Below are 144,179 nucleotides of genomic sequence, written 5' to 3'. Positions count from 1 at the left end.
AACTTTGTAAGCACTTCATTGAATTAACTTTGAATGAAACTTTGTTGATGACAAATAGATTTATCTTCATTCTAGATGTCTAGTTTTAAAGTGTCTTGTAAAAGGCGATGGCCAATATTTTGAAACCACTTAGGGTGAAACCACTAAGGATGTGTTTCCTTGCTAGTGTGGGTGGTGGAGATTTGTCATAGGAATAAAAGACTGGTCATTTTCTAGCTGCTTGTATTCTTAATTAGTATTCTCCTCAATATTCATTTTCTTTGTAGAAATGTTGTTAAGTCACTTGCCCATTTTGAGAGTGATAATTTAGCTAGAACCAAATTTAAAAACCCATAAATCCATCAAATGGAGCATATCTGTATTGCAAAAAGGTGCAATTCAATTAAAACAAAAGAATATGTGTCACAGCCAAGTGTATCCAGGCATCCTGTTTAGGTGGTTGGGAAAGATGCTCCAGAGAAGATAATACCACCTGAAGGTCATTCTCCAGAAGGTTATGCCTGGCTTATCTTCAAAGTTAAGTAAGAGATAGTGTTTAGGTTATAGAGGGAAGAAAAAATTAAATTATAATACTTGAAAAGAGGCCCTTGTCAGGCAAGAAATTTATGCAAAGACTTGGAAGAGGAGAAAAGTATTTTTTTAAATAGCCACCCACTGGAAACTTTCTACCAGTGATTTATTGTCTTGCTTCCCCACTGCATCCTCTAGTGCATTTAGTAGCAAAATGTCTGAGGGAAACAACAACTTTCTGTCCAGAGGACCAGGAAAAGGGGTCCTTGTGTGCAAATCCCAGAGAGGAAAGAACTGGAGAAAGGGATACTCTAATTCTGTGTGTTAACAGGCACGAAGCCCAGAATCACCCCTGACCTGTGTGAGATAGCCAAAGCAGTGTGGCAATGGCTTTGAGAAATGAACAGGCATCACAGCAATCACCCACAGCAGAGAGAGAACTTTCAGTCTAAACCTAGCTACGCGGATTGTCTGTGAAAACAAATAATTAACATTCTCTAGAGAATATTAACTTGACCCAGAGTCTAAACAACATAATATTGAAAATGTTTAGGATATAATCTAGTATTACTTAACCAGAAAAAAGATAGAAATTATGGAAAGCAACAAAGTAAAAATTTTAGAACTGAAAAATATAGTATCTGAAATAAAAAACAAATTGAATGGACTCACTTATTAGGAGAATGGAATTAAAATAGGAAAAATAATCAGTGAACTTGAAGTTAGAACAATAGAAATTAGCCAATCTGAAGAACACAGAGAGAAAAGATTTTTAAAAAATGAAATGAGCTCCAGGAACCTATGGTATAATACTGAAAGAGCTAATATTTACATCACTGCAGTCTTAAATGAATGGAGAAAAAGATTTGTACAAGAAAATATTTAAAGAAATATGGTTGTAAATTTCTAAAATTTAGGGAAATATATAAATTTACAGACAAGAAGCTCAGCATACTCCAAGCAGAATAAACTTAAAGAAAACCAAGCCCAGACATGAAGTAGATTGTGAAATGTCAGGCGTATATATTGTAATCCCCAGAGTAACAACTAAAATAAAAAGACATATAGCCAAAAATTCAATATATAAATTAAAATGAAATACTAAAAAATGTTCAAATAGTGAAAAAAAAATCAGAAAAGGACTGACAGAGAAGCAAAACCAGAAAACAAATAATAAATAGTACACTTAAATCCAAACATATCAAAAATTACTTTAAATATAAATGGTCTAAACATATCAAAGTTAGGTTGTCAAATCTGATTTAAAAAGTGAGACCCAACTGTATGCTGTACACAAGAAAGCCACTTTAAATGGAAACATAAAGTTAGGATAATATTAAAAGGATAGAAAAGATATTCTAGACAAATAATAATGAAAAGAAGTTGGAGTGGCTATATAATATCAGACAAAGCAGATTTCAGAGCAAGGACTGTTACCAGTAATAAAGGGGGATATTGTGTAATGATAAAAGGGTTAACTCACCAAGAAGATATAACAATCTTAAATATGTATGCTTCTAACAATCTTCCAAATATATGAAAAAAACCCAGATATAACTGAAAGGAAAATAACAAAACCCATAATTATATGTGCAGATTCCCCTTTCAGTAATTACTGCATCAAGCAGACAGAAAATGAATGAGAGTAGAGAAGACCTGAATAGTACCATCAACCAATTTGACCTATCTGATATAAACAGAGCATTCTTCTCAACAACAGTCAAATATACATTCTTGTTAAGTCCGCATGAAACATTTACCAAGGTAGATGATATACTGAGCCATTTAAAATACTTTAACAAACATAAAAGAAATAAAATAATAGAAAATATGTACTCAGACCATAATGTAATTAAGCCAGCATTCAATAACAGAAAGATAGCTGAATATTGTCCACATATTTGAAAGTTAAAAAACACACCTTTAAATGTCCTTTTGGTCAAAGAAGAAGTCACAGGGAAATTACGAAGTACTTTGAACTGAATGAAAACATAAAAAATTTTGGGGTGCTATTAAAGCAGTACTTAGGGGAAATGTATAGCACTAAATGTTTGTGTTAGAAAAGAACAAAGGTCTTAAACTAATGACCTCAGCTTTCACCTTAAGAAGTTCTAAGACAAATTAAATCCAAAGTAAATATAAGAAAAGAATTAATAAAGATAAGAGTAGAAATCAATGACATTTAAATAGAAAAAAAGACTATCAGGTAAACTCAATGAAGCTAAAAGCTGGTTCTTTGAAATGATTAATACAATCTGTTAATGTATAGTCATCACTACAGACCATACAGAATTTAAAAGAATTGTAAGGGAAAATGACAAACAACATGATGATTATAAATTCAACAACTTAGATGAAATGGACAAATTCTTTTTAAGACACAATCTTTCAAAACTCCCTTAAAAAGAAACAGATAATCTAAATAGTGTATATCAATGAAAGAAATTGAATTACTAGTTAAAAACTTTCCAACAAAGAGAACTCTAGCCTCAGTGGCTTCACTGGTAAATTCTACCAAACATTTAAGGAATAATAACAATTTAAAGTAATCTCTTTCAGAAAATAAAAGGGGAGGGGACACTTCCCTTATTATATGAGGAAAGTATTATCCTAAAACCAAAATCTGACAAAAATATTACTAGAAAGGAATACGAGGATTCCAGTATTCCTCATTAACATAAGTGCAAAATTCCTAGGAATAACATTAACAAATCAACTTTAGCAATATATAAAAAGGATAATACATCTTGAACAAGTGAAGTTTATCCCAGGAATACGAGGCTGGTTTAACATTAAAAAATCAACTAATGCAATGTATCATATCATCAGACTAAGAAAGAAAAAAATATGATTATTTCACAGATGCAGAAAAAATTATCTGACAAAATTCAACATTCATCCATGATAAAAGTCAGATAACTAGGATTAAAAGGGAATCTGATAAAGGGCATGGACAAATACTGAATGTTTCTCCCTAAGATTGAGAACAAGGTAGAGTTGTCCACTTTCAACACTCTAACTCAACATTGTACTGGGGATTCTAGTCAAGGCGATAAGGCAAGAAAAAGAAATAGAAGGCATATTGGCAACTGGAAAAAAGAATCAAAACTGTCTCTATTCATAGATGGCATAATTGTCTATGAAGAAAGTCTCAAGAAATCTACAAAAAAACCCTCCTACAACTAATTAGTGAGTTTAGCAAAGTTGTAGGATCAATATTCAAAAATCAGTTGCATTTCTATATATTTATGTATTAGTTATCTACTGTTGGATAACAAATTATCCAAAGCGTAGTGGCTTAAAATAACAAAATTTTATTAACTTACACTTCTATAGGTTAGGAAGGTACATAGTTTATTGGGTCTGGCTCAGAGTCTCTGTGTGGTTGCAGTCAAGATGTTGGCCAGAGCTTCAGTTATCTGAAGGCTTGATGGGGACTTGAAGATCCACTTCTAAGCTCATTTATGTAGCTTTTGGCAGGAGGCCTCAGTTCCTCCTTGGCTATTGGCCACTAGCTCCAATTCCTCATTCTCTGTTCCTGTCATGTGCATTTATTCATAAGGTAACTTGAGTGTCCTCATGACATAGCAGCTCAGTTATCCTACAATGAGCAACATGAGAGAGACAGAATGAGAGAGCACCATATTACCTTGTATGATCTGGTCTCTGAAGTCACATACTATCACTTCCACTTTATTCTATTCATTAGAAATGAATCATTAAGTCCAGTTCATATTCAATGGGAGGAAAATTAAGCTTCACCTCTTGAAGTGATGAGTATCAGATAATTTGTGGGACTATTTTAAAGCCACCACAACTAACAAGGAACAATTAAAAATTGAAATTTTAGAAGGTGCTATTTAAAATAGTAGCAGAAATGTTGAAATACTTAGTTGTAAATACAACAAAACATGTGCAGGATGTGTATGATAAATACTATAAAACACTGATGAAAGAAATAAAAAAAATCTAAAGAAATGGAGAGACATACCATGGTTATGGTGTGGAAGAATCAATATTGTTATGATGACCATTGTCCTCAAAATGATCTATAGATTCAACTCAATCTCAATCAAAATCATTGCAGGAACATTTTTTTAGCTATTGACAAGCTGATTGTGAACTTTATTTGCCAAGGCAAAGGAACCAGAATAACCAAAATAACATTGAAAAATAAAAACAAAGTTTGAGGACTCACTGTATCTGATTTCAGGGATTACTACAAACCCACAATAATCAAGATAATGTGATGTCGACAGAGGATAGACAGATGGAACAATGGGACAGAATCAATTGACTGTTGACAAAGATACAAAGAGAACTCAATGGAAAAATCATGTTCTTTTAACAAATTATGTTGGAACAATCCACATGTTAAAAAAAATGACTTCACTCATTTAAAAATGAACTTAAAATAGATCATAGAATTAAACTAAAACAGTTGACTCGATAAATAAACTGTTGTAGGCTTAGAATAGAATACTGTTCAGCAAAAAAACAAAAGACAGAAAGGAACGAATCACTGCTACACACAACAATATGGATGAGTGTCAAATGATTTATGCAAAGTGAAAGAAGCCAGACTTAAAAGGCCACCGAGTAGGACTCCATTCATATGACATTTTGGAAAAAGCAAAATATAGGAACAACAAGCAGTTTGGTGGGTTGCTAGGAGTTGGCTGGAGGGAGGGGTCATTTACAAAGAGGCAGTTTGAAGGAAGTTTTTGGGATAATGGAACTATTTCTGTATCTTGATTTTGATGGCGATCACATGACTATGTATTTACATAAACTCATGGAACTGTATACCAAGAAGAGTGATTTTTAGTGCACGTAAATTTTGAAAAGTGAATAATAAATAAAAGAAGCATAATCTTAAAAATACAAGGAAGAAATCCCCTCTTCTTCTCTGGGTATAGTCATGTCTGGATAAGATGCCTTCAGCTGCCATAGTTGGCTTGTAACCATGAGGGAATATAGGGTCAAAACAGAGGGGGGAGAAGATGGAAAGTACTTGGGTCCATCATCACTGATTAGCTGCCCCAAACCATGCACTGGCCTATAACTAATCTTTTGTTTTGGGAGATAATAAATAAATTTACTAAAGTCATGAAAAGATAAATCTGTTTGTTGTAAAGGAATCACTTTTGGAGAATGTGTTATGGGAGCGGTGTCACCTCATCAAGCCACGTTTGGTGTGGGGAGAGGAAGATAAAACAAAAGGCAGAGGAGTTGCCATGAAAGAAGGCAGGAGACAAACCTTTTAGAGCATGTGGAAGTCTCTGAGCAGTGTAATGTTTGTTGGAGGATAATTTTGAGACATTATCTATCGTTATATTGGCTAGTTAGAGAGGGATAGAATTTCTGTTAGGAAGGATGGGAGCCTGAGGTATAAAAATTCTGACTTGATATTACAAATGAAATTTCTAGGCCCAAGATGGAGCCACTCCTGTCCTGGGGGTGCCACGGCAGCAAACTGAAACTTAGATCTAACTTTTGTGTCCCTGTAAATGCTCCATTTGACCAGAAACACAGTAGTATATCCAGTCAGGCAATCCCAAAATGCCAGGCCAGCTCTGGGCTCTATACTTATTTCCTTGTTCCTTAGTCTTTTCCTATTTTTCTCTTCCTTGTTCCTTATTCTTTATCTTATAAAAGCTTCCTGGCTTTCACTCCATTTTGCAGTTCTCTGAACACATGGGAATGGAGGCTGCCCACTTCACCAAGTGTTAAATAAAATTTATTTAATCACCCAGATCATCTTCCTTAGTCATTTTTAACAATATCAGACATACTTTTCCTAGCTCTGGCCCTCCTCCAACAGCATTTTCCACATTGGGATAAGAGGTCTGCAGGACTAACGGGACATGCCCACCTTCGAGATTATTCTTGAGAATCTAGGGCCCTGAGTACCAGGATACCAATTCCAAGGTCTGAATAGTCTATCACAGGCCCTTCCCCCAACAGTATGTGCAAGCTTAGGACCAGGGATTGCCGGCCGGAGTGGCCAAATATGGGGCAGGCACAGAGTTTGGAACTGCAGGTTCGTCATCCCCTAGGCGCATGAAGGCCTGCTTACGAGAGTCTGGGCTGGGGGCTGGAGGAAGGGGGCAGGCCACGGACCAGGGTCTGCTTTTCCCTGTGCTGCCAATTCCCATGCAGTCTCAAAATCCTGAGAAATTCTCAAATTCCAAATTTTATCCTGGCTTTCAGACAATTATGGAGGTATACTCATCAAGAAAGGAGAATACGACATATTCTATTTAATAGTTAGCTTGATTTATCACTTTAAAACATGTAGATATATGCCCTAGTCTAGGGGTCATTATTTGTACTCTTGCCCTGGGTCTGCTTATATGTGATCCCACAATCCTGTAGGACTGAGTAACTAGGTACATGAAATGGTATTCTGTTAGTTTGTCTGTACTCATTGCACTGAGTAGCAGCCAGGTTCAACGGGACTTGCCTCTACTGTGGGGCTCTCCACTGAAGTGGATTCTACTTAATACAGAAACCAGTTCACTGGATCTTACTTTCCTTATTCACCTTCAGCAGCAAAGTATGGAAAAAGACATTTCTTAAATATCTTTTTTTTCCTGGTTATAAAAGTAATTCATACCAATTGGAGTCAACCTTGAATTTCAGAAATATACAGAGAGAAACAAGTTAAAAATAGCCCATAAATTCACAATCCAAATGATGTGAAAATTCATATATTTTCTTCTGGGGATTATTTTTATGTACTTATACACACATACACACAAAACATAAACACATTGGCCACCTCTTCCTCAATAAAAATTTGTTAGATATTGAATCTGTTATGGAAGTTGAATAATTTTTTAGATGGAGTTTTGCATTCAAATGTCTTTATTCAACATAAATATTTCCTTATGTCCTTACCTGTATTTAAAAGCAACCTTTTATGCAGCTGCTTAAAATATATTGTCAATGAAAATAATCCATTATGATTTTATAAATCAAAATTGGGATGAGTTTATTATGAGCCAGATTTGAGGACTATAGCCTGGGGTCTTCTTTCTCCAAAGAAGGAAGGACATCAAAGAAATGGGGTGTAGAGAGGGTTATACTGCCTTGGAACAAAGAGCATACATCAACTATGACTGGAATATCTCTTTTACTACTGTCATGAAATGCTTAGCTGACACAGCAGTCAGTGGTCAGCACATCAGTGGTCACAAGGTGAGCAGAGCAGGTCAGTAATTAATCCTTACTTTTCAGGAAGAGATGCTTATTCTTAAAGAAATGCCAAAATGGGGGGAAGCTACGTCTCTTTATGTCTTTAAGGGCATCATTCTCGTCTTTGGACATAGTTAAATGTTTAAAGCAGATGTACAATGCATGCTCAACAGGCAATGTCAGGCCCTGTCTGAAAAACAAGGTCAGGCTGAATTAGTTTTAAACCAAATGGCTTCCTCATATACTCCAATATATCTTATTGCTTTTCATTTATTTATCAATGTTAATGAACAATATGTTCTGTACGGCTGGATATTTAAGTTGTTTCCATTATTCATTGTTGTAAATAATGCTGTAATGAAGATCTTGGTACATAGATTTTCCCACATCCTTAATACCAGGATTTAAATTTGAAGACTTTTCTCATCTAACAGCTTTAGACTGGGGAAGAAGCATCAACCTGCTATCTATGGGACCACAATACATACTACCTTACAAAGTAGCTTTTCTGCTAGCTTCACTTCACCTGAACAAAGAAAGTGAAATGCACTGATTTCATGCTGGCTTTGAAAGCTGTCTGCCTAAGAGGGAAGGTTGTCCAAGAATGAGACTTCTTTATCCAGGCCAAAGTCAGCTCTGCAGTCCAGGCTGTGGTACTGATCAGTTGTAATACAGGTGCAAAAGAATTATCTCACCAAACTGCAAGTAACATTCAAACACAAAAACAATTCTAAGATTAAATCATATAGCAATGTATTTACTAACAATATTATTTGATACTGTGTAAAATAAGTATTCCTATAAATAAGGAAAAACTGAAAAATACAAATGGCTGTTTTCTTAGGTGGAGGAATCATAGACATTAGAAATAGTATAATAACATTACTTACAATAAATACAATATACATTACCCTATGTGCTGTTATTTCTTGGTAAATTAATTTTCTTTATTAATAGAAAGCAATATCATAATCTCTTTTGTCTGTCGCAACTACCAGTTGTTGAATATCTCTGTCACCCAAGAGTAGACTCTTAGTTTAAAGGAAACCACATATTAACTTTTAATGATACATGGTTTATATTAACAATACAGGCAACCCTCCTCTCCATGCTTTGGTTCCAGCAGCTGTGTGTACAGAATCAATTAGTCATTTGTCAATGCAGGGTAATTAGGTCACTGCAGCTTCCAATTCAGTCCCTTTCCTCCTGTCAGAGCTTTGCTGTCCTCAAAATATTTGCAGTAGACCTTGAAATATAACTTATTTTACTAAAATACTGAAACCGTAGATGCCTGAGGTTGTCAGTAAACAAGAAATTCCAGCTTGTGACTGGAAGTAAGGTCCTGATTCATGTTTGATGACTCACTTGTAGAACGTGTTGCATTCCCATTCATCCACCAGATGTATATAAAATGCATAGCACAGTTATTTTTGAATCTCTCTCACAATTTACCACTTTGAGTCTCTATCTTCTCTGTTCACTGAAAGAAGCCATGTGGTGTAGTGAATGATTGAAGCAATAAACTAAGAATCAAGGAGAAGATCTGATTCTTGGTCTGTGAAGAGAAAGCTGCGAGAGCTTGGTGAATAACCTCATTTCGTTGCCCCTCAGGACTTTCACCTAGGAAACAAGCTAGTTAACCTAATGTCTTCTAAGAGTAGTCTCTTACGGCTGGCTAGCTTTTTGCAAAGAATGATGCCAACGAGTCTAAGATGTGGTCCCCAACAGAAGATCCCTCTTCATACCATCAGTCAGCTCAGTCAGATCTGTCAAAAGCATATACCCCCAGCTATGAGGTGAGCCAGAGGAGAGGAAGTGACAGGCTTATAATGGAACTGCTGCAACAACAGCTCAGAATAAAGGTTCTAACAACACTGGATTAATAGCTATGTCCTTACATACAAAGAAAAGGGTTTGTCTGAAGCACCGCCTTAATGGAATCTCTGTGTTCCTCTTGAATTTAAGATGGAAAAACAAGGTACAAAGACAAACCCAGAAGAAATTTACTTCAAGAGTACATTTTTTTTTAAGATTTTATTTTTTCCTTTTTCTCCCCAAAGCCCCCCAGTACATAGTTGTATATTTCTCGTTGTGGGTTCTTCTAGTTGTGGTATGTGGGACGCTGCCTCAGCGTGGTCTGACGAGCAGTGCCATGTCCACGCCCAGGATTCGAACCAACGAAACACTGGGACGCCTGCAGTGGAGCGCGCGAACTTAACCACTCGGCCACGGGGCCAGCCCCCTTGAAGAGTACATTTTTGAACAACACATTTAACTTAAAAAAAAGAAAGAAGGGGAATTTGTCCTACCAGATATTGGCATAGTATTAAAACACTGCAGTATTGGCACAAGAATAGATGAGCAGACCAATGAAATTGAATAGAGACCTAGAAGGAAAGAGGCTGTATAAATAGGAACTTAATATACCATAAATCAAATGGAAAAGAATGGATTGTTTCATAGATTCCACTGGGAAAACTGGATGATTATATGGATAAAAACAAAACTGAATCACTCCTTAACACAATAGGAAAAGGTGGAATTAGATTAATTAAAGACCTAAGTATTAAAGATACAATTACAAAGTCAATAGAAAAAATAAAGAAGAAGATCTTTTCAACTAGGAATGGGAAAAGTCTTGTTGAAGAAAATTTTAAAAGGACAAACCCAAATGAAAAAATAGTGGTGATGTTCTGACAGATAAATTAAGGATTTCTGTTCAGTGCAAGGTAACTATTGGTAATTAAAACATGACGGAATGAGAAAAGATATTTATGATATGTAAAAGTGACATGCAACTTCTGATTTCTGGTCCAACAAATAAGGATGTTGGAAGTCATAACTCCTATCTTCAGAACAAGAAAAAGAGCTGAACAAACTAAAAATCAACAACTTTTCTTAGCCCTATCAGAGAATTAAGGTCACAGGACAAACTAGCATCCCCCAAATTGGAGAGACAGCTAGGTAGATACAGAGAATCACAGGTTACTCTGAGCAGAAGCTGCTGCTGGAAAGAGCAACTGATGGACAGGATCTGAAGCATGGCCAGCTAGAGTGATAAGAATTCCTGGAGATCTACCCTTAATTTTACATACAGAAGCCCAACCAGGTTCTTACAGCAAAGAGAGGAGAAAAGTTCTCCTTATGCTTCTGACAGGGGAGAGGAAAAGTTAAGATTTTGAAACACACCAAGAATATTCTGTCCTGCTTAACAAAGACCTGCCCTCAAGGAAAATTCTTTGACACAGCTTAAACAACTTGGGTTTTACCACAGCCTAACCAATATGAGGGGGAGGAAATAACCAACTCCAGCTCTCTCTAACCTTCAACATAGGGGAAGGAAAACACACAATTCTATAACCTTCTAGCCTTCCTGCTTACTTAAGGGCTTAAAGGTGGGGCAGGAGAGGGAAATTGAGAAGTACATTAAGGTCATAGCCCAGAAGCACAGGTTCACTAAAGACTGAGATGTAAGAACAGAATTACAGAATGCCCTCCTCCCTCCACACCTTGCTACTACACAAGTAGGGTTTCTTTCTAATAACAGGGGATTATAACAGAAACAACAGAAAAGGCTCAGACTCTATTTAAGAATGAGTCTCTAGGGAAACCCAAAGGCAACAGGAAAGACAAAAGCAAAAACTCTAGAGGAAATTGTAGCCTCTGATCTCTGTAGTTACAGCAAACATTAAACATAGTCTACCTCCTAGCCAGATAAATATAAAACCTCAGACCAAGGGCCTATTTACCTCAGTTCCTTTTACCCATATTTTTTCATGTCCAGTTTTTAACAAAAAATTACACAGCATAGAAACAATCAACAGCTGCAGCAAAGTTGCAGGGTATAAAATCAACATACATAAATCAGTAGCATTTCTATACGTTAACAATGAACTAACAGAAAAAGATCTCAAGGACTCAATCCCATTCACAATCACAACAAAAAGAATAAAATACCTTGGGATAAATTTAACCAAGGAAGTGAAAGATCTATACAACGAAAACTACAAGACTTTCTTGAAAGAAATCGATGATGACATAAAGAGATGGAAAGACATTCCATGAACATGGATTGGAAGAATAAACATAGTTAAAATGTCCATACTACCTAAAGCAATCTGCAGATTCAACACTATCCCAATCAGAATCCCAATGACATTCTTTACAGAAATTGAACAAAGAATCCTAAAATTCATATGGGGTAACAAAAGACCCCAAATTGCTAAAGCAATCCTGAGAAAGAAGAACAAAGCTGGAGGCATCACAATCCCTGACTTCAAAACATACTACAAAGCTACAGTAATCAAAACAGCATGGTACTGATACAAAAACAGATGCACAGATCAATGGAACAGAACTGAAAGCCCAGTAATGAAAACACACATCTATGGACAGCTAATCTTCGACAAAGGAGCTGAGGGCCTACGATGGAGAAAAGAAAGTCTCTTCAACAAATGGTGCTGGGAAAACTGGACAGCCACATGTAAAAGAATGAAAATCAACCATTCTTTTTCACCATTCACTAAAATAAACTCAAAATGGATCAAAGACCTAAAGATTAGGCCTAAAACAATGTCTTCTAGGAGAGAATATAGGCAGTACACTCTTTGACATCAGCTTCAAAAGAATCTTTTCGGACACCATAACCCCTCACATGAGGGAAACAATAGAAAGAATAAGCAAATGGGACTTCATCAGACTAAAGAGCTTCTTCAAGGCAAGGGAAAACAGGATTGAACCAAAAATCATCCCACTAATTGGGAAAAAATATTTACAAGTTATTTATCCGACAAAGGGTTAATCTCCATACGATATAAAGAACTCACACAGCTCAATAACAAAAAATCAAACAACCCAATCACAAAATGGGCAGGGGACATGAACAGACATTTCTCCAGAGAAGATATACAGATGGCCACCAGACACATGAAAAGATGTTCATCATCACTAATCATCAGGGAAATGCAAATCAAAACTACACTAAGATATCACCTTACACCTGTTAGAATGGCAAAAATATCCAAAACCAAGAGTGACAAATGTTGGAGAGGCTGTGGAGAAAAAGGAACCCTCATACACTGTTGGTGGGAATGCAAACTGGTGCAGCCACTATGGAAAACAGTATGGAGATTTCTCAAAAAGTTAAGAATAGAAATACCTTATGACCCAGCCATCCCACTACTGGGTATCTATCCTAAGAACCTGAAATCAGCAATTCCAAAAGTCCCATGCACCCCTATCTTCATCACAGCGTTATTCACAATAGTCAATCATGGAACCAACCTAAGTGCCCAGCAACTGATGATTGGATAAAGAAGATATGGTATATATATACACAATGGAATACTACTCAGCCATAAAAAAGGACAAAGTCGTCCCATTCACAACAACATGGATAGGCCTTGAGGGTATTATGTCGAGTGAAATAAGCCAGACAGAGAAAGACGAACTCTGTATGACTCCACTCATAGGTGGTAATTAACATATAGACAAAGAGAACTGATCACTGGTTACCAGGGGAAAGGGGGGGTGGGGGGAGGGCACTAGGGGTGAAGTGGTGTACCTACAACATGACTAATAATGATGTACAACTGTAATTTCACAAGGTTGTTAACTATCATAATCTTAATTTAAAAAATGACAAAAAAATGTTCCCATTAATAAAAATGTCTATGCTGTGAAAAAAAAAACTACACAGCATGCTAAAAGGCAGAAAACACAGTCCAAAGAGAGAAAGGAAGCATCATAACCAGATTCAGATACAGCAGGCATTACAGAATTATCAGATGGAGAATTTAGAGTAATTATGGGTAACATGCTAAGAGCTCTAATGGAAAAATGGTTTACATACAAGAACAGATGAGTAATGTAAACAGAGAGATGTGAACTTTTAGAAAAAATCAAAAGGAAATATTAGAATCAAAAACACTGTAGCAGAAATGAAGAATGTCTTTGATGGGCTCATCCATAGACTGGACATACCTGAGCAAAGAATCTCTGCCATAGTAACTTCCCAAACTGAAAACAAAGAAAAAAAAAAAGAACAGAATATCCAAGGACTGTGGCACAACTACAAAATGTGTAGAAGTGATACACAATTGCTATCTAGAATACAAGAGAAAATCCTGCCAAACAGTAAAAACCACAACAATAATAAAACATTAATCTATATTTTCAAGAAATCAGTAAATTCTAGGAACTAGAAATGGAGGAAGAGGAAAACAAAGCCAACCAAGAATATGAAGAGGTGCTCAAACTAATTAGTAATCATTAAAATAGAAATTTTAAAGATGAGATAGCACTTAGTACTTCTAGATTGGCAAAAATTAGAAAGCTGCATAATGCCAAGTGTTGGCAGGAATGTGGGGACTTAGGAACATTCACACATGACTGAATGGAGGGCAGACTGGGGCAGCCATTTGGGGGCCATCTGTTAAGTCAGATGAAGAATATGTATACTACGTATAACGTGCTTTTACTTTTACATTCCAAAGAAACTACTGTAAAAGGGTGTAAGGTAAATGTGTGCAGATGTTCACTGCAGCATCACCATGATGGTAACAAGTAGGAGTCAACCTGGGTGAAGTCAGTGAAAAGTAGATGGGAAAAGTGTTGTCTACATGCCAAGGAGAGTTGAACTGAAACACGATGAAATATGACATGGTACACAAGCTTCCTCAAAACACACATTTTGTAAGAACACATAAATAAAAATGTACACATTAAATAAATTAGAATGGTTGATCATGGGGAAGTGAGAGCTGGCAGTGAAGAATGGAGATAAAAGAAAATTTTAAAATACACAACAGAAGAAGACTTTCAAGGATCATGATAATAATGTGGACTGAGGTTAACTCTCATCCCTTTGCATCTGTGTTAAAGGGGGAAAAAAGCTAACAAAAAGTTCATAATCAAGGCCAATGAGTGTAGGAAAGCCTGTGCAAATTACTAGGCCTTACAGTCTGGAAGGGAGCTGGGGCCCAACCACGTGTGTATCAATTCATTCCCTTCCTCATTTTTTTTTTTAATGAGCCAAACTTACTCACACTGGCCATATTGGGAATAGGAAAAGATTAAAAGTTTCTAAAATTCAGCTGTTAAATTGATTCAATTCAGTGCTACCTGAACTCCAAACATATATTTCCAAGAACCTACTGGATGTTGTCACACAGATGTTCTGAGGGAACTTCAGATTCAACATTCCAAAACTCAAACCTGTCATCAGCTCTTCTGAAAGCTGCTCTTCCTCGTGTGTGTTGGTATGCTGCTCTCTTTCATTTGCAACTCTTCCTTTCCCACATGCAATCTCATCTATCTGCTGGAGGTCACTGAGATCCAGCCCCTCCCTCTCTGCTCACTGCCCTCACTGAATTAGCCCTCAGAGACTCTTCTCCGGATAATTACAAGACCAGCCATACAGACTTCCTAACCATACTTTACAAACTAGATTTGCTCATGTCTCTTCCCTAGTTAAAAACCCTCAATGGGACTCCATTGCCTGTGATTATTCACCATACCTTTAACATGTCAAAAAAGACTCTATTACATGATTCTATCCCATCGTATAGCTTACACTCCAGCCACAGGGGTAGGGGTGGAGGAATTCCCTGCAAACATGATACTCTTTCAGTCTCTGTGCCTTCTGTCTGCATGGTGTATCAGTCAGAGCAGGCAGGGGTGCTGGTTCTGCTGTGGTCACAAATCTTAATGGGTTATAAAAAAAGATGTTTATTTCTCACTCATGCTATGTGTCCCTCATGGGACAGCTGCTACTCTGATTCACGTCATCTTCACTCTGGGATGCAAGCTGATGAGGGCACTTCTCTGGACCTTATCTGGTCAGGGAAAATAGAGAGCATGCAAACAACAGGATGGCTACTAAAGCTTTCCCCAGAAGTACTGCTTTGTCATTTCTGTTCACATTCCATGTGGTCACGTATAACATTAATCAATAGGGAATTATGCCCATCCCCCAGGGAGGGGCAGCAAATATTTGAGATAAACGATAACAGCCTAGATCTACACATAGATGATTTCCTTTGGATTGGAATCTCTGCCTGGTGAATAACTAGGCATTCTTTTCTTTTTAATTGAGGTCACATTGGTTTATAACATTATGTAAATTTTAGGTGTACATCATTATATTTGATTTCTGTATAGACTGCATTGTGTTCACGACCAAAAGTCTAGTTTCCATCCATTACCATACACATGTGCCCCTTTATCCCTTTCACCCTCTCTCCACCTGCTTCCCCTTTGGTAACTACCAATCTATTTTCCATATCTATGTGTTTGTTCATCTTCCACATATGAGTGAATTCATATGGTAATTGTCTTTCTCCATCTGACTTATTTTGCTTAGCATAATACCCTCAAGGTCCATCCATGTTGTTGCAAATGGCACAATTTCATCTATTTTATGGCTGAGTAGTATTCCTAGGCATTCTTTAAGGCACACGCTAACCTTACTTCCTCTGTGGTTATGTCTCTGACTCTGCAGGTAGAGCTCACTGTTTTACTCCTCCCTGTTCCCGTAGCATTTGGGATATGTTTTTACACTAACACTTGCATGTTGTGTGGTAATTGCATATTTCCATGTTAGTCTTCCCCATTAGATTTTGAACTCTGCAAATGTAGTCTTTAGCATTTTTGTGTTTGAAGCAAGTGTACTTTTTTGTGTGTTGAGCATGGAACTTGATAGGGGCTCAATAATTGATTGTTGAATTGATATTTATTGAACACTGTGGTGGCTATAAGAATGTATCTAGCAGACCAACTCCAGAGCATGCAATTGACCCAGGGGCTTTAGCTGCCTGCTCTAAAATTCATTGTTGAGTTTACTTGGAGGCATACCCCCATGTGCTGCTCCCAGCCAATGACTTAGTGCAGCAAGAGTTCTAAGGCAGGCTGGTTCCTGGGAGATGCTGGACTCCTCTACTGGCCAGCGCTGGCTCTAGGAGTCCCCAACAGCTTTACAACAACTTGCAAGTACTGCACACATTCTAGGATGCTTCCAACCCCTCCTTCCCTCCCTCCTTCACCTGGAGTAAGACTTATATCATGGTCTACTCATACTCCCAGCCTCCCTGGCTCCCTCCACAATTTCTCGCACAGGTGTTTCCCCATAATAAAATTCTCGCACATTTAGTCCCTTTTTGGCATCTGCTACTTAGAGGACACAGATTAACATAAGGAGCCTTCATTATTATAATCAATACTGGCAGAATATGGTAAAATTTCTTTGTGAGTTTAAAAAAGAGAGAGGTAACAAGGAAATCAGGAAGTTGCTTCGGCAGAGGTTGATGTGAATTAGGCTTTGTAACATGAGAGGCTTGTCAGTGGTGTTGGTGGGAAGTATGTTGAAAGGAGGAAGAGGGGGGGTAGGGGAATCTTCTAGATTGATGTCTTCTTTCATCTACGCATACGTGTAATTTCACTTTCTAAACCTCCAGACTCAGATTTGTTTTTAGTATTGGGGAAAGATTCTTCTTGTACACACTAGCTTTTTTTTCTTTTCTTTCTTTTCCCTTGAATTATTTATTCTGTTCCGTTTGCTCAGCTTTTTCCTTTGGGAAAACTGATTGCTCACGATTTGGGTTTCTACGAACTTTACTCCCTCTCTAATATCTTTGTCATCATTTTCTTTTGTTCACTCCATAGTCTGCGATTACTTCTCAGGTTTCTTCCCTATATCAACAACACGACAACTTGCAGTATCAAATTTTCTCATTCTCTCTCTCCACCAGACATTTCAACTTGGCTCTTGTGATTTTGGTTTCCACTTAGTCTCTTCTTGCATCACCTCAAATTGGTCTTTTTTAAGAGTATGGAACAAATATATTTTAAAATTTTCTTCTGTTTCCTGCAGCAAATCTATTTAAGGCTAAGTTTTCCCTTAAAGTCCTTAAGCATTGTCCGCCTTCCCCTGTGTTCCAGATCTTTCTTTATTGGCCTGCTCTGCATTATCCTACCTTTGCCTTCCCAGTAATTGGGGTCTGGATCTCTGGACCTGGGCTGAATGCAGACGGGAGTCTGTGAGAATCCTTAGGATGAAGCCCCTTTTGTTCACAGACTGTAGTGCATGAAGCCAAAGGAAGCCATCAGGGAAGAAACGTGAGAAATCAAACGATGAAATGGGTCTCTCATACCACGCGTTAGGAAGGAGGAGTATCTGATTATGAGCCTATGGGACAGAAACCAGAGAAACCAGATGAAAGAGCAACAAAAAGTGGGAGGCAAAGCCTGGAGAGTTCTCCTGAACCAAAGAGTTTGTCAACAGTGAATTTTCATAGAGTGCTGGCAGACTTGGAATGGGCAGGAAGGAAGCTATCAGGAATACCAGTTTGGTCTAGTCATGCATGTTGATTTTTTTAGGTTTATTTATTCTAGAATGAAGAGAAACTCTTCTAGACTTTTTTTTTTTAAACAATCATCATACACTGTTTCCTTAGCTCCCTCACAGACCACTTGTGTGTGGCTGAGCCCCTAGCAAGTATTAACCAAATGTCAGAGAATTCTTTAAGGCATGCAGACAGGTCCACTCAGATCTAAGCAGAGAAGGGAGGGAGCTCACCACAGTTGGGCTATAGTTCAGAGGGAGAGAAGGCAGGGGACATGTTATCTAGGCTGTATCCAGGTTAGATAACAAGAAGCAAACCTCAGCTACTCCCACCCCCCACCCCCAGATGCACTAAGGCAAAGGTGAGCTCTATAGGATTTCCCTGGGTCATCTCCCCACTGACCTCCCACCCCGAGCTGCCACCACTAGTTTTAGTTCAGCTCCAATAATCTAAACTTGGGTTTTTTTTTAGAACCACTGCCTAGTTCTCAGATTGCTTTAGCTCTTTCTGTTTTAAGGGAGCTCCAACAATTTTGCTTTCTAAAAAATTTGCTACTTCTATATTGAGGGCTGGGTTGTTATGACACTAGTTTGCAGAGACGAAAAGAAGCCCAAGGGCTGTGGAATAGGCCTTTTGCAGGCCCATTGTTCTGCTCCCCAGGCAGGGGCTGAGGCCAGGAGCCTTGGGCTTAGTCAGGGCTCCTCTTACTTCCGATTGCACTGCTTTGGCTCAGGAAGCAAAGCACGTGTTGTCCATTAATTATGTTTTTAAATCTGGTCCAACTGGTGATTTATTTAGTAAAACAGCCTCCAATTTTTGGTTTTATATTGACTATTATCCTTAATTTCCAATGCTGATGCAGATCTTTTCTATTTGTTTTCATGGGCATTTTAATGGAAATAGAGTGATGCCTTTTACTTTTGTTTCTTAGAATTTTTCTTAATGACAACTAAGAAAAAAATCTACTGCTTTGATTTTTTTTTCCAAATGTTTTCCAAAGAACTTTCAGTGCTTTGTACAATCATATTACAAACTGTTTGAAAGCAAGGGTCGAATCTTGGACAGCTGATGTCTGTTGAACAGACTTCTGCTCATTATGTTAGGAGACTGAATTTTATCCCTTGTTGTAAAACTTCAGTTTCCTCAAGTGAAGAGTAAAAGAAATGCCATGAAGCGCCTAAATTCCATCTTTTAAGCCTTTCTGTAAGACTGTCTGTCCAACGAAAAGTTAGAAGAGATACTTGAATGAAGCTTATGTAATGTTCTATTTTTATTAACCTTCAAGAAGAAAAAGAACATAATCCAGTCTAGTGGTTCTCAAAGAGTGTTCCAGAAAAAGTAGTGTGGGGCGGGGTGTCCTCTGAAACCTCTTTAGAGAGTCCACAAGGTGAAAATAATTTTCATAGTAACACTAAACGTTGTTTGTCTTTTTTACTCTCATTTTATGATGAGTGTATAATGGAGTTTTTCAGTCTGTGTGATGTGTGATATCACAAAAGATGAATGCAAAAGCAGACAAAGTCCAACTGTCTTCTGTTAAGGAAGACATTAAAGAGACTTGCAAAATTGTGAAACAATACTACTCTTCTTACTAATTTCCTTTGTTAAAAATATAGTTTTTAAATAAAAATGTTTTTATTTTAACTTGTAATAGATTTGTTATTGATATTTTTAATGGATTAATTTTATAAAGTTCTGTTTTTACTTTGAATACAGAAAATACCGATAGATATAACTCACATAAATATAGGCTCTGTGAGGTCCTTAATAATTTTTAAGAGTGTAAAGGAGTCCTGAGACCAAAAGGTGTGAGGACCACTCACCAAGGCTATTAGGCTTTTATTGTTGTTAGTGCTGTGGAATCCATTATGACTCTTAGCGCCTCTGTGTAGAGCAGAGTGGAGTCCTGTCCAGTTTTTATGCGCCATCCTCTCACCTTCTGGCACAGTATCAGACAATGCTCTGCTGCTAGTCACATGACTTTCACAGCCAATTTTTTCAGAAGTGGGTGGCCAGGTCCTCTTCCTAATCTGTCTTAGTCTGGAAGCTCTGCTGAAACCTGTCCACCATGGGTGACCCTGCTGGCATTTGAAATACCAGTGGCATAACTTTCAGCATCACAGCAACATACAGCTGCCACAGTGTGACAACTGACAGACAGGTGGTGTGGTTCACAGATGGGAACAAATCTGAGCTGCATTGATGAGAGCACGAATCTTAACCACTAGACCACTGTATCTGGCTTAGTATTAACTAAATAACAAACACTTAGGCAACTACCATCCCTGAGATTCTAAAAGACCAAAGGCCATTTCTTGTCCGTGTTTTTAAAATCAATATTTATCAGGTATCACTCATTCAAAACTAATTCTTGTTCACTGCTGGTGGAAGTGCAAACTGGTGCAGCCACTATGGAAAGCAGTTTGGAATATCCTCAGAAAGTTAAGGATAGATCTACCATATGATCCAGCTATTCCACTGCTGGGTATTTATCCAAAGAACTTGAAAACACAAAGGCATAAAGATACTTGCACCCCTATGTTCATCGAAGTGTTATTCACAGTAACGAAGACTTGGAAGCAACCTAGGTGCCCATCAAGGGATGAATGGATAAAGAAGATGTGGTATTTATACACGATGGACTACTACTCAGCCATAAGAAATGACGAAATCCAGCCATTTGTGACAACATGGATGGACATTGAGGGTATTATGCTGAGTGAAATAAGTCAGAGGGAGAAAGTCAAATACCATATGATCTCACTCATAAGTAGAAGATAAAAACGACAAAAAAAACCGGCATAGCATTGGAGATTGGACTGGTGGTTACCATTGGGGGAGGGGGGAGGGCAAAAGGGGTAATTAGGGTCACATGTGAGGGGATGCACTATAATTAGTGTTCAGGTGGTGAACATGATGTAATGTATCCAGAATTTGAAATATGATGTACCTCCGAAAAAAATAAAAATTGAGAAAATAAAAAATAAAAAAAAAATAAGTAAGAGGGGGATGTTTTCTCTCAGATAGCTCTGAGGCATTTTATACATTTTTAAAAAATATTATGTTTATTATTACTGCCACTAATAGTTATTATTTATTGAGCAACTACTTTATACTAAGCATTTTACTGGTATGGACTCATTTAATCTTCACGAAAACTGTGTGAAGCAGGCACCACAGCATTCACTACTTTACACGTGAGAGAACTGAGGGTCAGAATGCTAAACTGACTTTACCAAGGCCACCTGGTAAGTGGAACAGGATTCTAGCTAAGGTTTAGTCAACTTCACAACCAGGGCCCATTTCTACCATTGTGTCTTACCTTCTTTAAAGCCAAAAATGCTGATTCTTTTTTTTTTGCTGGGAAAGATTTGCTCTGAGCTAACATTTGTTGCCAATCATCCTCTCTTTTTTTTCTTCCCAAAGCCCTAGTACATAGTTGCCTATTCTAGTTGTAAGTCCTTCTAGTTCTTCTGTGTGAGCCACTGCCACAGCATGGCTACTGACAGATGAGTGGTGTGGCTCTGCACCCAGGAATCGAACCCAGGCTGCCAAAGTAGAGTGTTCTGAACTTTAACTGCTAGGTCATCAGGGTTGGCTCCAAAAATGCTGATTCTTAATGCTAGTTCATTATATAGGGTCATCATTTGCCTTTCGGCCAATGCCTTGCACAAATACTGATTAAACTGAATGTTCATGTTCAACCACAGAAGCACAGTCCAGGTACTTATTCATCCATTTGTTCATTCAATAAACATTTATTTTTTATTTATTTATTTATTTATTTATTTATTAATGTTATGATAGATTACAACCTTGTGAGATTTCAGTTGTACATTATTGTTAGTCATGTTGTGGGTACACCACTTCCCCCTCTGTACCCTCCCCCCACCCCCCCTTTTCCCTGGTAACCACCGATCAGATCTCCTTCTCAATATACTAATTTCCACCTATGAGTGGAGTCATATAGAGTTCGTCTTTCTCTGACTGACTTATTTCGCTTAACATAATGCCCTCGAGGTCCATCCACGTTGTTGTGAATGGGCCAATTTCGTCTTTTTTTATGGCTGAGTAGTATTCCATTGTGTATATATACCACATCTTCTTTATCCAATCATCAGTTTCTGGGCATGTAGGCTGGTTCCACGTCTTGGCTATTGTAAATAATGCTGTGATGAACATAGGGGTGCAACAGACTCTTGAGATATCTGATATCAGGTTCTTAGGATAGATACCCAGTAATGGGATCCCAGCCCCTTCCTTTTGCAGATGAAGAAATAGACATATAGGGAAGTACCTTTTTTAAAAAAAAAAAAAAAAAAGGCTTAAAAATATATTTTCCACATTGTCAGACCAATTGCAAGGTGGAAAATTTGAGTGAAAAACTCTTTGAGAAGAGCATTGTAGGAGTTGAACACCATAGCCCTACGAATGTCAGGTTGCAATTCTCTTTTTCTCAGTCTTTGCACGCTTCTCTGACAAGTATATACTCCCATTCCTACTCAAGGGGCCCTGAGTGGTTGTTCAGCTATTATTGGTCAGACGTGACAAGCAGATACTAGTGGACAGGCAACGTCTGTCTTCTCGGCTTCCCCTCCTGCCAGAGGCAGGTGCTGCCTGGGACCTATTAGATTATATCTGGGGTAGTGGCAGTGCCAACCGAACATCCTGTCCTGGTGCTCTTAGACTCCTGGGTCATCGGTGCAGCACATCCAGAGAGTGCTGAGTGCTCGAAACCTTATGTATTATTCACTTCATCTTTAAAGAGCTACCTCGCTTTATCATACGACTCACATAACTACTCAGTAACAGAATTATAATCCTCTCTGCCACCCGTGACTTTTTTTTTTTAATAAAAGGGGACGTGGAGGCTCAGAGAAGTTAACTTGCCCAAGGTCACACCTTCAAAAATGACATTGTCAGGTTCCAACTCTGAGCTGCCTGGCTCCAAAGTATGTACTGTTTTCACTATAAGCTGCTGACTGTGAGCTCGGTTATCTTTGTCGTTCTAACTATTTAATCCCCTGTCATGAAATAGGAATTTATTTATTTATGATGTTAGTACTTCACTGGAAATAAGGTTGACAGATTAAACACTGTGCAATATTTGGGACGTGTTTATACTAAAAAATTATTTTGTTGTTTGTCTGAAATTCACATTTAAATGGGCATCCTCTATTTTTAATTTGCTAAATCTGGCAACCCTAACCAAAAACCTTGGAGAAAATACTGGGGACAATTTTGCCCCCTACCCCCGACATTTGGCAATATGTGTAGACATTTTTGGTTGTCCTTCTGGGGGAGGGCTTGCTATTGGCATCGAGCGGATAGAGTCCAGGGATGCTGTTAAGCATCCTACAATGCACAGGACAAAGGATTATCTGGTCCAAAATGCCAATAGTACCAAGGTTGAGAAACCTTGTCTTAAAGAATCACTCCTCTAAGATAGTATAAATCCAGGGAAATTATATATTTTTAATCCCTTTAAGTCTACTGATATATTTCCAAATAGGGCTTGGCCTTCTTCTATTTCTCAGAAAAATAATGCCAAGGCAGTTTATTTATCTGGACTAGTTAACTCAGAATTGTGGATGCTGGTGGCAGCCACAGTAGACTCAATTTTTTACATGCTTTAGCATGTATTATAATAGACTTTTCATATCAGATTTGCACTTTTAATTATGTTTATTGAATAATGTTCTTGATTTGTACTAGGGGCAGGGTTCGAAATGAGGTGGCCTTGGGAAGCAGTCTTGATATTAGGTTGAAATATATGATGGCCAAAACTGGTTGAATATTGTCAATTTCACGTGGTTTGACCTGACGTATACTGCATGGTAAGACTACACAAAATGAAAATGCACTCTCATCCAATCCATGCTTCGAATCAGTTAGAGCTTTCGGTGGTCCCCAGAGTTGCTGTGGTTACTGGCCGTGGGCTAGAACTTTCAGGAGCCGTTGTGGGGGTTGTTTTAATTCCTGATGGAACTTGGGAAACTTCTCTTTCAGCTATTCGTTGTCGCAGTCTTTTTCTCTTTTATCTACTTCCTTGCATTTCACTGAAGTTGGCCACATAGACCTTGGAGCCCCAGGTGCACAAAATGTGCCCAAGCCTTGAACAGCAAGTAAATCCACCAGTAAAAAGAATTCTCATTTCAATTTGTAGCCTTTAAAATTTGTATTCAGATTTATCTCAGGGTCCGTTCTGGAGGCTAGAAAGTCCAAGATCAAGGTGCTGGCTGATTTGGATCCTGGTGAGCGCTGTCTTCCTGGCTTGCAGATGGTAGCCCTTGCTGTGTCCTCACAGAGCAGAAAGAGAGAGAGAGAGTCAATAAACATTTATTGAGTGCCTACAATTTGCCAGGTATTGTTTTGATTTGTCCAAAAAAAGGAGACAATAATTTCTGCTTGCTTAGAGCTGGCATTCTAATCAGGTGAAATAGATAATAAACAACAAACAAGAAATAATAAAATAGGTAAATTATATAGGATGTTGGAGGTTATAAATTCTAAGGAAATAACATAGCAGGCCAGCCCTGGTGGTCTAGTGATTAAGATTCAGCACTCTCACCAACACGGCCTGGGCTTGTTTCCTGATCAGCGAACCACACCACCCATCTGTCGGTTGTCATACTGTGGCAGTTGCATGTTGCTTTGATGCTGAAAGCTATGCCACTGGTATTTCAAATACCAGCAGGGTCACCTATGGTGGACAGATTTCAATGGAGCTTCTAGACTAAGAAAGACTAGGAAGAAGGACCGGGCCACCCAATTCCAAAAAAATTGGCTATGGAAACCCTATGAATAGCAGTGGAACATTGTCTTATACAGCATTAGAAGATGAGAGAACGGTGCAAAAAAGTTTGGGCAGGACTCTGCTCTGTTGTACACAGGGTCACTAGGAGTCATAGTCTACTCGATGGCACTAATTATAAACATAGCAGGCAAAAAGGTTCTTTCATGTGTGGGAGCAGGGGGTGGTAAGGTAGCCCTGGCATGTTTAGCAACAAGAAGCCTGTGGGGTTGGAGTGGAGTGAGCAAGAAGGAGCATGGAGGAGATAAAGTCAGCGATGTCACAGTGAAACAAATAACCTACTTCCCTACAGCCCATAATAAGTCCTTTGACTGAGGTAAGAATAAGTTTTTGACAAAAGGAATGATACGAATTACATTTTCCAAAGAGAATGAATTACATTTTCTAAGGATGACTCTGGCTGCCATGTTGAGAATAACATGGACGGGAGTAGCAACCTAGGAGACAGTTTGGGAGGTTTTTGCCAAAATCCAGGTGAGGCATGATGGTGGCTTGGACCAGGATTCTATTTCAGAGCCAGGGGTTTGATTCCAGAAGTGCTGAGAAGTGGTTGAATACTGGATATGTATTAAAAGTAGAAGCCATGGCACCAAGTTTCATCAAGGGACAATCCAGGTATCCTAGAGTAATTATGATTAAAGTTATTATTGCATTATGTCACCTACCCTAAAGTAGAAGTGAAATGTCTCCTTTTTATTTGCATTGTTTTGCTTTCAGAAGAGCTCTACTTAGAATCACCTAAAAGTAGCAGGTCTGAAAATAATGGGAACTGGTAAATAGCTGTCAATGAGTAATCACTATATTATTCATAGATTAAAATGAATATGTGGTTTAAGGCAACAGAGTTAGATGGCAAATGACTAAATGACTATATGCATGTGATTACCAACTGATTTAGGAAACACTTCAATCTGATAAAGCAACTTTCCTAGAACTTTATATTGGAGCTGTCAGCAATTTTTACATCTACTCAATTCAAAATACAATTATTAGCCCTGTCTAGAGAAAGGTCGATCGATTGCTCAATGTCAAAGGCAAGTAAATACATAATTTAATTGCTCATCTTTGCTCTGAATGTTTTTAAAGGAGAGCCTCATATACATTTGGATTAATTTAATGAGCATTTTCACTTGGAGAGAGGACCTATAGGGTTAAAGGTGGTGTTTAGAGTTCCAGGAGTTAAACCATCAGAGTTTGAATCATTACACCATTCTCACTGGTTGTGACCTCCAGCAAATTACTTGATTTCCTCTCCTTAGAAAGGGAGATGCTACTAATAAAAATAACTGTAATTCATTGAGGTTGAGTGAGCTTATCCTTGTACCATGTTTGGTATAGAGTAGGGTGCATAGTAAATGCACAATAAGTGCTATTGTTATTATAAGGCCACACTGAAAATTTCAAGGAAAGTAACCTCATTAATGCACGACAAAACATTAATGTAGTAATGGGTTCGATTGCTTCTTCTTTCAATTACTATTAGTGCCATGAGCCAAAAGACTTATGGCTAAGTGATCCAGCAGTATTTTGTCTAAGGCAAAGAACAGAACATTTTGGTACTTAAAATTCATTTATTGATATATGAAAAATTTCCCTATCACTGAGACTATTTATACACATATTGGAGAAAAAGCACTATTCCAGTCATAACTATAGTGAATGTCACAGAAAGTATTTCTTCCATAGGGAAAAAAACAAAACTTTTTATGGACCCTAGTTAATAGGAAAAAAATACAGGAAAACTTTTAGATGCCACATAATTTCCTAAGTCATTCTTTTCTACCTAGTTCTACATTTGTCTTTTCTTTTAAAATATTCTTCCCTCAAACCTTGTCATCTCAGAGTAATATTTCTAGAAAAAATATATCTTTACAAAGCAAAAACAGATTTTTCTTCATATTAGCATTAGTTGTTATTTTCTAAAAGTTTTTTTTATGGTTGCATAAATATTGTTCACCCAAAACAACAGAGAAAACTCTTAATGAGAACCATGTATTTACATATGTTTGAAAATTTTTAATTTCCTGGAACTTCCAATGTATATATTTATGACTGTGTGTATGTTTCTGCTATAAATACCTAGATATAACATAACATATACATTATGTTGACATGTTTATATATAATATGTCATTATATGTAGCCATATTATTGAAATTATTCTTGAAAAATAAAAAAGTGAAATAGCTAAACAAAACCAAAAATGACGATTATGAATGACTAGCACACTCATATGGGGCCAAAGAAAATTGCAGCATAGTAAAATTGTGAACAAAAACACATCCATCTTGAGGAGACCCGCTAATGCAGAACATCACGGGTGGATATCTTCTTTCAATTACCATTGGTGCCTTGAGCCAAAAGATTCCAAGTTTGTTTGAACAAAGCCACAGCGGAACTGCTGCTGGGAATCAATTTCAGGCTCTGGAGAAAGCCCTTCAAAAGCCAAAAAATTTGGTCTCATGCAGGGTGTGGGATTTTGAAGGCATATTTTGTAGTGTGGGAATGATTTTATACTGACATGAAGGAAATGGGGAGTAAAGGGAAAGTATTTTTCCTATGCACCAGCTAAAACTTCAGTAATCTGATGCTTTTATAAATCAATCATATACAGCATCCTGTTTCTTCACATAACTGTTTCTCTAAGATAATTAGGCCCCCCCTACTAAATGGATTTGAGTTTTAAAATGTAGTAAAATCTAAGTCAACTCGGTTGCAACAACCAGACTTTTGTGTCTGTCTGAGCCTTGCAGTCAGCCTTGGTCCCTTGTTCATTTGTTGCAGCCAAGCTCTTCTGATTGTGAAAGGCTAGCTATCTAATACAGGCAAGTGCAAACAGTATTTTCTTCTGCTGAGGTAGTTATCCTTTGAAAAAGAAAGTCGTACTTCCAAGCTTAACCATTTCCTCCACCTGGGTGCAGGGAAACCTGTAGTTTCTGAGACCCCGCTGCCTTTCTTTAAATTTTGGCAAACATCCTGGTTTTCCTCAAGTTCCCAGAATATCTACGAAATGGAGAAAAGAGAGACTAAAGTGTTTCTGCTAAGGCCATGGCAAACCAAGGCCAAGGACTCATTAGACTTGGTCCTGCAGCCCTCCAGTGGGTGTGAAGTACAAATTTCAGTATTAATGACTGATTTACAATGGATATAATTTAAAATCCTCAAAATACATAGCATGCATGTGACAGATATAAAAAAAAAATCTTTAAATGGAGTGAAAACTAATTCAGATATTCAAAATGATCATAAATTATTATACTGATGACTCTAACTACTTTTCCTCTGTAGAAGTTCTTAGATATTGCAAATATCCAGAGAAGACGTAGTATTTCTCCAAAACCAGAGAGTCCTTTCGTGGAACATCGTGAAGGACTAACGTCCAAGGGATATTCCTTGGGAGACACTGTTATCAGAGCACATAACCTTAAACATAAATGAATACCAATGCAAAAATGTTTTTCTAACTTAATCTTTTAAGAAATTAGAGAAAATCTCCAAGTGTGAGAGTCAAAGCAAGACGTTTAACAAAGCATTGGGGAAACTGTAAAAAACTCACTTAAAATCTCTCTTTCCTGGGGCTGGCCCTGTGGCCGAGTGGTTGGGTTCGCGCGCTCCGCTGCAGGCGGCCCAGTGTTTCGTTGGTTCGGGTCCTGGGCGCGGACATGGCACTGCTCATCAAACCACGGTGAGGCGGCGTCCCACATGCCACAACTAGAAGAACCCACAACGAAGAATACACAATTATGTACCGGGGGGCTTTGGGGAGAAAAAGGAAAAAATAAAATCTTTAAAAAAAAAAAAAATCTCTCTTTCCCTTGTGATCCTCCAGAGAACAATCCACATGTCAAACAATTTTATGTTAAATCCCTCCTCTCATATCACAAACTTTTGGTATCTTTTTGTCCTGAGTTAAGATGAAAACTGGAATATTATTGGCTGATGAAAGATGGAGCAGCTTTTCAAGGTGTCTCCGCCACACTAAATCCATTAAAGTACTTAGTAAAATATCTGAAGGCACATCTTCAATGATGACGTGAAAGCACAAAATGAAAATGTCGACGTGGAGAAGCAGATCAAGAAAGCAGAGAATGTCAGTGTGGAGACATGTTCCTCTCCCCTTATCTTGTGTCTATTCAAATGTTCATAAATTTAATTCTCATAATCTCTTGGAGTATGAGTTCATAATCTAGAAGTACTGAAGGATTTTTATTTTCTTCTTATTTTTCTTTATTTCAATTTTTTTCAATGAACATGAATTTGTATAATCATAGGTGGATTGTATTTCTAGGCATAATTATATAAAACGTGCATTATAACATTTTATATATATCAATTAGGTTCCGTATAATATACCAAGAGGTAAATAGTAACTCTCTGTGTGGTGGGGATATGGCTGAATTTAAAAAATATATTTTTGTCATTCTTTTTTTTCACATTTTATACATTTGTTTATATTAACTTTTTAACAGGAAAACATATTTTGGTTTTTGAGTATGTCACAATTATTGTGTGGATGGGCTGTGAAGACCAGATTTCAAGGGTTTGAACCCTGGTTTCTCTATGTCCTTTGTCTGTGACCTTGGGCAAGTCACGTCCCTTTGTATCTCAGTTTTAACATCTGTAAAATGGGGTAACATAAAGGAATCTACTGCTATAGGCTGGTGTGCAGGATAAATGAATCAATATGTTGAAACCACCTGGCACATGGTCAGTAGTCCAAAAATGTTCACTATGACAAGGATTATAATCTTTAAATTGCCGAAGTGTTTTTGTGGTGGAATTGGAAGCATACTACTGCTGGGAAGGCTTCTCCAAAGTAAGCACAATTTAATCCTGGAGGGGCCTAACCCCTCAGGAATCCTGCACTGGGGCTTGGAGTTCTAATTCTGCTTAAATTTAGCTATTTTGTCTTTTTTTGTAAAACAAATACTTCCTTTAAAAGTGTTTTTATAAGACAAAATTCTTTCTTTACTCATCTACTCTATATGTATTAACTTGCATACTGTCTGAAAAAATATATATATTAATAACAACTATCAAAACTTCTAGTTACCACAATCCCAACCTCATGACAGCATTTGGAAAATTCCTTGCTTCAGATCTTCACTTAGAAATTACTTCCTGCAGAAAACCATCCCTGACTCCCCAGGTTCAGATGAGGCAGGTCCTATTCTCTGTGGCCCCATAGTTTTGCTGATAGGAGGACAATCCAGCTGATTGTAATTGCCTACTTAGTGACCTGGACTGCTCTCTGACTGTAAGGTCCTAAAGAGCTAGTAATGATTCTTGTTCCCCACTGGGCTGCACCTAGCATTGTGTATACAATATATATTTGTTAAATAAATGAATGCCTCTAGCTTTATCTTTAGAGAACCCTAGGCTTCTTAATCAATTTTTCAGGGAGCAGAGGGTTTTGTCTCTGCCCTAGTAGTTATTAAATATTCACATGCCGCAGCCCCTTTCTGTTAACTAGTGGGTCTAGAGCAATGGTTTTCACATTGCCATCCCCACCCAGCAGCATCGGCATCACCTGAGAACTTGTTAGAAATGCAGATTTTCAGACTGCACCCCAGCTTGACTAAATCAAAAACTCTAGGGGAGGGGCCCGGCAGTCTGCATTTGTTTAAGGCATGTTTTTTTGGGGGTGAGGAAGATTGTTCCTGAACTAATATCTATTGACAATCTTCCTCCTTTTTTTTTCTTCCTCCCCAAAGCCCCAGTTAATAGTTGCATATCCTAGTTGTAAGTCCTCCTAGTTCTTCTATTTGGGATGCTGCCACAGTGTGGCTTGATGAGCGTTATGTAGGTCTGTGCCCAGGATCCTAACCAGTGAACCCTGGGCTGCCAGAGTGGAGCACGTGAACTTACCCACTATGCCACTGGGCTGGCACCATGGCAGTCTGAATTTTAACAAACGCCGCTGGTGATTCTGATCCACCGTAGGCTTTAAAGAATCTGATTCAGCAGGTCTTCCTGGGGCCCTAACTGAGCCCAGCTGCCAGGGATGGACCACTGTGCCCACCAGAGGGAAGCAAAGGGCAGCAGAGCAGAGGCAGGTGGAGCGGGAAAGGGGAATGCCCAGCAGGCTCTGGCCAAGATGTCCCAGGCCAAGTGCAGATGCAGCTTATGGAGGAGAGGTGATCCCCAGGGTGGAGTTATTCACGGGTGCTGGGTCAAGCTGGGGACGCAGGCTGAGGGTGGATCAGTGGAAGGAGAGCTCTGAAGAAAGGATGAAGAGGTGAAGAGGAGACCAAATTTGATAGAGACGTCAGTGAATCAATCAAAGTACGGGAATGAGTGAAGGATACCCTTGGGACCCAGGTCAGATCTGCCAGAGTTTTCTCCTCAGGGATCCCCTGAGGAGGCTCATCAGCCTAGCTGTAGGACTTGTATTTCTAATTCTTAAATTTATAGTTAATATTGGAGCAGGGTTTTGCAGTAATGTTCTGTCTCCTGTTCTCTGTCACTGAGTCCTTTACTTGTCACTTAGTTCTTTAGCACTAAGAACTGTGAAGATTGAAGAATAAAGAGTACTGGTAATACGAAATTCTGCCTTCTACACCTTAACAAGCCACTTGTCTAAGTCAAGACCCTACTGCTTTTGTTACTGTCGTGCTTATCAAATGATGTAATGGATGTGAATGTCCTTTGTAAACTGTGTGCACTGTACAAATGTAATCTACTATTTTTACTAAGGCTTTCAGTGACTAGATTTTGTGTACCTGTGTCCCCAAGATTGGACTATCGGTTCTTCTGAAAGATTCATTTATTTTGGGAAAAGTAGTTTGGTTATTAGAGTGGACCTGGCCTTTGGAATATAATAGGTGGGTTCAATCCTAGGCCAGTTAATTACTACCAGCTACATGACTCTGGGCTCATTATTTATCCCTGTTAGCCTCTAGAATAAAATTGAGATCATAAAATCCATCACCAAGATTAAGTAGCATGATGTTCATAACAGGTCAGGCACATGACAGGCACACAACCACATCAGCCTATACTCTCTCTTAAAGACAAGACAGCTGAGGTCAGGAAAGGGCTCAGAGAAGCAGACAAAGTGATGGAGTTAAAATCTGTCCTATTCCTCTGTTCAGAATACTCCAGTGACTTCCCATCTCAGTCAGAGTAAAAGCTGAAGTCCTTAAAATATCCTCTAAAGCCACATCCTTATATAATTTGGCCTCTGTTAGCCCTGTCTGCAGCTACATTGGCCCCTCGACTTCACTCAAGTGTCACCCTCTCTGGAAGGCCTTCTTGCCACTTTGTCTAAAATTTCACTCCCCCCCATGTCTACCCCTCTTTCTTGCTGTATCTTTCTCCGTGAACTTATTATCTAATGTGCAGTTTATCTTTCTTATTCTTCTTGCTTATTTTCCTGCTCCCCTCATTAGTTCTGTAAGGTTAGTAACTTTGTCTCTTCTGCTCACTGTTCTATCCCCAGGCCCAATGCTGCTTGGCACGTGGTAGGCACTTACTTTGTTGAATGAAAGAATGAAATGCAGTTCTTATGACTCAAGACTAGAGCTCTCCTGAGTGTAATAATAACTAAGATGTATATAGTTCTTTGCATTGACAAGTGTTTTACATGCATTATCTTGTTTTATCTAGGGCAGAAGTGCAATGATTTTTGTATAATTGTGGGCTAATTTAGCTTACATTTTTTTCCCAAAAAACTTTCTAGTGATGCATGGCATTATAGTGGTTATTTTGACGGGAAGAACATGTTTGAATGTTCAGGGATATTTTGCACTGGCTCTTGATGTCTTAGCTTATACTGCAGAATAGGTCAGTGGCCCACTGGGATGTCAGTGTTGATTTACGATGGATTTGGGAACCTGAATTCACTTGAGGGTGGGTTTAGTTAGCCTTATTCCAAATCCCTAGCTCTGTAGCAACATCAGTGCAACATCAGGAACACAATGAAGACTGAGGAAGTTCAGGAGAATCCTCACTATGATCCTTCTTATAACTCATGACGCTTTACTCGACACCCACCATTTAATTTGTTGTTAAAAACTTCAGCTTCGACTTGGCCTGGATGCCTGTTCTACTCCCTCAGGATCTAAAACACCTACTACACCAAGGGGAGGGTAGTGTGGGTCTGCTCTGCTAAGAAGCACAGACTTCAGGCAACAAGGATGGATAAGTTCACCTTCTACTAGTACAAAATAAGTGTATTTTGCTTTTGCTTTGAAATGTAGAGATTTGTTTAATTGAAATATCCCAAAATATATGGCTGGCTGTAATCTTTAGCATTATAAAAAGGCAAAGAAAACAACTAAAGCAAGACAGGCCTCATCATTCTGAACCTGCTGGCACACATGACATCAGAAACTCAAAATCCATCATGTGCTGAGAAAAGTTGTGCAAGATTCCTAAATTAGGTTTCCCTTGCCAGGGGCTGTTTCTTGAGAAATACGTTCAAAATTTCCATTGCTCATTACTACGGTAAAGTCCCTTATTGAGATGTTCCTCGGATGGATTGCCGTAAAGGCATTCTGGGTTTTCTCTAATACAGTTTCCTATGCCAAAGCACCATTCCCAGGCAGTTTTAGGAAGTCAGCTACTCCCAATTAAAAAGCATGTGCCTGGGCACATCAACTTTGTGTGAGCTACTGACACAGGCACTTGGGTTTCATCAGTGAACAAAAGGGTGAAAATCCTCACCCTCACAGAGGTTGGGTTCTAGTGGACTAGAAACTCTGACTTTTTAAAAAAAAATACTTTTAGGCAAGGAGTCTGGCTTAGTGCTTTGTGAAAGTTTCACTCAACACCTTTTTCAGGGCCCGCTTTGTGCCAGACAAGGTGTTAGATATTGGGAATAAGAGGCAAGCAAGGAGACACAGTCCTGGGCCCTTGGAGCTTATAGTCTAGTATAGACGGAAACCAAAGAAATCTAACAAATACAATGGAAACTTCCATAGTTTCCATCTGTGATAAACATTATGCATAATTGCTGCATGGTATTATGAGACTTTATAATGGAGAGATCTGTCTTAGAGAGGTCAGGAGGACCTTTCTCCGGGAAGTGAGAAACGAAACGGGATGTGAACCGGGAGGAGGTGATAACTCGGAGCAGACATGAGAGGAGATGCAGAGAGGTGGATGCAAAGCCTTATTGGCTGAAGGTAGCACAGTGAGCATGAGGACTGAAAGAAAGGCCCCTGTGCCGTGCACACAGGTGAGCCAGGGAGCACAGGAGCAGAGAGCACAGTGGAAGTTTTGCATTTAATCCAAACTTTGGAGGTGGGTGAAGTTCATAAGGGACAAATTGGCGAGGCTGAAGGGCACAAGCCAAACCAAGGTTCTCAGCTTTGGTTGCACGTTAGAATCCTGGGAGCCTGACATACCAGTGCCCTGAAGTCCCACAGCCCAGAACTAGATGGTCGGAGGCGGGACATCTCCAAGTTCCGCAGCCCCCGGTGTTCTGTGTGCAGCCCAGGTTGAGAACCACCGGTGGACAGGATCCGGGACAGCCCTCTGCTTGAGCCACAACAAATGGCGCTATTGGGAGGGTTTTCCTGGACGTATTTTGAACCGATTGCTTAGAAGCATCTGCCCAATTCTCCCTCGTTTAGGCCTGAGTGTCCAGAAATGTACGCGAGCTCGAACCCTGCGTGGGAGAAATCAAGAGCCCTCCCACCCAGCAAAAGAGGTTTTGAGGGTCAGCAAACATCGCTGCGCCAGGCGCTTCCTGAAACAACCATTACCGATGATGCTGTCAGTGGCTGACAAAGCGCCCCTCGCTCATCTGCTCATCCGAGTTGAGAAAGCAAAGAAGAGCAGCCCCCCGCAGTCACCGCGCCCGCCCTGGCTGCGCGCGGGTTCCCCGCTGGAAACACCCAGGCCCCGCCGCGCGCTCCGCGGGCCGCGCACACTCCCCCGCGCACGGGGTCCCTTCCCGGCCGCGGCCCAGCTCTACCCCGCCCCCGCCCGCAGTCGCGCAGTACCAACGCTGTCCTCCCTCCTCCCGCCAGCTGTCTGGGTCAGGGACACTGCCTGGCTTGAGCGCATCCTCACCCTGGTCGGCGGTTGACTCACTCCTCCACTGTGGCTGGTCAACGCGCCCCACTGTCCCTATTTGTGACCCGCGCCTAGACCTGGCTGTCCTCGCCAAGCGCAGCAGCAAAGGGACAGGAGGCTCCCTGGATGTTTCCAGGTGTTATCCTAATCTCCAAGTCCAGGGAGGGGGATCCTTACCCTTCCAAGGGGACAGGCGTAATGGTCATCTTCTTCCACAGCTTTCCTAGGAAAGACTGCGGTAGAAGTGGGGAGCTTTTTCTATTTCGTTTGAGATAGCATTAAAGCTTTTCCGATGATAAAAGTGACACATTATCATTGCTAAAAACTCAATACAAAGTGTATATAAAGAGGAAGATAATATATGTAAACTCAACTCCTTATTCTGATAATACTTTGTTGTATTTCCTTGCAGATATATAAATGTGTATATATATATTATATACACACTCGCAGATCTATTTTTAAAACAATAATGGTATAATCTTTTTTTCATGGCATTTAATTGCTATAAGTGATTACATTTGCTATAATCTTTTAAATACTGTTTTGTAAAAATACAATAACTCCTAACATCTTTTCTGCTTTATATCTTCTTTTCAGTCTTTGAAAGTTGTCTGATGTATTTCGATGGATGTAGAGAGGAATTTTTTTTTTCTTTAGGATATGTACTTAATCAAATAGCTCCTGCAAATAGTTTACTTCTTTTTCCTCTTGGACTGTTTCCTGGTCAAATGGTTTCCCTTTTTTCTTCTCTTTATCCATTCTGCCTTCTCCATGAATCAGTTGAGTTGAGGCCATTGAGACAATCTTTTCTCCAAATTAGTAATCTGGAGGCTATCCTTTTGTGTCTGCCCACTCCTCCTGCACTTCTTGAGAGCTCATTCTTCCCATGCTAGTTTTCTGAGTTACCTGTGACTTTTACTGCCGTCAATGGGAAGAGCAGAGAGAGTTACTAGGGCACCAGTCACTTCAGCCTTTTAAACAACACCTAGGTCCTCTCTTCCACAATTTTTTCTTTTTCTTTTTTTTTTATTGTGGTAAATATATGTAATATAAAATTTACCATCTTAGCCATTTTTAAGTGTACAGTTGAGTGGCATTAAGTACATTCACATTGCTGTGTAGCTATCACCATCATCCATCTCCAGAACTCTTTTCATCTTGCAAAACAAACTTTGCACCCATAAAAAAACAACTCCCCGTTTCTTCCCTCTCCTGTCTTCTGGCACCCACCATTCCACTTTCTGTCTCTATTTATATGACTACTCTAGATACCTCATATAAGTGGAATCATCCAGTATCTGTCCTTTTCTGACTGGTTTATTTCATTTAGCATAATGTCTTCAATGTTCATCTTTGTTGTAGCATGTGTCAGAATTTCCTTCCTTTTTAAGGCTGAACAGTATTCCATTGTTTGTATATACAACATTTCATTAATCCATTAATCCATCGATGGACACTTATGTTGCTTGCACCTTTTGGCTATTGTGAATAATGCTGTCATGAGCAACATGGGTTGTACAAATATCTGTTTGAGTACCTGCTTGCACTCCTTTTGGGTATATACCCAGAAGTGAAATTGCTGGGTCATATGATAATTCTGTTTAATTTTTTGAAGAACTGCCATACTGTTTTCTACAGCAGCTAATCCATTTTACATTCTCACCAACAGTGCACAAAGGTTCCAATTTCTCTATGTTCTTGCCAAATGTTGTTCTTTTCTTTTCTGTTTTTTTTTTATTTTAAATAATTGCCATCCTAACGGGTATGAGGTGGCTAGAGGAGGTTTTTGAGAAAGGCTAGCCTTATTTGTTGATGAAGTGAGCAGAATATAGATAGCTATCTAGAGGCTGATGTTAGTTTAAGTCCTAAAACCTGCTGTGTCTTCCTCCTGACACCTATAGGTATCAACTTGGCTCAACTGAAACTGACTTTGCAGCATCCCCTTCTCTGTTTTGTTCCAGGTTAGAATTGGTCAAAAGAGAAATCTGTGTAAGATCTGGAAAGCAGAAATGAACATGGTTAGCTTCCTGAAAGACACAGGCAGAGGGCAGTGGCTCCAGCTTGGCCACCCTCTCCCCAGCTCAGCTTGCACCCTCTCTTGTCCCCAGGTGGGCCCTGCTGAGCAGCAATGGCCAGACCCACCACCAGCTGCAGACTTCTCCAGTAGCTCTCCTTGGCAGCCCAACTCCACAGCGGGGAGGGCCCAGCTTCCCAGATTTCCCAGCAACTTCCAACTTGACCGCTCCCACCATGGCTTCAGGAGGGGTTTAGTTACTTTTTTCTGACCCAACAGCTTCCATTTCTGAACTTTGCTTCCCGGGCTTCTCCTACACTGTGTAAAGTCTAATAATCTATGACAAATCTCTTCTCCAAAATATTCATAGTGGCTCTACTTCCTTTAATAGAACTCTGACTGATATAATACCTCCTTCTTAGTTTTGCTAGAAATTAACTTGATAAGAGACAAAATTCTGTCTTTACAGGGTTAAAGATAAGGCTGTAGGTCAACGACTCTCTATCCTGTCCATAAAAATCACCTAGAATGTTTTAAAAAATACTGATGTTGGCCTCATCCCAGACAAAATAAATCAGAATATTTAGGGGTTAGAGGCTCAGATGTAGCTATACTTTAAATATGACCCTTATATGATTCCAATGAACAACCAGAGTTGAGACCTACTTTGAGTTAAACCTCGAACCTAGACACTACAGGTTTAAATTCACACAGAAGTAGAAATAAAAGTCAAAATCTTGCTTTGAATGTGGGCTGTGCTGAGTAAGTTGGAAGAGAAAACACAATTCCAGGGGTATGGGGGAATGCAGGTTGGGGACCAGGGAGTGGAAAGCAAAGGCTTGCCTCTCTTTAGGAGAGGTTGAATACAGCAAGCCTGGGAATGGGTGAAAAAGGAACTTTGATTATCTCGTTATTTGATAATTTCACCTTGGGCTAGTTCTATTCCATGCATGAGCGATTATGCGAGAGAAAACAGTAAGAAGACAAGAAATACATAATGTAAAATGAAAGGAGAGACAGAGATTCAGTGGATGCAATATTCAAAGTGTTTCAGATTGCTACTTAGCTGTTCCTCCAATGGCTAAATGTTGGCACTAGACACAACATCTAAGTTATTTCCAAAGTTGATTTCTTTCTTCTGACAAAATAAGAAAGACTTTTCTAAGAACTTCAAGGCATGCCATTTCATGAGCAATGGGACTTTCTCTCACAAAACTGTAATTTGGAAAGAAATTTGGCCTTTAAGGGAGAAAATTTACAACAAGAGATTATGAGTGTCTTTAGAAGCTGCCCTGAATATGTCCCACTGGATTTGTGTGCTCAAAGGGTCACTCTGCTCCTTCCCACAAGTTTAGCATCTAAAATAAATTCTGGTCTTTCCCATATTCAGTAGGTTTCAACTAGATTGGAAATGTTTTGCTCATAAATACAAGAAGTTCAAACATGTAGGGAATACAATATTCTCTAATATGACATACTGAAAGTTACTTTTCTACCTAACATACTACTTCCTAAAATTAATAACTTTCTGACTTACCAGAAGAATGTCATTTCTTTATTAATCTTTTTATTTTATATTTTCTCCTATTTTACCCAAATTTTTACTTTATTTTTGGTTTGCTTACTGGCTTTTATCTGTCAGCTTCATGTCTATAATGGCTAATACCTCCTGAACTTTCTTCTGATTATCCTCTTGGCTCTGTTATTTCTAGTTTTTGATCATTATTTAAGTCATTCATTCATTTCTTCAACTTTCACAATGGTTATTTGTTGAGTGTCTACTCTGTACCAAATCCTGTCTGGTACTGAGGACAGAGCAGAGAACAAGTCTTCAACCCCTTGGAGCGGGGAGACATCATGAAAAAGTAAACAAAGAAATGAACAAGATGATTTCAAACTTGGTGAGTATCAGGAGGTAAATGAACAAGAAGTGGGATGAAGAATAACTTAGCAAGGGATGGGAGAAGGTAATTTAAATAGGATGTTCCACAAAGATCTCTGCAGAGGTGGCATTTGTACTAAGAGCTGAATGATAAGAAAGACTCAGCCACAGAAGAGACTTGAAATGTTACAAGAACGGAAGGGAGGCCAGAGTGGGCTGGAGTGACTGGAGTGTGTGTGTGTGTGTGTGTGTCAGGGTGGGGGGGATGACTGTAGAAACAGATGGGGCTAGAGAGAGCCTATTATTCTAGGTAAAGTATCATGATTGAAGAGTTTTAAGCTAAAGAATGATACAACATGATTACTATATTTTAAAAGATGGTCCTGGCTGTTTTGTGGATTATCATTTGTGTAATGTTTCATGGTCTATGAAGTATCTTCATGTTCATTTTCTTAGTTGATCCTTACTCTTGACTGTGAAACAATGCAATCTCCTCATTCCCTCTTAGGCTTCAGGGAACTGAGAATAAATGTGGCTGACTGACTCAGCAAATGTCACAGTGGTGGAATCGAAACCAAGTCTTCCGATAAAAGTTCTAAGCTTCCAGAAACTCTTGGATTGGTCATTACTTTCTTACACACACACAATTTTTTTCTTTCTCTTAAAATTTTAGTTATTTAAGTGGCTGGACAGAAAATGTAAATCAAATGTCTGCTACCTTAACAGAACCATGTTATATACTAGATAGATACTTTGGTGTAAGATGTATTCCTCATTCTCAATCTACTTCTTGTCTAGCTGAGAGACCAGCTATATTTCCAAACATAATTAACAATGTGAGGCTAAAACAAAGAGCATTAGGGAGTTACTAAAGATTTTCAAGACTAATTTGTAAGGAGTTGGGACTTGAGATAGGCTTTGTACGATGAGTAGATATTAGACAGATAATGAGACAGAGTACATTTGGGGAGATAAAAATTCAGTAGCCACACCATGGGACAGTGTGTAAGGGAACTTAGCACCCCTACTCCATATTCCATAATCATCATATCTGTAAGTTACCCCCACACACACACCAGGCCCCGACAAATGAAGCAACAATCCAAATAAAACCAATGTGCTACTTTTGCAATTGTAGCTTCAAAAAGAGTCCCCTGATAGCAGCCCTAGGCCCTTCCAATCTGTCCCAGAGTCCCTCCTTTATAGAAATTTTGGGGCTATTATTGAACAAAAAGGAATACTTGAAAACAAAGGTATGGAGGTTCGAATTTGAATCGTGCATTTGGAAGATGGTGAGGCTGATGACATGGGTAAATTAGGTTGAGAGCATCAAACTTTGAAAGGGACGTGAGCAGAGCTGTGCTTTGGGAAGATTCTGTTTACAGTAGGGAAAGTTTGGGATGTAATACAGACTGAAATCACTTAAAGGTATAAGAAGGTTCCTGGAGCAATCCAGGTAGATAGATTATAAATAAGGGTGGGAAAAGAAAGAACAAATCAGAGAGGCCTTCTATGGTCATGTAGAAATGAATTGAGAAGCTCATTAACCATGCTACCTCTTGGCTCTCAGTTTTTCTTTAAGGAAAAGCTATGTTGACTCGTGCTTTATGGTGAGACTGGAACTTGTTCCTTCAAAACAGGCTCATTTTTATGAGGATTTTATCTTTTACTTTAAAGGAGCATTTTGTACCATAACAGAATGCTTTATAATATTTTTTAAGCAGGATGATGATAAAAAAGAAAAAATCATTTTGCTTCAGGAACACTGTGAATTCATTGTTTAGATTACAACTGTTACTAAGTTTTGAAATTCTTGCCAAAATTTAAGATTGAATTCTATCTTTGAATATAATGATAGACTGTTATTTGTTTTTCAAGGACCAAGACTGAAAGAACCCTTATCCAAACACTATGGATATCTTTTTCTAATAAACATACAATGTGGTTTTTCTTTTATTTTAAAACTGTGCCCCATCATGCTCATCCTGCCCTTCGTTTTGGACCTGCTGCAAAGTGTGTAGTATATGGTGGCAGGACGTGAGTGGGGGACACAGCAGGGAGACGGTTGGGAGAAAGAGACCCTAGGGAAGCAACTTGAAAATGCTGGCTTGTGGCGAACAGCCGTGTTAAATCACCTGGAGAGTTTTTTTTTTTAAAGATTGGCACCTGGGCTAACAACTGTTGTCAATCTTTTCTTTTTTTTTTCTGCTTTATCTCCCCAACCTCCCCCCGTACACAGTTGTATATCTTAGTTGCACGTCCTTCTAGTTGTGGGATGTGGGATGCCACCGCAACGCGGCCTGATCAGCGGTGCCATGTTCGCGCCCAGGATCCGAACCCTGGGCTGCTGCAGCAGAGGGCGCGGACCTAACCACTCGGCCATGGAGCCGGCCCCTACCTGGAGAGTTTATAAAACAGAAATTCACAGGGATCCTGTCTTGGTTGGATTCTGGGAATCTGTCATTATAAAAGCTTTCTAGGTGATTCTGGCGTGCTGATATTCTCCTAAAGGAGGGCTGCCAAGCTACCCAGAGTCTCATGTTAACAATACCCTGCTGGAAAAGGTGTCCTGAGAGCCTGTTCTTGAATTTAAGATCAAGAAAATCTCCTTTCATACTTTTCTTTAGCTTTGTTAAAACCATTTATTAGTCTAGAATCAAACCAGCTTTCTGCCTAGGCAAAATTTTGCTCTTTATTCAAGTATTTATTCATTCAACAAATATTTATTTAGCAAGGTAGTTTTTAAAGATACAATGGCAACTAAGACATACAGGTCACTTCTTTCATGAAGTTTACATTCTAGTGGGAGAAGATAATCAGACAGAAAAACAGAGAGAGAAAGAAAGACAGAGAGAGAGAGTGAAAGGGAAAACAGAAAGAAGAAATGACCCTAACAAAGATATATGACTCAAGGGAGATTTATTTCTAAGGAAATGTTTACAAAAGTGTGTGTGAGAGAGAACTCTAAGTGTTAGTGGAGAATCTCAGAGCTGGAGGTAGTCCAGCTCTTGGCACATGTAGGCCTGTAGAGATGAAGGGAGAGCATGGTTACTTGAATCCAGAAAGAAACAGGGTCCTTTACAGTTGGTCACTTTCAAACAGTTACTTTAGGTAGAGGGGCACAGCCAGATATGAACTGGGAAGAATATTCTCAGCACATATATCTGACAAGGATGTGAGTCTAGAATATACAAAGAACTCTTACAACTCAGTAATAAGAAAACAAGTAATCTAATAAAAATGGATAAAAGTTTAGTTAATAAGTATGTGAAAAGATGTTCAATATCAGTATTCATCAAACAAATGCAAATTAAAACACTATTTGCCCACTAGAATGGGAAAATTTAGAAAACATCTGACAATAACAACTGATAGTAAGGATGTGGGGCAAGTGGAAACTCACACTGGCTGGTGGAAGTGTAAAATGGCACAAGCGCTTTGGAAAGCAGTTTGTCAGTTTCTTATAAAGTTAAACTTACACTTGCCAAAAGGCCCAGCAATTTCTCTCCAAAGTGTTTGCTATCCATACCCCAAAATGAAAAGTGTTCACACAAAGACTTAACCTACATGTTCATAGTACTTTACTTATAATAGCGCCAGCTGAACACAACCCAAATGACCACCAACAGGGGAATAAATAAACAAATTGGGTACAGTCAGAGAATGTAATACTAACTAGCAATAAAAATGAAAAAAATATTAATACGTGCAACCCCATGGGTGAATTTCAAAAACATTTTGCTAAGTAAAAGAAGGAAGACATAAAAAAGCCTTTAGATGGAACTTTAATCCACAGGACAATATTAAATCCTGAAGGGAGATTACGTAGATAGAGAAGAATGAGCCCAATATTAAGTCGAGAGTCCTACAGTATTTTCAGGTCAAGGAGAAAAAGATCCAAAAAAGGAGTCTGAGGAGGAGCAGCAAGATGGGGAAGAGGAAAACTAGGAGAGAGGGGTATCACTGAAACCAAGAGAAGAGCATGTTTGGAGAAGGAAGCAGTGGTCACTTGTGTCTACTGCTGCTGAATGAGCAAGTGAACAAGAATACCAAAGTGACCACTGTACGTAACAAAATGGGGTGATTGGTGACCTCAACAAGAGCTGCTGCAGTGGGGAAATGGGGACAGAAGCTTGACTGGGGATACTTGCAGAGGATATACCAGAGGAAGAAGTGGAAATGTCAGTTCTCAATGACTCCAGCAAGGCATTTGCTTTGAAGGATGGCACAGAAATGGAGCAAAGCTGATGCAGAATCAATGGAGGTTAATTTCTTTTTTATTTGCTTGTGTTTTGTTTGTTTGTGCATTTTAGGATCAGAGATACCAGCCTGTAGACTTGGATGATCTAGTAGAGAGAGAATGAGAGAGAGAGAAAGAAAGAAGTAGATGACTCAGAAGAGAGAATGGAATGGTATTGCAACAATTTGAAGTTATTTAAAAACATATTTTTCCCTTTGATTTATTGATTGCCAACTATTTACTTTTTAACAAAAGTATTGCACCAAGAATCCCTTTATCACTCATCTACCAGGAAACTGAGATCTCAGGTACTCTTGGTGTATTTATTCCATAAACACCAATTTTATTTTACTTACTGGGACATTCATAGTTTATAGCCTGGCATACTTTTTCTGGTGTGTGTATATATATATATGAAAAAATATATATGAATATATATGAAAATACATATATGAATATATATGAATATTATATGAATATCCAACACCAGATAAGAGATCCACACAAAACTAAGATTAAAATGTCCTCAACTCTAAAGACCATGACATTCTAGGTAACTATAATATCTTATCTATAAGAGACTTTGAATATTATATTAAGAAATGTCAAACTGTTATCAAACTGTTTACTTGAGAACAAGTAAGAGAGCAAGAGAGTCAGAAAATGAATTAAATGTGAGAGCTTTTATGGAATTAACAAGAAATAGGGAAGAATATGACTAGTGAATGAAGCAGAGAATGCATTTCTCAAGGCAACTGATAGATAACCACAAAAAGATAAGATTAAAACAAGGAGGCAATCACACTCGTGTATAACAATTGTCACTTGTGTAATATTGTATGCCCAAAATGCAACAAAATTGGAAATTAATAATTAAACACTTAAAATAGAAAAAGCAAGCAAAAGCAAATTTAAAAGACAAAATGACAAACTAGAGAAAGCATATGGTCCACAAAGGGATCATAAAAGCCATAATAAATAAACAAGAAGAAATGGAACATACAATTTTTAATGCATAAAAATGTGAAGTTATTCATTAAAAAAAGAAATATGAGGGGCCAGCCCGGTGGTGTAGTGGTTAAATTGGTATACTCCGCTTTAGTGGCCTGGAGTTTGCCAGTTTGGATCCTGGGCGTGGACCTAGTATTGCTCATCAAGCCACACTGTGGCTTGGCACAGATGTTAGCTCAGCAACAATCATCCTCAAGCAAAAGGAGGAAGATTGACAACAGATGTTAGCTCAGGGCCAATCTTCCTCATACACACACAAAAAAGAAATATGAACAGGAATAAAAATACAAAAAATACTGGTAGTCAAAGAAATATGATAAAATGAAATATAGAATGGACAACTTTTTAATAATCTTCATTGTGGACAAGAGTAGGGGAAACAGGCATTCTCATCTACTGCTGATGAGAGCATAATTTTGTGTGACTTTACTGCAGGACTGATTGCTAACATGAATCAAAAGCGTTCAAATGCTATTAAAAACTGATCCAATAATTTGACTTCTAGAATTTTCCCTGGAGAAATAGAGATATCCATAATGATTTTATGGACACGGTATCTCCTACAGGAAAAACGGGAGTAAATACTCCAAACAGTCAATAAAATAGTATCAGTTATGTAAATTATCTTGTATTAATACAGTGTGATTCTACAAGGTCATTATAAAACTATATGGTGATAAAATATCATGCTATATTAGGAATTGGAAGAAGGCATTTCACAAAGCAATATATTCAATATTATCTTAATGTATTTTGCACATGCTTAGAATAAAAATCAAAAGGGTATACAACTAAATATTGATAATTGTTATCTTGGTATCATGGAATACAGCACATTTTTACTTTATTGTGCTTTTCAAATTTTCTCTAAAGTGTGGCAGTCATATACAATGCTGCTTTAAAAGTAAATCATTAACAAGACAGGAAGTAAAAAGTTTTGGAGAGGATGTGGAGAAAAAGGAACCCTCATACACTGCTGGTGGGAGTGCAAACTGGTGCAGCCACTACGGAAACCAGTACGGAGATTCCTCAGAAAATTCAGAATAGAATTACCATACCATCCAGCTTTTCTACTGTTGGGTATTTATGCAAAGAATGTGAAAATACAAATGCATGAAGATACATGCACCCCTATATTCATTGCAGCATTATCTACAACCACCAAGACTTGGAAGCAACCTAGGTGCCCATTAAGGGATAAATGGATAAAGAAGATGTGGTATATATATATATACAATAGAATACTACTCTGCCATAAAAAATGATGAAATCTGGCCATTTCTGACAACATGGATGGACCTTGAGGGTATTATGCTAAGTGAAATAAGTCAGAGGGAGAAAATCAAATACCGTACAATCTCACTCATAAATAGAAGGTAAAAACAACAGCAAACAATCACATAGAGACAGAGATTGGATTGGTGGTTACCAGAAGGGAAGCGGGGAGGAAGAAGGGCAAAAAGGGTGACTAGGCACATGTGTGTGGTGATGGATTGCAGTTAGTTTTTGGGTGGTGAATACAATATAATCTATACAGAAATCGAAATATAATCATGTACACCTGAAATTTAAAAACTAATGTTACCACAATAAAAAAATTTAAAAAATTAAAAAAAATAAATTTGTATATCTATTTTTTTTAAACCAATCCCTCAAATAACTATTAAGTTAAGGAGAAAAAATAAAGACACGAGAATACATATTTAGAAAATAGCAAGAAAAATCACTTACTTTTAGCCTCAACTTTGCCATAGCCATAGATGTTTTTATTATTCCAAATAAAGGGGAGATAATAAATAAAGTACCCAATCAAGAAAAGAATGACAACAAAAATTTCTTAAGGTAACAGGAATAATAAACAGGAGTAATAAACCTAAACTAGAAATAATTTAAAAATATATATATGTAACAATTAAGAAAAAGCTATTTTAGAAGATAACTGAAGTAGAAACATTTGAGGCAAATTTAATCAGGAAAAAATGAAAGTATATATATGAAGAGAACTTTTAAATTTATAAATTATAAAACAATATACTATATAATCAAAAGTGTGTGTGTGTGTGTGTGTACATACAAAGACTTGAAAGGAAAAAAACACCAAAATGTTAACAGTTTTCTGAGTGATGGTTTTTATAAGTGATTTTATCATATTATTTATATTTTTGCATATTTCCCAAACTTTTTACAAAGAGCAAGTGTTAAAATTATAAAAAGAATAATAACATTATAGAATACAAAATATAATACTGCACATAATTATAAAAGAGTGAATTTAAATATCTAAATGAAATGAAAAACATAGATCATCAAAATGTTAAGTATTATACATTAAGAATTATACATAAAAGATGCCAACTTCTTAATAATATTTTTTCTCTGAGTAGTGAAATTATGGATAATTTAACATGTCTCCCCTTTGCTTGACTTGAATTTTCTAAATTTTTTACAATGGATATATATCAGTTTTTAATAAAGGAAAATGGTCTTTTAAGGTACTGACTCAACAAGAGGAAAGGGTAAATAATTTTATTCCTTTTAAAAAAAAACTGTCAATATTGTCAAAATTTTGTCCATTTCCACAAAAGCTACATTTGTATGTATATACAGCTAGTATTGATGGTGGAGGCCCTCAAACTTTCAAGATTTAAATGAATCCAATTCCATATAAACAGTCGCACAGTACAAGTTACAATAGCATGCTATTCAGTTTTAACAAGTAGACGTGACAGATATAAATCTCAGTTCACAACCTCAACCATGCCAGAAATGTAAATTTTCTTTGTTGTTGTTTTTCAATTCAATATGGCAGAATTTTAATCCCAGTTTCACCAGAATTGTGACTAAATTCTAGGGAGTTTACTAAGTGCTACAGTGGCACGGTGACCATTTGATCCTCAGTGACATTCATTCATTCATTTGTGCATCCTCTGCTGCATCCCAGGCATCTGTTGGCATGCCCATCACTCCACCTGACTGGTGATTCAGGCAGTTAGGTTGCATGTGGGGCTGTCCATCTTCCTCATCTTCTTGGTCTCTTTGGGTTTGGTGGCTCTCTCTGCCACTCCATGTTGCTCCTATGTGCTTGGGAATCATTCTGTTCTTCTGGTGTCTCCCTGTCTCTCCAGGAAATCCTGAATGTCTCAGCTCCCCGAATCAGACTGGGTTTCTGTCTCCCCCAGGGCATGGTCTGGAGAACAGTGTGCTGGGTCACTCTTTCTGAGATCTATTGATATTTTCATTCTTACAGTTTCCCTTCTAACACTATACCTTTCCCCAACTCAGGGAGAATCATTTTTATAATCTTGGTAGAGAAGGCTTGCTGTTAATAATTTCCTTACCATCTCACAAGAACTCTAATTCTGAAATAATCCAATTTTTCTCTTTTTGGTGATCACATGCCTTTCCTTAGGCAAAGAGCACAGATAGCCTGGATGGCTGTATGTGGGAGGCAGCCAAGGAAAATACTGAGAGAATAAATCTTTCATATTTGAAAGATATTTCTGATACAAAAAATGTAACCAAGATAGCACACATAGAAAACTGGAGGAGACACCACTTAAGGTGGCTGCCCCACTCCAATTTTCCCTTCTCTGAAAACTGTCCCAGTACACAGTGGCTGCTGCCAACAGTCATGTCTGTGTTAAATGACCCTATTCCCATGCCATAGTCAGTAGATATTTGACTCAAACTAGGCCAGTCAGATTTTGTGTCAAGAATGTGTAAATTTGGGCAGAGAATCTAGAAACTTAATGAGCAAAGTGAACACTGTTGGCCACATGCCGCATCAATGGACACACTCTAGAGAGAAGGCCTTGAGTCCGTGCTGCTGAAGACCACAGAGCTTTCTTGGCTCCCTTCCCCAAGCCTTGGTTATTGACCTCCTCCCTGGGTTCTGTGAGACATTGTAATATTTTTCCAATAAATTCCCCTTTTGCTTAAGCTGGTATCAATTTCTATCACTTGACATTTAAATAGCATTAACAAAAAATCATATCATAACCTGACATCTGAAGGCAGAATAAAAAATTGTTAAATGAAATATTAGAGAAAGTAATTCAACCAGATATTAATTGAATTGAGAATTTGAGGTTAGCTTGGTGTCAATTTATTGGTGCCTGATTTATCCTCTACTGAAGTCCCATGAAAAGATGTATGGCCATGAACATATACAAGAGAAAAATCAGCAATATTACTAGACAAGGCAGACTATCATGGGCTAAAATCAGAAAAATCTTAATACCTGTATCATCAATGGTGATATATAGAAAAGATACATTTTTGGAATTACACACTGGACTCTCTGAACCAGTACAATGTGGAAGGTGGCAAAGGTGGTAGGAAAAAATGCTAGTATGTCCCTGCAGGCCAAAATATCCAGGATTTACTGAACAGAAGACTAGGCAGGCACCCCCTCCTGCTCAGAGCAGTCCTCGGAGTTGGTCATAGTTGTGACTTCCTCCACTCATGGCACCTCCATGGGCTTCGATCTGTCTGAGGCAGTGACTGCCAGTATTCAGGATGACAGGCTGGCAGAGAATGGGGTGGGGTGTATTCCTGCCCAAGAATGCACAGTCATGAGTGGCACTGGTGGATGGGGCAGGAAACTGCTGCTGGGCAGTGCAGGCTTTCACGTCCAACCCCTGACGAAGAATTGCAGGCTGCCCTTGAATCAGTAGCAGAGTTAGGCAACCTGGCAAAGAGGGATGGCAAAGATCCCATTGCACCACAGCACACTCCAGTTGGGGAAACAAACAAAAAGATACACAAACAGAGCCAGGGAGAGGCAAACCCACCTGTCTTTGCTCATCTAATTCATTAAGAGGGAGAGAGGCCACAAGCAGCAGTAAAGAGTATGCCCACCCTGTCTGAGACTCAGAGCCAAGACTTAAGGGTGACCTTTTTCTAAACTGGACCACTTTTGCAGGTAAAAGGGGGTACTCATTAGCTATGTGGGAGCAAAGGGTTCGGTCTGGCGCACTGAGACAAATGGTCACTCTACTGAGACTACACCTGATGGATCTCCCTCAGTCCAAAATCCATAATAGAAATAAGCCAATCTAGACCCATTGAAAAAAAGCAGGAAATCAAAGGAAAGGGAGGAGTTACAAATGATGAACTGATCTAGGAAAACTCCTCTGAGGAAGAGGAAGAAAATTCTGGAGCTACCTGCTTGGAGTCTTCAAAAAGATTCAGGAAAACATAACTTCCATGAAATGAATACAGAATAGGAGCACACAGGCCAAACTAAAGCAGATATGAAAAGGGAGTTGGATGTCTTAGGCCTCTTTGGCAGGAAGAACAGCTTCCTGCTTGGCATCAGAGCTGAAAGTGGATACTCCATTGTTTAGCACCATTTTACTTCCTATAAACACAGCCACACATCCCTTGGCAACAGATTTTCAGGTGTGAGCTTTCCAATTTCATATCCAATATTCTGTGGTTTACACAGTCACTGGAATAGGTGAAATTTAGGGCCCAAACAGGGACAAACAACAAAGCAAGGTTGTAAGGAAAGCACGTCCACCTTGGAGGGAGCGCACTGTTCAGCTGCCTCCTGCAGGCGCCGTGCTCAGACTTTCTAACTTTTCCAGCTCCATAAAAAGGGGAAAAATCCTCTCCCTGGAGGAAGTTCTCTGATGAAAATGGCCCATAAACAAAACATAAAAATTATGTTCTTAAGATAATTAAGGTGAAGATGACATTTCAAAAATGACTGAGTAAAGCTATAACTTGAGAAAAGAATACTGGCTTTGATTTTTTCTGTGAATCATTAACTCTCATTCAAGGAGCCCCACTTTAGAATACCACAAGAGATAATTAAGATGGCATCTAGTTGGTAATAACAATGATAGAAATAATCACAATATTAATAATAAAATACTATATAGAGCACTTATTCTGTGACAAATATGTATTAAGTGCTCTGTTTTGATGCCTCATTGCTCACAACAATAGTGAGATGACAGAATATCTCTATTTTACAAATGAGTTGACATTAAGTCACCTGCCCAAGTTCCCACAGAGCTGGTTTGAATCCATGTCCGAAGGCCATGGTGTTAACCATCATGGCAAATGGCCAAAGAGTTCTTAGCTCAGAACAGCATCTAAACAGAATACTTCTTAGAGTCCACAATCTGAAGAAGCCCACCACTCATGTACTGAATGTGTAAGTCTGCATGGAGAATTCCTGTGATCTGTGCAGCAGGCATCACGGTGCACTGTGAGGGGGACTGCTAATTGGGAAATTATCCCTGTTGGGATATAACTCCAAAAGCAATGTGTACTTTATGTCAATAAATTAGAATACTATTTACAGTGATTAACCCAGTACATATCCATTGCTAGCTGGACTTCTGCAGAGAAAGATCATTTCATAAGGTTTTATGTTTTCATAAATACACATTTTGTTTCTAGGAGTTTACATCTAATGTTAAAATATTTTTAAGCAGCTGCCACGCAGTAGGTTGAATAAACCACTAATTTTGAGGGAGAGTAGAACTTTCTTTGTATTCAGCGTAAATAAACTAAATACAGTTTTCAAACTCTGCATGGAAAATGGATAACTGTTTAACATACCGCTTATAGCCACTTCATGTATTAGCAAGAGCCAAGATTTAAAAATCCAGTCCATGTAACGTATGCATGCTCTCATTCTCTCAGTGTGATGCAGTAAAGGTATACCACTCTGACTACAAGCCACGTCCCCAGAAACATATTTACATAGAGAATTTCACGGAGTGATAGAGGTCACTCAGCAATTCGCCTTTTCCTTTCTTTCGTAATGGGAGGCAGTGAGAGCTGAAGTTCTCAGGAGTATGGCAATCCTCACTGGAGTTAGACAGACTAGAAGCAGATGTAGCACAAGCTTCCCCATGCAGCTTCTGTGAGCCTGTTTCACTAGTGACTCGAGGTACATCTACAGTGAGGATTTTCTGATCTAAGAAGACAGTGAGGCAAAATAAATAGGAATCTTTCTTTCAACTTATTAAACAAAAATGAATAATTTGATGCGGTAGCTTCAAGTCAAGATCACTCACTTTTAAAAATGTGGTTTTTTAAAGTGAAGGTGAATTTGAACATCTGGAAATAGTTTTGAAAATAAATCACTTCTTAAGTGAACACTAAATGGCAATTTTTTTGGCAAGTGGTGTATCAGCATCACTCAGAAATGAACTCTTGGCAAACCATGAGCTTAATGCTCCCTTATGAGATCAGCACATAATTTGTTGTATTCTTAGAGTTATTTTGCTTGAAATATTTCAAAAGTTTTGCCTAGCAGGAAATGAGTCTCGGGTGCAGTGAGGATGACAGGCCCTGCAGTTTCTCATGGCAGACTTATCAACTGATACACATGTGTACAACTGCATGGAGTCCTGAAATTCCCAGGAAACTGTCTTTACATACGTGGTTAAGAATCTTATTCCTACAAAATCATAGTCAAAGTCAAAATCTATGAAAAGCCATATCTGATGATAGTAGAGAAACTCTACAAAGAGAAATAGGAAAACTCTAGAATGGAATTAAACACACACATTTTTTATTTTAAAGAAAATAGAAGAACTGTGTCAAGACCTCATAGGATGGGAACGTCCTCTTTGAAGCAAATAAGTGCTTCCTGTTTTCAACTTTCATTATGTTTCTGTAAATTTCTGTGTATGTAGAAAGTGTGATTTCTAGTCATTCTGCAGATTTATGATAGAAGGTACCATTTCTGTGTGTGTGTATTTCCTTTCTGTGAAATGCTTTGGGTGACAAAAAAAATTAGCAGTGCAGCAAAACCATTTGTACTTGTGTGTGTGTGTGTGGGAAGAGGTAAAAAATAAGGAGAAATCATAAAGTGATATTAATAATAATAAACAATAAAATATATTAACATAAGTACATGAGTGAAAACATACTGATAAACAAACGGGCCAAGAGACCTGTAAGAGATACTGACACAAATTTTATTAACTTAATTTTGCATATTTTTTTAAATTAATAGCTCTTTAGAAGACCTTAGGAATACTCTGAAGACTAACATGTGTTCTGGGACTTCCTCTGAAAAAGAACTCCGATCAACAAGAATTATAGGCATTTTCCTGTCTGTGGAGGAGTATTTCTTCAATGATTCATTCTGTTGTTTTGGTAGCCTCACTTTGAATTGGTAAGAAAATATTTAAGATAGATAAGAACTCATTTTCTTAGGAAGAAGGAAACATTTCCCCAAACTTGGAAATGCCCATTAGGCATGTGTAAGGAAGTGAAATAAGCTTTTACCACACGTGTATCCCAGTAAGAGACAAAATGACAGTTCTTAGTAAAAGGTGGAAGGAGGGATTCCTACCTCACTTCTAAGGAAATACCTCACCCTCTAAACCATCTGTCTTCCTCAATACAATATTCAACAGTAAGAATATTACCTGGTACTAATCATATACACAATAATCTAACTTTAGAGGATGGTGTAATTTTATTGTGCCCTTAAGAATGTCTTTATTCTAAGATTCAGACAGTATAGCAACAATGTGAATGGGTTTGCTCCTCACAATTGCTGGGATTTTAGAGTTCACTAGTAAGTTCAGAGAAATCGTATCAAGCAGTGATTTTACTTTACGAAGTTTCCACATCTGTCCCTGGTCTTTCACCAAAGACCATTAAAACAGACAAAAATTTACTCTGATATGCAAGAGAAAAATGATTTTGATATAGCCTCTTTCATTAAATCTTAGCATTTTATCTAACTTTATGGTTCTCAAACATCAGAATTACTTAGAGGGTTTGGTAAAACATAGGTGGCTGCGCTCCACTCTTTAGAGTTTCTGATTCAGTGGCAGTGAGGTGGGGCCAAGAATCTGCATTTCTAACCAATTGCCAGGGCACGCCGGAGGTGCTTATCTGGGCAGCAGGCTTTAAGAGCCACTGAGCTAATTAAATTCTTTTTTTAGCCTCTCTGAGGGTAATAGAATAGTAAGTATTAGTGATCACAATGTTATCTGTTTTACTTGGACTGATTTCTTCTCTGTTTAGATATCAGCTAATTCTCTGAAAATCTTTGTCAGTGGAAATATTAACTAGCATTTATTGGATGCTTAACCAAAGGATAACAAAATTACTTGAATTGAGTACTAAATATAGCTAAGGCAAAAAAGACACCACAATAAATCTATAATGCTCAATGAAAGGCTAAAAAATATCTTGAAGAGAAAAGGCATTTTCCCGGCCAAATCATTTAGAAAAATATTGCCATACAAATTATGCATTCAACAAATATTTGAGTGACTATTTGTACCAAGTGCTATTGTGGGCAAAGAAGCTCATATCAATGTACAAAACAGGTAACACTCTAGTCTTCTTGGATTTTTGCAAAGGGAGAGAGATGACAACAAATAAATAAAATATAGGGGATGTCAGGTGATGATTAGTGCTATGGAGAAAGTTACAAGAGAAGTGGCACAGGTGAGGGGTATTGGTTTCCGTTGGTCCAGTAAGTCCTTCTCCTCATCATCAGGGAAGTGACATTTGAATAAAATTTGAAGGATGTGAAGGAGTGAACTAAGCCATGTCCAGAGGAATAGCATTTAGGGCAAAGAAAGCGGCAACTGCAAATCCCTGAGGCAAGTATCACAATAACAGATAATTTCATTTGATAACCTTCCACACTATGTATATGCAAATTCCTTATAGAGTAAAATAAAATTGAGCCTATGGCATTTAAAAGGAAGGTATTTCCTCAGTTTTATGAGCAGATAATTTCCTTGGGAGTGGTACCAAGGATGCAGAAGGTGGCTGGAAAAGCAAGACAGAGAAGGGAGACACGTCAGTACAGCATGCATCATTGAGCCGGTTACTGGGCTGCACAACTGGGGCTCAGTCCTACTGGCAACCCCGTCCACACAAAGCATGTCTCACTAGACACAGGCTGGGGTATTCATCCACCGACTTCTCCCCACTAGCTAGGACTATCTGGGCACTGCACCCTCTACCTCTGGAGCTTTGTGAGCAGGACTTGAAGCTTCAGAAAAAGCTGGAGGAAGCAGGCAGAGAGAGACTGGTGGCCTGAGGGGATGTGATGTAGGCATCTGTCTCAGAAGAGAAGAGTTGGAACTTTCCGGCCAGCTCAATTTTTAACAAACAAATGGCAATAACAACAACAAAACAGACAATGTGACGGTAGAGTTGACTGTAGGTGTATTAGAACAATTCAGGAGCCTGGAGAATAAGCCATTTAAAGCCACATGAAAGGGCACCCACAGGCAAGGCCATTTTATTTTAATTTTGTGCAAAGAAATTTGGAATTTGTTTAAAAGTCAAGAATATCCTTTTTTATTTTGAGGAAGATTAGCCCTTAGCTAACTACTGCCAATCCTCCTCTTTTTGCAAAGGAAGACTGGCCCGGAGCTAACATCCATGCCCACCTTCCTCTACTTTATATGTGGGACACCTACCACAGCACGGCTTTTGCCAAGCAGTGCCATATCCACACCCGGGATCCGAAGTGGTGAACTCCGGGCTGCTGAGAAGTGGAATGTGTGCACTTAACCACTGTGCAACCTGACTGGCCCAAGAATACCTTCTTGAAACAAGTAACCTCAAACTACACCTAACAGATCTAGAAAACGATGAACAAACATAGCCTAAAGTCAGCAGAAAGGGAAATAAAAAAATTCAAGAAGAAAAAAATGAAACAGAGACTAAAAGCAAACAAACAAAAAACAGTAGAAAGGATCAATGAAACTAAGAGCTTGTTCTTTGAGAAGAGAAACAAAATTGACAAACCCTTAGCCAGATTCACTATGAAAAAAAGAGAGAAGACTTAAATAAATAAAATTAAAAATGAAAGAGGAGAAATTACAATGGATACCACAGAAATGCAAAGGATTATAAAAGAATACTATGGAAAACTACATGCCAACAAATTGTATAGCCTAGAAGAAATGGATGCATTCTTAGAATCATTCAGCCTCCCAAAACTGAATCAAGAAGAAATAGAGAATCCAAATGGACCAACCACAAGTAAAGAGGTTCAAACATTAATAAAAACACCTCCCCAAAAACAAAAGTCCAGGATCATATGGCTTCTCTGGAGAATTTTATCAAACATACAAGAAGATTTAATACCTATCCTTCTCAAACTCTACTGAAAAATTGAAGATGGGAGGCTTCCTAACTCATTCTATGAGGCCAACATTACCCTGATATTCAAACCAGACAAGGATGACATAAAAAGGGCAAGTTATAGGCCAACGTCACTAATGAACATAGATGCAAAAATCCTCAACAAAATATTAGCAAATCGAATACAACAATATAGTAAAAGAATCATACACCATGATCAAGTGGGATTTATTCCAGGGATGCAGGATGGTTCAACATCTGCAAATCAATCAATGTGATACAACACATTAACAAAATGAGGAATAAAAATCACACGATCATCTCAATAGATGCAGAGAAAGCATTTGACAAGATACAATGTCTATTTATGATAAAAAGTCTCAATTAAATGGATATAGAAGGAAAGTACCCCAACATAATAAAGGCCACATATGACAAACCCACAGCCAACATCATACTTAATGATGAAAAACTGAAAGCCATCCCTCTAAGAACAGGAACAAAACAAGGGTGCCCACTCTTGCCACTCTTATTCAACATAGTACTAAACATTTCAGCCAGAGCAATTAGGCAAGAAAAAGAAATAAAAGGAATCCAAGCAGACTATGGAGAAGTGAAACTCTCACTGTTTGCATACAACATGACTTTACATATAGAAAACCCTAAAGAATCCATTGGAAAACTACTAGAAATAATCAACAACTAAGCAATGTTGCAGGGTACAAAATCAACTTACAAAAATCGGTTGCATTTCTATATGCTAATAATAAACTAGCAGAAAGAGAAGTCAAGAATACAGTCCCATTTACAACTGCAACAAAAAGAATAAAAATACCTTCCAATAAATTTAACCAATGAGATGAAAGACCTATACGCTAAAAACTGTAAGACACTATTGAAAGACATCAAAGAAGACATAAAGAAATGGAAAGATATTCCATACTCATGGGTTGGAAGAATAAACATAGTTAAAATGTCCATACTACCTAAGGCAAGCTACTAATTCAATGCAATCCCAATCAGAATCCCAATGATGTTCTTCATGGAAATAGAACAAAGTATCCTAAAATTTATATGGGACAACAAATGACGCCAAATAGCCAAAGGAATCCTAAGAAAAAAGAAGAAAGCTGGAGGGATCACACTCCCTGACTTCAAAGTATACTACAAAGCTATAGCAATCAAAACAGCATGGCACTGGCAGAGAAACAGACACACAGATCAATGGAAAATAACTGAAAGCCCAGAAATAAAACCACACATCTATGGACAGCTAATCTTTGACAAAGGAGCCAAGAACATACAATGGAGAAAGGAAAGTCTCTTCTATAAGTGGTGTTCGGAAAACTGGACAGCCACATGAAAAAGAGTAAAAGTAGACCATTATCTTACCCTGTACACAAAAATTAACTCAAAATAGATTAAAGACTTGAATGTAAGACCTGAAACCATAAAACTTCTAGAGGAAAATATACACGGTACACTCTTTGACATTGATCTTAGCAGTATCTTTTGGAATACATGTCTACTCAAGCAAGGGAAACAAAAGAAAAAGTAAACAAATGTGACTCTATCAGACTAGGAACCTTCTGCAAAGCAAAGGAAAACATGAACAAAATGTAAAGACAACACACCAACTTGGAGAAAATATTAGCAAATCATATATCCAGCAAGGGGTTAATTTCTAAAATACATAAAGCATTCACACAACTCAACAACAAAAAAACAAACAATCTGATCAAAAAGTGGGCAGAGGATATGAACAGACATTTTCCCAAAGAAGATATACAGATGACAAACAGGCACATTAAGATGTTTAACATCACTAACTATTAGGGAAATGCAAATCAAAACTACAATGACATATCACCTTACACCCATCAGAATAGCTATAATTAACAAGACAGGAAATAAAAAGTGTTGGTGAGGATGTGGAGAAAAGGAACTGTCATACACTGCTAGTGGGAATGCAAACTGATGCAGCCACTATGAAAAATAGTATGTAGACTTCTCAAAATATTAAAAATAGAAATACCATATAATCCAGCTGTTCCACTACTGGGTATTTATCCAAAGAACTTGAAATCAACAATACAAAGAGATTTATGCATCCTTATGTTCATTGCAGCATTATTCACAATAGCCAAGATGTGGAAGCATCCCAAGTGCCCATCAACTGATGAATGGATAAAGAAGATCTGGTATATATATATACAATGCAATACTACTCAGCCATAAAAAATACAAAATCATGCCATTTGCAACAACATGGATGGACCTCGGGGGGATTATGTTAAGCGAAATAAGCCAGACAGAGAAAGACAAATGCCATATGATTTCACTCATATGTGGAAGATAAACAAACACATGGACAAAGAGAACAGATTAGTAGTTACCAGAGAGACAGGGGATGGGGGAGAGGGCAAAAGGAGTAAAGGGGCACATATGTATGGTGACTGATAAAAAACTAGACTATTGATGGTGAGTACAATGTAGTCTGCATAGAAACTGATATATAATAATGTACACTTGAAATCACACAATGTTATAAACCAATATGACCTCAATAAACTAATCAAAAAATAATTCAAAACTTGTGCACTTCGAAAGACACCATCAAGAAAGTAAAAATATAAGCCACAGACTGGGAGATGATATTTGCAAATCATTTAACCAAAAAGAGACTTATATTTAGAATACAAAAAGAACTCTTATGACTCAATAATAAGAAAACATACAATTTTTAAAATGGGCAAAAGGTTTGAATAGACATTTCACCAAAGGAGATAAATGAATGGTATATGGCACATGAAAAGAGGCTCAACATCATTAGTCATCAGGGAAATGCAAGTCAAAACCACAATAAAATTCCATTTCATATTCACTAGGATGGCTAGAAAGGCTTAAAGAGACAGACAATATCAGGTGTTGGTGAGAATGTGGAGAAATCAGAAGCCTCATACACTGCCAGTGGAAATGTAAAATAATGCAGTTACATTGGAAAACAGTTGGGTGTTTCTTAAAAAGTTAAACATAGAGCTACCTATATGACTCCACTTCCACTCCTAGGTATCTACTCAAGAGAAATGAAAACATACATACACATAAAAACTTGTATGTGAATATCCATAGCAGTATTATTCATAATAGCCAAAAAGTGGAAAAAACCCAAATGTCCATCAACTAGAGACAACAGATAAACTAAATGTGGCATAGAATAAATGTTGCAATAGAATATTATTCCACGATAAAAAGGAATGAAGTACTGATACATTCTACAACATGTATGTGCCTTGAAAGCTAAGTGAAAGAAGCCAGACACCAAAGGTCATGTACTGTATGATCCCACTTATTTGAAATGCTCAGAAAGGCAAATCTATAGAGATAGAAAGTAGATCAGTGGTTGTTGGGGCTAAGGTGGGACAAAAGAGTGAAGGAAAATAGACAGGAAGTTTCTTTTCACAGTGATGGAAATGATTTAAAATAAAATTGTGACGGTTACACAACTCTGTAAATATACCAATAATTGTGAAATTGTACACTTAAAATGAGTGAATTATATGGTACGTAAATTATATGTTGATAAAGCTTCAAGAAAACACATGATGACTAAGTGCAATGCAAGGTCCTAGATTGGGTAAAAACTTGACATAAAGAACATTATGGGGACAATAGGTGAAATATGACTATAAATCGTATATTAGATCCTAATATCCTGTCAAAGCTAAAATTTTCTGCATTTGGCTTTTGGACCATGGTATTATAAGAGAATGTCCTTGCTCTTAGGAAATATATGCTGAAGTATTATTCAGGAGTAGAAGTCATCATATTGCATGTTTGCAATGACCTCTCAAATAGTTCTGGGGGAAAAAATGTTTTTGTGATTAAAATTTGGTGAAATGTTACTAGTGGTGAATTTGGGTGAAGGGTACATGTGAGAATGTTTTTTGTATTATTCTTTCAAGTGTGCTTTAAGATTGAAATTATTTCAAAATAACTTAGAACTTTTAATGAATCTACTCATAAAAATGTTATTGTGTGGAAGTTGAAGACCCCTGAGAATAAATCCATGGACCCCAGGGGGTAAAAATTAAAAGGAATACTTTGTTGAGGTCAAGCTTCTACGTCACAGAACATAGAAGAAAAAACATGACTTTCAAAGGTTTCAAAGAATTTCAGTAGGCTCCTGTTAGCTTTGAATAGAACTAGATTTTCTCCAACATCTCAGTATAAAACTCTTAAAAAATATACCTAAAATACTTGAATGTGCTGATACTTTGGATAAGTTAGTTGCTGTTTAATGATGGAAGATGCTGGGTCTCAGACCTTGCCTGCTTCTTGTCTCTGTCTACACTTAGACAATTGGTGAAATCTCTCCTGTGATGGCAGTAAACACCATTACTCTGCCTGCTACTATCCACAAAATAAAGCCTGCCCAGACCTCTCTCCTGACCTTGAGATACATATACTAACTGCCTATTTAATAGTTCCATTTGGATGTCAAATAATAAGTATTTCTAAAACTGAAATCCTGAACAGCCCTCCCCAAACCCACTCTACCCACAGCCTTCCTCATCTCAGGTGACAGCAACCCCATCCATCGCAGAGTCTATGAAATCCTCTTGTTCTTCACACCCCACATCCAATCCACCAGTAGGGCCTGTTGGTTCTGCTTCCAACATGTCCAGATTCTCCCCACTTCTTAGTGCCTCCACTGCCAGGCCCACTCACAATGTTCAGAGAGAGGCTCATACACACATATCTAAATATTTAAAAGTGATAAATCAAACTAAAAAATCATTAAATAAAAAAAATTCTCTCCTCCTTTCTTGACAAATATGTCTTCCAAATGATATGGAAGTCCAGATTCTATAGAATTCTGGGACTCCCGGAATCTCCGTGATAGAACGTGTCGTTGGGTGTGAGTATGACAGAGGCGGCCCTGGGCCATGACCAGCTCCCCTTCCACCCTGGCTGCGTGTGCACCACGTGGACATCCCAGCCTACACAGCAAGATCCACCCACACATTGTCCAAACAGCTGCCCCTGGCCACCAGCAGTCTCAGGGAATGAACACTGCATGATCTTCCCTGCATTATAATTGTTGATATGTAAACATTTGTTTCTCTCATTTTATTTCATATGTTGTTTGCTATACTTTGTTTCTTTTTTCCTTCTTTTTAGTCGTCTTTGAATAGATCAAAATTTCTCTGCTACTTCTGAAAGTTATATAGCTATATGTTCTTTAACATTTTTTTTTTTAAAGATTGGCACTTGAGCTAACATCTGTTGCCAGTCTTCCTTTCTTCTTCTTCTTCTCCCCAAAGCCCCCCAGTACATAGTTGTATATTCTAGTTGTAGGTCCTTTTGATCGGATATGTGGGATGCCACCTCAGCATGGCTTGATGAGCAGTGCTAGGTCCATGCCCAGGATCCGAACCAGTGAAACCCTGGGCTGCTGAAGCGGAGCATGTGAACTTAACTACTAGGTCATGGGGCCAGCCCCTATACATTCTTATTTTATTCTTTTTATATTTACATCTGATTTTCTCAGACTTACACTTAGGCTTTGATTTCCCTACCACTGTTTCAAGATTATCACTATTTATGCCTTTTCTTAGAACTGAAGAACCTTAGCATTCTCTCATGTTGTGTGTGAGTTCAGGGATTTGGGTTTTGGGTGATAGATTTGTGTTCCTAACCTTTGGAATGTGTGTACCAAGAAGCCTACACTGTGGGTATGAACACCCCAAGTGCCATGACAGCCTCTAAGCTCCAGGGAAAACTTGTCAGTGCATAGGATGGGGTTCTGCCCAACTCTGACTGGGCCCCAACCTTCCATACCCAGGAAGCAGCACCTGGAAGAGGCCCCCAGCTGGCACTGTGACAAAATACTCAAGTCTATTCCCTAGAGGGGACCCACCGTATTCCCACATCCACCCCCCAAATTGGGATCCAGCCATCTTCTGTCTTCCACCTAATTTTATTAGCTTATTTTAGGAAAAGAGCTTTGCTCTGAATTCATGAACTGCTATGTGTCTCTCCTGGGATCGCCAGAGTTGGGTTGAGGGGAAAGAAGTGGCTACATTCCTTTTATATCTCTTCCACACAAACATTCTATATATTAAAGGCTGTGGCCCAAAGGGTATTGGGAATGGAACTGTTAAACAGTAACACCTCCAAACACCTACTGTCAGTGGGGAGAATTTAATGTCACTATCCAGGAAGTATTATGACAATCTTGTTTTGAGAATGCTATTTCAAAATCAGATTTACTCAAAGGAGATTAAAATGTCCACTCCTCCCGCCGTCAGTAAGATGGAGAAGATACATTGAACAAATGCCCTTGGATTACAGACACCGACATCACCACAGCAACACAGACCCATCTAGTCAGTGACGAACACAGACAGCCAAATTTTGCAGGAATACAAAGCCTTCCTGGTAATGTCGCTGACAAAGCCTACTCTAAATGGATCTTTGAGGAAGGGCAATGCAAAGACTAAGGACGTCCTACAAATATTCACAAAATTTTTCAGTTTTCCTAAGTCAAGAGTTGAAACAAACCTCCCAGGTTATACATCCGTCTGGACTGGCAGGATCCTTCCAACTCCTGGAGCTACAGATTGGGAGATCCCAGCAGGCATTGCCAGATAAGCAGCACCTCTTAAAGAATGCTGTCTTTACAAAGTTACTTAGGCTGGGTGTGCCGCACATCATACACACAGTGCCAAAAACAAGCATTAATTAAAGTGGATATGCCATGCAGCATCAAAACAAAAGGTGCTGAGATGAGCAAAATAGCTCTTTATTGTGGAAGTTTGTAGAAGGTATGTACTTGTCTCTTTGTCAATTGTAAGGATGTAGAAAAATAACATAGGAAACAAAGTCTACTGCATAAATGAGAAAGCCTGCTTACGTTGTGATATGCTGTGATATTCAAATCACAGAAAAAAGTTATTAGAAATGGTCACTGCTGAGACCAGTTTGTCTCTGGAGTGACGGTGTACATTGAGGACTCTCATCTGGGTACAGTTAACAGAGAGATAATGGGCACCTGGGGTCAGACACCAGATCCAGGGTTATGCTGGAGCCAGCTCATACTGGCTGGCAAGCGCCAACTGTTAAATATGCAGGAATTTTGTAAGTCAGTCGTTAAACTCTTTACAGCTTGAAATCAGCCATGGTTGAAACATTTACATATAGAAATCAGCAAATGCTACAAATCAAAGCTTCCTATTTTTTAAATTGAAAAGGCCCATGTTTTCACATGAACCAGTATCTTAGCAATGCTTCCACAATCTTTCTCTCTTAGAAAGAAATGAACTGTAATGAATTTAAGTGAACAATTGGAAACAATTTGGATATGGGGAAGACAGTTTGCCTTTCATCTTGTTTCAAGAACTAAAAGTACACAGTTTGATATTTTTTCACTCACTAAGACTAGATTTATCTATGCATTTTAATTAATTCCAGTAGTCTTTATATCCACAACACTTTATGATGAAACAGATCTACAAATCATATTTAAAAATAGTGAATTTTCATTTAATAATTCATATATATATATATATAGCCTGTTTACACTGCTACACTGCTGTACCAGATTCTGGGAGAAGAAATGCAAAAGTTAAGAGAATTGTTACATCATGACTGCACTTCTCAAAGGATAAGAGAAAGGGAATCCATCCAGCCTGTCACCCTCAGTTTACTCAGTCTATCCAGCACACAACAAAATATCAGGAGAATTTTGGAAAGGTGCCTGGTTATGTGTTCCAGTCTATGGATCTGAGAATTCAAATTTTATTGTTGAACTGGATTATTAATTGGACTACAACAGATCCACATTATGCATATTTTTATAGATTATTTCAAAATTATGGTAATAATTTCAACATAAGGATTAACTAGCCAAAGTTTGGTTTCCTATTATCTCAAAAACCTTTCCATTCAGGGCTGGCCTGGTCGCGAAGCAGTTAAGTTCACATGCTCTGCTTCAGTGGCCTGGGGTTCCTGGTTCAGATCCTGGGTGTGGACCTATGTACTGTTTATCAAGTCATGCTGTGACAGCATCCCACATAAAAGTAGAGGAAAATGGGCACAGATGTTAGCTCAGGGCCAGTCTTCCTCAGCAAAAAGAGGAGGATTGGCAGTGGATGTTAGCTCAGGGCTAATCTTCCTCAAAAACAAAACAAAACAAAAAAAACCTTTCCATGAATCCTTGATGTGCTTTCAAAGTACATCTAATGGAGAAGGAGCAGAAAAGCAGTAGGCCAGAAAATTGCTGATTTTTATTAGAAGAGAAAGTCTGTCAGCAAACTTGCAGGAAGTACTAGTCACCTTCCTACCAGTCCAGACTCAACAAGGAGCAGGAGGGCACTGATAGAATATACTGGAAGGCCAGGTTAGGTAATTAGGGAAAAAAATGAGCCCAGTTAGTAGCTTCTCAGCTGACATGTGAGTCAGTGAAAGAAAGGAATATGCTGTCTTTGACTCACCTGCAGTATGCACACTGCTAAACACTAGGTTGGATTTAAGATGAACAGAAAATGTGGACACAAGAGCAAATACAGGAGTTTTCCCACTTATCTAACAAATTATCCTAGTCAGATAGACCTGGGCTTCAAAAAACCAATACTCAGAAGAAAGATGCAGCCAGTAACATAAGAGAGGAAACAAAGTGGGTTTACAGACTTTAGGCCTGAAGACCCAGATGAAGATGTTGAACAATTATCTGAGCAAGAAAGGCACACATCTTAGACTGAGTGAAGGGCATAGGGACACAGTTATAATCCAAGGGCAACTGCAAGCAGAATTAGGTTAATTATTCAAGTAATTTTATTCCTGGCAGAAATCTCTATATATCAAGTAACATCTGACAGAATGGTCCAAATTTATTCTGGGGAAGAAAAGGGTTTTTCTTTTTCACATTGCAAAGGAGAGATGCAGTAAGTTACTGACGCCCAAAAGAGCAAACACAGAGGTAAAAGGGTTGTTCAGAAAACCTCCTGCTGGGCGCATTCCCCTGCATTGGCTATCACCTGCGTAGGTTACTGTGCTCTGCGGCTGATGAAGAATTCTACTTTGATCTCAAGGGTTCTGTAATTAGTTCAAACTAATCCCAAATTCTGACCTATGACAGGTTTTATCTTTAATGCTAGAGCTGCTTTGGGTTTTATCTCTCTGCTTTTTACATTTTTTTGGCTATTTTAAAGGGAAAGTTAGAAAGAACAAAAAAGATATTATTTCCTGCTCTAGTATTTCCTGGAAGCCCACTATAAATTTTATTTGTTAAGAAATAATAACCTGATTCAGGATGGCTTGGGAGTGTACTTATGTTCAGCATACAGTGTCACAGAGTAAATCAAACTGAAGTTGAGTCCCAGTTTGAAGTGAGGACCTCTCAAGTCACACTATCCTAACTTTCAGATGGTGTTAGGCTCATATACAGGCGGTTGAAGGGAGAAGGAGGTTTTGCTAATGTTACTGATCATTTCCAATCCATGAAGAAACTTACTTTTCTGTATCTTGACTGCCAAAAAACTGACCAAAAGCTCAAAATTTGCAATCTCTATAATAGAGACTGAAGGATATCGCCTTGAGGTGGAGAAGAAAGTGTTAATTCAACAAATTATTGTCAAGTACCTGTTTTGTGACAGTAATTCTGCCAGATGCCAGTTACTTAAATGAAAGAAACATATTTATCTCCTTCAAGGGGCTGAGAGACTGGTGAGGGAGACACTTAAAAGGATTATTACAATATAGTCTGTGTTATTACAATACAGCTTAGTGGGAGCAATGATAAACATGTACACATAATAGGAGGCTATCTACTCTGCTGTAGAGTAGTCTAGTAGTCAAGTAATTAGACATGGAGAAAATCAATTATTTAATTACTGTAACTCTGTATAGATTTAGAAAGAAAATAATAGACTTAACTTCAAAAATTTCATATACTACCAAAAGCCTCATGGGACTATGGAATACAACCCTACACAGTCTACACCTCGGGAGAAGGTCCTGAGAGAAGTGATATTTTTGTTGAGTTTAAAGTAGGAGTTGGCTGGAGAAGTGAGGGGGAAAATGGTCAGAGGGGAAAGATTAAAAAAATGTGAAGTGGTTAGAAATAGTGTGGCAAGTTGGGGACCACAAGCAGTTCTGTGTTGCTGGCTCACAAAATGAAAGGCATAGGTGGCAATGACAGGCAGGAAAGGGGTAGCAGTGAGAGCCCTGGATGCTCTGGTGAAGCTTGGACTCTCTTCTGTAGGCAATGGCATGGCATAAAAGGTTCTGAGCCAGTCACATTTTCATTTTAAGGTGAGTTCTCAGACACCAATGTGAAGAGCAGACTTAAATGGGACAAGACTTGAGACCTAGAGATTACTTTGGAAGCTGCTGAATTGTCTAGGACTATATATATATGAATCAATATGTAATGGAGCCTACTTATTTTGGATACTTGTTGTTTAGAAACCACTGCAGAGAAGGGGTGAATGCTCTGTCTTCCTTATGTGTCAGTAAGGAGGTGAAAGCACTCTGACGCTAGGATTTAGATAGATTATCCATCTGCGAGCTGGTGGATCCTGACACCCAGAACGATGTTAGGACTTCAGGAGGAAAAAAAGGCTTTGAGCCAGATACCAAATTTTCCATAAATGCAGCAGAATTACTAGGAATTTGATAAATTGTAGAGGTAAAGAGGGGTGAAAATGTTGGTCATGAGGGTCAAGATTCTCAAAGGAGCAGAAATGTCTATGAGAATGGGCAATAAATGACCTGAAGGTGACACTGAGGATAAAGAAGAAGGTTGACCTCATTTTTTGGCTCTGAGTATGGGAGGCATAACCTCTACTTAAGTTGGCTGCTAGGGACTCATTGTCCTTGGAGAGAGGTGGGTTTCAGTTAAGGCCAGAGTATGTCAGTTACACAAAGAGTTTTATGATGCAGAGGAGTTTGTTTACCACAATTGTGCTTCTAGAGGGAATAGTGAAAATTTCTAATTGCCTGTTTAACAAACTTTCTCTCCATCTTTACATTCTTGAGAGTAGAGATATGAATTTTTATTGTATTCCCACTGCTGAATAGAGTTCCAGACACATAGTAGGCAGTGAGTGAACATTTGCAGGATGAATGAATGGGTGAATCTATGAATTAAAAGAAATAAGGAGATGAGACTACAGGATAGAAGAGATGTCTACAGGCTTACATTAAGAAAGGAGATCAGAAATGTGAAGCATGGTGGAGATTAATTGGGTCAATATTTTAAACAGAATTAATTTAGAACTGCTTTGGTGTGAGTAAGGAGGAGGTCCATGGAAGGAGACTTTCTCTGCAGGTGCTGAGGCACAGGCAGAGTTCTTGTTGGTTGACAATCCCCAGCTTTCCTTGAAAGCAAGAAGAATCCCAGGGTTCCAGCTTCAGTCTCTGTTCTCATAGTCATAGTGGGGAAGGGCCGGCCAGTAAATAGGGACTTGGAGCAAAGATGAATCACAAACCACATCCCAGACAAAGGGAGGCTGGGGATCTACAAACACAATGTAGGGCACCAAGTCCAAAGGAGGATAGACTGAAAAAGGAATTTTAAGTAAAGGAAAGCAAAATTGGAATCAGTGGTTTGGGGAGCCAGGAGAGTCTCTCTTGACTAGCACCCCTTTTCTAGAGGTCTATGACAATGACTGTAGATGAGGACAGAGTTATTAAAGATGCTGAGCAAGTTCAGACACAGGACAAGTGTATCTGCAATTGTTGGTCCCCTCATAACATCCCTTTCCCAGTAGATTGAGTCCTAGGTCTGGGATTCACATTGTCAGAGTCCATAATCTCTAGAAAACAATACTCTACTCTCTACTATCTTCTGATACTACAGTAAAAATGTGTTGCAGGAAAGGAGGAAGGCTACTAAAGTTAGACAAGGCCCCGGAAGTGTGAGATTCTCATTGAAGAGCCCCCAGAAGTTGTCGTCCAATTTTGGGCATGAGCAGGCATTATGTTAATTACTCAAGAAGATCCAGATGGCATGTCTGAGGACCTGAGGCCAATCAGCAGAATGCCTCTGCTGCTCCTTTTCCAGGAAAACATATAAGGAAACCACACTGGGTTGACTGTAATTGGCGGTGCTAGACTTTTTTTGAGTAGGAGAGCTGAAACCAGAGCTGGTGGAGAATGAAGTGTTCTTGGTAGGTGAATTAGTGTGCTGTATTTGAATTATGATGTGGCAAGATAGATGGAGAAAGGGCAACACAGGTATTCTTTAGATCCCTGAGTGATAAACTCCACTGGATTTGGGGCAGAGAGATATTAAGTGACCTTGACCAGAGGAAAAATGAGGGTGCTGGTTAGGAAATAGGTATACAGAGGCAGAAGTTCTTGTTGGTAAGTGGTTCAGAAAAGACTGAAGAAATTAATAGGAAGTAGGTGAAATGGTTCAGTGGCCAAACACTCACCTTGGCAAAGAATTCCATCACTACTACTATCAGAAGAGTCATGGTCATACAAGGTGAGTAGATTGAAGACAAAATTAGAGTAGTTATTTCACAGGAGACTATAGAAAATGGCAAAATCCAGGACAAAAGCTAGATCCTTACAATTAATCAAAGGGTTCTTTTGAATCTTTTGCCTCAGAATAATGGAAAACAACATATGGAAACAAAATTGTTTTTAAAAAAAGCATGCAAAAACAGAAAATAAGTTTGAATGTTAAGATACATCTTATATCTTCAATTACTTAAATCTATTTGGTCAGCAGTGTTTATGTACTAGGTGGAACTAGGCAGAGGCATGATAGAATGTGTTAAGGATTAGAGTTAAGGCACTCTTGCCTCCATATTGGTATACTAATTTTTTTTTTTTGCTGAGGAAGATTTGCCCTGAGCTAACATCTGTTGCCAATCTTCCTTTTTTTGCTTGAGGAAGATTCACCCTGAGCTAACACCTATGCCACTCTTCCTCTATTTTGTATGTGGGTAGCTGCCAGAGCACGGCCACCAATGAATAGTGTAGGTCCACAGCCAGGAACTAACCCCTGGCCGCCGAAGTGGAGTGTGCTGAACTTAACCACTAGGCCACAAGGCTGACTGCTGGTATACTTTTTAGTGGGCTGAGTTTATTGGAAATATTTCCTTCCTTCCTTCTTATTTAACTTCCACCTTTCCAACTTATGCAATTATTTCCATACTTGATTCATAGCTAAAAACTTTATTTATTTCATTACTTTTACCTCCAATTATTTTTCTTTTATCTGGGTTATCTCCCAACTAAGTTGCCTGACACATAAACATCAATACCATTTTATCTTGCCCACCAAAAATGTTTTGTGGAAGTGGTGAACGTGTTCAACCAGATAGAGCCTAATTAAGAACGTAAAACATCGTCTCCCCATTTGTCCTATGTTATCATAATTTAATTCAAGCCATTTCACATTTTATGAGCTATGCTTACACAACATGTAAGAGTCTACTTGGCCTAACTCCTCCTATGAAAGAAATTCAAGAAAAATTTTTTGAGGTCAGCAACTCCTCTTGCCTTTCAGTTCTTAAATCAAAGTCTGAGTAAAGTTCAGGACTGCAGTCACTATAATTCAAATTCATAATTCAAAGGGAGTGAACTAAGTTCAGAGTTCAAAGAATGACTGAGGAAATATTCTAGATCCTATAGATTTCAGATTCCTGGCCATAAATTAAAAACTTTTCAGACTTCTATCCCAAGGTGCCAACTTCTGCCCTTGCAATTGTGAGAAAAAGGCAGGGGCCTTGGAAAAGTTCTCTTTTAAAAACATCCCCTCAACAACTCACACTAACTCAGGAATTCACTGAAGGGTAGATATTTTTTAAATGTTATTATCTTGCCAGTAAGTTTAACCCTGTCAGATATTACCACCTCAATGTGAATTAATCAATTAGAAATATGTACGAGCTTTCTTTCTGCCTAACAACTGGTTGAGATCCATGAAATCAGAGAAGAGGAGCCTCTGTGGCACCCCAAGAGGACAGACATGGGTGATGGAAGGTTGAGGCCATGGAAGGGCAGCATTCAGCTCCTGAGGGGGAGGGTGAGAGTGATGGGGAAGTGGGAGAAGTGTGCAGAAAGCTGGGGGAGGGGAATGTAATTTTCTATAGTTTGCAATCCTGCTCCAAGGGCCCAGTTGGTCACATATCATAGGACAGGTGTGACCTAATATGAGTTTGTCATTTTTCTATTGGTATAGTCCCACAATACATCTTTTTGTTGTAGTTGTTTTTTTGGTGAGGAAGATTCACCCTGAGCTAACATCTTTGCCAATCTCTCCTCTATTTTGTATGTGGGATGCCTCCACAGCATGGCTGATGAGTGGAGTACGTCCATGCCTGGGATCTGAACCTGTGAATCCAGGCCACAGAAGTGGAGCATGTGGAACTTTAACCATTTGGCCACAGGACTGGCCCCCACAATCCATTGTTCAAAAACCTATGAGAGAACAAAGCTGAATTATCAAAAGCTAAAATGGCATTGAACCTGTCAGTGTCCAATGGTCTCAGTGTTCTGCCTGGCTTGTGAAGTATTCTCAAACTCTCTCCCATGAATCTATGACTTTACATGGGACTAGGGACACTGCACATCAGCCTTCATCCTGCTGGCAAGAGGACCCCAGGCAAAAATTCAAAATACTGGAACACTGCCCTTACTACTTCTGTATTCCTGATACTTCCCTCCCTCGCCACTCGGGCAAGCTAGGCAGCTTTTGGCCTAGTACCTTCCTGTGTTTTGACCTACATTTCAGTAGTTAGTATCAACCTGGATCAGATGCAAAAGCACGTCCTGCCTGGTACCATGTTGTTCATCCAGGGCTGGCCATCCATTTGTTAGCAATCATCTGATTGGCTATTCCCTGAAGCTCGGTTCTTGCCCTGGCCACCCTTGGAAAGGACATACAAACCTAGGTGAGGTAAACCATCCAGATCCTTTCTGGGCAAATATCTCACTCATTCATTCATTCATTTTGAAAACTCTAATTGAACACCAGCTTTATGCCAAGGCTGAGGGATAGAAAGATACACAGACAGTGGTCTCTATCTTGGAAGGTATCACAGCCTTTTATAAAGGCAGCGAAGATTGTAGTGACAATAACCCATATTTAGTTAGTCACTGCAATCTGATGATTCTGGAGGAGGCAGCTGGCATCTTTCCTGATGCTCCCGCACAGATGTTGAGGGCGGGGGATGGTGTGCTGATTAAGGCAAGGAAGTTAATAGAAAGGGAAGACTGCATATTCCAACATTGCTGTAAACTCCACCTACAGTTCTCAAGACACCATGTAGAAATAGTAAAAGGCAGCCATCTACTTCTGTTGGGAGAAGGGGAGTAGAATTGCAGCTTATTTTAATAATCAGTGTTGGAAAATGGAAAAATAGAGGTTTTTGAATGCCACTGTGGCTTGCATAATTCTGAAAAAACAAAACAAAAAGTTTTGGGACAGTGTTCTGGCATGTTTCCTTAATAACAGTCTTGTTTATGAAGAGTATTTGAGATAAGGCCTAGAGCCTAGAGCAAATAAAAGGAGGAATAAACCTAATTACCTGCATGACTACTAAAACTAGTTTGTATGATGACATTGGCCAAATATATACCCTAATACTACAACACTGCTTCTATAGGAAAATTTAATTTTACCTCTATCAGTTCAAGTACAGGACTTTTTCCAGATGTGTCAATGTAAGGTAATACACTCAGGTACTCAGGCCAGGTAGCTTCATTGAGACAGAACTCTGCGAAGGACACAGCTTCCTTGGTTCTGCCATCCATGGACACTGGGGAGTACCATGTCCAGATGCCACTGACAATGAAAAAAACTTAACATTGGTGCTCAGCACATGTCTAATTGGGCAGAGTAATACATTCGTGTCCTTTGAAATGGCTATTGTCTTTGTCCAGTGCTTTTCTAGAGGAGAAGGCTGAGTTCTGCTTGGGAAAGAACAGAGAAGGGTGGAAACTCCCGAGGGGACCAGAGCCACCTTCTCAGAGGCAGATCAGTGACCAGTTGTTGTTACTTGAGCTCATCCCTTGGAGGATTCACTACAATGGCCTACCAAAGTATTTCTGTCAAATACATAATAACTGTCTTGAAAGGCTTCTGATAATCACACTAAACAAGCCTTTTGCAGCTTTCCAGTCATGCATTATTCCTCACTAATGGCTTATTGACTCAAAGGGATGGCATCACAAGCTACTTAATGCAATACTGATGTGAAAAGTAATTTTCTGTTTGGAGAAAAAGCTGAAAACAGATCCTTGAGTTTCTCAGGGAGTCTTGGGTTATACCATTAAGTAACCTCCTTTCTCTAGTAAAGAGAAGTAGCTCTGGGAATTACTGTTTAATCATGTTATACCCAGATTATTTACACAATGATGTAAACACTGAATTTATATGGTGCACTTAACATTTTTCAATATTTTATTATTTCAAGAACATGTTGCCTTGTATATAGCAGAATATCCATAAGCATTTGCATATTAATTGATTATTGAATCAAATTCTTAATTTACATTTTAAAAAGAAACATCCAAGAAGTAGGTTTGCCACTGCTTTAAAAGATATAAATCAGTGTTTCTACGGCCGTGGAAAATTATAATAAAGGTTTTTGTTGTTAGTGTCGTGGAGTCAATTCTGACTCCTAGTGACACTGTGTATAGCAGAGTGGAATCCTGCCTGTCTTTTTGCACCATCCTCTCACCATTCCATGCTATATCACACAATGCTTGGCTGCTATTCATAGGGTTTTCTTGGGCAGTTTTTTCAGAAATGGGTTGCCAGTTCCTTCTTCCTAGTCTGTCTTAGTCTGGACACTCTGCTGAAAGATGACCCTGCTGGTATATGAAACACCAGTGGCATAACTTTCAGCCTCACAGCAACATAGTTGCTACAGTATGACAACTGGGCCATGGCGGTGAGAGCACCAGATTTTAACCACTAGACCACCATAATAAAGGTGCTAGAAAATGTACTATAACATCTGTAGAGGGTATGTAGAAGGAAATGCCCCTTACAATCAAAATCTCAAAAATATCAATGCAAGGTGGAGACGGCATGACTAAACAAAGCTAACGAAGAAAAGGTATGGAGGCCAGTCAATCATACACTGACCTGCTGTGCGCACCACTGTTGGGGAACATGATTCACTCATATGACAGAGTACTGACAAAATTATTATTGTTGATGTTACTCTCATCTTTATCCACAAAACACACATCAGAGTCTATTAACAAATGGACAAATCGAACAGGGATATCCTAATTAGTACTTTTCAGTGCTTACACAGAATTGAGGAAGGACAAGTGGCTTCAAATACAACAGAAAATATTCCATTCAATAAAAGTATCTTGAGAAAAATATTAGAGCATCGCTTTCCTGGTTTAGAATATCTTCAAGAAGAAAATTCACATCCATCTGTGACGGTTTGAAAAGAAGAGTCAGCTGGAGGAGGAAAAGAGGTTAAAGGAGTTAATCTCTTCGGGTTCCTCTGGTATTAAAATGACCCTAGTTCTTTTTTAATTGGATTTTTATTAGCGTAGCTTTCAGTGGTAACACACACCTTCCCAAGTTGTGAATAAGCACTCATACAGTAAATATCTTACTCTGCAAAGCGCTGACTCTGGTCCTTGAGAGCAGGAACACTGCCTTAATAGGTGCCCAATAGGTGTCCTGTGAATATAAACTTAGAGGCTTAGGACAGGGTCTTTTCAAAGACCTTGAAACATGGAAATTGTTTACAAAATGCAGTGTCTTTGTATATGCACATTTTCAGGGGAGAGGATCAGTCTCAAAGATGACTCTAAACCCACTGCTTTAGGGAATTTTGTCAGAAACATTGTGTTCTAACTGTTTGATGGTTTCCCAAACATCATTAGCTCTTAAACCTGTATGTCTTTGCTGAGGTTGGAAGAACTTCCTAGAACCCTCCATTGTGACCTTTCCCATAAAATATACTCCAGCACCACAAGATAGATGAAAGACTCTCTCTTCTACGCTCATGCAGCATTGTGCTCATTCAGCTATCACAGGATTTACCCATTTTGTGGTGGGATTCATGCATGCTGGGTTCCTGAACAGTTCATAAGCTTCCCTGGCAGGTCCAGCCTCTTATTCCTCTCTTGTGCCCCAGCATTTGGTATAGTTTCTGTAATCGTGGCCAAATAATACAGATCAAATTGAATTGATCCAACTACTCTCCTCTTCCCTCACTTCTTCCACACACAAAACACCTTGATTTCTGATCAACTTGTCACATTCAGGACAAATTCTGGAATTCCCTGTATTTCTTTAAGTTCTTCACACAGTAATTTTTCCTCAGGCTCCCTAGTCTACTACTTAGCGTAATTTTAAGAAAATACAGAAATGGTACAGGATTAAAATGGCCACTAATCTCATATTATCACAAAAGTCAGCTTTGTGTTTACAGTCTGCTTTTCTCTCTCTCGATTATTTGGCATAACTGACTGACCAAATAAAGCACTTTGGAGTATGAAATGAAACTAGAGGTTAACACTGTAATACATTAACGTTAATGGGACAGAAGTCAGAAGATGAGGACTCTGCCAATGTTTGATACTTTATTAGTATGTAGAAACTAATTAAACTGATTGCATTATTAGCATGGCTCATTATTTCTATGTGCTTTACTCTGACAGAGAGGGTGTCAAGTATAAAGTCTGATCTTAAATGGAGGCTTGCAATGACATTTACTTTCCTGAGCTGCAGAGCCAAATTAAAGTTTATGTTAGTTCTCCCTTGAAGCCAAAAGAAATATAGGTTTGAGTCAAAATTGCCTTATGATTCTCATATGAGGAGCCCAGGCTGAGTTCATCAAGTCAAGGCGTGTCCCGGGGGCACTGTTCTTAAATATGGAAAACTATCTCCTTATCCAGAGTCAGGCTTCAGCCACAATGAGATTATACTGAGCATCGTAAAAGGAAGAATGGGGCTCTGGTATCTTCAAATGAGAATATCCATCTATAGTACTGCAGTTTTTTTAGTGCCTGGATGTTTGTTTCTATAAAAATAATGGAGAAACTGAGAGGGGGCAATAAACTAAGATGAGTTTAAAAATATCAGTTAGGGAAACTACCAGATAACTTGGGCCTCAGAAAATTAAGGGAGAGTCAGGCATGAAATCAAGGCCCTAAGGAACTTAGTTTCAGGAAAGAACCCAGGAATCTTTCTCAGGAGTTGTAACCACTGGGACCTGGCCAAGAATCAATCTGGCACTAAAAGTCAACTGAAGAAGTGACTCACTTGGCAGAGGGAGAACCGCTGTGTGAGACAGCATGCACACCATGAGTGCCTTTGGCCCCAAAGAGAAGTGCATGCATCCTCACATCACTTAGCGACAGCACTGGGGGCCTCCCAGGGGAAATGCTTCAGAGGAAAACTGCAAGAAGAATTTTGAAGTGAAGTTGAGAGGACATAGACAATGCATTGAACACAAAAAAACACATGAAGCCAGAGAACAGCAATATTTGCCTTCTCTCAGGTCAGATCACATCCCATGTTACAGTGGTCGTTCTCATTTAAGGGTTTTAAAAATCAACTTAAAAAAAAATCAACTTCAATCCCTTTTTAGGGTAACGTGACATTTGAGATGTAGAATATATGGGTTATTGAACTCAATTCAAGATTGTTTTAGAAAGTTTCTACTCTGAAGACTTCTTGATTGACAAGTTTTGGAATAAAGTTCATGTGGGGTGTATTTAAGGATTTATCAGAAACGTGATATTTTGAGATTGTTAGAAGGCAACTCTCTCCCACTCCTTGATAATAAGAGATAGGGAAATGCCTACAACAAAATGGGTGGGAATCCTCAGGACCTCTCAATCCCTGGAATCCATCCCAATGCTACTTTTACTATTGTTGCTAGCTCTATTTCTCCTGGCCCTACAGAATAAAACCATCTCTTTTTTGCCTGTGACTGCTTTCGACATTGTTAAAGATGCTTGTCAGGGTCTCTGAGCTTTCTCTTCTTCAATAAAAATACCCGTTGTAATTTCAGTATGTCCTCAAAAGATTCTGAGTCCTTCAATTGTCAAGGCTGCTTTTTTCCTGAATATGCTAGTTTATCAAGATATATTAGGCTCAGAATTTCATACAATATTCCTCAATAAATAAACATGAAAAGCATCAAAAAGCTGGTCTGACATCTGCAGAGAAGAGCAGAACCACTGTGTGGTATCTCTACTACTAGTCTGTGATGGGCTAACAGTTAGAGTCATGTGATTGATGCTCATGTGTTTTCTATTAAGTAAAAATCTAATTCATAATCACCAAAAATTGGAAGCAACAAAAATGTCCTCCAATAGGTGAACATTGTGAACAAACTGTGGTACATTCCTACAATGGAGTATTATTCGGCAATTAAAAAAATGAGCTATCAAGCCACGAAAAGACATGGAGGAACCTTAAATGCAAATGCTAAGTAAAAGAAGCCCATCCAAAAAGACTCCACACTATACAATTCTGGCTATATGCCATTCTAAAAAAGGTAAAACTATAGAAACAGTAACAAGATCGGTGGTTGCCAGAGATTGGGTGGAAAGAGGGCTCAACAGGTGAAGTACAGGGGTTTTTAGGGCAGTGAAACTATTGTGTGTGATACTATGATGGTGTATACATGACATAATGCAGTTGTCAAAACCATAGAACTATACAACACAAAGAGTGAACCCTAATGTAAACTATAGATGTTACTTAATAATAATGTACCAATCTTCGTTTATTGATTGTAACCAATTCTAGATGTTAACAATAAGAAAACATCAAAAAACCCCAAAAAACCAATCCTCAAACAAAACCTAATGTACTTATCTTTTTTTATTAGAAAGGAAATTTAATTATCAATTTTCAAGCATCGTTTTCACATCCATGTTTTTAATTTTAATTTTTTAAAATTTTTAATTATTTTTATTTTTTTATTGCAGTAACATTGGTTATAACATTATATAGCTTTCAGATGTACATCATAATATATTTTGAATTCTGTGTAGATTACATCATGTTTACCACCCGAAAACTAATTTTTTTTTTTTAAGATTTTATTTTTTCCTTTTTCTCCCCAAAGCCCCCCAGTACATAGTTGTATATTCTTTGTTGTGGGTCCTTCTAGTTGTGGCATGAGGGACGCTGCCTCAGCGTGGTTTAATGAGCAGTGCCATGTCCGCGCCCAGGATTCGAACCAACGAAACACTGGGCCGCCTGCAGCGGAGCGCGCGAACTTAACCACTCGGCCACGGGGCCAGCCCCCGAAAACTAATTATAGTCCATCCCCTCACATGTGAACCTAATCACCCCTTTTGCCCTCCCCCCTCCCCCTTCCCCTATGGTAACCACCAATCCAATCTCTGTTGCTATGTGTTTGTTTGTCATTGTTTTTATCTTCTACTTATGAGTGAGATCATATGGTATTTGACTTTCTCCCTCTGACTTATTTCACTTACCATAATACCCTCAAGGTTCATCCATGTTGTCACAAATTGCTGGATTTCATAATTTCTTATGGCTGAGTAGTATTCCATTATGTATATATACCACATCTTCTTGATCCATTCGTCCCTTGATGGGCACCTAGGTTGCTTCCAAGTCTTCGTTACTGTGAATAACACTTCAATGAACATAAGGGTGCACGTATCTTTATGCATTTGTGTTTTCAAGTTCTTTGGATAAATACCCAGCAGTGGAATAGCTGGATCATATGGTAGCTCTATTCTTAATTTTCTGAGGACACTCCATACTGCTTTCCATAGTGGTTGCACCAGTTTGTACTCCCACCAGCAGTGTACAAGGGTTCCCTTCTCTCCACATCCTCTCCAACACTTGTTTCCTGTCTCGTTAACTATAGCCATTCTGACCAGAGTGAGGTGATACCTCATTGTAGTTTTCACTTGCATTTCCCTGATAGCTAATGATGTTGAACATCTTTACATATGCCTGTTGGCCATCCGTGTATCTTCTTTGGAGAAATCTCTGTCCAGATCTTTTGCCCATTTTTTAATTGGGTTGTTGGTTTTTTGTTGTTGCTGTTCCTAACATACTTTTCATAATCTCTTCTGCAGTGTCACTTAATCCCAATATCCTGTTTTTCTATCAGCTTTTGGATCCAAGGGTAGGCTTTTTATTTAGTCTCTATTAAACTGCACTGTTCATTCACTAGTCTGATAGCTTCTGACCCTGATGTTATCACCCAACATATGCCCTTTTCTCATATAGGTACACGAGTGTATGCTATCCAGAAATCTAGGGGATATGTTCTTTATTCACCTATTGGCCATAAATAACAGTGAATTAAACAATTTATTCAACAACTATTTGTTAAGTAACTGGTATGTACAGGTATTATTATGGGTATCAGTAAATGAAATGGACAATAACCTCTGTGGAATTTATATTATTGTGTGTAGGGAGACAGACAATAAGCATAACATCATAAATGAATTACAAAATAGCTTAGAAAATGCTAAATACTATGGGGAAAAAATAGAATGCCCTGAATTTGAGATTGGAAGGAATATGGCAGATTTGATTTAGTGTAAAAAGACTAGTCTGTGATGGGCACATGCAGAGCAAGTAGCCAGTGGTGAGAGATGAGGCTGCAGGGATAGCAGGGGCCCAGATCATGCTGGACTGTGCAGGCTGAGGGGAGGCTTTGAACTTTGTGACCCACTTTCCCTCAAAGCAGAAAGCCATTTCATTGTTTCGAATAACAGAGATGAAATGAGCCTTTTGAAAAGAGAATTGACAGGAGGAAGGTAAGAGGAGTTGTGGTGAGGCAAGAACTGACAGTCCAGAAGGGCCACATGGTGGCTTAGAGCAGAAGAGTGGCAGAGAAGGGGAAAGCAGTGGGGCACTATGAGGAAGAACCGACATTAGGGATAACTCCTGGTTTCTGACTTGAACAATTAGGCAGATGGGTGGAACACTCAGCGAGACAGGAAACCCTGAACTAGGAGAAGTAGTCTGGGGCAAGCCTATTGTGTGTGAGGTGCCTCTATGACATCCACAGACTGTGGAAATGACACGTAGGTAGTTAAATCTATGGATTTGCAAATCAGACATGAGGAAGTACAGTCACATACGTTCATTCAACAAGATACGAATTTCAGTCTTTTTTTTTTTTACATGCCTATAGGACTATCACAAAGCCATGTTAGAGCAGATAAGGAATAGGGTTTTGTGCCACACAGACCTGAGTTGGAATCCTGCTTCCACCACCAGTGAAGTTTTCTTGAGAAGTTTATTTAACTTCTCTGAGCTTTAGCTCCCTCTTCTGTAAGTTGAGGCCATTACTTCTCTGAAGGATTTTTGTCAGGCTTGAAAAAGATAATGTATAAAAACTCCAGCAGATTGGTTTTTTGGAGACAGGAATCCTCAAGTCTCTCTCACCGTCTCTGTCCCTCCCCCCCTTCTCTATTTTTCCTTCTACAATTTCCTATTCTAACTAAGATAACTTTCAAAAAAGGAAATTTGTTCTCACATAACTTGTTCCTAGTGTACCTATATGATCTAGTTGATGACTGACATGTCTCTAAGAATCTGTTCAAGAATTTTTTAACATTGACTATAAGAACGTTGTAGATTTAAGAATGCATCATGTTTTCTTTGGTCAAGCCTTTACCCACATCTGACAGCTCCCATCTGCTACTATCCTTACACAAAATCTAAATGCTCAATAATAGCAATTTGTCATAATGTAAATCAGAGTCACTTGATTTCAATCTAGCTGCACTAGGCAGTTGGGAATTGGCAACTCAGCTTTGATGGAAAGACAAGAAAGTGAGAAAAGTGAAACATTGATGGTACTATTGTGAAATGGATGATCATTTTGCTCAGCCGGGATGATAAAGAGTGACTGAGAAACTAGGATAATACTTCCAATGATACAAAGAGCAGTGTTACTTGGAATAAAAGAGAAGGCAAAGAGAAACAATGCTGCACTCAGTGGGATTTGAGTTTATTACTTCAGAGGTGAGATAATCACAGTGCTGGCTTGGCTTAGGGCGTGACCAAGAGAAGAAACTGCCTAAGTGGAACAGAGGTGAAGATTGTCAGGATATAAAAGAAGAATATTTTAAGAAAACTTATAATAAAAGATGAGTATCTCTACCAGCTACCAAAACATACTATAAAATATCATGCTTACAGCAAAGAAATATGGATGAAAAACAGAGAAACATGAGTGAAAAAGCATGGAGAGCCCAGAAATTGACAAAGTTAGTGTGGGATTATGAAACAATGCTGGACAGTGAGTAGGAAACAGCAAAAACTTAATACATGATATTGGATTCAAATTAGACAGTGTTGTAGAAAAACTAAATATATAACTGTATTCAAATAATCTCCAAATACATCAAAGAATATTAGGGAAATCATAGATGAGCTAGGAAGAAGGAAGAATTTGTTAGAACTTTAAAGTGATAATAACATTCTAAGAATTGAAGCAATATAAGATAGAAAAAAATAACAGATACAATTGCATAAAAATGTAAAATTTTTGTAAGCAAACAAAGGGTTAAAATAAAAATGCAACAGAAAATTGGTAACACATACAAATAGAATGCACACATATAATAAAGCAAATAATATAAACTGGTATAGCCCTAAGGGAAAGTTAAGTGGCTGTGAAAATATTCATATAATTTGGACCAGTATTCTAACACCTAGAAATTGATCCTAAGGAAATAGTTGAAAGGAGAAAAAGCTAGGTACATGGAAGTACTAAATTGCATGATTATCTGTAACTGTAAAATAATAAAACCAAACCACATATCTAACAAGAAGGGAATGGTTAAGGAAATTAGGACAGAGTAGCTTAATGACATATTTAGCTATTAAAATTGTAATTTGGAATATAATGTAATAACATGAAAAGTATTTTAAGTAATATTTGAAGGCTATGGTTACAATTATTTATATGGTTATGAACAAACACTAAAATAGTACACTGAAAACTTACCGCAATTCTTTTAGTGAGTTAGGATTATGGGTGATTTTATTTTTTAATTTCATTTAAAAGCTTAAAGTATTGTATGGAAAATTCAAACAGAAGACATGTACTAGGAAGGAAATGTGAGGAAGGACTCCAGGCCTTGCTGAAACCAGATGGTAGGTCACCCAGTCTAAAAGCACAGACTACAAGAGTTCTAGGTTGGGTCTGAGGCCACAAGACCATTTCCTTAACACCTTAGTTTCCTAACCAACACTAGAGTTAATTTGTATTACTCATAGGAAGTAGGTTTACTTAGATGATAGACTTAATTACACCAGATGTGTCTCCTTCTTTATGCATTCCCCCTCCTAGTAACTACATGCCACCAGCATTTTACAGGGAATGATAATTTAGTCAACTCTAAGCCTCTTAAATGCATGAAAACTGACCTTTTCAAAGTTTTGGCTTTGTTTTTAAACTTCCTGAATCTTCCCAAAGCAAAATGGACCCATGAGGACCAACTCTATCAGTACGTCACTTTCTCTGACACCAGACAGAGCAAGATTTCTGTGTTCGTGTTCTTCATTTAAATCTGCTTCCTCCACCACACAATTTGTGGATCTTTTTGATGACGAATCATGAAAAAAGCGAGAAATGAGGAGAAACTAGACTGGAGTAGAAGGAGAAACTGTAGGGAAAACTATGAGAGGCTATTGGTCTATAACAACGCATTGGAATGAGAAGAGGAAGAGGGGATAGGGGTTTGAGGGATGCTTCGGGGGTGATGCGGCTGTCACCAGAGAGCAGCTCTAGGGTGCAAAGGAACTGGGGACAGAAGGAAGGGACTTTGGAGAAGTGCTGCTATGGGTTTTGAATCTACCTCTTAATGTCCTTTGCAAGATGCATGCATTGATTGGAATGCCTTTTTAATTAGTTTAGTGGCTGAACTGTACTTTTATATAAGAGCTATTAATTTCAGAAAAGGAGACACACAAGGCGTAAGAATTTGAGTGCCTCTCTCCTCCTCAATGGATAAATACTGGAACATCCTAATGCCACTCTGGAGAAGAGGCCTAGGCTGTCTAGTGCCTCTCATCCTGAGAGGATAAAGTTCTTAAGAGCAGGCTCTGTTGAATGGCTCAAGGGAATTTGAGTTGAAGTTTCCCTCTGCTGGATGTTTCTGCCAAAGAAAGAAAGTGAAAGCAGACTCTTCAATATCAGAGTTAAATGATAGAAGATGCCACTAGAACATTATGTCCATATAGAGAAAGATTGTGCCTCATAGAAATTCCTCTCTGGAGTAAGGCAATGAAAGGTAGATAAAAGGTACTTTTGCCACATTTTCACTCCCAGTTCTCTTAAGGGGTAATATTTAAATATTTATCAACTGCCTAGGGCATAGACACCAATCATTAAAACTAAACAGATATTAACCTTCAGTTGCTGGAAGGAGGAAATGAGGAGGCTAGGGTGACAGAGGCACTGCAAAGGGGTGAGTTTAAAGCAGTGACCATCTACCAACATTTGGAAATATTACAATATTTTAACAAAAGGTATGGCCATATTGGCACTTGCTGATTACCAGCCTTGGTGCTTCCTTTTCTCTCTTCTATTTTTCCCCTTGGTAGCTTCAGCCTCCTTTTGGTTCTTTCTTGGTGCTCTCTAGTTGGATGTGATTCTCTCTTTGTTCATAAGTTACTTCATATGCTTTATATCTTGCGTGAATTTGTATGTGGTGGTGACTGAGATCCTGTAGGTAGACTTGTTAGATGAGAATGAGGCCAAGTGCGCAGTGGTGCAATAACCAATGTGATAGCCTCCATTGCCACATAAACCAAGGTCAGCCCCTGTCATGGGCAGGAAGCCAGAGAGTGTCCATGGTGGCAGAATAGTGTCAATGGGGACATTTCAAATGGGAAGAAGCATTTTATATTAGTGTACAAGTTTAGGTCATCCCTTATAACCACAGCCTACTTGAATCACCAGCAGTGGGTCGTCATCATCAATTCTAGCCCAACAATATTGAGCAAGGAAACCTATCACTCACTTTTTCCAACATGATTCAACCTAGGCAGGAAGCCCAAGTATCAAAGAATATCTCCTTCTGATTTCATACCTGGCCTGGCATGGTTGGCAATGATCTGGATGTGGGCTATAGAGTCAGAAGTCTGGGGTGGAGTGTTGGCTCTCTCACTCACTGCCTGCATGCCTTTTCATTACTTCACCGCTCTGAGTCAACAATCTAAAATAAGAACAGTAATTGTTCCTATTTCACAGGGCTGTTGTGGACAGTAGATGAGTTAGCATTTGTAAGGAACTCAGCATGAGGCCTGGTGCACAGTAAGCACTCAATAAAACAATTATTATTGTTATTTTTCCTTCTTTTCCTCTGTGCAGTTGCTCAGAGTAGCTTGACTCCTTGACTACAACCCTCTTTCTCATTCACAGTCATATCTAAATTTTGCAAATAGCTTAGTTTGTGCTAAGACACTGTTTCTCAGCCTTTTTTTTGACTCACGTATTCTTTTAATAAACATATTATGCCCAACTTTCCAAGAAGACTTTGATATACTCTTTAGTAGGACTTGCCTCTACTTCCCTGTTCCTTTCTCCCATATGTCTCATGATGATAATCAATGCACTATAGCACAGTTTTTTAATGAAAAATTATCACTTATCCAATTTGATTATGCCCACGAAATTCCTAAATTGTTAAACAATCTGTCCACTATTGGCTCTTCTCCTCTAGAAGGAAAATACTAGGGAACACCTCAGCAAATGCATGAGGTTTGGCAAAACTGGGCTTAGAAGAGGGAATTAAGGCTTAAAGTTGTAGGGACTCCAAATTTAGAGGTCTGAAGAGAATTGAGAATCAAAAAGGAGGTCAAGTTTAATAACGCAAAGGGGAGAGACAATGGGGTACTGAACCAAAAAGATGCAAAGCCTGGAACCTCAGATCCAGCCTTATTCCAGGAATAAAGCCTGGAATCTAGATTCAAAAGAGAAAGAAGAGAAAAAAAACAAAAGATTAAGTATAAGCAAGGAGAGACTACCGGGAGCAGGTGCTATTTATTCCCTATGGTTGGCTCTCATATAACCGTCATGGAGTGGTCTATAATTGTGAAGCATCAGGGACCAACTAATAAGAATAATGGTTTGAGGAGAGTTAACCTCCTGATATTCTCAAGCCTAATATTAGATTGTGCAGCTATGATGACATTTCAAAAGATCAGAACAAAAACCACCATTCGAAAAATACACAGTAGCAATTGTTGCAGGCAAAAGTCATCTATAAGTGGTAAAATCAGTGTGTGTGGGGGAATATGATGAGAAACAGGATATTTGCACAGTTCAGTTTATCTCCCCACAAGATATCTAATACAAAAGGGAAAAATAGTAACTGTATAGTGGAGGAACCTGGTGGACACTACCTTAACCAAAAGATCAAAGTTAAAATCAAGAGCACTGGGAAATATAAATATCATATGCCTTCTGATACAATGCATTTAGAAGGCACAAAAGTGATGTTGTTGGAGGAGACTGAGGGGACATGACAACTAAATGCAACTTGTAGTCCTGGACTGGATCTCGAACCAAGAAGAACAACATTAGTGGGACTTCAAATTTGAATAAGGCATATACATATACTAACAGTATTCTGTCAATATAAGTTCTTTGTTTTCATAATTACAGCCATGTGTTGCTTAACGACAAGGATATGTTCTGAGAAATGCATCATTAGGTGATTTAATCATTGTCCTAACATTATGGAATGACTTACACAAACCTAGATGGTGTAGCCTACTACACACCTAGGCTATACACTATAGCCTATTACTCCTAGGCTGCAGGAGCATGTAGGATCAAATCTGTACAGCATGTTACTATTCTGAATATTTCTAGGCAACTGTAACACAATGGTAAGTATTTGTGTATCAAAACATATCTAAAGATAGAAAGGTACAGTAAAAACATGATATAAAAGATTTAAAAAATGGTACACCTGTATAGGGTACTTACCATGAATGGAGCCTGCAGGATTGGAAGTTGCTCTGGGTGAGTCAGTGAGTGAGTAGTGAGTGAAATTGAAAGCCTAGGACACTGCTGTAGACTTTAAAAACACTGTACACTTAGGCTACACTAAACTTATAAAAAAATTTTTCTTTGTTCAATAAATTAACCTTAGTTTACTGTAACTTTTTTACTTTATAAACTTTTTATTTTTTTTAACTTTTTGACTCTTTTGTATAACTTAGCTTAAACACAATGTACAATTGTACAAAAATATTTTCCTTCTTTATGTCCTTATTTTATGAGCTTTTTCTATTTTTAAAATTTTTTATTTCACTTTTTAAAATTTCTTATTAAAAACTAAGACAAAAACACGCACATTAGCCTAGGCCTACACAGGGTCAGAATCATCAATATCACTGTCTTCCACCTCTACATCTTGTCCCAGTGGAAGGTCTTCAGGGGCAATAACACACATGGAGCTGTCATCTCCTATGATAACAATGCCTTCTTCTGGATTATCTCCCAAAGCACCTGCCTGAGGCTCTCCTTTAGGAAATGTCACTCTTTTAAGAAATATGTTCATGGTGGTTTGCTTTGTTTGTTTCTTTTTCTCATCATAGATTTGCTTGTAAACAAATAATGCACCATGAACATTCCTCTCTATTAGTGAAAACTTTTTGGTGTTGAGGTCCACGTTTCCAAACTTTTTAAGGAGCTTCTTGAGGTCTGCAAAATCTGCAAAACCCTTCACTGTGAATTTTCTTGGGGGTTCTTCTTTTTTTCTCCTGCAGTTTGCTTTTCTCTTGCCTCTTCTTCAGCTGTGTTCCAGTTCCAGTTCCAACAACTCCTCATTACTCAATTCCTCAGGAACCAACTCTAGAAGCTCCTCAATGTCATCCTCATCCACACCCAGGTTAAGTTGTTTGCCATCTCAACCACAGCCTTGTTGATTTTTGCAACCTCCTCATCCTTGGCAAATCCTTTGAAGTCATTGATGAACCTCTTGAGTATCTTCTTCCAGATGCTATTCATACATTCCTTGGTGACATCACCCTAAGCCCAAGTGAGGTTCCTGATGCAGTCATAGATGTTAAAATCTTTCCAGAATTGCAGCAGTGTTTTCTCAGTTGCAGCAACAGCCTGGGCAAAGATCCTCCTCAGGTAGTAGGCCTTAAAAGCTGCTATAACTCCTTGATCCATTGGTTGGAGTTGGTGTCTGGAGGGAGAAACACTGCTTTGATATTGGGATGAAGACCACCAAAAAAAGGAGGAGGTCCAGGAGCATTATGAACACTAAGCAAAATTTTGAAAGGTATGTTATTTTCCAAACAGTACTTCTCCATTTTGCTTGCACAGCAATTCAGGAGGGCATCTTGGAAGAGGAGCTGGGTTATCTATGACTTCTCATTGCTCATGTAGTACACAGGCTGTGTGTTTACTGATATCCTTGAAGGCCTGGGATTTTCACTGTGTCAGATCACAAAGGGTTTCAATTTATAGCCTACAACCTTACCCCCAAGCAAGACTGTTTTCCTGTCCTTAAAAGCCTTGAAACCCAGCATTGACTTGGCCTTGTTATGGATGAAAGTCCATTTCCAAAATAGGACGGTTTCATTCATATTGAATATTTGCTCTGGCAAATAATTTTTCTCCACAATCAGCTTATCTAGAGTTTCCAAAAATTTTTCAGCTGCCTTCACAACAGAACTCGCAGACTCACCACTCACTTTCACATTTTGTAATGAATAATGATTCTTGAATCATTTCAACCACCCAGAACTAGCAGGAAATTCAACATTGTAGTAGAGTCCAGCCTTTTCTTTTGACATCATAAACTTTTTGCTTTGGCTGTAATCATCATGGTGCTGAGAGGGATACGCTTCTGTGTCTGGTCTTCAATCCAGGTCATTAACAGTTTCTCCATGTCTGATACAGTCTTGTTGTCTTCAATGAAGCAGATGCTTTAACAGCTTTTTGTCACTTTGCTCTTATTTTTCAAGATCATAGCTATGGTGGAATGGGACATGCCTCACTGGCAAGCAACAAGCATCCCGATTTTCCACATTTGTAGTCCTTAATCACTTTTAATTTCATTTCCAGATAAATCACTCAGTGTGGACTCTTACTGGCTACATTAGCAGTGGATTTAGTACGCTTAGGAGCCACGATGAACAAAGTAGCAAGAGATTAAATCAAGCACAAGAGAAAGGTGATGCAATCAAGAGATGTGGTAAACATGAGATGTAGGAGGCTATTGTTGGTATAACACAGCACACTGTTTTACAGCATATAGTTTTTTTTTTAAATAAGCAGAAAGTGTATACTCTAAAATAACAATGAAAGTATAGGATACTAAATACATAAACCAGTAACATGGTAGTTTATTATCATTATCAATTATTATGTATTGTACATAATTGTACGTGCTATACTTTATATGACTGGCAGTGCGGCAGGTTGTTTACAGCAGCATCACCACAAACACGTGAATAATGTGTTGTGCTACGATGTCACAATGGCTACGACATTTCTAAGTGATAGGAATTTTTCAGTTCCATTATAATCTTATGAGATCACCATTGTATATGTGGTCCATTATTGACCAAAATGTCATTATGCGGTCCTTGATTGCATGGTATGGTTATGTAGGACGTTGAGATTTTGGGAAGCTGAAAGAAGGGTATATGGGAACTCTCTGTAGTATTTTTGCAAATTTTGTAAGTCTGAAATTATTTAAAAATAAAAAGTTAAAAAATAATTTTTTTAAAAGACTAAAACATAAACAGCACTGGAAATAAAAGTTAGCTATTGCTACACACACAATAGTTACTTAATGAAGGTGATGATAGAAATCTCCATCAACTATAGTGCTATGGAACAAGGCTGAGAAATCCAATGAGTAGCACACAGAAACTTTGTGCTCTAAAATCAAATAGCTTGACTGACTTGGAAGAAGCATTAACACTTATTCAAGGGACTACTAGTTGTTTGGCTCAACTTCGGGCTAGAATGCAGATGTGATGGCTGTAGCTTCAGTAGGTATAATATAAGAGCCACATGCTGAGAATTATGCTTCAGAAACAAAGCAAAAGGAGGAGGACCCAGATGACATTGTGGAACTGCCACACCTGCCCCAGACTACCAAATGCAGGCTACTTTCACATGACAGAAAAATAAACTTCTATTTTGTTTAACCTATTGCTACTTGAAATCTTTCTATTTCTATTAGCAGAAGCTAATCCTACCTCTGTTGCCCTCTTGCTCTAGCTCTAAGACACAGGGTGTGACTCAATCAGAAAACTATGCCCCTCCACTCAAGGACTTCTTTCTGAGTGGCTATATACATACCACATCCTCTGACTTCACCTGTACCATTCTCTCTTTATCATCTCCATACCACAATCCTTCAAAGATCATGAGGCCAGGCTTATGGGGATGAGTACATTGCTTTCCTGGAGCTGCAACTATGGCATGCAAAGTCTTGGAACAAAGACAGGAAGAGCCTTTGCATGGTATTCAAGGCCCTTCAAGCTACTCCCACTCCATTCGCTCACACTTCCTCCTTCACTGGTCCTACCCTTGCTGATTGTGCTCCAGACCCACTGTTCAGGTGCTCCAGACCCACTGTTCAGGTGAAAGGCCACAGAGCCTTTGCACACAGTTTCCCTTGCCAGGAACATCCTCTGTTCTACCTTTTCACCTATATAACCTCCTTTATTCTTTAGGTCTCTGATTAAATATCATGTCTTCCTAAAAAAGCCTTCACTGACCTTAGAAGATGGGGTTAGATGCTGCTCTGCTGTGCTAACATCTGAACTTCATTTTACCCCTATCATGGCACGTATCACATTGCATTACAAGTACTTGTTTACTTGTCTGTCTACCTCTCTAGAAAGGCATGAGGACAGTATATCCCCAGGACCTAAGAGAATATCTGGAATATAGTGTGATTTCAATAAATAGCTGATGAATGGATGAATGAGAATTTATTAAGATATATGTTGGTCACATTGATAATTTTTTTCCAGTGGTGTAATATTGGATGACCCATAACATCTCTAACCTTCTCTAAGCTGCAGATATTGTTAGCTTTTGTGAGTCCACTCACACCCCACACTGAGCCCAGCTGCAGCACTATTTCATAGCAACAAATTCCCTCAACGAATCCCCTGGGTGAATTCCCAAAGGAGGGGTGGGAATAGGAATGGGCTACATTGATTTTATTAATCTCATCCTCACTGCTTGTATCATCCACTAGAACATGTAAATCAAGTTTACGTACTGCTGTCTCCAATTAAAGCTGTAAGGGAAAAAGAAGCAAGTGTTCCACATCATAAACAGAAACAAATGGAAAATAATGATGCTTTAGAAGAGGTTGATGATTTTAACACCTCCATATCTACACTCATTTACTCAGTACAGCAAATCCTATTTAGTAAAGTAAGACCAAAAAAGTCCTATTAAAGAAGCACACAAAACATTTGCATTTGAATGAGTAAAATTCCAAAACCTCAATAGTGTAAAGAAGCAGCGGAAAAAAGTTTTGGACTGGGAGCTGAGCGATCTGGGCTCCAGGCCTGGCTCTCCCATTCAGTAGCTGGGTGACTTTGTCCAACTCAGCAGGTCTGAGCTTGGGCTTCCTCTTTGGTCAATGGAATGTGGGACTAAATGATCTCTAAGATCCTAAACCAAGTCAAAATCTCTCTCACTGTTGTCTCCAGTAAATACAAATGGCAGTTTCTACACATCTTTACCCTCCTCACCTAGCCCACACCCAGGTGCGTCTGGTGGTCTTGGGAGTGGCACCTGAAGGGAAGGTTTATTCATCTATATTTTCCCAGTGCTTCTCTTAAATAGTTGACAGTGGCTGGAAAATGCTTTCAAACCTAGAAGTAACTGGGCAGAGGTGAGAGATGAGTCTCAGACTTTTATGTAAAAACCATCAAAATCTACAAACTTTATTTTTCATGCTCCATGTGGCAAAATCTTTTTTTCATGCAAACAGCATTTTAATAAATGGTCCTGCTGTATCTAAGCTAAGGGTTACTTGCCTATTATTTCTCTCTATTCCAGACATTCTGGGCTCCTTCAAAAATGGCTGTCAGCACTATTCCATGGCAGATACTGTGTATTTCTTCATGGCACTTCTATTATTATTTCCTTAAAGTTATTTAAAGCTTTTATTGATATTTTACTTTTCAAGTTTATAAGTCCTGTGACCCTAAGTATTAACAGTTATGATTCGATGAGAATCTACCATGTGCAAGTTTCCAGATGGAAACTTTATATACAATATTATTTAACTGTCAAAATGCCCCTTTGAATGAGATATTATCTTCATTTTACAGATAAGGAAACTGAAGCTAAAATCATGTAAGTATCTTGCCCAGAGTCAAACTAGTGGTGGAGCTGAAATCTGAACCAGGTCACTCCAACACTGGCTTTCTACTCATTCCCCCTTCCTTTTGGAGGTCAGGTTCATATCTTCCACTTCTGTAGTTTTTATTCTCCAAATTCTTATACATTCTTTATATACAAGAAATATTTGCTGGCATCATTTGAGTTTATCTCAATACACTTCCCATAATTTCCATATAATCAACTTAGAGCCTTATTAATAGTGGGAAGGTCACACTTCATACAAGAGGCCTAGAGTGGCCTTAAGGTTGCTCCTGAAGAGACTTGAGGATTCAGGACTGCTACCTCTCAGCATCTGTGAACGTGGAGTGACTACTGAGCTTTAGAGAGACCAGACATGAGGTTGCAGTTATTCTGGTGAGAATGAAGATGGAGAGGAAGGAAAAGATAGGAAAGATTTTAAGAAAATACATACTACTAAGCTTGATGACTGGATATGGAAAGTGGTAGGAAGTGAGCGGATCGAACAAAGAAAGACCCTATGCTTATAGTTTGGAAAAGTGGATGATGCTCATCACAACCTTGAAATCAAGAAAACGCAAAAGGATTGGTGGTGGGGACAGAGGAGATGTGGATGAGTTGAGTGTGAGGAACTTGCAGGACAGTTAAACGGAGATGTCAAGTTTCATATGTGGCTACAAAAGTTATTCAAAAGTTTGGCTGGAAGCCTACAGTAAAGTGAAAGTTGAGGCTATGTGATTATATGAGGTTAAAAAAAGTTTGAAGGGTAATAGGAGTAGTGGATTGACTGCAGAATTTCACTACTGGTTAGGAGGCTGTTGAAGAAAGTAAAAGAATCATTAAATAGCCCAAGAAGGCACAGGAAGAAAATAGAAAAAAATGCGGAAAAAGGATGTTGATGAGAATTTCAAGGAAAAAGTAGCCAAGGATATAAAATTTAAGAGAGTTTAAGATTGTCTTAAACTAATTATTAGGTTAAGAAAATTGCTTTAAAATTATTGCAGCAGATTACTTGACTTGTAGAAATACACAGTGAGCTAATTTGTGCAATTTCTCCATTATGTGTCATTGTTTAGTCCCTAAGAGCCCTGAATAACAGATGTTACATTGGTAGAGAAAAATGATTCCAGAAATGGGTCACGGTAGAGAGTGCTAAAGATTTGTTTTGCCTACTTTATAGTTTTCACTGACATTATGAAAATAAATCCTATTAATTTTATAAGTCAATAATATCTATTCCAAGGATTTATAATTATGAAATAAGTAAAACTACAACACTAATTTAAACCCCAGGGAAGTTTCTTATAATGAGTAATCCTCAAGAGATGAATTTGATCAAGTACGTGGTGAGTACTTTACATTGTAGAACTAGTCACACTCCTCAGGATTTAGCTCATCACAAACTTTTCCTTTACTTTTTAAAATTTTTTTAATAATTAATAATTTTAATAATTATTTATTTAATTATTTCTTATTTAATTATTAAATTAATTATTTAATTATTAATTATAATAAAAATAATAAATTAAATAATTTTAAAATTAAAAAATTTTTAATTTTTTTCTTACTTTGCTAATTTAGAAGCATTCCAAAAATTGATCAGGATGCAGTAAGCATTACCAACATTGACCTTATCATAGTGGAAATGACCTCATTATCACTCTTGCGCCAAAAGCAATCCAGGACAGACTGTGATCTTGGTTTGAGATGAACAAAACAGTCTGAGAATAAAAAAGAGACACTTGGAACATGTCCCCAAAGAATCCCAATCTGTTCCTCTTACAAAAATGATCAAAAAATTTGATTCCAACACCAAAGATTGCACCACTGATTTAAGAGACAGCACAAGTGAAACTGATGGTTAGAATTTTATAAATGAAGTTGTAGACAGCATTAAGTTAGCATGAGTATGTATTTAAAAGCAATGGAAGAATCCCTAATAGCTGGAGTCACATTTGTGATGCCTTGCCCCTGTATCTTCTACTGTCAGTTACATTGCTGCAATAAATTTAGACACCTATCCACCCAGCAAGACATAATATAAATAAGATGCAATTTCAAGTAAATAGGGCCTTTCCTTCTAAATTTCAGTTCCTTTTTAGTTAGTTACTTCATCATTACTCATATTATTCTTTCAGTCATTCAACAAACATTTTTGGATTATCTTTCTATGTGCCCAGAACTATTCTAGTGGCAAACAAGACAGAAAATGTCATTGCCTCTATGGTGCTTACATTTTAGTGAGGAGACAAAACCAATGGCCCTGGGTGCTTATGTCCTCCTGCTTTTGGTAGCTTAGCAGAGCTTGTCAGGGAGATCTGAGTTACTTTAACAGGACAGGCTAATTACTAGTTGTCATATTCTGGAGTATCCTCCTTTCCAACAAGGGCATTTCCCCAACCAGGGAACTTATGTAGCCTGGTGGATGCTTCTTGACCCTGCCTCCGTCCCCAAAATACGCACCATAAATATACAGAACATCCTGGGGGATTGCCCTTCTTTATTGTACCCTGGCCATAGGACATGCAGACTATCCACACCTCGCTCAAGCTCTAACAAAACAAGAATTAGGAAGATTGTACACGCTCTACTACTTCTCTGAATGAATGTTTTTCTCCAATCAACTCTGTATCTGAACTGCATGGTGTTACAACAAACCAAAAAATAAAGACAATTTCTGATACTGGTAAGTGCTATGAAAGAAACCAAACAGTGCCATGGGATAGAGAGGGACTGAGGCTGGGTGAGGACCACTTTAGTTAGGACAGCCAGAAAGGACCTTTCTGAGGAGACAAATAGAATCAAAGCAAGAATGATAAAAAGGAGGCAGCAAAGCAAAGAAAGAACATTCAAGCACAGGAACAGCAAGAGTGGCCAGGTGGATGAAAGGAAGAGTTTGAAATATTTGTGGGACAGTGAGAAATCCAGACCACAGTGATTGAGGGGAGGAGCATTAGGGGTGACTTCAGAGAAGTGATCAGGGGACCTGTAAGGAGATTCCATTTTGTTCTAACCACAATAAGATGCCACAGGAGAAGTTCAAACAAAAGATTAATATAAACTGATAAGCATATTTAAAAGTTTAACTCGTGGGTGTGGAGGAGAATGGCACACACGGACATGATGGAGGCAGGGAAAGCACTCAGGAGTGATCCAGGTGAGAAGGGAAGGGCGGAGGGGCACAGATGTTAGTTTACAGGACTTGTGGGTGAATGGTGACTGGATAGGAGAGGAAGGAAAAAGAAGAATAGATGATTCCGGGGTAGAGATTGTAGTCATTTTAATAACTGGTACACATGATTACTCAAAATCATGTAAAAGGAACCACAGAGTAAACTAGGAGGCAACAGGAAATGAAGATTAATACAGACTGGAGGGTCCACTGTCAACAGGAGTCAGAAGGCGGTGCTGAAATAGTCCTGGGGCTTGCTGACGCCCCGCGCTGGCTGTAGGCAGCAGCCATCCGGGACGTCCTGGGGAGTCCAGCGAGCTGCTGCTCACTGCAAACAGGCCGCAGTCTTCTCAAACCGGGTTTAACAAAGGGGCCCGTAATAAAGGCTGTGAGCAGCAAGCCCACAGGGCCAGAGTCTCCAGCTGAGTGGACGGTCTGCCACTAGAATTTCCCTCAGAAAGTGGGAAATAATCACCAGATTCCACGTAAAGCACACAGGAGAAATGGGAGCAGCAACCCCCCCCCCCCCCGCCCCCCAAGCCCTGTGTGAGGGCCTTCCCTCACCTGCTCTCTGCCAGGCCTCCGAAAGAGGGCCGGGGAATGGCCAGTTTCCCCTGGCGTCTGAAGAACAGACCAAAGCTTCCACATGTTACCGAGGAGCCTGTGGACTACCGCCGGGGGTCGGCGCTAGCCCCCGCCGGCCCGCAGCGCCACCCCTTCAGCACCGGGCGCCAAGCCGAGGGACGCCCGCGCCGGGAGCCTCGTCACCTCCCTCGTGTTCCAAGGACTGCGGCCTCCCCACTCTTTCCCCTGATCCTCCGAGCAGTACGGTCAGGTTCCTGTCTGAGCTTTCCCCATCCCCGCGGCCCAGATTTCGGTCTGCCCTCAGGGTGAAAGTCATCACCAGGGCCCTCACCCAGCCCCTTCTCTCCCCTGACTTTCTCTGCCCTCCCGAATGGACTTCACTGCCCTCTGGAAAGGACTTTCGCTGCCCTCCAGAATCGGCCTGCTCGCTTCTCTCCACTGGGTCCTCACGTGGTTGTTTTATATGTGGAGTCCAGAGGTTAGAGTTAGCTTCAGGAAAGTTCCATGATAGGAACTACTTTATTACTGACAATGTTCTAAACAGAAAATTCTGAATCAGATAGTTTCAAGAAATGTATTCTTTTCCTTTTCATTCTTTACTTTAGATAGAATGAATGCTTCTTGGTGTTCACTAATAATCTGCTTATAGTCTCCTTTTTGGAAAACCTAGTTGGTTCCTACACTAAAAAGTGTTCCTGGACCGACAACCAAACAATCCCACTGCATTTCCCACGTCGCAGTCGCCTGTGATCGCATTTCTGCTTCTGCACTGCCCTCTAACGGTGACTGTGAAATACAAACCAAAGGACTATATGGAAATGTAAAACACGATTTCCAGAGGTAAGGCACATTTCTCAGCTCCATTGGCGAGTAACAAGTTCTAATAGACATATCTCCCTAATCTCCCTAATAACAAAATATCTTACTGATTGTGAACTATTTACCATTTTGACTTTTGCTAACAATAGGAAAAAAAAGCTTAAAAAGAAAAACTTAAAAAGCTTTTGAGATGTTTAAAGTATCTGTGGCATAGTTACTGACTGTAGACAACAATCAAGTATATTAGACAAGAGTCCTGAAAGCATCTGGAAAAGGACAATAACTGCCCTGAAGGATGAAAGGCTGTCAGGTGAACCTGGGAGAGGGAGAGGGAGGGGGAGAGGGAGGGGGAGGGGGAGGGGGAGGGGGAGAGGAATACACATATGCTTTTTGAAGTACCATTGCCATCTTGTGTCTGTTTTAGATATTTCTGATAATACACAAACCCTTGTTTCTTTTAGCACTTCTAAATGTTCTCTAATAAAAGAAATTCGAAAACATGTTTCAAGGTTCAAACAGGAAAACAGGAATTTTTAAAAAACAACTGTATTGAGGTATGATTTACACTCAATAAAATGCACCCGTTTAATCAGTTCAGTGAGTTTTGAAAATGTATACACACAGGCAGCCACAATCACAATCAAAGATGTGTAACATTTCCATCACCTCCCAAAGGGCCTCTTGTGGCCCAGGCAACCACTGATCTGCTATCACTATTGTCAATTTGACTTTCTTAGAATTTCATATAAACGAAATTATACAGAATGTTCTCTTTTGTGCCCATGTTCAAGTGTTTTTTGTTTAACATAACATTTTTGAGATCTATTCATGTTGTTGCATCTATTAGTAGTTCAATCATTTTTTCTCATGAGTACTATTCCTTTGTAGGAATATACCCCAATTTATTTACCCATTCTCCTGTTGATGGACATTTGGATTGTTTCCAGTTTTTAATTAGTATGAATAAGTTTGCCATGAACATATGTGTATAAGTGTGTACAAACGTTCTCATTTATCTTGGTAAATACCTAGAAGCAGACTGCTGTGGGTCTTAGGGTAAGTAGATGTTTAACTTTATAAAAAGCAGCCTAAGTATTTTCTAAAATGGTCATACCATTTTATATTCCCACAGCAATCAATGAGAGTTCTAGTCGAGCCATATCTGTTAATATTTGGTGTTGACATTCTTTTTAATTTTATCAATTCTGGTGGGTGTGTAGTAGGGGCTCATGATGATTTTAACTTGCATTTTCCTCTTAACTAATAATGTTGAGCATCTTTTCATGTGTTTATTGGTCATCGTATATATTCTTTTGTTGAATGTTTAACTTGCTTCCTTACCTTTATAAAATTGGGCTGTCTTCTAATTACTGAGTTACAAGGTTCTTTATATATGCTCTATGTGGGTCTTTTGCCAGATATATGTATTATTAGTATATTTTCCTAGACTGTGCCTTGCCTTTCCCTATTCTTAAGAGTCCTGTGAAGAGTAAACATTTTTAATTTTTATGAAGTCTAAATCATCAATATTTTTTATAGGTATAGCTTTATGTTACCTGTCAAATTTTTGCCTATAGTGAGATCACAAAAATTTTCTGTTTTCTCCTAGAAGTTTTATGGTTTTAATTTTTACTTTTCAGTCGATGGTCCGTTTTGTGTTAATTTTAGTGTATTATATGAGGGAAGTACTGAGGTTTATTTTTTTCCATATAGATATCTAATTGTACCAGCACCATTTGGTAAAAAGACCATCTTTTCCCCATTGAATTACCTTGGTGCCTTTCTTGAGTATCAATTGACCATATTTGTGTGGGCCTATTTCTGGCCTTCCGGTTTTGTTCCATTTATCTATTTATCAAAACTTAGACTGGATCTCTTCAAGATGCTGTCATAGGCAGAATCTGAACCCACCTCCTCCCACAAACACAACCAGGTTACAACTATTCTTGGAAAAATTACCCCAGAGAGAGAACTGAAAACTGGATAAAAAGAACCCCCACAACAAGTGAAGGTCCTGACTGAGGCAGAAGAGGCAGAAATTACTTCTGGAGAGAAAAAAGCCACCTTCGCAAGTGGTGGAGCTTCAGAGCCAGCCAGGCGGGAGCCACCCTAAGGTACGCAGCCTTCCCTGGAGAAGTGGTGACCTGAGCTAGGGCACGTTACTGCTATTAGCATCCTTCAGACTCAACACAACTGAGACAAGTGTCATACTATCTGGCTTTGCTGGCTACTAATACAGTGGGGAATATCCCCCAGAAAAGCTATTGACATAAGCAGAGTAAAGCCAGCTCTTAAAAGGCCCACGCACAAATCCCCCAGTCTCAGAGAGCAACCAAAAATCACCAGAAAGGTGCACAGGCCTTTGGTGAAAAGAGACTCACCAGGTAGGCTCTGAGTGCATCTTGGTGAGAGGTGAGACCTCTCCAGAGACTGAGACATTGGTGGCAGCCATTGTTGAGACCTAGTACCGGTGTGCTGACACAGATGCCGACAGACATCATTGGAGTTCTTCCCCTGGCCTGTTAGCCCAGGAGTCTGTCACACACACTAGAGCACAGATTTAATCCAGCTCATCCAGGGCAGGAAGCCCACCCTAGGGACTGGCTCCACCCAACAGCAAGCCCTTGGAAAACTTTTCAGCCTGCAGAGACTGAGTGCCTGGATCCTCTACAGGCAGGCAAGTGTGCCCATCTCTGTGGGCCAGGGCCTGTGTGAAGACCAGGTGAACTGTGAGGGTGTGTTGGTGGAGAGGTGGGGGGCCTCTGCAGTGGGATGACTGGGTATGCTCAGGGGGTTGGCAAGTGTGCATGGGCCAGGACTGTGTGGACCTGTGGGGGGTGGGGCTTATCTGTGGCAGAAAAGCTGTGTTTCAGAAACAGCCAAAAAGGAGATCGGCCCTACCTTCCAAAGCCTGAAACAACTGTGCATTCCTATGCCTGGGGCCAGCCCCACTCAGCTGCAATCCTAAGAGAGCTGACAGTACTCTTGCAGGCCTGAGGCCTACAGCAACTGTAAGCCTATGAGACTAGCAACCAGCTACACTGGGTGCCTACTCATTTAACAGGAAAACTGTAATAGGAGTATGCTATTAGACCTTGCAGCTAATCATGCTGGGGCTCCCCAAATCTGATTTACAAACAGCTGGCCAGGGAGGGAAAGCCTAGACTCCCTGGGTGCCTGCGGTAAGAGCAACCCTGCTGCAGCAGAAGGACAAGAGTAGCCCACACAGGGGTCACTCCTGGATCATTTGGACTGGTGATGGAGGGAAGCACACTGCTGGGCCTCAAAAGGCATGTCTTACATAAGGCTACTTCTCCAAGAACAGGAGACATAGTTGAGTCACCTAATACATAGATATAAGCACAGAGAAAGAGGCATAATGAGGAGGCAAAGAAATACATTCCAAGCAAGGGAACAGGAAAAAAACCAGAAAAAGAACTAAATGAAACAGACAGAAGCAATCTACCTAAAAAGAGTTCAAACAAAAACTCATAATGATGCTCATTGATATTGGGAGAAGAATGGATGAACACAGTGAGAATGTTAACAAAGAATTGGAAAATATGAAAAAGAACCAATCAGAAATGAAGAATACAATACTGGAAATGAAAAATTCACTAGAGGGACTCAATAGCAGAGTAGATGATACAGAAGAATGGATCAGTGAACTGGATGAAAGACTAGAGGAAATCACCCAAGCTGAAGAGAAAAAGAAAAAAGAATTAGACAGAATGAGAACAGTCTAAGGGAACTCTGGGACAATATCAAGCACACTAACATTCATATTATAGATGTCCCAGAAGGAGAGGAGAGAGACAAAGGGGCAGAGAATCTACTTGAAGAAATAATAGCTGAAAACTTTCTTAAGGAAGGAAATAGACATCCAAATACAGGAAGCACAGAGAACAGCAAACAAGATAAGCCCAAAGAGGCCCATGGCAAGACACATTATAATTAAAATGTCCAAAATTAACGATAAAGAGAGAATCCTAAAAGCAGCAAGAGAAAGGAAATAAGTGATATACAAAGGAAAGCCCATAAGGCTATCAGTAGACTTCTCAGTTGAAACCCTACAGAATAGAAGGGAGTGGCATGACTTATTTAAATTGCTGAAAGGAAAAAACATAAAGCCAAGAATACTCTATCCAGCAAAGTTATCATTTAGAATGGAAGGAAAGATACAGTTCTCCACACAAGCAAAAATTAAAGGAGTTTATCACCAGTTCTACAAGAAATGCTGAAGGGACTGTTTAAGTGGGAAAGAGAAGACCACAAATAGGGATAAGAAAATTATGGGGAAAAAAACAACCAAAAACAGGCTATAAAATGACTGGTAAAGGGAAAATTATAGTAAAGGTAGCAGATCAATCAGCTATGAAGCTATTATAAAGATTAAAAGACAAAAGTACTAAAACTACCTACTTCAATGATAAGAGAGCAATGGATAGACACACACAAAATAATATATTAGATATGATTGGAAAAACATATAATGTGGGAGGAGGGGAGTAAAAGAGTAGAGCTTTTAGAAAGAGGTCTAACTAAAGAGACTATCAACTCAATATAGATTGCTCTATACATAGAATATTATACATGAACCTCATGATAATCACAAACCAGAAACTTCTTATAAATAAACAAATAAGTAAGAGGGAAGAAATCAAACATATTACTAAAGAAAGCCATCAGACCACAAGGGAAGAGAGCAAAAGAAGAAGAAAGGTACAGAGGAGGACTACTAAAACACCCAGAAAAAAAGTAACAAAACAGAAATAAATACATTTTTATCAATAGCTACTTTAAATGTCAATGGACTAAATGTCCAATCAAAAGGCATAGTATGGCCGATTGGATAAAAAAACAAAATCCGTATATAAGCGAGGAGGGGGCGGAGCAAAATGGCGGGGTGAGCTGACCCAGGATTCTCTCCCCTCCAAAATACAACAAAAGATTGGAAGAACTGAATTTCAGAGAACAAAACTAATGCCAGCTCGTTAGAGACCTACAATACCAAGAAGGCGGAGATCATAAACCTTGCTTACACCCCCAGAGGCGCTGGAACGGTAGGAGAGAACATCGCTCCCTTCCCTAGAGTCTGCGATCGCTGCGGCGCGGGTCAGGAAGGAGCGGGGGAGGGGCCGCGAGACCAGGGGATCATCCAGGACTCCTGCCGCTGATTCAGTGGAGACCCGCTGACGGGGGGAAAGCTTCCATCCGTGGGGACCCCATAAATCAAGGGCCTTGGGAGACCAGAGAACAGAACTGATCTGAACCCAGACTGGCGCGTGTGAGTAACAGCCCCACCCCCCCAGCAAAGCCAGTGGGCGCAGCCATCTTGCGCCAAGGCGGAGAGCTCATAACATGCCGCTCTCGACCCCCATCTAGTGGCAACAGGCTGTAACTGCAACTGAATTCTACCACCATGAGAAAAAACCGCTCCTCTACCATCCAGCAATTTATAAAAGCCCCAGACCAGAAGGAAAACAATAAAAACACAGAATTAAGTCCTGAGGACTTGGAATTAGGTAAACTAAGTGATAATGAATTCAGAGCAGCTATAATCAAAAAACTCAATGAGGTAGAGAGAAAGATAGAGAAACAAGCCGAGTTCTGGAGTTACTTCACAAAAGAGATTGAAATCATAAAGAAGAATCAAACATAATTACTTGAGATAAAAACACAATGGACCAGATAAAACAGAATACAGATTCCCTGAATGCCTGTGTAGACAACATAGAAGAGAAAATTAGCATAATCGAGGACAGACAGGCTGAATGGCGCCAGACAGAGGAAGAAAGAGAACTAAGAATTAAAAAAAATGAGGAAAATCTCCAAGAGATAATGGATTCAATGAGGAGTAAGAACATAAGGATCATAGGAATTCCCAAGAATATGGAAAAGGAAAATGGAGCAGAAAGTGTGCTTAATGAAATTATTGAAGAGAACTTCCCAAATCTAGGGATCAATGGAGAAATGTGTGCAGAGGAGGGTTTTAGATCTAGATTTGTCAATGTAAAAAGACCTACTGCAAGGCACATAGTAGTAAAGTTGGCAAATAGGAATGATAAGGAGAGAATACTCAGGGAAGTAAGGAAAAAAAAGAGAATAACCTATAAAGGAGCCCCTATCAGACTGTCAGCAGATTTCTCTACAGAAACCCTACAAGCTAGGAGAGAATGGAGTGATATATTCAAAGCTTTAAAGGATAAAAACCTTCAGCCAAGAATACTCTATCCAGCAAGAATTTCCTTCAGATACGAGGGAGAAATTAAATCTTTTCCAGACAAACAAAAGTTAAGGGAATTTGTAACTGAAAGCCCTCCATTACACGAAATCCTCAAGAAGGCTCTCATACTCGAAAAAAGAAAAAAGGGAGAAAGGGGACACAAGCCACAGACTAGGGAGACCGATGGATAGAACCAGAACAGGATAGCAAATATTCAACTATAGCATTAGGGTAAAAATAAGGAAACTACCAAAACAAGGACAATCTTAGCACTCTAACTACAAATGAATAAGAGGAGTTGGAATAAAAAATGAAAATAATTATTTAGGAGGGGAAGAGCAAAGGGTCTAAATCAGTATTGGTCAAGTAGCTAAGAGACCACCAGAGAATAGACTATATTATACACGAGATTCTAAATACAAACTTCAAGGTAGACACTAAAATAAAGTACAGAACAGAGTCACAAATCATAAATAAGGAAAAATCTAAGAAACCCAGCATAAGAAATTGCAGTATTAAATGGGTAGTCTAAAGCACACAGGAAAAGAAACACAGGAAAACAAGATAATGAGTGACAGGTTAACAGCATTAAGTCCACATGCATCAATAATCACTCTCAATGTGAACGGATTGAACTCTCCAATAAAAAGACACAGAGTGGCAAAATGGATTAAAGAACAAGATCCAACAATTTGTTGCCTCCAGGAAACACACCTCAGCCCCAACGACAAACACAGACTCAGGGTGAAGGGGTGGAGGACAATACTTCAAGCAAATAGCAAGGAAAAAAAAGCAGGTGTTGCAATTCTCAATCAGACCAAGTGGATTTCAAAATAAGACAGGTAAAGAGAGACACAGAGGGACAATATATAATGATCAAAGAGATACTTCATCAAGAAGAAATAACGCTTATAAATATCTATGCACCCAACACAGGAGCACCAAGATTCATAAAGCAACTATTAACAGACCTAAACGAAGATGTTAAAAACAACACAATAATAGTAGGGGACCTCAACACCCCACTCACATCAATGGACAGATCATCCAGACAGAAAATCAACAAGGAAATAGTGGAGCTGAATGAAAAACTAAAACAATTGGACTTAATAGACATATATAGATCACTCCACCCTGAAAGAGCTGAATACACATTCTTCTCAAGTGCACATGGAACATTCTCTAGGATAGACCATATGTTGGGAAACAAGGAAAGCCTCTACAAATTTAAAAAAATTGAAATAATAACAAGCATCTTCTCAGATCATAGTGCTATAAGGCTAGAAATTAATTACAAGAAAAAAGCTGAGAAAGGCACAAGGATGTGGAGACTAAACAACACACTACTGAACAAGCAATGGATCATTGAAGAAATTAAAGAAGAAACAAAAAAATACCTGGAAACAAATGAAAATGATAGCATGCCATACCAACTCATATGGGATACAGCAAAAGCTGTATTAAGAGGAAAATTCATCGCAATACAGGCACATCTTAACAAACAAGAAAAATCCCAAATAAGCAACCTTAAAGCACACCTAAATGAACTAGAGAAAAAAGAACAAATGAAGCCCAAAGTCAGCAGAAGGAGAGAAATAATAAAAATCAGAGCAGAAATAAACACTATTGAAACGAAAAAGGCAGTAGAAAGGATCAATGAGACAAAGAGCTGGTTTTTTGAGAAGATAAATAAAATTGACAAACCACTAGCCAGACTTACAAAGAAAAAAAGGGAGAAAGCTCAAATAAACAAAATCAGAAATGAGCGAGGAGAAATAACACCAGACTCTGCAGAAATACAACAGATTATAAGAGAATACTACAAAAAACTATATGCCAACAGAATGGATAACCTACAGGAAATGGATAAATTCTTGGACTCCTACAATCTCCCAAAGCTCACTCAAGAAGAGGCAGACAATTTGAACAGACCAATCACAAGGAAAGAGATTGAAACAGCAATCAAAAGCATCCCAAAGAATAAAACCCCAGGACCAGATGGCTTTCCTGGGGAATTCCACCAAACTTTCAGAGAGGATTTAATACCTGTCCTTTTCAAGCTATTCCAAAAAATTAGGGAAGATGGAACACTTCCTAACACATTCTATGAGGCCAACATCACGCTGATACCAAAACCTGACAAGGACACCACGAAAAAAGAGAACTACAGGCCAATATCACTGATGAACATAGATGTAAAAATTCTAAACAAAATTTTGGCAACCAGAATTCAGCAATTCATCAAAAGAACCATACATCAGGATCAGGTGGGATTCATACCAGGCACACAGGGATGGTTCAACATCCGCAAATCAATCAACGTGATACACCACATCAACAAACTGAGGAATAAAAACCACATGATCATCTCAATAGATGCAGAGAAGGCATTTGACAAGATCCAACAGCCATTTATGATAAAAACTCTGAACAAATTGGGCATAGAAGGAAACTACCTCAACATAATAAAGGCCATATACGACAAACCCATAGCCAACATCATACTCAATGGGCAAAAACTGAACCCCATCCCCCTGAAAACAGGAACAAGACAAGGATGCCCTCTATCACCACTCTTCTTTAACATACTACTGGAGGTCCTGGCCAGAGCAATCAGGCAAGAAAAAGGAATAAAAGGAATCCAAATAGGGAGGGAAGAAGTGAAACTCTCGCTGTTTGCAGATGACATGATCTTATATATAGAAAACCCCAAAGAATCCATTGGAAAACTGTTAGAAGTAATCAACAACTACAGCAAAGTTGAAGGGTATAAAATCAATTTGCATAAATCAGTAGCATTTCTATACTCCAGTAATGAACCAACAGAAAAAGAACTCAAGAATACAATACCATTCACAATCGCAACAAAAAGAATAAAATACCTTGGGGTAAATTTAGCTAAGGAAGTGAAGGAACTATATAATGAAAATTACAAGGCCTTTCTGAGAGAATTGGATGACGACATAAGGAGATGGAAAGACATTCCAAGTACATGGATTGGAAGAATAAACATACTTAAAATGTCCGTTCTACCTAAAGCAATCTAAAGATTCAACGCCATCCCAATCAGAATCCCAATGACATTCTTTACAGAATTAGAAGAAAGAATCCTAAAATTCATATGGGGCAACAAAAGACCCCGAATTTCTAAAGCAATCCTGAGAAAAAAAGAACAAAACGGGAGGCATCACAATCCCTGACTTCAAAACATACTACAAAGCTACAGTAATCAAAACAGCATGGTACTGGTATAAAAACAGGTGCACAGATAAATGGAACAGAATTGAAAGCCCAGAAATAAAACCACGCATCTATGGACAGCTTATCTTTGACAAAGGAGCTGAGGGCATACAATGGAGAAAAGAAAGTCTTTTCAACAAATGGTGCTGGGAAAACTGGAAAGCCACATGTAAAAGAATGAAAATTGACCATTCTTTTTCACCATTCACCAAAATAAACTCAAAATGGATTAAAGGCCTAAAGGTGAGACCTAAAACCATAAGGCTTCTGGAAGAAAACGTAGGCAGTACCCTCTTTGACATCAGTATTAAAAGGATCTTTTCTGACACCATGCCTTCTCAGAGAAGGGAAACAATAGAAAGAATAAACAAATGGGACTTCATCAGATTAAAGAGCTTCTTCAAGTCAAATGAAAACAGGATTGAAACAAAAAAACAACCCACTAACTGGGAAAAAATATTTGCAAGTCATATATCTGACAAAGGCTTAATATCCTTAATATATTAAGAACTCTCGCAACTCAACAACAAAACATCAAACAACCCGATCAAAAAATGGGCTGGAGACATGAACAGACATTTCTCCAAAGAAGATATACAGATGGCCAATAGTCACATGAAAAGATGCTCATCATCGCTGATCATCAGGGAAATGCAAATCAAAACTACACTAAGATTTCACCTTACACCCGTTAGAATGACAAAAATATCTAAAACTAATAGCAACAAATGTTGGAGAGGTTGAGGAGAAAAAGGAACCCTCATACACTGCTGGTGGGAATGCAAACTGGTGCAGCCACTATTGAAAACAGTATGGAGATTCCTCAAAAAATTAAAACTAGAACTACCATATGATCCAGCCATCCCACTACTGGGTATTTATCCAAAGAGCTTGAAGTCAGCAAATTGAAGAGGAGGGGAAGCTTCCTAACTCATTTTACAAAGTCAATATTATCCTGATACCAAAACCAGACAAGGACAACATGCAAAAAAGGAAATTTCAGACCAATATCATTGATGAACATCAATGCAAAAATCCTCAACAGAGGGGCTGGCCCTGTGGCCGAGTGGTTAAATTCGTGTGCTCCGCTGCAGGCAGCCCAGTGTTTCATTGGTTCAAATCCTAGGTGCGGACATGGCACTGCTCATCAAACCACGCTGAGGCAGCATCCCACATGCCACAACTAGAAGGACACACAATGAAGAACATACAACTATGTACCGGGGGGCTTTGGCGAGAAAAAGGAAAGAAATAAAACCTTAAAAAAAAATCCTCAACAGAATACTAGCAAATTGAATACAATACATTAAAAAGATCATACACCATGATCAAGTGAGATTTATTCCAAGGATGCAGGGATGGTTCAACATGCGCAAATCAATCAACAAAATGAAGAATAAAGATCACACAATCAGTTCAATAGCTGCAGAGAAAGCATTTGACCAGATATAGCATCCATTTACGAGAAAAACTAAATAAAATGGGGAGAAAGGGAAAACACCTCAACATAATAAAGGCCATATGTGACAAACTCACAGCTAATATCATTCTCAATGGAGAAAAACTGAAAGTAATCACTCTAAGAACAGGAACCAGACAAGGATGCCCACTTTCACCACTCTTACTTAACATAGTATTGGAAGTCCTAGCCAGAGAAATCAGACAAGAAAAAGAAATAAAAGGGATCCAAATTGTAAAAGAAGTGAAACTGTCACAATTTGTAATCGACATGATTTTATATAGAGAACACTCTAAAGAATCCACTAAAAGACTTTTAGAAATAATAAATGAATACAGTAAAGTTGCAGGATCAAAATCAACATACAAAAATCAGTTGTGTTTCTAATGCTAACAACAAAGTAGCAGAAAGAGAAATTAAGAATAAAATCCCATTTACAATACTTAAAATGTCCATATTTCCTAAAGCAATCTATTGATTTAGTGCAATCCCTATCAAAGTTCCAACATTTTTCACAGAAATAGAACAAAGAATCCTAAAATTTATATGGAACAATAAAAGTCCTCAAGTACCCAAAGGAATCCTGAGGAAAAAGGACAATGCTGGAGGTATCACACTCCCTGATTTCAAAATATACTACAAAGCTATAGTAACAAAAACAGCATGGTAGTGGCACAAAAACAGACACGCAGAGCAATGGAACAGAATCGAGAGCCCAGAAATAAACCCACACATCTATGGACAGCTAATTTTCAACAAGGAAGCCAAGAGCATACAATGGAGAAAGGAAAATCTCTTCAATAAATGCGTTGTGAAAACTGGACAGCCACATGCAAAAGAATGAAAATAGGCCATCATCTTACACTGTGCACAAAACTCAACTCAAAATGGATTAAAGACTTGAATGTAAGGCCTGAAACCATGATACTTCTAGAAGAAAACATACGCAGCATGCTCTTTGACATCAGTCTTAGCAGCATACTTTCAAGTACCATGTCTGACCGGGCAAGGGAAACAAAAGAAAAAATAAACAAATGGACTACATCAGACTAAAAAGCTTCTGCACAGCAAAGGAAACCATCAACAAAAAGAAAAGACAATCTAACAATTGGGACAGGATATTTGCAAACCATATATCAGATAAGGGGTTAATATCCAAAATATACAAAGAACTCATACGTCTCAAGAACAACCAACAACCCAATTAAAAAGTGGGCAAAAGATCTAAGAGAGATTTCTCCAAAGAAGATATATGGATGGCCAACAGGTATATGAAAACATGTTCAACATCATCAACTATCAGGAAAATGCAAATAAAAACTGCAATGAGATATCACCTCACTCCAGTCAGAATGGCTATAATTAACAAGACAGGAAATAGCAAGTGTTGGAGAGGATGTGGAGAGAAGGGAACACTGCTGATGGGAGTGCAAACTAGTGCAGCTACTATGGAAAACAGTATGGAGTTTCCTCAGAAAATAAAGACTAGATCTACCATATGATCCAGCTATTCCACTGCTGGGCATTTATCTAAAGAACTTGAAAACACAAATGCATAAAGACACATGCACACCTATGTTCATGGCAGCATTATTCACAATAGACAAGACTTGGAAGTAACCTAGGTGCCCATCAAAGGACAACTGGATAAAGAAAGTGTGGTATATATACACAATGGAATACTACTTAGCCATAAGAAATGATGAAATCTGGCCATTTGTGACATAATGGATGGACCTTGAGGGTACTATGCTAAGTGAAATAAGTCAGAGCGAAAAAGTCAAATACAATATGATCTCACACATAAATAGAAGACAAAAATAACAACAAACATACATAGCAACAAAGATTGGATTGGTAGTTACCAGAGGGTAAGGGCAGAGGGAGGAGGGCGAAAAGGGTAATTAGGCACATGTGTGTGGTGATGGATTGTAAGTAGTCTTTGGGTGGTGAACATGATGTAATCTACACAGAATTCGAAATATATTGCGATGACACCTGAAAGTTATATAATGTTATAATCCAATGTTACTGCAATTAAAAAAAAAAGAAAAAAGAGAAAGCTAAATATATATTTACTATATGACCCAACCATTCTACTTCTAGGAAATTGAGGGAAATGAAAACACATGTCCACACAAAGTCTACTTCATGAGTGTTCATTGTAGCTTTATCTGTAGTAGTCAAAAGCTCAGACGGGGTGGGGGGATCCCATTAGCTTATGAATGAATAAGCAATGTGTGAAATATCCAAAAAAAAAACCTTAGACCAAAATGACACTGTCTTGCTTGCTCTCTCTGTAAGTCTTAAGGTCTTCCAAGTTTGTCCTCATTTTTAAATTATTTTGGCTATTCTAGGACCTCTGCATTTCCTTACAAATTTTAGGATCAGCTTGTCAAGTTCTACAAAATAGCTAGCTGGAATTTCAATTGGGGTTGGCATTCCATCTATTAATTTGGGGAGAATTAACATCTTAACAATCTTGAGTCTTCTAATCAACGAACATAATATTTTTTATGTCTAATTTTTATCAACAATTTTTTGTAGTTTTCAGTGTATAAGTTTTGCAAATATTTTGTTAAGTTTATGCTTAAATATTTCATGATTCTGATGCTAATATATAAATATAATAGTACTTAAAAGTTTTCATTTTTCTAATCTTTCATTATTACTATATAGGAATACAAATGATTTTGTATATTGACTTTGCATACTGTGGCCTTCCAAATTCTCTCATGAGCTCTAACATAATTTTTGGATATTCCTTGGGAATTTCTACACACACAGTCACGTCATTTGCAAATAAAACAAATTAACATTTTTCTTTCCAAAACAAAAAATGCCTTTTACTTCTGTCTTGCTTTTTATACTGGCTAGTTTGCTAAGGACTTGTACAAAGCTGATGGGAATGGAGCCATATTCTTGATCTTAGGGAAAATGAATTCAGTCTTTTCTCATTAAGTATGATTTTAGCTGTACATTTTTTTTTTAAAAAGTGCCCTTTATCAGTTCCCTGTTATTCCTACTTTGATGAAAGATTCTTTTAATGAATGCAGGTTAAATTTTCTCAAATGCACTTTTTCTTTTCCTGAAGCACAAAACATGTTTTCTCCTCCTTTATTCTGTTACTGTTGAATTACATTGATATTTTTATTTAAAGCCAACCTGGCACTCCTGAGAAAAGAATTCCATTTTGTCATAATATACTATGCTTATTAAACACAGTTAGATTTGATTTTCTAATAGTTCATTAATGACTTTTGCATCTAAGCTCATGAGAGATATTGCTGTGCAATTTTCTTTAAAGTATTTTTCTGGTTTGGGTATCAGAGTGATGTTAGCTTCAAAAATTGAATGGGAAAGGGTCTGTCTTCTCTATTTTCTGAAACAGTTTGTGCAAATTATTATTATTATAGTCTTTGTTAAAATGTTTGCTAAAATTCACCAGTGAAGACATTTGGACCTGGAATTTTCCTTGTAGGAAGATTTTTAATTATGAATTCAATTTCTGTAATTTATATAGGGCTATTTTGATTGTCTATCAATTTTTATCTTGCAAACAATTTGTCCATTGCTTCTAAGTTATCAAATTTAATGGCATAAATTTGTTTATACTATTCTCTTGTTATCCTTTTAATGTTTGGATTGGTAGTGATGTCTTTTCTTTCATTCTTGATATTGGAAATCTGTATTTTCTTTTTTCTTATCAGTTTAGCTATAGATTTGTCAATTTTATTGATTTTCCAAAGAATCCTTTTACTTTCATTGATTTATCTCTATTATCTATTTCAAGGGGCAACAACATTTTCCATAAAGGGCCAGATAATATATATTTTAGGTTTGCAGGCCATACGAGCTCTAAGGCAGTACTAGAGAATAAGTAAACGAAAGAGTGGGACTATGTTCTAATAAAACTTTATTTACAAAAACAAGTGTTGAGCCAGACTTTGCCTGTGAGCTATCGTTTGCTGACACTTGGTCTATTAATTTCAATTCATATTTATTTTTTGCTTCCTTTTACTTATTTTGGAGTTAATAGTCTCTTATTCTCTAGTTTCTAAGGTAGAAATCTTAATCCTCTGGTTTTGAAGACTATTTCCGATGCATATAGAATTCTATGTTCACTCTCACATAAATACACCAGTAGTTTAAAGATGTGATTCCACCCTTTATTGTTTCAGAAGACAGGCTTGCTCTTGGTCTTTGTTCCTGTGTACATGTGTTATTTTTTCCTTTGACTATTTTTAAAGTGATCTTTTTATTACTGATTCTTAAGAATTTGATTATGATAATGATATACCTCACTGTGATTTTTTCTTCAGCTTTTTTTTTAAGCTAATTAGATGTGCATGTTAGTTTATAATCAAATTTGGAAATTTGGTGCTCAGTGATGTTACATTGGTACTTTGAAATCAGCAATAGTGGGAGTATTTACATCATGAAAATTGGCCAATGCTCTCTTTCCCATGGAGCCAGTTGTTCAAATTTACTGCCAATAGGTCACTAAAGTTTGGTTCATTTATGTTCAATCTTTTGTTCTCTCTGTTCTACTATGGTAGTTTCTGTTGCTGTGTTCAAATGCATTGATATCCTAAAGTTCTCATTGGATGTTATCCCTATACTCTGAATTCTTATTTAAGACACTGTATTTTTCAGCTCCAGAAGTTCTGTTTATTTCTTGTTAAAATATTTTCCCTTGATCTTTTCATGATACATTTCTTTGAATCCTTGACCATATTTTTAATGATTATTTTAAAGTAACTCACTGTTAACTCCCTCATATCTGTTATTTCTTCATCTCTTTCTAGTGACTGATTTTTCTCTTGGTTATGAGTCACATTTTTCTGCATGTTTAGTAATTCCAAGTATGTAGCCTTGATTGATTCTTCTCTGCCTCCCTTTCTCCCAGTCTTTACTCTATGGCTAATTTAGACCTATTATTAAGGTATCACCCTTCTGAGGTTCCTACTAAATGTTCCATATAGTCAACAAAGATTCTCCATTTTGGCTGGTCAGAACTTGTATGTCTCCTAGGTCTTGTGTGCTCTAGGAATTATTCATCTTAGAGCACCTGGTCATTGTTAGCCCAGCCTTGTGGACTTTTACCTTACATCAGCACAGCTTAGTTTTCATCAACAGACTCAAGGAGAACTCTGCAGAACTCTAGAGCTCTTTCTCCATCTAGCTCCCACCTCTATGCTATTCCGCCATAGAAATTCCAGCCATCTCAGACTTCCGGATTTCTTCTTGAACTCAAGACAACTATTTTCTGCATGGGATCCGTCTCCCAATCTTGTAGCTTTGCTTTAGAAATACCTTTCAGGCAGAATGGTGGGGTGATTTTCAGACTCGCTTTACTTCTTTTACCCTCACCTTAAGGACCAAAGTCTTGCACTTCCAGTGTCTGAAAAAGTTATTTCATATATTTTGTACAGTTTTCTGTCTCTCTCTCTCTCTTGTCTTTTAATATTGAGAGGACAAGACTTTTTCTAGTTTCTCCATCATGGCTGGAAACTGAAGTCCTTGTACACTCTTGATCAAACCAATGATCTTCCTTCATCTAGGATATTCCAACCCCTCTGACAGAGATCTTGATAGCAATATCGGTCTTAGGTGAGATGAATTATGAACAAGAGAAAGGGAGGAGATATTAAAATCCGCTGAATCAACACCAGCTATAACTGAGGAAACTGGATATTGCAACTAGATGGTCCTCTTGTAGAGTGAATAAATTATGTCCTTCCTTGGTTCTTAGGCTAGAATGAACTAAAGTGAGGGCTGGGTATTAAATTTCCCATTTCTTAAAATAGCTAGAAAGTAACCATCTGGGGTGTCATTATAGGGTGGTAGAGACAAAGAGATAAAATGGAAAAAGAATTCTGCTGTAGGAGTTAGGAAGCTTGGCTGAAAAGCTCAGACTCTACATTTATTTTCCTCACTTGCTTCCATTCCTGTGTGCAAAAATAGGCAACTGAACTCTTTGCCCTGTAAGAATCCTCTGGCTTGGCCATTTTTACTACTGTTTGGTTTTCTCTCTATTATTCTTAGCATTATCCCATACTAATTGATGTAATATCAGTAGACTAGAAGAGTTATCTTCTTAAAGATGAAATTACTCCTATTGCATCAATTAGTAGAGAACAGATGCTAAGAGCAGGGCAAGGAAAGTCAGTGGAAGATAAAACAGGATATATCAAAGAGCTTCCTGTAATAGTGTAGAGATCTCTGAATTTTTAGTTAAAGAAAATTTCTGGGTTAAAATGAGCACATGATAGCAGGGCCAGAAATTTTAATCTCCTATATTCTTATTAAAATAGCAATGATTGTGGGGCCAGCCTGGTGGCATAGTGGTTAAGTTTGTGCACTCTGCTTTGGTGGCCGGGGGTTTGCAGGTTCAGATCCCAGGTAAGAACCTATGCACCACTCATCAAGCCACGCTATGGCGGCATCCCACATACAAAATAGAGGAAGACTGGCACAGATGTTAGCTCAGCGACAATCTACCTCAAGCAAAAACAGGAAGATTGGCAAGAGATGTTGGCTCAGGGCCAATCTTCCTCACCAAGAAAAAAAAAAAAGAAAATAGCAATGATTGTGAAGTAAAATAGGAGCCCAGAATTTACCTCTTCCAACATCTAATGTAATGAACAATAATTATTAGCAGCAGCAAAAATTTCAAGAGCAAGAACAAAATAAGGAAAAGCATACAACTTCAGGCCATAAACTTCAATAAGTAGTGAAAAAAAAAAAAAATTCTGGCATGGCTTGGCACAGTTCCCTAACCTTGACTCTAAGCTCTAGAAAAAGAGTGAATGAAATATTGAGTTTCCATAAATATTTCTTACTTGGAAGAAAAGTAGTCTGAGGGATTGAACAGGAAGCTCAGATAAAATTCCAAAAGAAATCTTCAAGAGTAGAAGCCTCTACAGCAAGATGCTGAACAGAGGCAGGAGAGATGTCAGACCTGTGCGGAACTGGGAGAATAGTCTGAGACTAAGGGTTTTCCCCACAAGGAGACAGTGCACTTGGGCCAAGCAAATATTAGGATAGGGCACTGGGTTCGATTTCAGAGAAGAAAACAGAATCCATATCCTTAAGTGAAGGACACACACAGCTGGAGCTAGGCCTATGCCATTCCTATGTCCTCAGTCTACAGAGAAGGGAACAGAAGCAACACAGCTTCCAAGCCACAGTTCTAAGGAGACAGATAGGACCCTGAAGAAGTATGAAGGACACTGAGAACTCAGCTGCACTACAGAGAGCAAAGGGAAAGTGCAGCAGCGTAGTCTATGTTCTGCATATGCAAGATGAGAAGAAATGATGTAATTCTATTCTCATTTTGTGTTTTAAAATTTTCATAATACTTTTTAAAAGATTGTTTAAATTTAAATTATGCAAACATACTACTGAAAGATAAATACATAGGGAGATGACAACAGCATAAAGAAGACTGATACAGAACCTAAGAGTAGGAATCTCAAAGAAACAGAAGGAAATGCCACAAGTACTTTCTGAGACAGAAGAACCTTAATAAGGACATGAACTCAATAAAATGATTTATCATCAGTGAAATAATTTAAAAAACAGAATTAAATAAAAAAGAAAACTGTACTACTGAAGAAAAAATTGAGGACCGAAGTAATATCAGAGAATGAATTAGAAATGGCAAGAAACAGCATAGACAGAGTTAAAAACTGAAATAAATAAGCACAAAAAGGCTTGAGCTAATACCAGTGAATAGAAGAATAAGCAAGGTAAAACTTGAAAATATATAATAGATATATATATGTATAATAGAGTAAAAACAAAGAGAAGCTAACAAAAGGAATCTCCTTAAAGAGATACGTTAGCAGATCAAACAGAAAACTTATTACAAGATGTAAGAACACAAAACTTCCCTGAAGAATCAATCAGCCTATGTAAAAAATTATACAGAATATCAGTTTTTGTTGAGGCAGATCGTATTTGCCATTGAATTTCAGGGGTAGAGAAGGAATTCTTTAACCTCATAGAGGGGACAAAATAAGATGGAAAAATTTCAAGCTGGACACTTAGTGCTAGGATATAATGGAGTAATTATTTCAGCCAAATTTTAAAGAAAAAGGTAACCCCCAATTCTATACTCATCCAAATCACTAGAATATACAGGCATACCTTGGAGATACTGTGTGTTCTGTTCCAGACCACCACAATAAGGTGAATATCACAATAAAGCTAGTCACATGAATCTTTTGGTTTCCCAGTGCATATAAAAGTTATGTTCACACTACACTGTAGTCTATTAAGTGTGCAATAGAATCATGCCTAAAAAAAAGTACATATATTAATTAAAAATATTTTATTGCTAAAAACCGCTAACCTTCAGCAAGTTGTAATCTTTTTGCTAGTGGAGGGTCTTGTAAAAAATGCAATGTATCTGCGAAGCACAACAAAACAAGGTATGCCTGTAAAGACCAGCATACCCAAACATGCATGAACTCAGAAAATATAGTGTCCATAAGAACCTTTTAAAAAAAGAAAACTACCTGATAATGAAATTATTCAAGAAATACTTTTAAAGACAAAGTTTAGGAACTGTGATCTCTTTCTCTAATCTAAGTTTTCACAAAGCTCTATACCTGTCTTCCTAAAAGGTTAATTCTATATTGCAAAAATGGAAAACAACATTTCATGATTTTTATACTTCTATGAGATTACTGTATGTCCAAAAATTATACTTGCTTGAACTTTTCTTTCTTTTAGAAACAATAATAAGAAGAAAAAAGGCAATAAAAGCTTGCCAATGAAAGTATCACGGACTGGATGACTTAAACAGAAATTTCATTTTCTCACAATTCTGGAGGCTAGAAGTGTGAGATCAAGATGTCAGTAGGGTTAGTTTCTTCTGAGGCCTCTCTCCTTAAGTTGTAGATGACCATCTTCACATCATCTTCCTTCTGCACTTATCTGTGTCCAGATTTCCTCTTCTTATAAGAACACCAGTCACACTGAAATAGGGCCCACCCTAATGAACTCATTTTAACTAATTTACTTCTTTAAAGACCCTATCTCCAAATTCAATCACATTCTGAGGTACTAGGAGCTAGCACTTTAACATGTGAATTTTGGGGAGACACAATTCAGCTGATAACATTCTCCAGGCCTCAATGTAAAGAAAGTGTGATTGGATCTCATCATGTTCCATTATTTAAGCCCCAGGGAATGTAATATAGGGGCCAGAACTTCTTGCTTTCTTTAAATAAGTCAACTGGTTATAACTAGGTTTGTGGTCAAACTCATCTGTGTCCATTTTGTCTTGGGAGAGGGGCTATAGTTCTCAGAATCTTACAAAAAATGGCTGTCTGTCAGTAGAGGGAGAGTTAAAGGAGTCTCAATATTGCCTAATGTTGTTTTATATAGAGCATAAAGAAAACAGTGGAACAACTAATTAGTTTCTTTCCATCTCCTGGAGTCTTGTCATTTATTTTTAATTTTTACTAATAAGCTTTATTTGTGAGTAATTTTAGGTTTACAGAAAAATTGAATATAAAGTATAGAAAACTAAAATACCTTCCCCTTACTCCCTCTGCGGTTTCCCCTATTATTAAGATTTTGTACTAGTGTACATTTGTGCCCAATATTAATTTGTAACCAATATTTCTAAATGTTAATTTGTAACCAATATTAACACATTATTGACTAAATTACGTAATTTACATTAGGGTTCACTCTTTGTATAGTTCTACACGTTTTGACAAATGTATATTGTCATATATCCACCATCGCAATATTATACAGAATAGTTTCATTGCACTAAAAATCCTCTGTGCTCTACCTATTCGTCCCTCCCTCCCTCCCATGAGGTCCCTGGGAACCACTAATCATTTTAGAGTCTCTACAGTTTCGTCTTTTGCAAAATGTCATATAGTTGGAATCATACAGCATGTAGCCTTTTCACATTGGCTTCTTTCACTTAGCAATACGCATTTAAGCTCCTTCCATGTCTTTTCATGGTTTGATAGCTCATTTCTTTTTATCATTAAATAATATTCCACTGTATGGATATATCAGTTTGTTTATCTATTCATCTATTAAAAGACATCTTAGATGCCTCTACATCTTGGCAATTATAAATAAAGCTGCTATAAACATCTCTGTGCGAGCTTTTCTGTGAACACAAATTTTCAACTCATTTGGGTAAATACCAAGGAACATGACTGCTGGCTATTATAGTGAGATTATGTTTAGCTTTGTAAGAAATTGCCAAACTGTTCTCCAAAGTGATTGTACCATTTTACATTCCTACTAGCAATGGATGAAAGTTCCTGTTGCTCCACATCATCTTCAGCACCTGGTATTGTCAGTGCTTTGGATTTTAGCCATTCTAATCAGTATCCAGCAGTATCGCACTGTTTTAACTTGCAATTTCCTGATGATATGTAATATTGAGCACCCTCTCATACACTTATTTGTATATCTTCTTTGGTGAGGTATCTGTTCAGTTTTTTTGCCTATTTTTTAATCATTTTTTGAGTCTTAAGAGTTCCTGGTATATTTTGGATACAAGCCCTTTATCAGAGATGTGTTCTGCAAATATTCTCTCCCAGTCTGTGGCTTGTCTTTTCACTCTCTTAACAACGTTTTTTGTAGAACAGAAATTTTTGATCTTAATGAAGTCATACTTATTTTTTCTTTCACGAGTCATGCTATTGGTTTTGTATCTAAAAACCCCTCACCTAATCCAAGGTCACCTTGGTTTTCTCTTGTTATTTCCTAGAAGTTTTATAGTTTTACATTTTACATTTAGGTCTATGATCCATTGTGAGTTAATTTTTGTAAAAGGTGTAAAGTCTGTGTCCAGATTCATTTTTTACATGCAGATGTCCAGTTGTTCCAGTACCGTTTGTTGAAAAGACTATCTGTGCTCCATTGAATTGCCACTGCTCCTTTGTCAAAGAGCAGGTGACTATATTTGTGCGAGTCTATTTTCTGGGTTCTCTAGTCTGCTCAATTGATCTATTTGTCTATTCTTTCACCCTATCACCTTGTCTTACTGCAGATTTGCAGTAAGTGTTGAAGCCCAGTATTGCCAGTTCTCTAGCTTTATTTTTCTTCAATATTGTGTTGGCTAGTCTTTTGTTGTCCCATCAACTTTATAACCAGTTTGTTGATATCCAAAATAAGTTGCTTGGATTTTAATAGGAATTGTGTTGAATATCAAGGTGGGAATAACTCATATCTTGACAATACTGAGTCTTCCTATCTACAAACATGAAATATCTCTCCATTTATTTAGATCTTCTTTGGGTTCTTTCATCAACTTGTAGTTTTCCTAATACAGATCTTGTACATATTTTGTTAAATTTATACCTGTCAGCCTGATTCCCTCTTTTCCTCCCTTTCTCTTTTTTGGATCCTAATAAAGATGGTACTGTATTTTTTATTTTTTATTTTTATTTATTTTATTTATTATTCCAATTTTTCATTGCTTGTATCTAGGAAAAAAATTGACTTTTACATGTTAATTTTGTATCTTGCAATCTTGCTATAATTGGTTATTAGTTCCAGGAGACTTTTTTGTTGATTCTTTGGGATTTTCTACATAGAGAATCATGTCATCTCTAAAGAACGACAATGTTTTTATTTTTGTCTCAATTTATATGCCTTCCCCTCAACCCTTTTCTTATTTTATGACATTAGCTAAGACTTCTAGTATCATGGTGAATAACAGTGGGGTGGGGGGCTCTTAGAATTTTTACTTTATTGTTTTAAAACAATTAAAGTGGGCTTCATCAAGAGAAACATCCCTCATTTAGGAAATATTCCAAAGCACTAACAGAAATTGGTAGGGAGAGGAGTAAGGAGGGAGGAAGCATGTTAATTTTCTCATCATAGTAGGGTGCCAATTTTACTGTCTCAAATGAAAATTTTTAGAACGTATATCTTACAATAACTCCAACCTCAATGTTTTTCACAATTTCCTTAACCTAAGAGTTATAATTAACAAGCAATATTGCATTGGTAGATCTACAGTTTTGATGAGAGACTAGGTTCCATCATCATTTGTTCTTGTCAAGGCCATTTCACAGGCAGTGTTGTGTTGTTCTTATATGAGAAGTACATGTCTGATCTCTCTTTTGTGATGTCATCAGGCATTAATAAGCATTGTCTACACCATGGCTTGGCAAACTATGGCCTGTGGGCCAAATCTGATCCTCTGTTATTGTAAATAATGTTTTACTGGAACACAGTCACATCCACTGATTTACATATTTCCTATGGCTGCTTTTGCACGACAACAGCAGAGCTACAACAGCAAAGACTTTAAGAACTCCAACCCTAAAATATTTACTTTCTGGCCCTTTACCGAAAATGTTTGTTCACTTGACTTGTAGCCTAACCCATTAATTTATTACAAAATTGTAATATTCTAACAAAATAGTCATACTTTTTGTAATATTCTATTGCAAAATGGTAATATCATTTTATTGCTGTTATTAACTGGAATAATTTTATAAAAAGAAGTTTCCCCTCATCAATGACTTTGGTCAGATAGGATAGGAAAAATCAGGATAAATGCTTGATTCTTACCCTTTTTATTTGCCAGTTTTCAAAATAATTACATGCTTCCTTTATATTTTCCAAAGGTGACTGAAAAGTTTTTAGGTATAAATTTCAATACCTAAAACTTCCTCCTAAGTTTTTTAAAAATGCAGACTTCTAATTCCTAAACCTCCAGATATTCTGATTCAGTGGGTTAGAAAGCAGGAACCTACGTTTTTAACACATACTCCATATACTGTACTTCAGGTCGTCCACATATACAGCAGTGTTCATAACAGATACCTTGCCTTAGTTTTAAGAGTCACTTTTAAATTCTAACTAGACTGGGGTGCGTTTGAACAATTCTTCATCTCTAGGATTTCAGCCCATGTGTCACCTGCTTAGAGTCCTATAGTGACCATCTAAGAGAATTCTGTCTTTATCCCACCATCTTTTTTTCCTTCTCTCTTCAAAACACCCTATTTGCCATATAGCATTTTTATTAACTTGTACTTTCTTTTCTTGTCTGTCCCCCGCCCTACACTGTAAATTCCCTTACTAGACCATAATAAGCTCCAAGAGGGTCTGACACGTCTGACCTAGTCACAGCACCTAGTAAAGTGTTACACGCAGTAGGCATTCCATAAATGATTTTTGAAAGAATGGTTCATTCTAAAAGCATAACATCACACGTTGACAAGCTCGCCAGGTATCATCAAACGTCTGGGTTCACAATACTCTCAGCAAAATACATAGATAACACATATACGTTATACCCACTTTCCCAAACCAAACCTATAATACACAAAATGACGGCCTTAATTCCACGATATCCTCAAGAGTGACGCCGGAGGAAGACCAGGTCTGGGGGTGGGGATATTATTTCGCGTTAGATCGGTCAAAATACCATTATACCGTCTATAAGCTCCATTTTGACCAATAAAATTAAAGACATACAGAAAATGTGGACAGGCAGGAGGCACACGACCCAAGGCGAACCGCAGGAAACAGAAACTTTACAAGACAGAACATCCCACCAATGGAATCTCCGTAGCGGAGATTTACTTAGGTTTAAGAGGGCAGGTCCCGCAAGGCCCCAGGGCCTCTCACTGTGGACGTAAACAAGGCGAGGCGGGCTGGGAGTCACTGGACACTCTGCCGAGGGACCACAGCACAAGCAACCCTCAAGCTGTAAAAGGCTAAGCGCACAACAGGTCGCGCCTCCCCTCCCATCTCAGCTCACCTCTTCCGGGAAGCGCGCCCTAGACGCAAGTCGAGCTGCGCCTGCGCACTGAGATCTCCGCGTAAGGACCAATGAATGGAGGAGTGGGTGGGTGGTAGGCCCGAGATTCGGTTTCCGGTTCCGGGGGACCTCTGCCTGTCTGCGCCTGTGCTACGTGTCTCTGGAGTCCGCGGAGTTGGCGAGCCGGTGAGGTGCTTGGTCGGGTGCACATGGGGCGAAACTTTTGTGACTTAAGGAGTTGGCGGGAATGGCGAGCTAGTCTTCCCGGTCAGCTCCCGCGGGGCCAGTGAGCGAGACCCTCGTTCGGGTCTGAGACCAGGTCTGGCCGTCCCGGCCGGCTGCCCACCTTCCCGCACAGCCTGGTGTGGAAGCAGAGACCCGGGACAGCTGCCTCGAGGTCCCGAGGAAGAGGACTTATACGGCCTGTGATCCTTCTGGGCCCAGATCTCTGGCCTAAGGATCGGCCACCTCTCTGTGAACCCTTACTTTCTCGGGGGCTTCCGGGTTCTTCTGTCCCGTAATCAGAGCTGGGGCCTGCCGCCCAGGGTCACCTCGGGTTCGCTCTGGGGTGGTATGTAGTCCTGTCTTGGAAGAGCTGTATTCAGCCCTGGCCCTGCTACCACTCCTGTGACGTGAAGTGGGATGATTGGTCTAGAATCTAGATAAGAGATCATAGTGGGTTATCAGATCCCCTCCCCTGACACTGAGGGCGGTGTTTTGTATATTGTGCATTTTTTTCTGGAGACAAGGTCCTTAGCTTTAATCATGACCTCTATAAATTTAAGCCCACTGGATTTGAAGAACAAAGTTAAGTGAAATATTGAGAAGACAGGCATTAGTATGTTTTTCGAGGAACCCAGTATACTTGGCCCAGAATGTTTATAGAATTTCTAGTATACTTTAAGTATTTCATATAGATTATTCCAACTTCCATGTAAGTAAGGAAACTGGGGCTTAGAGAGGTTACAGTTCATAGACAGATTTGGACTACCACAATGGCATTCATTCGTTGATTCAACAAAAGTTTATTGTATCTATGTGCCTGGCCACCGGTCGAAACACTACAGATACAGCAAAATACAAGTAATAAACTGGCGTCATTAACTCTCATACCAATGGCCCTCAAAGCTAAGATTGGATGACATTTCTTTTGGGTAATAGATTCCTCAAAAGAGCTTATATGATAAAATATATAGTTCTGTTTCCTTAAAAGGTGTGTCCAAACCTAACAGTTTGGAGTTTAGCTAATAGCTTCTCAGACTCTGGATCTTGGTTTAGTCAATCTTTGTGGTTTTGAAAATTTCATAGTTACATCTATCCCACATAAATACACTCTTTTTATAAAAATGTTGTGTACCCATGGTTTAGAACAATCAAATTGAAATCCATATTTACCTCTACTCTAGACTCTTTTTTTGGTTAGGAAGATTGGCCCTGAGCTAACATCTGTTGCCAATCTTCCTCTTTTTGCTTGACGAGGATTGTCCCTGAGCTAACATCCATGCCGGTCTTCCTCTATTTGGTATATATGGTGCCACCACAGCGTGGCCTTACAAGCGGTGTATAGGTCTCTGCCTGGGATTTGAACTGGCAAACCCCAGGCCGCCAAAGCAGAGCATGTGAACTTAACCACTATGCCACCGGGCGGGCCCTTTTACTTTAGACTCTTGCAGCACCATAGTTGGCTCTCACTGCACTAGACACTGGTTTCTGGGAAGTTGAAAATAAAATATAGAAAATATTTGTTGGATCCCAACATTGTTGGTTCTTTAACAAGAACGATGAGAGAACTGTAGAGTGGGTAAGGAATGGAGGTGTTGTTAATTGCTTAGCTTTTTAATAGCAATAGCTCTTTTATATTTAAGAGCATATGTCCTTTGTCAGTGGTGACAACATGGCTAAGACCTGTGTTTTTCTTACTGCCTTTGATCTGATGCTTTGCAGGAGTTCACAAAAATAATATCAATTTAGGTTTAGAGCTTGTATTTGTTTTGTTTTGTTTTGTTTTTATGATGTGGAATTACCTGTATCGGGCATGAATTCATGACTGGTTTCAATACATTTTGATGTAACTGAGCAAGTTCTTACTATATGATAAATAATACTAAGGAGTATCTTTTTCCATTTCTGTTTTTTTGAACAGGTGTCATGGATCAGGTAATGCAGTTTGTTGAGCCAAGTCGGCAGTTTGTGAAGGACTCGATTCGGCTGGTTAAAAGATGCACCAAACCTGATAGAAAAGGTAATACCTTTAAAATGAGAGAAAAAATTAAATCTGCATTTTCTGAGCCTTTTATTTGATTAATATTTTCCTGCTTAGTAACCATTGCATTACTTTCATCAATATTTTTATTGGTTTATTTTGCTTTATTGCTTTTAAACAGTCACTTCTTTCTAAATTTTGTACACTTTATAAATGTTTTTGTTTATGTATTTTAAGTGGTATAAGATTACTTATTACAGTCTCCTTTTCCATGTTACATTGGCTTTAGTCATATTTAATGACTTTAGAGTTTTTACTATCTAGTCTTTTGGAGTCCTTCCTCCTCTGCTACTGCTCCCCTTCTCCTTCCCCAAACAAAACCTTAATGTGAAATCATAGTTGTTGCCAACCTAGGAATTTTAACTTCTTTGTTTTGGAAGATTTGCCCTGAGTTAATATCTGTTGCCAGTCTTCCTCTTTTTTTTTGTATGTGAGCTGCCACCACAGCATGGCTACTGACAGACAAATGGTGTGGGTCCGCACCCAGGAACCAAACCCTGGCCACTGAAACAAAGTGTGGTGAACTTGGCCACTGAGGCCAGACCAAATTTAATTTCTTATTTATCATGATTTGTGTGTTAAAAGGTGCACCAGAACTTGCCTACTTTTATTCATTGACTGCTGCCTGAGTTAGGAGCTGGAAATAGAGAATAGAGAATATAATATGATACATTGTTTTGTATATAGCGTAATGTATAAAAATATATAATGGGGGCTGGCACCATGGCTGAGTGGTTGGGTTCATGTGCTCTGCTGCAGCGGACCAGGGTTTTGCCGATTCTGGTCCTGGGTGCAGACATGGCACCACTTGTCAGGCCACATTGAGGCGGCGTCTTGCATGCCACAGCTAGAGGGACCTGCAACTAAGGTATGCAATGGGGGAATTTGGGGAGATAAAGCAGGAAAAAAAAAAGATTGACAACAGTTGTTAACTCAGGTACCAATCTTTAAAAAAAAAAAATGTATATATATATGTGTGTGTGTGTATATATATATATATATAAAACAGAGAATAGTCCTTGCTCATATGGAGCTTAAAATCTTTCAGGGAAGACTGTCATAAGCAGTATCAGTTATCAGTTTTACTTACTGCTGTAGTAAGTATTATGAAAGAGACATAGAAGGAGTTTGACAGCACATAATAGGACTCACCAAGTCAGGAGGGCAGGGAGAGCTTCCCTGAGGAAACAGAAACATTACCAGAGACTGAAACATTTACAGAAAATTCTGCTCAACTCAATTTGATTTTTCACGCCTTAGTTTTGGCTTCATTATAATACCAAAGACAGTAGACCTATAGTTTATAAGAAACTTATGTTTTGTGCTTTTATGATCAATATTTTTAGCAAAATTTTTAAGACAAATACTGTATATTTCTTCTATCTATATTTTCGTTTCTTTTTGGTATTCTGGTCATTTTCTAAGAAGATAAAATATTTTGCTGCTTGTTGATGGATTCACTAGCATGAGCATGCACTTTATTTCTGTGTCTCCTTAAATATCAGTAAAATAGGAAAATTTAAAAATCTGTCAATTTACTTACTATCTATAGTGTCATATTTTGTTTTTGAAATGTAAACCAGTAAGTTTATTTATGTCACTGCTAGTTTTTCCCCCTATGATTGCAATGACAGTGCCAAAAATAATGTAAATTTTGTGTTTTTAAATTCAGAATTCCAGAAGATTGCCATGGCAACAGCAATAGGATTTGCTATAATGGGATTCATTGGATTTTTTGTGAAATTGATCCATATTCCTATTAATAACATCATTGTGTAAGTAAACCTTTTGAAATAGTATCTAGGATGGAATGAAAATTGAAACCATTTGAGTTGATAGCTTGCTATCTGGTTAATATGCAGATATGTCTCTTGACTCTAATGCTGCTAAAGTCTATTCATAATTTCTGATAACTGATAATTCAAAGTGATTTTATATTTTACACAATCTTTGTAGCAACTCTGTGAGATAGGCACTATTTTCTTTAATAAATAAAATTTTAAAGGGTCAAGGAAGTGAGTTAAAGGTATTCAGTATGTGACAAAGCAAGTATCAGTGACAGAACCAATATTCAAATCCAAGTTATCTTTATACGGTATATTAATATGTTCATTTTTAAAGTGCAGAGGAAATGCTCCCCATCTGAAAACCACTATAGTGATAGAGTTCAAACTCTGGATCAGATCGCTTAGGTTCAAATCTTTTTTCTTGCTACTTAATAGCTGTCTTAGCTTTGGGCAATTTGCTTAGCTTCTCTGTGCCCAGTTTATTCAGTAAGAATAATAGTTCTTACTTGGGGTATAGTAAAGATTAATAACTTAAGCATGAAAAACTAAAAAAATAATTTGCGTAAGAACTTTAATTGAAGTTGTTGTTACTGTAATGAGCTATTGTACTAAAGGGAGGATATCTTAACCTTTAGGCATGTTAGAGAGGAGGAGAAAAGACTGAGAAACTCTAGGATTACTTTATGCTTTCCTAAATGCTTTTGCTTTTTGATTGATTATGTTATTGGGACACCTTATGGCAATGAGCAAGTAGAGTAGTCTTAAGCAGTTTGGTTTGATATAAAGACTTAGTATGAGTTGCAGTACTCATTTGCTCTGTGATTTTGTGTTCATTTAATCTCTGAGCCTTACCTGTCATTTGGAGACAGTAATATCTATTAGGTTCAATTTATGAGATGTGGCGGTTTGAAGCAGTTATTTAGAAATGCTTTGTAAACTATAAATCTCTTAAACACCAGGTTTTTTACTATGCATGCTGGTGGAAGTTGTCTTTTAAATGACAAATGACTGAATGAGTACTGTCTGATGGATTTCTTAAGTTGGTTATCATAGTTGTTAAGCAGAAGTGCCACAAAGGGATATCTTAGGATCATAAAAAAGGATCAAGTCTCTTAAATCTCTGTCAGGTCAGAAATTTCTATTATATTATCAGTGAGAAATACCAACTCTGGAACCGTGGAATTATAGAGAGAATCCTGAAGTAGAATTAGGAAACCTGAGACTCTCTGTCTCTGGGCTATAGTTGCCTAATCAGTAAACAGGAGAGATGGGGTGGAGTTTCTGTGAAGTCCCTTCTTTTCTGTACAGCTCAGTGCATCTGCTCTTCTTGCTTCCCATTCTATTGTCAGACAGGTTTAACTGATATGAAACTTGTTTCCTGTAACACCCTTCATTGTTCTTGGTTTTACTCTTGGGAACATTATTTTGGTGTATGACCGCTTTTCACATTTTTCCTCAGCCTTCACTTAGCACTATATCTTTAACTCTCTCTCACCGGATGTTACTGTCTGCCTTGGCTCATTGATGTGATCTGTCTTTCACATTAAATTATGAGTTCTGAGGCAAATCTGTTTTTATATATATATTCTCTATGTGTGTGTGTGTATATGTATATATTCTATATATGCACAGACTACACACACACTACAAAATCTAGTCCAATGTACCCATTAAAATCACTGAATAAGTATTTGTTGACTTAAGTGAATGACTTCAAGTTCTGTACCTTTTTGTGCTGGTCTTGATACTAATAATAATCTCACTAACATTTGTTGAGCACTTAATGTGTGCCCTGGACTGTTCCTGCTTTATGTGAGTCGACTCATTTAATCCTCATGACCATTCTGTGAAGTTAGCACTGTTATTGTAGTCATGTGTCGCTTAATGATGGGGATACATTCTGAGAAATGCATCGTTAGGCGATTTCATCGTTATGTGAGTATCATAGAGTGTACTTACACAGACCTAGATGGTATAGCCTACTCCACACCTAGGCTATGTGTACTAACCTTATGGGACCACTGTTGTATGTACAGTCCATCATTGACTGAAACGTCCTTATGCAGTGCATGACTATTTCCATTTTATAGATGAAGAAATTGAGACATGGAGAGTAAGTAATTACTCAAGTTTCTTGGCCGGTAAGTGGTAGAACAGCATATAAAACCCAGGCTGACTGGCATAGGAGCCTATATTCTTAACTGTTGTATACCCATCTCTCATTCTGGCTCAGTTTGAGAACACTCCCCATTCAGAGTCACATTCTTCACTTCACAGTCCAGTTTGCATTTCATTAGCCCTCCTAAAACCCAGTATTTAGAATCAAATGCCTACTCCAGGTGTTTTATTGCTATCGGCTAAAATCCTCAGTTTCTCACAAATAACTGCTACAATAAATGTCCTTTAGCCTTTGTTTAAACAGTTGGGATGGTTTGTTTTTAGCCTAAGAATGGAACATTATTCTTGTTAAATTACTTTTTGCTAGATTCCCTTATGGAAGGCTTTTGAGTTTGTAATCTATCCAACATTATTATTTATCCTAATTTTTTATTAGAATATTTTTTATTTCATTATCTAAGTTGTGGCCTAAAGTACTGTTTAGGACAAGGCACTCTTAGCACATCCTTTTTGGATTGAGATCCAGTAGTCCAGTTGTTCCCAGCAGGTTTTTGAAACAAATATTAAGAATTCACTTTCTGTTAATTCTGCTTTCCATAGCAAACACCCAACCTTACCGGCAGAGATTGTTCAACTGTGCCTTTTAGAAGCTAGTTGCTTAGAAAACTTTTCTTCCAGTACCAAAATTGTTTCAATGTTTAAGGATTTAAAAATCTATCTTTAGATAGTTTTTACATTAAAATGAAGGCCAAATAAAACATTTTGTGAGAAAAACTATCAGAAAACTTACTCTTTTCATGACATGTCATGATAGCTGTAAAACTGAAAGAAATGTTTTTTTCCTGCTTCAAAGAGGATAAATCACTGTTTAAATCAGTTTGAGATGATAGCAAATGAAATAAAACCAGAAACTTCTCCATTATTAGGCTGAATTATCACTTTTTTTCCTTGTGATAAAAGTTTTTCCTCTTCTATACAATTATGGTAGTCAAAATTAATATCCATAGTATTTAAATTAAAGGAGTTTTATTGTTGTGGATATTTTAGTTACAGCAATGCAATTTAATAACATAAGTTCTTAAAATACTTAGCATTAAAGTATATGTTCAGGAGTTTTACTTTCTTCTAGTAATGGAATTATTCTTTTCTTTAACATCACAGTTCTAAATGTATATTTCAGTATACGATTTTAATGTTTATGCTTTAGAAACTTAGAAACTTCTGTAGAAAAGGTGATTTTTGTTTTCATTATGATTAAGCCAGGTTTTTGAGTGATTACAGTAAGATATAGTGGTTAAGAACTATTATGCTAGTTAGTATTCTTTATTTTCAACTGGTGATTGTACATCAAATTGAAAAACTTCTCAACTAACCATTCCATTATGTAATTCATATTTTTCATCTTATTCAGAAAGACATGATGTTAGACTGTTAAAAACGTTTCCCAACTGGGGATTCTGAGTTTTTAAGATAAGTCTGTTCTAGCAGCCAGATCATCTCTAAGGATGTTTTCAGTTCCAAGATTTTAAAGTTCAGTTTCTTCTCTTTTATGCTGTCTCGGGGTAATGTAGGTGTGGTTCTCTAATAACTGGTTTTGGTTCCATAAAATTACAGCATATTTCATTTCAAATTATTATTATTAAAATCTTATATACGCTTAAAATTGACCATTTTTCTTTCTTTTACAGTGGTGGCTGAATACCTTTTTAGAAGAGCATTTTTCATCTTGGGGATTGGTGAATAAGTGAGGATTTGCGAAGCTCATGGAGTGAAAATTTGCCTATATATTTTGTGGTTTTCTTTAATTTTTTTCTTCCAAGATGTTTTCTGTTTCTAAATTAAAATAATTTCAGAATAAACGAACTTCTCTTTTTTCTATCACAGATATTTATCAAAGTTTAATGATAGGAAATAGAGTTCTTTTCCCTCCTTTATTTTCTTCCTTCCTTCCATCCTTCATATTTTGGTTTATAGGAGAAGTTAAAGAGCATGGTGAGATACTGTACTTTCTGAGTACCTTTATCAGTTAAACATTTTCCTGTCATGGAAGAAGAAGCAGAGCAAGTAAAGGATGGTAAAGGCAGTGAAAGATCGAGTTTGAGGGGAGGATAGGAGTTTTGTCCTAAAGCTCTCAAACTGTAAACAGGTAGTCAGAGCTCCTAGAGAAGTTTAGGCGCTACTGCAAATAGCTTCCTGAGAGCCACGGTTCAAACTTCAAGGTGAGAGGTCTTCTTCAGATGAACTGATTAGTCCCACTGTCATGAACAGTGGAGTTCTGAATTTTGTAAAGAATTAACTGGTAATTGAATGTGAGATAAAAAGGGGCCTTATCATCTTACCCCTTTTAAAAAAGTAGTAATAGCCAGGTGAGTCAATTTATTCTCCTTAATAAAACTATTTTATTAATCTGTTCATTGAGAGTTTAGTTATTGAACTTTATTTCCCAAGTTCTAGTATATTTCTGAAAATTACTTAGCATACATTTGGTAAATGCCCTCTGATTCTTAGTGAGTAAGGTAGGCAGATGTCTAAACGGTATGGTTGGCAATATTCCTTGGTTTTGGGATCCATGGTGCAGAGAGCAAAGTCTATTTTCATAGTGATGGTAACATTTTCTGCCTATTTTTGAAATGCTGATAGCTTTCCGGTCTTGCATGACGTAGTGTCTTCGAGGAAATAGAAATATGGCTTTGGCCATCTCGAATCTTAAGCAGACCATATAGCCAAATTTTACAGATATTTAGCTCCTTATGGGCTGAAATTTGTGCATATGTGTACGTGTATATGTATATACAAAACATGTACGTATACATACTTGTACACACGTGCATATATATGCATGTATAAAGTACTTGTAGAAATTATTCTAAAATGTAGACTTGGCTTTGCTTCTGGTAAAGTGTATATTTTCTTGTAAGGATAAAACGATTCTGAGCATTAATATTTTCTTGGTGGAAGATAATTATGAATCCCTCTTTATAGCGCACATTTGGGCTGCTCATTTTTTATTTTACTGAATTACTGGTACTTGACACACAGGTAGGTAAGGTATTCTTCAAATATTTTGCATTTATACATGTAAAATGATGGCTGACCAACAACTGTGGTGATAGCAGAATAACCTTCACACTCAACAACTGAGTTCTTAAATGGGAAAAAATAGATTTTTCTTATTAACCATACTCCCTATCTAAGAGCTAATGTATTTGTGTCATAAAACAGTGCTTGTTAAACTTCAGCAAGTATAAGAATCATCTGCGGGAGTTCCTTAAAACGTCCTTGAGTCCTACCCCCAGAGATTCTGATTCAGGAGGTCTGGGTGGGCCTGAGAATTTGCATGTCTGTCTCCCTGCCGATGGCCGCTGATATATGGACCACACTTGAAGCAGCAAGGTTTTAAAGTTATTATTACTTTTCTGTTGTCTAAATGCCTGTAACAAAAAATACTAATGCCCTTTTTATAGCAGTTCTGCAATTTCCATGAACCCCTATACTTTCTTTTAAGCAAGGGCTTGGCCACCTGGTCCACTAGACTAAAATCTACTCTAATAACAAAAAAAATCAACAGAACGACACTTCAGGGAGGGAGATACTAATGATACAGACAGGATGACAGAGTCTTGATGGGAAAGGGTAGGAAACAAAGCCTGGTTCCTATTCCACTTGCTTTGTTACTGCTGGAAAGCAATGCTTTACTCCAAAATCTGCTCCTCTTGGGACATTTGTCTCCCATTTGTTAGGAAAGTTCTGCCTGGAGGGAGAGGTATTTAATCTGAGTGCAGGAGGCACCATGGTGTTTTGTGTTTTAAGTGAGCACTTCATGTCAGAAGGCTCCTGCTTAAAATGAGCTGAGTTCTACCTCTTAAGTACACACTGGTCATAATTTTGTGCTCTAGAAGAAGTCTCTTCTGGGTGGGTTTCCAGATTCCTTGGATTCAGTTGTCTCATTTGCCAAGGCTTATTCTACTTCTAACCTTGCTCACTGCATAACCACTCTTATAGTCGTGTATGTGCAGATCTCCCGCACAATTTTTGAGCTCCCAGTAAACCTTGTTTTTTTTAATCAACCTTGCTTGTAGCACTATTTTGTAGGTTTTTAATAAGACACCTAGAAAAGACTCCTGCAGTCTTTCTTCCGTGACTTAGTAAAGCCCATTAAAATAGAACATCAGACAATTCACTAATTACGATTTAATAAAAATATATTTGCATTCTCCTCCACCAAACACTTGTTGAATTTCTAAATGAATAGTATCACAAATGTTGACTGACTAGTAGAGATTGGAGCATGTGCTTTATAGGATTGATGATACTTATATATAAGGTTTTATAGTTTTAAAATTATTCCTTCTCTGTTGATCCTCAGAATAACTCTGAAATAAATAATGTAGATATTGTAGTCTTCAAAATATACCCTCAATTCTTATCCCTCCACTGTCATCACACCATCCCACTTGGGTGTTCCGTTTAGGTTGTACACTATATATATGAGTGCATAAACAATATATTATTTTGCTTGTTTTTGAGCTTCATATAAATGGAAGCATGCTGTTTGTATTTTTCTGTGACTTGCCTATTTCACTGAAAATGGAATTTTTGAGATTTGTAAATCTTGACACATAGCTGTAGTCCATTCATTTTCACTGCTGTGTAATATTCCATTGTAAAATTATTCCACAGCTTGCTTGCTCCTTTTACTATTGATGGATATTTGGGTTGTTTCTAAGTTTTTTTTGCTGTTATGAATAACACTGCTAAGAACGTGGTTGTACAAGTCCTCCAGTGTACCTGTACAAATGTTTCTGTTGGTCTCATACTTAAGTATGAGTAAAATTAGAGACTTAAAGTGTGTCCGTGCTTAACCTTAGTAATGCCTGTCATTTTCTGAAGACATTGTGCCGACTCCTACCCCCACCAGATGGACAAGAGACTTTCCTGCTCCATATCCTCCGGTATTGTGTCGTGCATATCTTCTGTCTGTGGCAGACATTTTCATTTTTTTATGGTATCTTTGGGTATTCTTAATGATAGGACATAATTCTTAATGGTAATATCTCTGAATATATTGACAATTTCGCTTAACATTTGTACCTTTTGTGTCTGTTTATTGTTATTATTAATATTGTTGGAGTCATAGAGGGTTCTCCAGTCTCATCTTCACATATCAGTTCTTTCCAAATTTTCCCAGACTCACCCTAGTATTTGTCAGAAATATGAATTCTGGGGCCCCAGCTTACATCTACTAAATCAGAATCTGTAGGTATTGGGCCTGGGATTCTGTTCTTTTTGACAATGCTCTTATATGGTATTAACATTGGTCAAGATTGAGAAACACTGCCCAGCCCACACAGCTCATCCTTCCAGCTGAAACCCAGAGCTGGAGGTTGTATTACAATACAGTACAAGTTGTATTATGACTTCTGTAGTAGATAAAATGTGTGACTGGGTAGGTATGACTCTCACGTAACTACTCAATAACATGGACGGCCACATCTAAATAGGGGCACCTCTAAAGTACTTATGACTGTACAATTATCACACTGAGTTTATTAAATGCTCAGCTCAGGTAAACATGTAGAGGGTGGTGGAGGTCAGTAAAATAAAAATCTTTGAAATTCAGGTTCATTTTTAAGGCATCCACCAATGCATTATCTATTTTTCCTGTCTATGAGGAATTAATTCTAACTGAAAGTCATGCCCTGCCGACTTAAAAAAATCTATTTTACTTTGTATTTCAATCCTAAAGGACCTGAAGATCAAATAGACGTCAAAATATATCTCCTTTGTGACGATTACAAATCCTGGAGAATCGCTCACAGATGAATGTAGGCCTCTGAGGTTGCAGTTAATAAAATGAAGATGATTAGGATAGGAGTAGATTTTGAAGGATAATCAGGAGTTTGGTTTTGGGCATGTTAGTTTGAGATGCTTATTAGAGAGTCAAGTATAGATACAGAGTAGGCAGTTGGATATACTAGTCTGATGTTTCCAGGAGATGCTCAGGCTAGACATATGTAAATTTGGAAATCATCAGGGTAAAGATGTTTTTGAAGCCTTGGGAGGGATTAGATCATCAAAGTAGTGAGTGTGACAAGAGAAGAAAAGTCCACCAATAGAGTCCAGGGGAACCGCAATGTTCCAAGAAATCAGAAAAGGAAAATCCAGTGAGATAGGAAGAAAACTTGGGCATTGTGGAGTTGTGGGACCAAGTGAAGAAAAGTGCTCAAGGGGTAAGTGATCAACTGAGTCAAATTCTGATGGGAGGTTAAATAAGATAAAGACCAAGATTGGACAAATTTAGCAATGTGGGGAGTATTTGTGACCTTGATAAGAGTAGTTTTAGAGTAATGTTGGGATAAAAGCCTGACTAGAGTGGGTTCAAAAACACTGAGGGGCTAGGAATATAAGAAAACTACAGACAACTACTCTTTTGAGACTTCGGTGAAGGGTGGTGGTTGTAATGGTGGTAGGGTCAAGAGAGGGTTTGTTTAAGATGAGAGAAACAAGAATGTTTTTATGGTGATAGGAATGGTCCAGGAGAGAAGGGAAAAAAATTATAATACAGGAGTGAGAAGAGATGGTATCTACTGCCCAAGCAGTGGCAGTGGCTTATCCTTTCTAATAAAAGGAAAGAGTGAGTATAAAATTCAAGTTTTTCCAAGTGCAGAGATGAAGGAAAAAATAGATGAGTAGAAGGTACATGTCAGAGAGTGACGTAGTAATGTACCGCGGAAATTTAAGCTGGGTAAGAAATAGAAGAGCTAGGTGAGGGGCAAAGGATTGTGTCCCCCAGTGGTTGAAAGTTTGTTGAAATTGAGGTGCTAGAGGGAATGAACTAGAAAGATAGGAGTTTGTGATTGAATAGTAATTTGCTTGAATTCAAATTCTCAGAGTTGTAGTTATTCATAATGGCCAGTTATAACATTGGAAAGACCATGGGAATCAGTAAGAAAGGTAGAGTGAAGACTCAGATCCTTGGAGATGAGAAAGTCAAGCAACTGGGCAGTAAATATGTTGGAAAGATTACCTTTGTGAGTATTAAGATCACTAAGAATTACAGCAGAAATTGGAGTGGAGAGAGTGACAGCAAGCCTGGAACTAAAATCTTCCAGGAATGAGGTGGGAGGGAAGAATGACTCAAGAGTTTGTAGATGATACTGTTAAGAAGGGCAGTGAGTGGGACTGATTGATGGTATGAGTTTGAAAGCTGAAGAGTGGAATTTTGAGATGATTGATCTCAAAGCTGCATGGAGGAACAGGAGTATACCTACTCCATCTCCAGTCCCAGTGTTAAGAGTGGGATGGGAGAAGGAAAGAAATCGCCATGGACAGGGCTGCAGGCTAAATAGTGTTGGAACAGCGTAAGGTTGAAGGAAATATTGTGAGATAAGAAAATGTTGGGGATTTGCTGATAACTGACCATGGATTCCAGATGGCAGAATGTAAGCGTTTCAGAGTTAAGGAAGGGTGAGAGATGGGATCAGAAAAAGAGAAATACAGACAGAACCTCATGGGGATTAGAGAGCAGTTTTTAAGGGATGGTCAGAGAGTTTTGGTCTTTGGAAGTAAGTAAGTAGGGATAAAGAGCTTGATGAGTTTTGCCCTTATTTTCTAGAGAGAGGTGGCAAGGCAATAGGAATTGGATAGGGAAGGAGGTGGGGTTTTGCAAAGAGCAGGCAGAGTTCTGAGACTTCTCTTCACTCTTCTGGGTGGGGGGCGGGGGGGCGCTACAGAGCAGAGCTTTTCAAACTTTCGTATAAGATGAATCACCTGAGGATCTTGCTAAAATGCAGATTCTGATTCAGGAAGTGTGGGATGAGGAGATTTTGCATTTCTAACAGATTGCAGAAGACATTAATGCTACTTTGAGGAGCAAGGATAGAGGATGGAGAAGGAGTAATCTTATCAAGAGCCCATTGACTCTTGCAGTTAGAGGCATTTATTAGAGTATTAATAATAAAATTTTTATGGTTATTTGTGTATATGTGGTGGGAATGAGAGAGATTCCATTGAGAACATTGTATTGGGGATGAACCTTTTAAGGTGCATTAAATTTTGGAAAGCAGAGACTAGAGGTACGGTAGGTGTCTTAAAGGATTTATAAGTGTTTTGATGTTCAAAATTTCCTGGATTTAGCACTTTGCTTCGAGTGAAGTATTATAACAAGAAAATATCTAGAAATATTTATCACTATGCTTTCTATACCTGATCACTTGAAAGTTACTTTTGTCCTAGTCAGAGACAGCACATTCTCTGTAGGAGAAGGAATTAATATGAAGAGACTAAAAAGAGCTATACAAAGTCAAAGTTCAAGTTTGTTGGTTTTTTTTTAACTTATAAAATAGGCTTTTTGAGAATCAAAGGTAAATCTTGAGGAAAGGCAGGCACAGAGTATGTGACATTACAATCAAACCAGAGGGAGAGTAGGAACATAGAGGAAGATCACTATACATCTTCACCTGGCCTTGGATTTGGGAAGCAGCAGGTAAATCCTAGAGGAGTTGGATGGGAGCCATGGAGGGAGGAGATCTGACCTGGTGGGAGGAAGGGGGTGGAATGAGGCTCCCTACCAGACAGAGGCCAGCACTTCTTGACCCACACCAGGGAACCACCTAGGGAGAGCTCCACCAATATCTGCAGACCATTTCATTGCCTTTGGAGGAAACAGCACAAACTGCTCTAGAAGAAAAGTTGCATAGTTCTTTGCCTACTCTTGTGGGTTGCATGCTTCTATTTACTGAATATAGTTTTGTTTTAAAGGAAAATACATTGCTTCTTTTCATGATTTGGTAGTGTAACTTTAATTGAGTTTGAGCTTCAGAATTGCTGTGTGTGTATGTGCATGTGCGCACACGCATGCATACACACGCACATACAGTGTATAGCTGCCAGATTTTCGGTTAATAATTAAGTCAAGATAAAAAGTTTTTTGGGTGTAGCAAGAGAAGAAAAGTCCAATGATAGAGTAGTGGGGAATTGGAATGTTTTTAAGTCAGAGAGAAAAGGAGCATCCAGTACCGTGACACTATCTGGATAAAGGAAAGAACATTTGTACTATCCTTCATTGTTCTTCCAGTTATTTAGTGTTACATAGATATAGCTTCCATGTCTACTATTCAAACCAGTAGAAAAGTGTCAGCGTACTATTGGACTAATAGTAAAAGTTTTCAGTAGTAATGAAAAATTGTCCACACTTTGAAACCCATCACTTAAGAGCCATCTGAATTTAATTTATGTCATGTTTTCTCAAGATACTACAATATTTTTACATTTATCTTAAACTCATTTTAAATCTATATTTAGAGTTTTATTTCTCCCCTCTGTAGTATGTGCAGATGAAGACGTTAATTACAGCATTTATTTGCTATTTACTTAATAACCAGCTTCATTTATTGTGACCTTTACTAGATAAAAAGGAAATAGAGTATCAATAGATTTCTTTCATCAATAGGCTATAATTACCTAGGTGATGATTTATAAAAGAATAATGTCAGAAGAACTGTTGGAAGAGCTATTTTAATACTAAAAGTTTTATGCAAACAAGTTCACACAGAATGTAGGGACATCATTAACATGTGCTTAACAGTGAGTAGAAGCCCTATTTCCTCCTCTTTTCTCTTATTTCATGCTTAAGCAATCACCAACATAAATGATACAGATGATAAATGTAGTCTATTTCCACAAGATCAAATAAAGAATGTTAAGGTTAGAGAAAAAGTTCCTTGTTTTTTACAACCTTTGCAGAAATACAGCAGTCACCAAGAGCAGAGCTGAGACATGCTGTATGTTCAGGCTGAGCCTCTGTCTAAGTTGCTCTCTTCCACACCTGGCACATCTTTTGGACAGTTCTTTTGAAATGCATGGAAATGGCTTTATTGCCCTTATCTGGACCTTCATAAAATAAAAATTACTGTGCTATAATACAAAATGTATTATTTCACGTTTGTAATAAGTTAACAATTTTGAATTTCCATTTTCTCTAACACTTACAGTCAGAAGTTATGAAATGCCAAAAGCATGAAAAGTTAGAATCTTCATGGTGATTATTGCTGATGCCTTTGTTTGACATCAGTTCTGGAATGGTATCATTTATTTTAAAATGCTAGATTTCACTAAAGAGCTGAACTCATTTGAATGTGGAAAGAAAGCCTTTGATAAGTTTCCTCAGCCAGAAATCTATAGGTTATATTCTTCTACTTCCACTGTATAGAACTGAGAGGTGGTGTACATGTAATAAAACTAACCTCAAATTCAGCAAATCTTTTCTGAAACCAGTTGGCAAAGTCAAAATGATTAAGTGCTCACCTTTCAAACCAAGAGACCAGTCTCCAAATACCAATATATCTGAGTTTTAGAAGCAATTTTTAAAACTGTCAAAATTTCTTAATTCAATTAAAATTTTTTCTTTTAGTCATGTCATCTTAAAGACAGTAATTTGCTTTCTGGAATTTTTCCTTAAAAATTATAATTTTTAGATGTGTCCAGTTCTCCACTGTCTCTTTCAATGGCATATTCAGTTACTGATTTTTAGCTGTGTCTCAATTATTTATTGTTATGTAATAAACCATCCCCAAATTTGATCACCTAAACAGCAACAATTTATTATTTCTCACAGTTTCTTGGGTTGGCTGGACTCAGTTGGACGATTATCCTGCTGATCTTGTTTAAGGTCTCATGTATATGCATTCAGCTGAAAGCTTGGTGGGGGCTGGAATCCAAGGTGTCTTCTCTTTCTACAAGGCTTCTCTCCTTGTGGTCTCAATTATTTAGTACTGTAGTCTGGACTTTCTTACATCCAAATGGCTGAGCTTCAAGATAAGAGTAAAAGTTGCAATCCTCTTCAGGCATAGACTTGAAAGTCCTTGGAAGTCCATCACTTCCACTGATTGCTACTGGACAAGGCAAGTCACAGGACCAGCCTAGATACAAGGGAGGAATAATAGATTATATTTGTTAATAGGATGAGAGTCATACTTGTACAGGAATAGAAAAACTGAATGGCTGCTTTCATTAACACTGTCCACTACTCTAGAGTGGTAATACTTATTTATTTCTCAGTTGTCAAACATTTACTGAGCCCCGGGAAACAAGATGGAGATAGAGTCCATAAATTGACAAGGTTCCTGTCTTTGTGATACTTACAGTGTTGTAGAGAAGATTTACAATTAAACAAGTACACAGCGCTTGCATTTCTGGGAACATGGCAGATTAAATAACAGGCAAAATGTGAACTATATTTTAATAAATTTTTGAAAGTATCCAGGAACTATCAAGTGACATAAAGAGGATATTCATTTAAAGCATGCTAAGTGTGCAAAGTGATGCTACAGTGGCTTATGAAGACATCAGACAGGATATACGCTTTAAAGTCTAGAGGCTGGGGTTTGAATATGTACACAGATAGGAAAGGTGGAGGTGGAAAATGAGACTGCTGCATCTTTCATGTGATAGGTCTAAAATTTCCAGGCAAACAGTCCAGTGAAATATTGAAGCTCTAAACCTGATCAACCAAGGGGCATGGAGTCAATAATTAGTGAGTAGAGGAAACCAAAGCTGAAAAATTAACACAAAAACTGGTTATATCCATAAAAATCCTTGGGGCATCAGGCAGAAATTAACACAAATCTTCTCTGTAAGGACACCTCAGATATATTGGGTAGAGTGTGTCCACAATGAAAACGGTTCTCAAAACTTGACCTCACACTAAAACATTAGACATCATAGGTGGTCGTTCCTAAGGCTGCTCACCAACATTTCTGGGTTTTCCTCATTTAGGTACTCAGTATTAATGCATTTCTCCATCTCCTTGAATGCCATGTGACTTGATTTGGCTGATGAAATGTGAGTGGAAATTGCATGTGTCATTTCTTGCTGGGAGGATTTAAGAACTTGTATGCTATTCTTTCTAATTCTCTTGTTCTGCCATGGTGATTGATTGTGGAAGCATATGTTGGTAAGGAAGATGCAATCTTGAGCCCTCATATGGAGCACATCTGCATCTTAATGGATATGAGTTTTTAAAACATTTAAATTTGGACATTATTTGTTTCCATGGTACAACTTAGCATATCATAATTAATAAACCACACAAAGAAATTATCCATTGTAAAGGAGTGTTAACAAACAATCCAAAATATGGTACTTAAAGAACTTCAAATAAAAGACAATCTGAACAAGTCAACTAAGTGTGATATTAATTAATTTTAAAATATAAATTATTGGGAGCCGACCCCGTGGCCGAGTGGTTAAGCTCGCGCACTGTGCTTCAGTGGCCCAGGGTTTCACTGGTTCAGATCCTGGGCGCGGACATGGCACCACTCATCAGGCCGGTTGAGGCGGCGTCACACGTGCCACAGCTAGCAGGACCCACAACTAAAATATACAACTATGTACTGGGGGGATTTGGGGAGAAAAAGCAGAAAGAAAAAAGAAGATTGGCAGCAGTTGTCAGCTCAGGTGCCAATCTGAAAAAAAATAAATAAAATATATAAATTATTTTTAAATAATTGTAAATGTAAAAGAAGGAATAGACATTATAATCAAAGAAAGAAACAACATAAAAAAGACAGATTTGAAAAATACCCAATAGAATTTCTATAAATGCAAAAATATAGTTATTTAAATTGAAAACTCAGACATTCAAACGAAATCACCAGGTGTGTCTGGAAACAAGATCAAATGACTGACAACCAAGAGGTATGTCAGACAATAAAAATAAAACCACAAGTGATTCAGACATTAAGCTTATCAAATAAAGACTTGACAATAACTATGGTTAATTTCTTGTCAGTGTGGAGTGATGGGCATTTCTCAAGGCAGCTACGACAGGAACTCCAGACAGGAGTAAGTGAAAGCCTTCCCACGAGAAGCAGAAATGTGAGTTGGAGCAACTATTAACCAACACAAAGATCAGCTTCCACCGTATACTGACAGCATGGAAGGAGGCAGCAAGCAGACTCATGCTCTAAGACATCTAAGTGCTGTACTTACCAAACTAAAATCATCAACGTGATCTGTAATTATTCCAGTAGTGAGCTACATTAAGATCCTGGTGAAGAAGGGCATTGTGTTCATGATAGTCTTTGAACATCAAAGGGTCTTCTGAAGCTCAGTTAAACATTCAGACTCACAAGATTACCATAGGCCACTCCTGGCAATATAATCACTTCGAAAGGTATAGGACAGGAAACAGCATTTCATCAGTATGGCAATGACTGTTTCTCTTCTGTGGTATTCCTTGCGATAGCCCATAAAGTCACCTGGTAAGTATGTTTTTGTTGTCAGGTGCAAAGAGATGAGACACTCATTGGTTGAGCTGAGTGAGCCTGTGGCTTGAAAGCCTCATCGTGCACAGGAGCCAAAATCTTTTGTAATATTTGCATAGGCATACTTCTAGGGTATGTGAGAGAGATACCCAATTACAAGAATCACTACTCCCAGTGGTAGTGACTAGGAATACTCAACTAAATAGATGATTTCCTAAGTATTTCTAATTCTTCTAGTCCAGATGCATCTCAATAACTAAGTTTTAACATAAGCAGTGTTACCTAGGAACTAGTTGGCATTCTACCTTTATCATGTCTCCAGGGAAGGTCAAATTCTTATGCAGAAAGGAGAAGAATCTGTTCACCTTTATTTATGTTACTTCAAAATATCCAACTATTTACTATCCGTGGGCCACAAGAAGGGAACAAGTTGACTCCAAACTAGATTACAGATGGGATTCAATGAAACTCAAAATAATATTGACAGTAAAACTTAATACATGCAACCCAGAAGTGAAGCTGCAAATTTTAACTAAAATATAGATGCATAAATTCCTTAACTAGTAAACTGAAGACAGCATTGTTTTCCAAGAATGGAATTACTATGACCAACTAGGGATAGGAGAATAGTTTAATATTAGAAAACCAATGAATACAGTTTATTATTAGATCAAAAGAAAACAATGTGCATAATTTTCTCATATTCAATACCCATTCTTGAAAAAAAATTGGTACAAAATTATCATGGTAAAGAATATATGTCTCTTTTAAGATAACATATTTAATAGTGGGAAACATCATGACACTTTCAACAGAGTCAAGAACAAGTCAAAGACAGTCTTCATCTCTTCCATTATTTTATAATTATTGTAGAATTTCTGGAATTCCATAAATTGAGAAACAGAAATATGTGTTATTCCAAAAAGAACAGACAAATCACATTATTTGGCTCATATCCAAATGGCAATCACAAGAGAATCAGGTGAAAAACCATACTAATAATAGAAATGAGTAAATTTACAAGATTGTCTATAAATGAAGAACATCAATAGTTTTTCTATGTATAAGATAATCAACTAGGAAATATAAAACAAAACAAGAACTCATTCACAGTAGGGATAGAAATATAGAATACTGATTAATCAGAGAATAACTGTTATAACAAAAAAATAGTATCTCAGTTGTTGAACAACTGAAAGTTTTATCTCTCCCATCATAATGCAAATGAGTTTTGTCAGACAGTCTTCCTCATAATGGTTCATGGTGGTCCAAATTCCTTCCCTCTAGGAGTTTTGCCATCTTCAAGGGCCTTGGAGTCTTCCATGGGATCTTCTGCCTCCATCCAGGAGACAACAGAAGGAGAGTGGAAGACTGTGGATTACTTTCATTCACATTCTACTGACCAGAATCCAGTCTCACGGTCCCACTTTACATAAGGGATTGGGAAATATACTTTACTCTGCGACCAGGAAGATGAGGAAAAATATGGATAATGGTGAGCATCGGTATTCTTTGCCACAAATATCTAGGAAGAAGATAAGTTAGAAGAAAACTATGAAACTGGACATACATAGATTCAAGAAAGGTTATTTAATGAGAAGCGTCGTGATTTTGGATGAGAAGACCCAGTATTGTAAAGATGTATTTTTTCTTCACTAATATAAAATTTCAGTGCAGTTCTAGTAAGAATACAAATGGGAAATTGTTTCAAAATATAAAAAATTATCCTAAACGTCACCTGCAAAAATGTTTTGGAAAGGTAAGCAGAGATACTTTCTATTTATTTATTTATTTATTTATTTATTTATTTATTTATTTATTTTTGAGGAAGATTAGCCCTGAGCTAACATCTGCCACCAGTCCTCTTCTTTTTGCTGAGGAAGATTGGCCCTGAGCTAACATCCGTGCCCATCTTCCTTTACTTTATATGTGGTACATCTGCCACAGCAAGACTTGCTAAGCAATGTGCAGGTCCATACCCAGGATCTGAACTGGCAAACCTTGGGCCACTGAAGCAGAACAAGTGAACTTAACCACTATGCCATTGGGCCAGCCTCAACATATTTGTAAAAAGCAAGAACAATGAGAGTATAGTTCACCTTTTGGGCCAAAAACGTAGCATAGGGGTAAATATAATTAAACATTATATGGTTTTCTAGGTATTTATAATGCAGGAATAGAAGGATAAATGCAGCCATATGGATAGCATTAAAACTTATTCTAATCACTAGATGATAGACAAGGCATAACAAAGAGTAAGAAAAAGATTATTTAATAATTATTTTATGATAATTGTTTGAAAAAGTGTGTATTTTTTCCTACCATATACACAAACACAAAACCAGATACTTTAAAACAATCTACAACCCAAGGTCCAAATCCAGCTCATCACCTGATTTTGTAAATAAGGTTTTATTGGTTCATGGCCATCCCGATTTGTTTACGTAATGCCTGCGGGGCTGCTTTCCCAGGCAGAATTGTCACAGACACCCTATGGCTCACAAAGCCTAAAATAAGTATTATCTGGTTCTTTATTAAAAAAGTTTGCTGAACCCTGGACTAAAACAATTAAAATAATTGAAAGAAATGTAGATGAATGTTTATTTGATTTGGAGTAGGAGTTTCTCAGTGTAACAGCTAAGTAAGAAACCACAAAGGCAGTGTGGTATATATTGGACTTATTAATTTATTCAACAAATACACAATGTTCTAAGTCAATGAAAAACTGGCAAACTTGGTTGCAAAGATGGTCAAAAGAATTCCTCCCATCCTATATTCATGCCTCCATGACTTTGCTGCTCCTGCCATCAAACGATGGAGTCTATTTCCCCTCCCCTTGAATCTAGAGTGGCTCTGTGACTTGCTTTGAACAGAGAATGTGGTGAAAGTGATGTTTTGTCACTTCTGAGCCTGGACCTCAAGAGGCTGTGCAGTTTTCACTCCAATATTGGAATACTTGCAGCACTGCCCCTTACACACAAGCCCAGGTCAGCACCTTGAGGATGAGAGACCCCGTGGAGACTGTAAGTCCAGCTGTCCCAGACATTTCAGCCGTCTTAGCTAAGGCCCTCATGTGAGTGAGGCCATTTGGGACCTCAGCTAATCCTCAACTGACTACAAAGCAGAGGGAGCCCAGTTCTAGCTGAGCACTCTTCCATACCCGAATTCCTGACCCATAGGGCTAGGAAGAAATACATAGTGTTGTTTTAAATCACTAAGACTGAGAGGTGATATATTTACAGATAATTGACACAAAAAAGTTGTGATACACGTGACAAGCAAAGGACAAGTCTTCTTAGTTAAGAATATTAACATAATAGTAGTTTTCCTTTTTGTTTTCATTGATAATTGCTTCTGATTCTTACCTAGCATTTCCAGTTTGGGCCTAGATGAAATGCCCTCAAATTGCTTATCTTTTCTTCCATCTTTTTAATTAGTGGTAATGGTAGTTGTGGGGGCAGTCTCACATTCTTCATTAAATTCAGTTTTGACACATAGAGGTTCATTGGTTACAGTTTCCCCGTCAATCTGTCATTGAATTTTTTCCCTAGTGTACCTCCCAGTTTTACAAACAGAAGTATAACGTAAATGTAGCGAAGTATTTTCTTCTTAAGTATATAGTTCGATGAATTTTTACACATGGATTCACCCATGTAAACAACACCCAGATCAAGATATAGAACTTTTCCGATATAGTATCTTGTAGAGACAGCTTTTCCTCTGCATTCTAAGTATATATATATTGTGCCTGTTTTTTGGTATGTGTGACAAAATTGACCTGCATTTTGTGTGTGTTTTCTTTGTAGTCATCTGTATTACTCTGGGTTCTCCAAAGAAACAGAACCAATGGTGTGCATATATTCTAATATCTTTATCCCTATCTATCTATGTGTAGGGTCACTCTTGCCGGGCACTAACCGATGTGCCCTATAACAACCATGTGTCCTTCTGGCCTCCTTGGACAGGACGTCAACAATCTAGTATTGTAACTGTTTCTCTCAAAGAACATCACGTCTTGGAACACAGAGCCCTTCCACATGAGCTACTGATCCTTGGAATGCTGGCCTTGCAAGGATGGTTCCTCTTGACAAGCACGTAGCCTTCTGTTCCCCTGCCAATATAAGCAACCCCCTCTCTGTTCAACGTAGCAAGTGCAGGTGCATAACTCTGTCCAGCCAGCCACCACTGTACACTCCCCATAAGTAAGACCCAATAATCCCTTATGTCTTGTATGCCATCTCCAGGTCTTTTCTTCAGTCTCTCCACAGCCTATCCAGCACTGCTGTGCAACTGGGCCTGCGGCCAGACATATGTATATATGTATATATGTATGTATGTATGTATCTGTCTATCTATCTGTCTGTCCATCTATCATCTATATATCTATCCAGAGAAGGAGAGAGAAAGATTTACTATAAGGAATTGGCTTACATGATAATTATGGAGGCTAAGAAGTCCCAAGGTCTTCAGTTGGCAAGCGGGAGACTCAGGGGAGCTGATGGAATAGTTTCAGTTCCAGTCCAAAGCTCTGAGAACCTGGAGAGCTGATGGTGTAAATTCCACTCTGAGTCTGAGTCCAAAGGGAGGAGAAAACAGATGTCCAGCTCAAAGACAGGCAGGCAGAAACAGAACTTTCTTTTTTTTTTTTTTTATTAAGGTTATGATAGTTAACAACCTTGTGAAATTACAGTTGTACATCATTATTAGTCATGTTGTAGGTACACCACTTCACCCCTAGTGCCCTCCCCCCACCCCCCTTTACCCTGGTAACCACCGATCAGTTCTCTTTGTCCATATGTAAACTACCACCTATGAGTGGAGTCAGACAGAGCTCGTCTTTCTCTGTCTGGCTTATTTCACTCAACATAATACCCTCAAGGTCTATCCATGTTGTTGTGAATGGAATGACTTTGTCCTTTTTTATGGCCGAGTAGTATTCCATTGTCTATATATACCGTACCTTCTTTATCCAATCATCAGTTGCTGGGAACTTAGGTGGTTCCATGACTTAGCTATTGTGAATAAAGCTGCGATGAACATAGGGGTGCATGGGACTTTTGGAATTGCTGATTTCAGGTTCTTAGGATAGATACCCAGTAGTGGGATGGCTGGGTCATAAGGTATTTCTATTCTTAACTTTTTGAGGAATCTCCATACTGTTTTCCATAGTGGCTGCACCAGTTTGCATTCCCACCAACAGTGTATGAGGGTTCCTTTTTCTCCACAGCCTCTCCAACATTTGTCACTCTTGGTTTTGGATATTTTTGCCATTCTAACAGGTGTAAGGTGATATCTTAGTGTAGTTTTGATTTGCATTTCCCTAATGATCAGTGATGATGAGCATCTTTTCATGTGTCTGTTGGCCATCCGTATATCTTCTTTGGAGAAATGTCTGTTCATGTCCCCTGCCCATTTTGTGATTGGGTTGTTTGATTTTTTATTGTTGAGTTGTGTAAGTACTTTGTATATTATGGAGATTAACCCTTTGTCGGATAAATAACTTGTAAATATTTTTTCCCAATTAGTGGGCTGTTTTTTTTTGTTTCAATCCTGTTTTCCCTTGCCTTGAAGAAGCTCTTTAGTCTGATGAAGTCCCATTTGTTTATTCTTTCTATTGTTTCCCTCACGTGATGGGTTATGGTGTCTGAAAAGATTCTTTTGAAGCTGATGTCAAAGAGTGTACTGCCGATATTCTCTTCTAGAAGACTTATTGTTTCAGGCCTAATCTTTAGGTCTTTGATCCATGTTGAGTTTATTTTACTAAATGGCGAAAAAGAATGGTCAATTTTCATTCTTTTACATGTGGCTGTCCAGTTTTCCCAGCACCATTTGTTGAAGAAACTTTCTTTCCTCCATTGTAGGCCCTCAGCTCCTTTGTCAAAGATTAGCTGTCTGTAGATATGTGGTTTTATTTCTGGGCTTTCAATTCTGTTCCATTGATCTGTGCATCTGTTTTTGTACCAGTACCATGCTGTTTTGATTACTGTAGCTTTGTAGTATGTTTTGAAG

General features: G+C 38.2%; 1 protein-coding gene and 2 long non-coding RNA genes across 8 annotated transcripts; 1 reads left to right on the top strand and 2 right to left on the bottom strand.

Moving 5' to 3' along the window:
• Positions 1-23,012: 23,012 nt before the first annotated feature.
• Positions 23,013-70,942, bottom strand: LOC138923725 (uncharacterized). Of its 2 annotated transcripts, none has more exons than XR_011437771.1 (3): positions 70,780-70,942; positions 28,421-28,575; positions 23,013-24,350 (listed from the first exon to the last, which is right to left on the bottom strand). It is a non-coding gene; the product is annotated as an uncharacterized lncRNA (long non-coding RNA). The 2 variants fall into 2 exon arrangements; XR_011437770.1 differs by lacking the exon at positions 70,780-70,942 and adding an exon at positions 30,733-31,083.
• A 586-nt stretch (positions 70,943-71,528) lies between these two features.
• LOC102150338 (uncharacterized) lies at positions 71,529-118,889 on the bottom strand. 4 transcript variants are annotated; one of them, XR_011437769.1, is made up of 5 exons: positions 118,738-118,779; positions 76,594-76,745; positions 74,399-74,534; positions 72,742-72,808; positions 71,529-72,580 (listed from the first exon to the last, which is right to left on the bottom strand). It is a non-coding gene; the product is annotated as an uncharacterized lncRNA (long non-coding RNA). The 4 variants fall into 4 exon arrangements; XR_001380523.3 differs by lacking the exon at positions 118,738-118,779 and adding an exon at positions 78,339-81,045; XR_290111.4 differs by lacking the exon at positions 76,594-76,745 and having other exon boundaries at positions 118,738-118,889.
• On the top strand, positions 118,595-126,764 carry SEC61G (SEC61 translocon subunit gamma). 2 transcript variants are annotated; one of them, XM_003364770.5, is made up of 4 exons: positions 118,595-118,923; positions 120,881-120,979; positions 122,673-122,775; positions 126,594-126,764. In XM_003364770.5, exons 2-4 carry the CDS (start codon positions 120,886-120,888, stop codon positions 126,601-126,603), a joined length of 207 nt encoding a protein of 68 aa, XP_003364818.1. In that variant the 5' UTR covers positions 118,595-118,923; positions 120,881-120,885; the 3' UTR covers positions 126,604-126,764. The 2 variants fall into 2 exon arrangements, with proteins under 2 accessions (XP_003364818.1, XP_070120549.1); XM_070264448.1 differs by having other exon boundaries at positions 118,854-118,928.
• The last annotated feature ends 17,415 nt before the right edge of the window (positions 126,765-144,179 follow it).

The sequence above is a fragment of the Equus caballus genome, chromosome 4, assembly GCF_041296265.1.
Source record: "Equus caballus isolate H_3958 breed thoroughbred chromosome 4, TB-T2T, whole genome shotgun sequence".
NCBI classification, from domain to species: domain Eukaryota; kingdom Metazoa; phylum Chordata; class Mammalia; order Perissodactyla; family Equidae; genus Equus; species Equus caballus.
Note: the sequence above shows the minus strand (reverse complement) of the source record. Positions and strands in the feature narration are given on the sequence as shown.

Excerpts from the sequence above, each read along its gene's own strand:
- SEC61G (XM_003364770.5), top strand. The coding sequence starts at position 120,886 with ATGGATCAGGTAATGCAGTTTGTTGAGCCAAGTCGGCAGTTTGTGAAG. Across the intron at positions 120,980-122,672 it reads CACCAAACCTGATAGAAAAG|AATTCCAGAAGATTGCCATG; the intron begins GTAATACCTTTA and ends TTTTAAATTCAG.